This window comes from Sminthopsis crassicaudata, chromosome 1 (assembly GCF_048593235.1).
Source record: "Sminthopsis crassicaudata isolate SCR6 chromosome 1, ASM4859323v1, whole genome shotgun sequence".
NCBI lineage: Eukaryota > Metazoa > Chordata > Mammalia > Dasyuromorphia > Dasyuridae > Sminthopsis > Sminthopsis crassicaudata.
In genome coordinates this window covers 580,448,838-580,593,016 of record NC_133617.1, presented here as the reverse complement: position 1 = coordinate 580,593,016, position 144,179 = coordinate 580,448,838, and the positions used below count along the sequence as shown (strand labels likewise).

The 144,179-nt window shown below is 36.1% G+C and overlaps 1 protein-coding gene across 5 annotated transcripts; it reads left to right on the top strand.

Annotated features, from left to right (window-relative positions):
* Positions 1 to 72,815: 72,815 nt before the first annotated feature.
* On the top strand, positions 72,816 to 141,068 carry FAM169A (family with sequence similarity 169 member A). 5 transcript variants are annotated; one of them, XM_074282281.1, is made up of 13 exons: positions 72,816 to 73,316; positions 109,326 to 109,460; positions 112,996 to 113,095; positions 113,482 to 113,567; positions 122,021 to 122,192; positions 123,527 to 123,706; positions 127,289 to 127,417; positions 127,922 to 128,028; positions 129,228 to 129,282; positions 129,919 to 130,069; positions 134,497 to 134,662; positions 136,991 to 137,194; positions 138,454 to 141,068. In XM_074282281.1, exons 2-13 carry the CDS (start codon positions 109,329 to 109,331, stop codon positions 138,997 to 138,999), a joined length of 2,028 nt encoding a protein of 675 aa, XP_074138382.1. In that variant the 5' UTR covers positions 72,816 to 73,316; positions 109,326 to 109,328; the 3' UTR covers positions 139,000 to 141,068. The 5 variants fall into 5 exon arrangements, with proteins under 5 accessions (XP_074138382.1, XP_074138381.1, XP_074138384.1 ...); XM_074282280.1 differs by having other exon boundaries at positions 73,037 to 73,566; XM_074282283.1 differs by having other exon boundaries at positions 73,310 to 73,492.
* Positions 141,069 to 144,179: the final 3,111 nt, after the last annotated feature.

The following is a 144,179-nucleotide window of genomic DNA, read 5'->3' as shown; positions in this document are numbered from 1 at the left end:
ACAAGACAAATCAGATCAAAAAGGAAAAAAATGAGAAAGAAAACAAAATGTAAGCAAATAACAACAAAAAGAGTTAAAATACTGATAAGGGCCACAGATAGTGGAGAACATTGGGCAAGGCACAAAACTCTTTAGTCTATTAAGGAACCCTGCTGACATGTCTGATTTGGCTCCCCTTACTCCCTAAAGGCATCTCAGTCTTCCTGAGAAGTTGGGGGAGTGACAACCTGTGTGATACTTGAAGCAGAGTTAAGCTGACATGGCAAGGAAACATCTGCCTATAATAGTAAATTGTTTATGTAGTCACACATGCGCAGGATTTTATGGTTGGTGCATGCACAGTATCCTATGGTGATATAAGTGCATTACATAGGCATAGGGTATATAAGGTTGAGGGTTTCCTTGAATAAATTGACTCCTGCCTGAATATCCTCCTGAGTCCCGCCTCTTCACTCCTCAACCAAGAGCAGGGATCGGGATGATACCAAAATCCTCCCATGAGCAGATCCAGACAAAATGCTATGTTGTGGTCCAGACTCAGTTCCCCCAGTCCTCTCTCTGGGTGTAGATGGCTTTCTCCATCACAAGACCATTGAAACTGGTTTGGATCATCTCATTGTTGAAGAGAGCCATGTCCATCAGAATTGATCATTGTATAGTCTTATTGTTGTCGTGTACAATGATCTCCTAGTTCTGCTCATTTATCAGTTCATGTAAGTGTCTGCAAGCTTTTCTGAAATCATCCTGCTGGTCATTTCTTACAGAGCAATAATATTCCATAACATTCATATGTCACAATTTACCCAAACATTCTCCAACTGAGGGGCATCTACTCAGTTTCCAGTTTCTTGCCACTACAAAAAGGGCTGCCACAGACATTTTTGCACATGTGAGCTTCTTTCCCTCCTTTATGATCTTTTTGGGATACAGGTAGGGCATCCTTTTTTTTAGAATTTGATTAGAAACTAAACTACTGCTCATCCTCCATTTCTGGGGGAGGTAAAAAAGGTTCAACCTAACCTAATCAGCCTTCCTCCAGGGAAAGTAGCAAGAAAAAGCAGCATAGGCAGGTGCCCTAAAGGCAAGAAGACAGGGTTCAAATTTTGCTTCTTGATTCAAGCTATGAGACTGAGCATTTCCATCCTTATGTTCCCTCATTAATGAAACCACATAGCTACCTCACAGAATTGTGTTGCGTCAAATAAGATAATGGAAAGTTCTTCACAAAGCACCATGAGAATCTCAGTTATTGCTTTAAATGCATACTTTGAAATGCAGTGTGGTTTAATGAATAGAGGTAAGAGTAAAGACCAAAATTCAAATCCATCTCTGACCCATAATTGGCTGAGTGACCCTGGACACATTACTTAATCTTCCAGGCTCCCAGGTGACTCTCTGTGACTGAAAGTTGCAAAAGAGAAGCTGGTCTGATTTGTTGGAAGAAGCTCTCATTGGAAGTTCCCTAAATCAATAAAATCACAAACCCTTTCCTTCACTGCTCAGAATCAAGACATCAAGACATTGTCTTCAATTGTTGTCATTGTTTTTGTTGTTGTATTAGGTCATGGGAAGAGAACTTTCTGACTGGTTGGTTTCCCCCCCATGTAGCACGTAAGCTATTCCTGTTTGTTCTGCCTGATTCAAATGTGACACACTATTTTCTAATGAAAACTAGAGAAAGTATCATTTTCTGAGACACATTAGGCATCTAGTAATTGAATATTACTAATTTTCACTTAATACAGACCTGTCTCAGGACATATGCTGTCCTCTAGTGGCTGCTTCCATTGAAATGTCTTTATTCTTTTTTCCCCCTGAATTGATACAACACAATATTGTATGAGTTGATTTGCCAAAAGAAAATTTTTTGAAAAGAAAGCATTGCAAAATAGATACACTCTTCAATGGCTAGTCTCAGTTTAAGATGGAAAAAGCAGCTTGGAGATTTCTAGGTGTGACTTTAATCAGCTAACACAGAATTCCCATTCTTCTCTTCTCCCAAAAGAAGTTTTACAATCAAGTGTATAAATAAGATAGATAAAATATGCCAAGGAGTAGGGAACCTCTATCACTAAGACTTTCAAGAAACGGTGCTCCCTTTGATGAAATCTTTTTTGCTAGGGAGGGATAAAGAAGCTGCAAGGTTACAGCTCTTAGGAATTCTATAGTCCATCTTTATTTATACTATTTATTTATCTACTATTTGTATTTATACACCTCTTATATAGTTTGTGCACTTCTATTTATATAATGTATAATTATCAATAATATATGCTATAATATACAAATATTTAATTTATATGTGTATGTACTTATATATTTATGTGTGCAATAAGTAAAAGCATATATAAATAACTATAAACATAAGCATATATAAATAAACATAAGATACACACAATGTATAATAACTATAAACATTTATATGTACATAAGTATTTTTATGTATATGTATGTGTACATACACATATATATATAGAGAGAGAGAGAGACAAAGACACATAAATAATATTTACTTTATGGGAGGCATCGTTTTAAGCACTTTACAAATACGATTTCATGTGTTCCTCACAACCACCATGGGAAGAGGTATTATGATCCCATTTTACATATGAGCAAATAAAGGTTAAGTGACTTGAAAAGTCACACAGCCAGTAAGTATCTGAGGACAATTTTGAAGTCATATCTCCCTGATGACAGCCCAGTACTTTAATCCTGATTCTGTTCCCATCCAAAGAGTACCTCTCCATTCCAAGGAGCAGGATGGTTTTGTAGTGTCTGTAATTTAAGATATCCTTCCATGAAGAACCCTGAAAAGTCTGAGTATTCTCAGAGTGGTCCAGGGAAAAGAGTGTGATTAAAATCAATACAGGAGTCCAAATAGATTATCAGATATAGCCAAAACTAGGCTTATTTCAGGAAGGGCTGTTATTCACAGTAGAATTCTACCTCTTGGCAATAGGAGAAAATTTTAAAATTGAAATGTTGTTGTTTTTTTCTTACTCAAATGACATTTTCCATCCTTTCATATTCTTTGTTATAAAAGATAGTCCTCAAGGGAGAAAAAGGAGGGATATAATTAGATGTGGAGGTAATATAAAAATAAATCATGATCATTATATACACATATAAGTATTTAGCATGGCAGGTAGGTGGCACAGTGAACAGTATCCTGGGTTTGGAAGAACTGAATTTAGATCCAGCCTCAGATTGTTAATAACTGTGTGACTCTTGAAAAAAGTCACTTAATCTTGTTTGCCTCAGCTTCCTCAGCTGTAAAATGAGTTGAAGAATTAAATGGTAAACCACTCCAGTGTCTTTTTCCAGAAAACCCCAAACTGTGTCATGAAGAGTTAGATACATCTCTACTATAACAACTAATTTTGAAAGAAATAATCTTAGATCCCCAATTAACAAAAGGTCAAAGGATATGAATAGGCAATTTTCAAATGAAGAAATCAGAAAAGCTCCAAATCTCTTTTGATTAGAGAAATGCAAATTAAAACAACTCTAAGGTACCACCTCACACCTAGCAGATTGGCTAATATGACAAAAAAAAGAAAAATGATAGACTTTGAGAGGATGTGGAAAATTGGAACACTAATGCGTTGTTGGCAGAGTTGTGAACTGATCATTTGGAGCAATGTCCAAAGGGCAACCAAACTGTACAAACAAAGGCCCAAGGGGGAATAACAATGATGGCTACAGTATGGAAAAAATATATGGTCTTGGAATCAGAAGATCTAAGTTCAACTCTTGACTATGATATTCAAGATTGAGCAAGTCCCTGGTCCTCACTTAGCCCTCACTACTTTATCTGTCAAATAGGGATAACATGACTTACCTTGCCTATCTCATAGGGTTATTGTTGTAGAAAATACCTAAAGCAGTGGTTTTTAAAAATCACTTCTCTCAGAGAAAGATTATGGATGCAGAACAATGCATATGCTATTGGATTCAGTTGATATGATGATTGTGTAGAACTGCTTTATTTTTTTGCTTTTTTAATCTTTGTTATGAGGAATGGCTCAATAGGTGGGAAAACTGAAAAAAAAAAAAAACAAAAAAAAAACAAGTCAAGCCAACAAGTACCTACTTTAAGTACCTGCTGTGTTTTAGACTCTGTGCTAAGAATTAAAACATTGAAAAAATAATTTGCAACTGGTTTTATTTAAGATGGCAGAGTGTGATCATGTTCGATGATACACTGACCCTGAACCATCAGGATAATATTGGAGTCTAAAATGAACAGCGTTAGTGTCACCAGTAAAACTATAAAACATGTAGCTGTGTTACCCTGGGCAAGTCATTTAACCTCCATTACCTCAGCAAAAAAGGAAACAAAAAACCAAACAACCATATATATATAAACATGAAAGAAACTTTTGGACACAACACAATTATGTGATACAGTGGATAGATTACTGGCTGTATAGTCAGAAGGATTTGAGTTCAAATCTGGTTCATACATTTACTAGCTTTATGAATCAGTACAAGTCACTTAACCCCATTGCCTAAAAAAAAAAAAAAAATAATAACCCTTGGGCATAGACCACATATCTATTATGTATGTATGAATAATGTGATTTCAACTGGAAAACACTAATTATGTGGCTCCAAATTTATTTAATTCATTTCTGATCTTTATAGGAGTTTTTAATCTTGCTTCCATTTTCTTATCCTAAAGCCAAATTGCAATTAATTCTGATACTTACAGATTGTGACCACTATCAGGAAGGCAAGGCCATTCATTGGCTGTGAGCCAGTGCCAATAAATGAGAATATCAGGCTTTATCTCCTCCCAAGGCAGTCCATAGCTTATGCATAAAAACAAAGCAAGTTTAACCTTCTGTATTGTTTCTAAACAGATTATCCTTTCTATGGGAGAGAGAGGGGATGAGAGAGAGAGGGGAAGAAAAAGAGGAGAGAAGGGAGGAAAGAGGAGTAGAGAGAGCTAGGGAGAAGAAGAGAGGGGGGAGAGAGAGGGAAGAAAAGGGAGAGGGAGGGAGAAAGATACAGAGGACAGAGACGGAGAGAGACAAAAACATAGAGAAAAAGTTACAGATAAGAAAAAGAGAGAGACACACACAGAAAGAGATACAGACAGGAAGAAGAAGCAAGAGAGAAAAAAGTATAAGAAATGCAGAGAAACAAATAAAGCCTTCATGGGGCAAAGCAAAGCAGTTCTGAGAAGTCTGGTTACCTAGGTTTCTTACACAATATGTCTATGTTTGTGTTCCTGAGGAGAGTAGGTGCTGAAATCTGTTGGTACTCTTAGACACAGCATATGCCAAAAGTCTGGGATAGTGATGTTGCTATGTTATGACCATCAGTGATTGCTATCTCTTGAACAACACAACAGAGCTCTTTACTGTGCTTTCAGATTCATCTAAAACCAAAAGTCAGAAGTCAAGTCATCCCGATAAATAAGACTTCAAAACCCAAATAAAGTCTGTCTCTTTAAAACACACACACACACACAGAGTGTGAGTCAAAACCTATATTCCCTTTCTTCCTTAAAGTTATATGAATATGCATGCAGAGTACCCTAGCTATTATGGTCCAGAAAAATACCATAATATTCCATCTTTTACAAATCTCTCCCTTCATTGTTTAGCTTGACAGAGTGAGTGTTTCATTGGGTTAAATTTGCCTCATGGAAAAGCATGTCAGTGAATAGGAATATGTCCTCTTGGTCTGCCTTTTCTCATAAAGTCATATAAATGTAAATTTGATGATCTCCCTGAACTTCCTCTGTTTCAAATAAAAATGTGTGCGCATAAAGAATGGATGATTTCCACTCTTCATGTTATGGAAAACCAGAACCCTTGATCATTTTCTAGTGGCCCTGTTTCAAAGACTGCTTCAGTTGTAAAGAAAGTTGTGATTTGCTATTCAGACCCGGAATTGTGGGGAAGCCAAAATCTATTTTGATTAACATGCAGAATTTCATCAAAAAACCAAGCTCAAACTGCTTTCAACCTCCAGAATCACAGAATCTCAGAGTAAGAAGGGATCTTAGATAAGAAGCTCCATCCCACTCCTTTTCAGAGGGGGAATAAAGGAATATAGATTATACACTGCTCAGTTTTGCAATGTTTTTTCTTCCTCGTTTTCTTTAAAACATATCATTTGTTATATGAAATGATTCTCTGAGAGAAGGGGAAAAGGAATAATATAAGAAATTCTGGTCATGTCCACAAAGACCAATTACTATGGGCCAAGCATAATGCTAAACATGGGGAATATAAGAAAAGGCAAAAAACATGAAGTTTATTTTCAAATGGGGAGGACAATATGCAAAGAATTATGCCCAGATGCAATCTGATTTTGTAGGCCCCCGAATTCCAATCTACAGCAAAAGGCAATTGAGGCAAAATTTCAAGTAGGGATCAATTTATTGGGCAGATCCATGATCCCTAACCAATTGAATCCAAGATCTTCCTCTCAGTCAAAGATCCCTCTTCTTGGATTCCATCGCTTTTATAGACATTGACAGATCGCTGAAAATAAAATGAAATGGCACAATTCAGGAATAGTCAATTCCGGAATCAGGGGAAATCTCACTATAGGCTAAAGGAGATGCTCATCAAACACCAGTGTTTAATCAATGCTTCATCAACATGATTCTGGAACTTTTCACAAGCAAATAATGAATATTAGGCATAAAAAAAAAAAAACTGGGTTTTTTGAGCATTGTTCTTAAAGGAATAGGGCAAATTTCTAGGTCAACCACAAGTTAATATTGGTCTAACTAACAAAGTATAAATATATCTAAGACAATATAAATTTACCCTATAAATCAAATAGAAATAATATAAATATTTATATCTAATAGTTAATTCTAATATACATAATTCCTATTCTAGCACAGTGAACTGAGTAAATACAGATTGCATTGAGTAAAGGTATCAAAATTACTTTCACAGCTCTGAATATGTTCAGTTTAACTAATATAGAGTCCACTAAGTCCTCCATCATGTGAGTAGGATGGCCTCTTTTGATTGACTGCCTGTATCTTTAAAACAGGTGAGATTAAACTCATCATTCTCTTTCCTCTATACTGGTAAGAGGGAAAAGGGATTCTGCTTCCCCTGCTTCCCTTTCTTTTACCCCACTTTGGAGAAATGGCCTTGGTAGTGTTTATTTCTGTTCTGTGTCATTTGTCCTCAATTTCAGGTTCCAGGGATGATCCCCATAGGACCTGAAGTTTAAGCCATTTTATTAAGTCCTGAAAGCCAGGTTGCCTAGGATTCAAGTTTTGAGGGGTATGGACTAGGAACTGGGATTGTGCTCTGTGAGAACCAAGCTAAACTTGGAATTCAATCCCCTTCCCTTTCCTAAAGACTGAGTTGGTACAAGGGGAAAGGGGAATTTTACATTATATATGTTGGGAGATGTTTGGATATTTGTGATATTTGTTTATTTGTTATTGCCTTTGAAGCAAATGTTTATCCTCTTTGTAATAAAAAAAAAAGACCGGAAACCCTTCTTTCAGAAGGCTTTAGCTGAGATGAAGAAAGCCAGGGAAGGCAGAAGGTGAAAATGAATGAGGAGGGCGAGTTCAGGCATGGGGGAAAGCTTGCGAAAATGTCTGGAGTAGAGAGAACAGAGCGTTCACTTCCAAAGAACAGTAGGGAGGGATGTGTCACTGGATTGCAGAGCATGTAGGGAGGAATAAGGTGTAAGAAAAGACTGGAAAGTAAGGAAGAGGTCAGGTTATGAAGGATTTTAGAAATCAAATAGGATTTTATATTTAATTCCAGGGTTAATAGGGAACAACTGAAATTTGTTGAATGAAGGTGAGAGGAGGTGTTAATCACGGTCAGATCTGTGCTTTAAAAAGATACATTTTCTATTTTTAAAAGGAAAGGTTCTGACAAAGGTCTCATTTCCAAAATATATAGAGAACTGACCCTGATTTATAGGAAACCAAACCATTCTCCAATTGATAAATGGTCAAGGGATATGAACAGACAATTCTCAGATGAAGAAATTGAAACTATATCCACTCATATGAAAGAATGTTCCAAATCACTACTGATCAGAGAAATGCAAATTAAGACAACTCTGAGATATCATTACACACCTGTCAGATTGGCTAAGATGACAGGAACAAATAATGATGAATGTTGGAGGGGATGTGGGGAAACTGGGACACTGATACATTGTTGGTGGAACTGTGAACAGATCCAGCCATTCTGGAGAGCAATCTGGAATTATGCCCAAAAAGTTGTCAAGCTGTGCATACCCTTTGACCCAGCATTGCTGCTATTGGGATTATATCCCAAAGAAATACTGAGGAGGGGAAAGGGACCTGTATGTGCCAAAATGTTTGTGGCAGCTCTTTTTGTTGTAGCTAGAAACTGGAAGATGAATGGATGCCCATCAATTGGAGAATGGTTGGGTAAATTGTGGTATATGAAGGTTATGGAATATTATTGCTCTGTAAGAAATGACCAGCAGGAGGAATACAGAGAGGCCTGGAGAGACTTACATCAACTGATGCTGAGTGAAATGAACAGAACCAGAAGATCACTGTACACTTCAACAACAACACTGTATGAGGATGTATTCTGATGGAAGTGGATATCTTCAACATAGAGAAGATCCAAGTCACTTCCAGTTGATCAATGATGGACAGAGGTAGCTACACCCAGAGAAGAAGCACTGGGAGGGGAATGTAAATTGTTAGCACTACTGTCTATCTACCCAGGTTACTTATACCTTCGGAAGCTAATAATTAATGTGCAACAAGAAAATGGTATTTACACACATATATTGTATCTAGGTTATATTGTAACACATGTAAAATGTATGGGATTGCCTGTCATCGGGGGGAAGGAGTAGAGGGAGGGAGGAGATAATTTGGAAAAATGAATAAAAAAAAAAAAATACATTTTCCAGTTAAATGGAAGATGAACTGGATTGGGATGATACTTGTGACAATGAGACCAGCCAGAAACCTATTGCAATAGTCAAGACATGAACTAATGAAGACCTGAATTAAGTGGGTGATAGTGTCAAAGGAAATAAAAGGGAATATACTAGCAATGTTTGAGAAAGTGGAAAGACAAAATGTGGCAACTGGTTGGGGAGGGGGAAGTGAGAGTAAATTGGCACCTTGATTCTGAATCTGATTGACTGAAGGGATGCTCTTTTGTGTGTGTGTGTGTGTGTGTGTGTGTGTGTGTGTGTGTGTGTGTCTTAGCATTTCTTTTTTTTAATTAATTTTTATAATTATAGCATTTTCTTTAACAGTACATATGCATAGGTAATTTTTAATTTTTTTTTTTACGACATTATCCCTTGTACTCCCTTCTGTTCCGAATTTTCCCCCTTCTTCCCTCCACCCCCTCCCCTAGATGGCAGGCATTCCCATACATATTAAATATCTTACAGTATATCCCAGAACCGAATTTTGCTATTGTTGTTGTTGCAAAGGAAGGATTATATTCAGACTGAAGGGATGCACTTGACAGTAATAGAGAAGTTAGAAAGAAGGGAGGATTTGGGAGAGAAGATAAACGAGTTTTAATCATAATGAGTTTTAAGATGTTTTTGATGCAACAAACAAGATAATTTTTTTTAAGTGACCTGAGAGAGCAGCTAACCTAACCTGTATTTGAACAAGAATCTCATTCCTAAGAAGTGGTCATTTTGTTCAAAAACCTTCTTAATGTAAGGGAGAACTCGTTACCTCTTGAGGCAACCCTTTCCACTTTTTGATAACTCTACTTTTTAGGAAGTTTTTCTTTACATAAAAATCCAAATTTGTTTTTCTTTTTCTTCTAGGTAAGCATTATTATCTTCTCCCTGAATCTTTGTCTTTCTGATTTACTCCAAACTGTATTTCCCAGTTTCTGCCACAATAGAATAAAGAACAGTAATCATGAATGAATAAAAAACACACATATCAAGCATCTACTGTCTGCCATGCACCAGAGCCAAAGGACCTGAGTTTGTGCCCCCATTCTGATATTTAATTGTGTGATCATTGTAGTATCCAGGACAGCTTTCTGGAGAATCTCTCTGTAATCTGGAGTCTGAGCTCAAGCTCACACTCACTCAATTTGCTTATTTCAAGTCCTCTCAGCCATTTAAATGTCTTAGTACAATAACATCACGACAGCACACTGAGCATGTGCCAACTGTAGAGCCATTACATCACCATATCACACTAAGTACTAAGTATATGTGAACTAGAGAACCATTATCTCATCAGTCCCACTGAGTAAATACCCTGTTGTAAGTATCCTTGTTTCAAGTATACCTTTCCAGAGTTCCCCAATATCTGTGGTCCTCTACAATCGTGTTATTCATTTCATCTTTCTGTGATTGGGTCTCTTCATTAGTAAAATAGTGATAGTCATTTGTGTAATCTCAACTCTATATAATGCTTTGAGGGGAGTATTTTGCAAATTTTTGAAAAATATCAACTACTGAAGCAGCTAAGTAGCACAGTAGATAAGAGCAGTGGTCAGGAGGATTTGAATTCAAATCCAGTCTCAAACACTATGTGTCCCCAGGAAAGTCACTTAACTGTCATTGTCTTCAAAAAAAAAAAAGGAAAATATCAACTACAGACATTATCTGATTTGTCTGTAACATCTGTTTACTCAGCTTGAAAATAAGATTAGATTTGAGAGACATCAAGATAACATCCATCTAAATTTATGATCCTGTTCAAAACCAGCTTTAATTAAGTTTCAATTTGTCTCAGATTCCTCAACTGAAAAATGGGGATAATAATAGCACCTAATTCCTTGTTTGTTGTGAGGTTCAAATAAGATAGTATTTGTAAAGAGTTTAGCATGATAGACATTTAATAAGTTTTCTTGTTCAGTCATGCTTGACTATTTGTGACCCCATTGAGGTTTTCTTAGCAAAGATAGTGGAATGGTTTGGCATTTCCTTCTCCAGCTCGTTTTCCAGGTGAGGACATTGAGGTGAATAGTGTTAAGTGACTTGGCCAGAGGCATAGTGGAAGTGTCTGAATCCAGATTTGAACTTGGGAAAATGAGTCTTCCTGATTCCAGGCCAGGTATTCTCTCTAATAACCCACCAATTGTCTACTGCTGTCTGCTAACAGACTCTCATGCAAACTTTTGCTTCCCTTATAGGGGAAAACTCACACAAATCAAATGGCAGATCTCTTGACCTCCTTTTTATATAATGTCATCTTCCTTAGAATCAGTTATGCAACTCCAAATCCCTGGTAGTTAATATGATAAAAAATAAAGACTGGTGATCCTTGAGGTCCATCCCTAGAGATTTATTGAAAGAACTTAATGTAATTATTTAACAATTGAAAAATATAATTCAAGGAACAGTTTTCCATTCTAAAATTCTCATTAATTTTTTTTCTTAATTTGCTGCTTATTGTTCCTTGCAGAAAGATGTACTCTTTTACATTGAGGAAAACATACCAGCATTAATCAGCTAAGAGCTCAAGAATCAAGTCAGCTTGGCATTTTTATTATGTCTTCAAAGTGGAACAAATTTTTATTTATTATCTCAAATCTTTTGATTCGGAAATGATGCTGGATCTAATACTAATTACACTTTGAGACAGAGGGTCCAGGGTCAGTCAACATTTATTGATCTCCCATCATATGTGGAGTACTATAGTAAGTTCAGGGGGGAGATAGCCAAGAAGTCAAAAAATTCAGTTTGCCATCAGGGTAGCTAAATCTAATGTGAGAAATAGGACTAAAAAAAAAAAAGATGGATGTGAATATATAAAATTTGACTTTCTCCCTAGTCTAGGGTATTTTGTGTGTTGTTACCCATGCAAGAGAGATGAGTCCAGATTAGTAAAGAGAATACTGAGCATGCATTGACCTAAATAAGGAGTGGAGCTCATAGCAGAGTATATTTAGTATAAATATATATACACACAAACCTTTGTGTGTATGTGTGCAGTTCAGTCATGACCTACTCTTCATGACCCCATTTGATGTTTTCTTGGCAAAAATCCTGAAGTGGTTTGCAATTTCCTTCTCCAGCTCAATTTACAGCTAAGAAAAATGGGGCAAATAAGGTTAAGTGACTTGCCCAAAGTCACACAACAATTGTCTGAAGCTAGATTTATACTCAGGAAGATGAGTCTTCCTGACTTCAAGCTTAACACTCTATCCACTGAACTGAGCTGTGTGTATATGTGTGCATACAAATACAGATGCACACATATATTTATATATGTATATAAATAAATACATATGACATAACCAATATAGAAACCTGCTTTACTTGACTATACATGGTTGTACCAGAATTTTTGTTTTTCTTTCATTTTAGAGATTAGGGATGGAGAGAGAAAAAAATGGATTTTTGAGAATTAATTTTTTTTTTTAAAGAATTCTAGGATAGAGCCTTGAATTCAGGAGGACCCGAATTCAAATCTGGTCTCAGACACTTAACACATCCTAGCTGTGTGACTCTGGGCAAGTTACTTAACCCCAGCCTCAGGAAAAAAATAAAATAAAAATAAAAAAGAATTCTGTATTTGAAATAAAGAAATGGGATTTAAATCTCGGTTCCAATACATACCAATTTTGTGACCAAGAAAAGATCTCCTTAAGTCTTAGGTACATTTTATAAAGATAGAAAGTTGAATAAAAAGTACCAATTGGCATTGGCAGAGGGAGTCTCTTTATCTGCTATTTCCTATTCTAAAATCATAAATCTGGTCTCATCCCATAAAAGGAGGAGTTAGGATAGGCTCAGTATCTCTCAGGGTTTGTGGCACCTTGTTCCCTTCCTCCACATTTTACCCATCATGGTTTATGAAAAAATGCTGAAGCCAGGACTTTATTGGGGTCCTGGCAAGAGTTTGGGGTGAGTCAATGCTCAAGCTATACCTCTCTTAATTTAGCTTCCTGGAGACTGCTATTTAGATTGACTGGCTTCCTGTTTGTCCAGAGGCATAAAAGATCCCATCTACATTCGGAACCCTCTTACTTGGACTACAGAATCACCAAATCGTGAGCTTCTGAGTAGATGGAGATCTACAGAAACTAATTGCTCCCTTGCTGTTAGGTGCCTTATTTTTCCCCAGCATCAAACCTAAACTAACAGGGTATAGGCTTCAGGTCTACCCCTAATAAGGAGGTTAAAACTAGCTAGTCTTTAAGGTCTTCACAGCTCTAGTATCCCATATATTTATATCATTATATAGAGAATGTAAAATATACTTATGTAATTTTATTTTTTATATAAATGTTCAGATAAAAATATACATGTACTGTGTATCTGTGTATGTGTATCTGTGTCTGTATGTGACTTGTCAGAAAATCACCCAGTGTCCAGCATCCTGGAATTTCAGAAAACTGATAACATGATCCCTCCCAGAAAAATCTTAAGTAATGTGACTTATCCAATCATATGCAATGATCTACTTATAGATAAAAGGAAACACATTTAATGATTCAGGTTTGCTATATGCCTTTGTCCTTTTTTTATTATAAGCAACTTCATCCTAATAGAAAGATTTTTTTTTTAAACCTAATTCTTTAAAACAAGTTCCTGCTTCACACAAGTGCACCCCCTTCTGAATTCTGTGGGAAAATACATCTTTCAAAAATAAAATGTGACATTTTTTAAAAATCATTGTGTTAATTCTCGGGGCTAATGTTGAAACAGGATTATTTCTAGAGAGGCAAAAACTAGTAAAATAAAACCACCGGAAAGTCTTTAATGTCCAAGAGGGCAGTAGTTTCTAATATAAATGGTAACTTAAAGTAACATATACACAACAGAGACTACTGGAGGATTCTTTTAAAATATTTTCATTCTTGCAGAAACTGAAAAAGCAAATTATTTAAGATATCCATTGTAGTCCACATAATATTAAACTGAATTCTTGGACAAAAAGGCAGATATGTGGAATAGAAAGAATACTACATTTATAATCAGAGGTCCCTAGTTCAAATACTGATTCTGATGTTTACTATCTGTGTACCTTTGGACAAGTCACTTTATCTCTCTGAGTCTCAGCTTCTTCATCTGTAATTAAAAAAAGGGGGAAGCTGGATTAGGATTAGATAACCTCCATTGTAGGCAGTGTTATCCATATGATTGTAGGTTCTCATTTCAGAAGAATATGAAGAAATATGGCTAAGGGTGAAGGCAATGTGGCTTTTGTTGCCTTTATAGAGAAAGGGAAGACATGTTGGAAAGAAAAGAGTACACAAATAAATATGATAAACATATTTAAAACAAATTCAGTGGAAAAATTTAGATTTGTAAATTCAAAAAGTTGAATTGTTTATGTAACTTGTTAACCTGCAGGCTGCTGTCCATGGTACTCTGGGATTTTATAGATTTATAAATTCAGAAAGTTGAATTGTTGGTGTATTTTATTAATTGGGCAGGTTGCAGTCCATGGTAGGCTCCTTTCTCGGGATTCTGTTCCCAACACCCTAGAAATCAACCTATGACCTGACCAATTTTATAGGACATTCGTTATAGTATCATAGATGTAAATTGAAAGGAAGTTTAGTAGCCATCAAGTCCAACTCCCTCATTGTATAGATGAAACTAAAGCAGAGAATTTGCCCAAGTTCACAAAAATAATGCGATAGATGTGGGATTTGAATCAGATCTTCCTAATTCTGAGTCCAATGTTACAATTTACATTACACTGCTGATATACTTGACCTGCATTATGGAAGTTTATGATAAATCATGTCATAATGAGATTATGGGAGATAGGAGATGGTGTAGTAGAGTGAATAGAGCTGGCTTCCAAGTCACGAAGAAATAGATTTAAGTCGTCCTTCTGGATTTACTAATCTTGTGGTCCTGGAATAATCACTTACTCTCTCAATGTCCCCAAGCAATCTCTGAGACTAAAAGTTGTAGAAGTATTCATCTTTGGTAGATACCGTTTCTTCCCTAGACAACTCCCTACACCTATGAAATACAGGCCTTTCATTGTCTTATACCTTAAGATTATTATGACAGTAAGAATCAGAGAGGCGAGAGATTGGAAAGAGGGAACCCAGTTAGGAGAAACAGTACTATTTTTTAATAGTCCAGTCAAGAGTTAATGAAAGCCAGAAGTAGGGTGATAGAGCCCTGGGAACACCTTTAATTTCTACCTTGGTTGGCAATTTCCTGCAATTCAACCCTTAGAATTTTCAACATGGATTCTCAACTGTTGCCTTCAAAGGGCTTAGTAGCAATAATAGCTATTAGTATTCATGCTCTATTCTTCCTCATTTTGAATTTAGGAACATATGATGTACTTCTCAACATGGCCATAGAAGCCATTTGAGTACTTTTCATTATTTATTCAACAATGATTAAACACCCTACAATGTGCAATGTGTTAGTTGGAGGTAGAGGGGAGGGAGGCAAACAGCTATAAATAAGACACAGTGCTTCCACTAAAGAACATACTCCCTTGTGGAATTTGCTACTCTTTGTGATCATAGATTCTATATTTCTAATACAATTTGTTTAAAATTTGAAGGCGAGCTCTTCTATTTGATGTACCTTGATTTAAAAAAAATAATAACTTCATATGGCTTTTTTTTTTTTTTTTGCATCATCACATTTTCCTCCCATTTCTGCTGCTAGAATTATAGTATGCTTGTATGCATACTCAGGTACACACACACACACACACACACACACACACACACACACACACACACTTCCCTTAACGAAATCACGTCTCTATTTAATACCTATTATTTAATGATGAACTTAGTACCCTAATGTATATAGTACCTTAATGTGTATTTGCCACTGGCAGATTGGGCTCCCAAAAAGCGTAACTGATAGCACTGGTAATTCTGTGAGTGGCTATCCTCACAGTAGTTCATGAATCCCTATTTGATGCAACCCCCAATATTAATCAGATGAAATCAATTGGCTTTTGTAAAAGTACAAGTATTAAAGTGTAGCGAACTGTTGTCTCCAGAAGTTCTCACCTAATAATCCTAACATTAAAGGATCAGAAATTACAAAAATTTTCCCCAAATTGGGACATGTACCCTTTGCACACAGAGTCCCTGAGGAAAAATGGGCTCAATCTTAATGTACAAACATCAAGCATGTGCATAGAGAACATGTCTAGCCATCCCAACACTTGACCTTACAAGTCCTTTTGTCTTGTTTTGGAGTCTTTATAGTCATAAGTTTCCTCTATGGGACACTTCCCCGCTGGGTTCTTGGGATCAGTATCATTTAGACTCCATAGATAACATTTCTCTTATAAGATGTTATGATCCCTAAAGCTTCTGCCATCTTTGGGATGTTTTCTTTCCACTTCTTTCTAATGCTTCTAACATGGGTTTTTCCTGCAACTGACTCTAATTGCTGGTGGGCTAAGTGATGGCTCCACCGGATTTCCCATTGCCAACAATTCCTGTGGTAGACTTGAAGACCTCTAGAATTGATTGGTCACCTGAGCATCCCCATCTCAGGACAGTCAGTCCTCTATTATGAAATAATACATACATCAGAAACCTTCATTGGCCAGCCCCCTCACATGTATATCCTTCACTTTCCTTAACCTTGACTTAGGCAATGAGTTGTGGGTTCTCTACATTTTCCAGTCTTTCCCAATTTTTAACAAATGCCTTCAATAAATGTAATGCTATCTATTCTCTGTCTCTCTGTCTTTCTCTCTATCTGCCTCTCTCTCTCTCCAATCCTACCATTGAAAAGAAACCCTATTAATAGCTCCCTGTGGAAATAATGATATACTCTATAACAATAAAATCCTTTTAAGAAGCTTAAGGGATCAGAATCTTTAAGAATCTTTAAAAAACTATATCTAGTAGAATATTAATATAAATATTAAGCAAAGAGTAGCACTGCATAGTGTGCATCCAGATAAAATTCACTAAGATAAGTATATACATATTTGTATTTATAATTTTTGCTCAATTTCTCCAAACTAACAATAAGGAAAATTTTAATCAGCTTCAGGAACATTTGAGTTAAAAAAAATTTGAGAACAATCAATTTTTCCTTTTCTTCTCCAATTCTCTTGTTTCAAGATAATTCTAAAACTAGATATAATTAGTGTGGTGATGATGATGATGATGACATGATAATGAGCGCATAAGTTTCCATAACACTTTAAGGTTTGCAAAATATTTTGTTTGCACTCTCTCACCCCATCCTCATAACAACCCTGAAGTAGGTGCCATTATTATTCCCATTTATCCCCATGCCAGACAAGGAACTCTTCATTCAACTTAAAGGAATTATGGTTTATGAAGAAAAATTTAGGTCTAAATAAGAATAATAAAAATAATAATAACTGACATTTATCTAAAGCTTTAATATTTAGAAAGTACTTAATGTACGTTATCTCTTTTGAGTTTCATAAGAATTCTGTGAATTAGGTTCTTTAGATATTATTTTACATAGATATTCATTTTACATATGAGAGAATTGAGTCTCAGAGATCAATTGACTTGCCTGTGGTCATATAATTGAGAAGTGTCAGTGGCAAGCTCAGCACCCAAGTTTTCCTGATTCCAAGGTTAAACAGAGAACTGTGTAAAGTGATGAAAAAAGGAAAGAAGTAGGATTCTGGTCAGTCAAATAAGCATTTATTAAGCATCTATGATGTGTCAGGTAGCATAAGGAGCTCTCAGTCAAATGTAAGCTACAACATGGCTACCTCCAAGCTTGTATAATCACATTCATAGAAGTGGGAAATAATCTCTTTGGTTAGAAATAATGTTTCTATTACCTTTAGTAATAGGAATAATAATAACTGCCACAGATTTCCCTGTTCTCATTAGAACTAGCCCCCTAATATGAAAAAAATATATATTGAATATAACTTTGTACAAATTTGCACATGGATTATATTATCTTTTGGATCTCAGAACACTATGGGATAATACTCCAAATATTATTATTTCCATTTTGCAGATGAGGAAAATAACCTTCTATGACATTAGATACTCAGAGGCAGAATTTGAATCTAGATCTTCCTCAATAAGTCAGGGTGCACTTATTAGTCAATTACTGGGACCACAGAAAGAATGAATATATAATAGAAACATCACACTTACATTCAAGAACCTGTTTTAAATTTTAATAAAATTTCCATTTTCCACCACAATGTTGTTTTGCTTCTGAAATTGGAAGCAATAGATGTAAATAAAAACAGTGCTTATAACTTCCACCAGATGGCCTTAGAACACAAATAATATAGAAACCTAAGGGATGCAGATAGCATGATCCTGGCTAATGGTCCTCATTGCAAAACTGTTTAGCTCATTAATTCACTTTAAAAAACCTTTAGGGGGTAGCTAGGTGGCGCAGTAGATAGAGCACCAGCCTTGAATTCAGGAGGACCAGAGTTCAAATTTGGTCTCAGACACTTAACACTTCCTGGCTGTGTGACCCTGGGCAAGTCACTTAACCCCAGCCTCAGGAAAAAAAAAATTTTTAAAGTTTCCCTTCCCTCATATCTAGCCCTCTAATTTGAAACAAAAATAATAATATTAATAATAAGGACAAATCTTTAAGAACAAGAAATATTGTTTTGCAATAATTATCAAACTAGAACTTAAACAGACTTTCAATTCTTCATTGTTTGAGTAGGAGATCATCTTATCTTCAGTTAAGCTGAGAAGAAAGAAGTCTCCTATAACTTATGTTTTGTTTGCCATATTTATTAATTCTTAAATTTTAAAACACAAAGCACTATTGCCATTAATTAATGAGATTATGTTACAAGAATGACTTTAAGTCTGAATTTTCCCAGGTTCTTACTAAGTTATTAGTAAGTATTAGTATTTCTGTTAATTTAGTAATGGCTTATTTGTGCAAGGCACAACTTGAAGTCTTTTGAGGGGCTGAGGGAGGGAAATCTAGAGATGAGGCAGACATAGTTCTAGCCAAATTAGCTTTTGCCACATAATTAACATATAGAGAATATCTACCTTTTACATTTATGATCTTATTTTAACTTTGTAAAAGCTCTGCAGGGATTGTAACTCAGCTGACTTTAGTGCTTTAAAGATGTATGACATTTATCCCATTGGATCCTTATTTTCCCAATGCAGACTGCAACCTTTTTAGATTTGGTATGCCATCTTTGAGAATTGTTATGGCTTAGCCATAACATCATCAGTAACTCTCTCTGAACTTAGTTAGAACATTTCTCAGATATAGGTGATGGTGTATATTCAAACTTTTTCCAGCTTGTCGTTTCCTGCTAGGACTTATGCTCTCCTGGAATTATTCTCTAAGAATCCAGGGTCATATAAATGAAATGGGCATAAACCTCAAATTATATCATAAAAAGTAGTCATTAAAAAATCTAATTGGTACTAAGAAAAAAGGAATAAAGAAAGAGAGAGGGAGGGAGAAAGGAAGGAAGGAAGGAAGGAAGGAAGGAAGGAAGGAAGGAAGGAAGGAAGGAAGGAAGGAAGGAAGGAAGGAAGGAAGGAAGGACATATTAGATAAGCAAGAAACAAAAGCAAACTTAATAGTTCAATGTTTGATGAAGCAAAGGATTTAAATGGTTGAGAAGAATAGAGGAAGAAGAGAAAAGAACTTCTTTTTGGACAAAAAAGGCTAAAAAGCGGTTTGGCAGAAATCATGTTTAAATCACCACCTTACACCATATACTACAATAAACTCAAAATAGATATGTGACCAAGCGTGTAAGGTCATAATCAATTTTTTTTAAATGGAAGAGAATAAGAAGAGATAATTATCAGTATCATTTCAATTACATAATATTAAAAGCTTTTCACCCAGAAAAGTATTAAACATGAAATAAGCAGAAAAACCATTTGCATCAAATATTACAGAAACCTAAAATATGTAGGAAATTGGCACATTTCCAAGATATGGTTCCCTCAATAGATGTGGTTAAAATGATTTAGAGGGGCTTTTTTAAGAACTGCAAATAATAAATGGTCTTATAAAATCAAGCTCCAAATATTACTAGTAAGAGAAATGTAAAATAAAAGAATTCTAAGTCGCAGCCAGTAAATCTCAAAAAAGAGAAGGAATACATGAATGATTACTGCTGGAAGAGCTATAAAAAAAAAAAAAAAAGGACCAGTACTCCTATTGGTGGAGTTGTGAATTCAACCATTTTGGATATCAATTTGAAATTGTGCAAGGAGACTAATGAAACTATTGCTTATCTCTATCAATTATCTCCAGTTTATTCTGAATATCTTATTTATACATGTTGTTATTCAGTCATATTTGACTCTTTGTGATCCTGTGTACAATATACCTGCCCATACTGCCCATGAGAGTTCCAGGCCAGAGAACTGAAGGATGACTAGAGGCTAGAGGCACAATCTCCCCACACCACAAGACTAGAAAGAATTACACTAACAAGTGTAACTAGCAATTTTTTTTTTTTAATGAATAGAAAAAAAGAGAAAGAACACAACCATAGAGAGCTATATGGAGCTATGTTCACTTCTTTTTTCTGTTTTTTTTTGTTTGTTTGTTTGTTTCTCCCACAGTTTTTCCCTGTTATTCTGATATTTCTCTCCCAACATGATTCATAAAGCAAATAAAATAAAAAAGAAAGTTATATGGGAATATAGAAGATTGGAGTTCATATTCAGAGGAGGATGCGAAAGCAAAAACAAAACAAAACAAAACAAAACCAAAAAAAGCTTCTCCTATCCCTAAGAGTAATGTCAACTAGTCACCTGCCCAAAAAAATTCTTGGAAGAATCCAGTACTGTCAATGGGGTTTTCTTGGCAAAGATACAAGAATGGTTCACTATTCCTTCTCCAGTTATTTGTACATAGTTATTTGTGTATGTCTCTCTCTTTAATCCTCACTCAAATCCAATTCACTTGCATGTCATGGTATCACCTCCCTGATGTCATGGAGAATGAAGGACAAACCAAAGACTGTAAGCTCTTTGAAACTTAATACTGCCTTTTGCCATAGTGCTCTGTGTCAGCTCCTTTTCCATCCCTGGGCCCTAGGCATTCTCCTTTCCAGCTGCTGCCACAGCCCACTCCTGGCCAGTCCCATCCCAGTGTTGGCAAACTTTTCTGTCTATCTTTCTAACACGCACGGGGGCTGAAAAAAGGACTCAGTAATTTGGGTTTTGGGGTTTTTTTTGTTGTTGGTTTTTTTTGGCTTTCTAGTTCACTTCAGCATATTTTCTGGGATGTTGGGGAGGAGTTGTACTAGAAAGCAAAAACAAAAATGCTTCCTCTCACACCATCTTGATTCCACTGCCCCTCCCCTCCTCACCAGTTACCTCAATGGAGATGTCAGCTGGAAAATCTGGCAACCTAATCTTTACTGGATCATTAATATGAACCAGGTAGTCTGAATGACTGAGGACAGAAATGGCACTGAGCCTTGACATTCCCTCAAGTCCCCAATCTGATGAGAATATTCCCATTCAAAGCCCAGGATAGAGCCTGATTCTTTGTGGAGGGGGGGAGAATAAGTGTTTATTAAGCACTTACTGTGTGCCTGACACTGTACTAAGGGCTTTACAAATATTATCTTGTTTGATCTTTACAACAACCCTTCTCTCCTTCCTTCCTTCCTTCCTTCCTTCCTTCCTTCCTTCCTTCCTTCCTTCCTTCCTTCCTTCCTTTCTTCCTTCCTTCCTTCCTTCCTCCCTCCCTCCCTCCCTCCCTCCCTCCCTCCCTCCCTCCCTCCCTCCCTTCCTTCCTTCCTTCCTTCCTTCCTTCCTTCCTTCCTTCCTTCCTTCCTTCCTTCCTTCCTTCCTTCCTTCCTTCCTTCCTCCCTTCTTCCCTCCCTTCCTTCCTTCCTTCCTTCCTTCCTTCCTTCCTTCCTTCCTTCCTTCCTTCCTTCCTTCCTTCCTTCCTTCCTTCCTTCCTTCCTTCCTTTCTCCCTCCCTCCCTCCCTCCCTCCCTTCCTTCCTTCCTTCCTTCCTTCCTTGCTTTTCATGGTCAGTAAGCAGACACAACTAATTCAAAACAAAGACATTAGGATAACATAGTAAAACTGGTAGTTACATACCATTCTTCTTTCTGCCCATCAATTATGATTGGAATGGTTTCAAAGAAACCTGGGAAGGCCCACATGAGCTTATGCAGAATGAACTAAATAGAATCAGGAGAACCATTTATATAGCATTGTAATGATGAACAACTTTGAAAGATTTAAGAACTCTTATCAATATAATGGCCAACTCTTTTTCTAGAGTACTGATGATGAAACATGTTACCTATCTCTTAAGAGAAGTGATGGGCTCAGTCTACAGACTACGACATTTTTTTGTTGTTCTGTTATTTTCAGTCATATCCAACTTTTTGTGACCCATTTATAGTTTTCTTGGCAGAGATACTGGAGTAGTTTGCCATTTCCTTCTCTAGCCCATTTGACAAATGATGAAATGGAATAAAGCAGGGTGAGATTACCTGCCCAGGGTCATGTAGCTAATGTCTGAGGCCAAATTTGAACTTAGGAAGATGGGCATCCACTAAATCACATAGCCATCTACAGATGTCTATATTTTTAGATGTGGCCAATGTGGAAACTTGTAGAAATATTTCTACATTTCTTTTTTTATTTTTCTTTCTTTCTTTTTTTGCTAAGGCAATTGGGGTTAAGTGACTTGCCCAGGGTCACACAGCTAGGAAGTAATAAGTGTCTGAGACCAGATTTGAACTCAGGTCCTCCTGACTTTAGGGCTGATGCTCTATCCGCTGTGTCATTTAGCTGCCCCCCACCACCACATTTCTTTTTCTAAGGTAAGAGAGGTTGGAGGGAAAATTGATTTTTGCTAACAAAATTAAAATTTTTAAATGAACCACAAAATTTTTTTTAATATTAAAGCTTTTTATTTTTTCAAAACATATGCATGGACAATTTTTCAACATTAGCCCTTGTAAAACCTTGTATTTCAATTTTCTCCCTCTGCCCCAACCTCCTCATCTAGATGACAAGTAGCCCAATATATGTTAAACATAGTAGAAATATATATTAAATCCACTATATGCATACACATTTATACAATTATTGTACCACACCAAAAGAGAGAGACAGAGAGAGAGAGAGAGAAAGAGAGAAAGAGAGAAGCAAAATAAAATGAAGGCCAATAACAACAAAAAGAGCGAGAATGCTATGTTTTGAACCACATTCAGTTCCCACAGTCCTCTCTCAGGGTACAGATGGCTCTCTTCATCATTGAACAATTGGAACTGGTTTGAATCATCTCATTGTTAAATGAGCCATGTCATTCAGAATCATTTAGAATTGATCATCATATAATCTTGTTGCCGTTATATAATGATCTCCTAGTCCTGCTCATTTCACTCAGCATCAGTTCATGTTAAGTGTCTCCAGGCCTTTCTGAAATCATCCTATTGGTCATTTCTTACAGAACAATAATATTCCATAACATTCATATACCACAATTTATTCAACCATTCTCCAATTGATGGGCATCCACTCAGTTTCCAGTTTCTGGCCACTACAAAAAGGGCTGCCACAAACATTTTGGCACATACAGGTCCCTTTCCCTTCTTTAGTATTTCTTTGGGATATAAGCCCAGTAGAAACACTGCACAGTTTGATCACTTTTTGAGCATAGTTCCAGATTGCTCTCCAGAATGGCTGGATCTGTTCACAATTCTACCAACGATGTATCAGTGTCCAAGTTTTCTCACATCCCCTCAAATATCCATCATTATCTTTTCCTATCATCTTAGCCAATCAATCTGAGAAGTAGACACAAAATTTTAAATGATACACAACACAAAACTTTCTCCCTCATAAACCCAGGGCCCTTTCTCACAAATATATACAGCATCTGTGCAAAGAATAAGCACAAACATAGTGAAATGAGGTACATACATAATTAATTATCAAAATTTATTTTAAAAACAAGGTCACAGACCCCAGATGGAGAATCTTTGTCCTATGAAATAATCTTGAGGCCTTTTACCACCCTTTTCCCTTTTCTCTATATAATTTCCAAATTATCAGTGTATTTCCTAAAATGCAACACTCAGAACTGAAGCCAATATTTCGAATTTTGTTGTTTGACCAAGGCAAAGTATAGTTCTTTTCCTCCATACTTCTAACCCTCAATCTTTGGTCTTTGCCTACTGTAAACAAAGATTTCATTCCTTGGAAGAGGAGGGAAAGCTGCCTTATTAGATTATTGACTTGATCTCAATCTGACATCCACTAAAACCCTCAGATCTTTTTCAGATAATTTTCATTCTAATTACCCTCACCTACAGTATGTTTATGAAGCTGACTTGTTAAACCAAAATGTAAGACTACATTTATACTACTTAGGTGTCATATTATTATATATTTAGGCTTCAGATTTCTTTGTCACAGGACAAGTCACTTAGCCCACTTTGCCTCAATTTCCCCATCTGTAAAATGAGTTGGAGAAGGAAATGGGGAAACCCAGTATCTTTTCTAAGAAAATCCCCAAAATAGTCACAAAGAATTCGACACTCTTGAAAAACAATTAAACAACTAACAATTGTACCATCATCTAGCCTTACAACTCTCTCTTTTTCACTATGATAGCATCAAATACTTCACTGGGAAGCATTTCCATGTACATAACCTCTGTGAAGATATAACCTGGCAACTACTCCTACAGATGCTACATTCATAGTTAAAAATCCAAAAAGGGAAATTTCTTGCTAAAAAAAAAAAATCCTTGGGGCAGCACCAGCCTTAAAGTTAGAAGGACCCAAGTTCAAATCTGCCTCAGACACTTAACACTTCCTAGCTGTGTGACCCTGGGCAAGTCACTTAACCCCAATTGCCTCAGCCCAAAAAAAAAAAAAAAAAAATCTTGGTCATCAAAAATTGACATGATTTTATTGTGAAAGTGACATTAAGTAAGAAATATTGCCATTTGCTTTGCTTCACTACGCTAAGGATCATAGAACTTTCCCACCTGACTTGCAGCTGACATCTTCCACATGTGTTGGAATTAGGAAGTGAGTTTCCCAATAACAAGAAATGTTCTGCTTTTTGATTTGTATCCCCAGGACTTAGTATAATGTTTTGCATCTAGTAAGTCCTTAATAAATATTTCATTCATTCATTTAATCATAAAAATCTAAGTAAATCATAATTATTACATGTCTACTAGATTACTAATCATATCAAAAGAAATTTGGTTAATTTATTCTTAATCAGGAGCTCAATAGATGGAGCATAGGACCTTAGTTCAAATCTGGCCTCAAACACTCACTGTGTGAGCCTGGGCAAGTCATTTAACCTCTGTTTGCCTCAGTCCATTGGACAAGTATCTTTGCCAAGAAAACCCCACGATTAGTTTATAGGGAAACTCAGGTTCTTAAGATAACTTGGATTTCTAACTGGATTAGCTTAAGAGGGTGGGACCAAGAAACTAAATTGATCTTCATTATCAGAGCCTTGTTTCTTGCTTGCCTAAGGGGTTAGTTTTTATCAATTCCTCTGCTAACCACATCTAACATTGAAGACTTCCGATTGATCCATAGAGTCTGAGGAGTCTCACAACTAAGTAACAATAATCAATGAACCCCAAAATCTGCTCCCAGGCACCATGAACCACTTCTACTAGTGATAGTGAGTTTTTTCTCCCATCACAGTAGAAAGGATTCTATACTGGTCACTAAACTGTTTCTGCTCTTTGAACCAAAAATCCTATTAATGGTCATATACTTCCAATGAGTTCAATGACAGAAAGGTCTTATAGAAAACAAATTGTTCTGAAAGAAATTGATGAGAATGAGGTAAGAGGGAACCCCTCTTGGTTCGGTGCAGGATACATAGTTAAATGCAGTCTAGTAATGGCACAGAGTCCCCTGTAAAGGAATTTACAGGCCTGAAAATCTAGATTGATAAAAAGGTTTATTATGGGTTTGGAAGTAAAGTTAAAGTCTAGTTAGTAAAAGGTGAAGGTAGAGACAAAGGGGCACCGGAAATAGGACAGTGGACAGAGATTCTTGGCAGCCAGGCATAAGGCTGCCATGTTAGGAACCTCTGCAAAGAGAGGACTCCAGCTTGGCTCTTTTATAATGAGAGATTTAGCCAAAGGGGCCTGTGGGTGGTGTCCCAAGTTGGCTCAGATCTGGATGGGGGTTGTGAGAGCCCAGATCTCCTATTGGAATTCAAAAGGGGCTTTTGACAGATTTGTGAATCAAAGGTCCTAGCTTCTTGAATTGATAATGCATCAGCTAGGAGGGGCTGGGAATCAGAAAGGAATAAAATAATCTAAAAGGACTAGTTTCTTAAAGGGAGCACAACCCACATCAAAATGATTATTTTTTTTTGTGATATTAATAACTAATTAATTAATGAGGACCAAAATTTTCCCCCTTTTTTTACTTCCTCATGCAGAAATCAACTGGTATGGGAAATCTTGGGCAAAGAGAAATAAAAAAACAAAGCTGGAAATAAAATAGGTATTCAACAATTAGGAAGTGGTTGAACAATTTGGAATATCTCCATCTCACACACACACACACACACACACACACACAGGATATACATATATAACTACATATTATCTACAAGTATCTATACATATACATGTTATAACATCAGTGCACTCTTCTTCCAATTTTAGCTATTGTTCAAACTTCATGTTTAATCAATCAATACGGCTTTTTGATTTTCTTTTGTATTATTCCTCATATGTTATCTGCATTATTAGAGTAGTCTGACTGAAAGCAGTACAATATATTGCAAAGAGCATTGCATTTGGAGTCAGTGGAATTGGACAGTTCTAGTCCTTACTAGGAGAGCTTTGACCTGTGACTTCATCTCTGCTTGTTTCAATCCCTTCATCTGAGATAAGCCTGGGGCAGAGGCTAGAATGTCAAACTTGAAGTCAAATTCTGTTTTACAAAGTCATGCAACAATGGGCAGTCTACTCAATCTTTATCGATGTTATTTTCCCTATCTGTAAAGTGGAAATAATAATAATGCCAATCATACAGGGTGATTGTGAAAATCAAATGAGTTCTATTTTATTCTTCCTGACCCCATCTGAGGTTTTTTTTTTGGCAAAGATACCAGAGTATTTTGCCAGGGGTTTTTTTGGTTTTTTTTTCATATCATTTTACAGATGAGGAAACTGAGGCAAACAGTGTTAAGTGACTTATCCAAGAATCCCATGACTAGTAAGTATCTGGGACCAGTTCTTCCTGACTCCAGTCCTGGCACTATACCTGCACCATTTAGCTGCCCTTTGCACATGTAAAGCAAACTGTAAACCTTAAAGTGGAACATGAATAGTAGCTATTATAAGAAACAGCATCATGAGGAATTCAGAGAAATGTAGGAAGACTTGTATGAAGTTAGACTGTTAAGAAAACAAAACTAAGAGAATATTTACATACACATAACCACCTGGTGGGGCTAGCAAGCAAGGAGAATGAAGCTGTCCATCACCTCAGAGCTGAGGACTTATCTGCATATCAGAGGGACTCATCCAAATCCCTTCTGTGTAGGAGGGTTTCCTTAGCAACTCAGACCATGGTCTTCCTTTCATGCTCAGAAGAAACTGTGCCTTCCAGGGGAAAGTGAAAATAGCTCCCTATTTATTTCTCTTATTCCCTCTGCCGCTGGTTTTACTGACTCAAGTTAACAAGGGGCATCTTCCTGGAAATGTTTTCTACTCTCTAGCAAGGTACTCATTAAAACGCCCTAATAAACTCTCCATTCAATTAAATGTATGACTCTGAGTCACAGCCCACCCAACCTGAGCCAGTTGGCACTGGCCTTCTACAAATCGAGTTTATAAAACTGAAAAAAATCACAAAAATGAAAAAAAAATCTAATGAAAAATATGTTACAAATTATAAAATTAATTTAGATTTCCATCCTTTCCAAGTTATGCATAATAATCAGAGTAAGATTCACTGTATGAAAGGAAAAATTTTAAATGTAATGAATAAGTAAATAAAATAAAGTAATAAATAGATCTTTAAATATTGGGCTTACACTGGAAACTAGAAAATGATAAGCAGCTTTATCTAAGAGGAGTAAAGGATTGATAGCAGCTCCCAGATACCAGCTCTTTTAGGGGGAACAGAGAAAGTAAGGACAATACCCAAGGGAATGGTTCTCTCTCCCTGACAGCTGCTCTTTCTTCTGATAGCCAGCTGCCAAGATCAGTTCCAGCTCCTCAGTCCTCATTCTGGGCACTTCCTGCTGCCCACCATGGCCCATCCATCAGGCAGGTCCTTGTGCCTTAACATTAGGCTCCTCCTGTGGCTGCTCTCAGGTACCTGCTGGATTACAATGAGTTCCTGCCTTTTCTTTACAATGGACCCTTTAGGTCAAGATTGTGTGTATGTATTCATGTGTGTGTATATATACATAATATATATAGACAGATATGAAATTATTCAATTCCATTCCTTAAGGGTTTTTTTTTTGTTTGTTTTTTTAGGCAATTGGGGTTAAACAACTCAAGTTCACCCAGCTACTAAGTGTCTGAGGTCACATTTGAACTCAGGTCCTCCAGAGCTAGTTATCTACCCAATAATCAATCTATCTCTCCCCCTCCCCTAAGTTTCTCAGACCAAAACCTAGAGCTACAAACATACATAAAAAATAACCATACATCCACATAGAACAGTAAAATGATAAACTTTAATGAAATAATCTCAGCTCTGGAGAAATGACTTTAGTAAATTGGGATTATAGATATAGACTGTGCTTTTTGTTTGTTTGTTTGTTATAAGGGACTATGCAGTGAGGAGCAGGTTTAAAAGGAAAGTATGAACTATGATATAAAACAAAAGGCAGAAATAGAATTTTTTAAATAAAAATCATTAGTATATTGCAAATATACTTTTTTTTGTTGCTGTTTTGTCTGGAAATTTCACCATTCCTGCTTCATGCAGGATAAAAAGAAAAAAAAATGAAATGAACACTACTGTGAAGGAGTATACATACATTCTCCTTGGGGAGAACATGTGTCCTGATAAGTAAAATAAACTTGTATAGTCTCTCTGTGGAGAAACAGATTAGTAACTCATTTCTATGGTGTTAAAAAGGTTCAAGAAATAGTTTTTTGGCTAATTTAATCATCTTGCTAATAATTCCAGATCCCGTTTTGCTAGAACTTTGCATTTTCCAATAAGAACGCTCTAAGGTAGATAACATAAATGTTATGCTCTTTTTTTTTTTTTTTTTTTTTTTTACAGATGTAGAAACTGAGGCTCCATGAATGGTGTGACACTGACTGTACCATAGCTAACAAGTAGCATCCCTGGGACTGATTCTCAGGATTTCTGACACAGAGCCCAGAGTTCAGTCCTTGATAACATATGGCCAGTTCGGTCCTGGTACTAAAAGTTTGTGTTGAACTGCCTCCACTCAGCTTTGGATTCATGTGAATTACTGGGTTTGAGTGCGTGGGATTGAATGAATCACTTATCTCAAGTGCCCATTCCAGCTGCGTTGGAAACTTCTAAGGTAATCTAAATTTAGTTCACAACAGACTAGAAAAGAGACATGAATTTTAAAAATAAAACACTTAATCAGAAGCAAAAGGTACAGGAAAATACTCTCAGTACATACAGTCCAAAGATTATAATCATAAAAATTGCCAGCATTTATGTGGGATATGGAAGAAACAGGGTACAAATTGGCATAAAACCTGTTGTAAACAGGAATTCATTATGTAAGAACAAACACCGGCTTTTTCTCCTTCCTTGAGAAAGAAAGCACAGGGATGGGAGACCAACTTTTTAAAAACAAGAACTGTATAAATTTTAAGGATATTTGTTAAGTATGAAGCCCCTACTCTGATTATCAGATAAATCCAGGGACTAGATATCTGCCCCAGTGGCCCTCCCACTCCACACCAGCCACTAGTCCAGAAACAGAAGGTTGTGTCCTGCTCCCACCTTCTTCCCAATCCCTCCCCAACTTGCAGCAGTAATTCATTCAATCTTGGAGTCCTGGGGCAAAGCTGACCTGGCTGAGAGTCTTGTCCCGTATACCCACCTTCACTTCAGGCTTCCACTAACTCTTGTTTTGACCACCAGGCAAGAACAACAATTGGCAGCTCCATTCATGGGTCAATAATCAAACCAATGTCTCCTGAAAGTGGGTGACAATCTATATTCCCAAGGCTTCCTGAATTCTGTCATAGATAGCCAAGGTTTTTAACCATCACTCCTGACTCCTTCATACCCCATCCTCTACAGCCCCATCTCTCCTCTTCCATTATTCCTTCTGGAACCCCTATTCTGTTGTTAATAAACTATCTTTTATATTAGATCTGTGCTATTCTCCCTGAGAATCAATTTATGTATATTTTATATTTATTATCAATAAGTTAATTACTAGGTATTGTTATTAACTAGAACAAATCCCCAAATCTAAAATAGTTTTAGAAAGAAATGTATTTGGTCACTTGGCAGATAGCTTAAAGAAGATGTGGTTCCTCTGCCAAGTTCCTTTGAGACTTCCATTTAGATCCTACCATGGGTAGATAACTAGCTCTGGAGGACCTGAGATCAAATGTGACCTCAGACACTTAGTAGCTGGATGAACTTGAATTGTTTAACCCCAATTGCCTTAAAAAAAAAAAAAAAAAAAAAAAAGTTAAGGAATGGAATTGAATAATTTCATATCTGTCTATATATGTACATGTATGCATGCATGAATATATGTATATATACACACACATAAATACACACACACAATCTTGACCTAAAGCGTCCATTGTGAAGAAAAGGCAGGAACTCATTGTAATCCAGCAGGTACCTGAGAGCAGCCACAGGAGGAGCCTCATGCTAAGGCACAAGGACCAGCCTGATGGATGGGCCATGGTGGGCAGCAGGAGGTGCCCAGAATGAGGACTGAGGAGCTGGAACTGATCTAGGCAGCTGGCTATCAGGAGAAAGAGCAGCTGTCAAGGAGAGAGAGCCATTCCCTTGGGTATTGTCCTTACTTTCTCTGTTCCCCCTAAAAGAGCTGGTATCCTACATGGTAGGATCTAAACATTCCTTAAAGCTATCCAGCTTCCCCCAGTCCCTCTGGGTCTGCCTAATCTCTGTAGCAGGCTTTTAGTTAGAGCTGGTATCTGGGCTACTATCAATCCTTTACTCCTCTTAGATAAAGCTGCTTATCACTTTTCTAGTTTCCAGTGTAAGCCCAATATTTAAAGATCTATTTATTACTTTATTTTATTTACTTATTCATTACATTTAAAATTTTTCCTTTCATACAGTGAATCTTACTCTGATTATTATGCATAACTTGGAAAGGATGGAAATCTAAATTAATTTTATAATTTTTAACATTTTTTAAATTAGATTTTTTTCATTTTTGTGATTTTTTTCAGTTTCAGTGGCCAAAGAAAAGTAGGGGGTGAGAAGACCAAGACTGAGACCTAGATCCAAGGCTTTGTTAATCAGCCAATAAACATTTTAAAGCTCCTCCTATGTGCCAGGAACTGTGCTACAAATATGATTTCAAATATGTAAATGCAACAATATGACCATGATGAGGTGCAAATGATGAGGTGAGTGGTGGTTGTGATGAGGCGTGAGAATTGGGGTGGGAAATCCCCTCTAGTTGGCAAAAGAATTCGTAAACCCGAAATCTGTGTGGCAAAAGGGGTTTATTGGCACTGAGAAGCCAGCTTGTTAGGAAGACAGATTTCTTAGTGGGCAAGGTCCTATTAGGAAGATAGTAAAGGTTAACACTGAGAAGAGAATAACTTCACCAGTGGGCATGGTCTATTAAGACATCTGGGTATGTAGCCCTAGATATATTGGGGCTTTCTTTGATCTTTGGCCCGGAGGGGGAAGAAGGAGGGGGGGAGTCAACTCCTGAGAGACTGATTTTCAATTCAATTTAAAATTGAATGTTTGAGCCATGAGAGTTGTTTGTGGCAATTCAATGGAGGGTGATTGACCAAGATCTCCAATTGAATGAAACCACTTAACTGGGAGTTTGCAAGCTTTTCCCAGGGTCTGGGAGCTCCTGAAAGGGATACAGTTTACATCTGGAGGCCCCCTAAAAGATCTCACTTTATAGCAACTGTATAAATGTGAAAGTATGGGGATACAAATATGAAAACAAACAATAGCTCTTGAACTCAAAAAGCTTAGATACACATAAAAGGAAGCTGAAACAGGGAAGGCAGTTTGGGGGTGGGGCACTCTAGAAGGGTATAGTGGAAAAATGTCTGGAATTATAAGAGAATAAAACATTGTTGTTCCCCTAAATGTAAGTTCTGGGAGGAGCCATCCAATCAGATGTAGAGGATACAAAGGCAGAAGATATTTCCCTGTATGAAATCCAGGGCTAGAGTGAAGCTATATATCAAGAGATTTCTTGGGCATGGTGGAAGAAGTCTAAAGTGCAACTGGGAGAGGAATGAGGAAAAATATTAAAATGCTTGCATTCCTGCAGCACAGATATATTTTTTGAAAATCACAATCACTAGGCATGGGCATTACAAGCCATCATGAAACCATCTGAAACCATTACAAACATTCTACAAAGACACCTTATGTTTCCTCTTGCAGTAGTGAAGGCTGGTTTCCAACTTAAACTTATCTTCTACTTATTTGATTACTCTATTTGGCAAATTTTCAAATTTTTGGCAACAATGGTCAGTAGAGTTTCTGTGAGAACATAAGCAGTGTGCCAAGGGCAAAAAAGAAGACAAATACCTAAAGACAATTCTTTCTTGGAAAGGCAATTTTATATAAACATTGTTAAACTCAATGCTGTGTATGCAATTGAACTTTAAGTACATTTATCATTTAATTTAGGACTTGTCATTAGCCAATGCAAAAGTAGATTTTTCACATAGAAATTAAATATTCATCTTTGTTGATTGGTTAGGTGACTTTAAAAAATAAATTTCCATCCCTAGCAAGCACCCTTCTAAACTATCTTACCATTTTCCACCTCCTAGTTGTATATTTTCACTTTATTTTTATTTTACATCTACTATTATAATAAATTTGATGTGGAGCCAAATTTATGTTAAGCCAAATATTGCAAGCCTTTGTTCAAATAAAAAATTCCAACGTCAAAATAATCTGATTATTATATTATTCTAGCCACCTTCCAAATTGTAACTTTTTTCATTAAAGTGACATGAAGTCTTGCAGAAAAAAATACACATTTAAAGTTTTGTTGAATTACTTATTTTCAAATCTCATAGATATCCCTTACAAAAATATTCATATATAATTTTATGTTTAGAGCTTACATAATTATAAGTAGAATACAATTTTTACTTTATAATATATAAATTTAAATTTGGGGCTTTGGGAGGGAGAAAAAATTTACCTTTATCATTATTGCAATGAAAAAAATGAGTATTAAATTATTCTAGAGAATTCACAACACATTTTTGTTGTTCAAAGGGGTTCATGTAACAAAAGTTTTGGGAATCACGGTAGTGCATCATATAAGTCATCCCCCTTTTCATTTGACCAGTGTATAAAGAGGTTTACAGCCATTACTCAATTGCCATTTTCTCAAGTTGAGAATTAGCTTAAACTTCTGTGTTGTTAAAGAACCATGTTTATGTGCTAAACTGTCATATCTATGTCAGTATGCAGCACAGAGAAAGCAATCAGAGAGAGAACCCCTGGAAAGAAAAGAGATTACTCTAGTTTGTTTGGGTTTTTTGCCAGAAGTCTGCCAGCAGGAGACTCAGAATTCAAACTGAGAAAAGGGGAAGGTTTATTCTAATAATATCTGAGGACAGAGAGGGGAAAAATCATTCACTGGGGTTTTCTGGAATAATGAATTAATTTGCACTTGGTTACCATGCAATGAGGTGAACTAGTAGCCATTATCTATTACACACACACACACACACCACACACACACACACACAGCTTAAAGGAGAGAATCCCAAGGAAATTTCAGCTGTCAAAAGGAAGAGAAGAATTTATAAAGTGACACAGCCCAAATCTGGTTGATTGGCAGGACCTTTTCTTGATGGAGCCTGTTAGCCCATTGTGACCTTATCCTTCTCATATGTTCAGGAGCCATTTTTAAAATTTACTATTCTAGAATTTCATCAATGACTAAAGGTAAGCTCATTTGTCTTTAATTCATAGAATCTATTCTTTCAAACAAAATAATAACAGTACCATCTCCTATGTTTTAGATGCAAAATTTTCATTAATATCACATTATCATTTGAATTATTTTTCCATTAGTCACTATTTATTCATTTAACATTATCTACAAATTCTTAGAGAAATGTCCAAAACCGGCATGTCTTTCTCTTGTCCATGTTTCCACCCCAAGATGATAAGAAGTAATATTTTTAAAACTCTTGAACAAGGAAAAGATTACATAATATTATAAAATGCAAGTTAAAAATACAGGTTGACTATATTAAATTACTTTCTGTCTTGAGGAGGCAGAAGATAAGAGAGGGAATAAGGAAAAAAAAAATGAAACTCAAGATCTTACAAAAATGAATGGCGTAAACTATATTTAAATTTAATTGAAAAAATAAAATACTATTGAATAAAAAAATATAGGTTGGAGTTAATGTTCCAGAATAATAGTCAATATTCAAATTTTCTCTCTGTTACTCTTCTTAAGAATTCTTTGAGTAATCATTTTTTTTCCTTTTTGATCTGATTTTTCTTGTGCAGCAAGATAATTATATAAATACATATATCTATATTGGATTTACATATATTTTTTACCATGTTTAACATATATTAGATTACTTGCCAGTTAGGAGAGAGGGTGGGGAGAAGGAAGGGGAAATTGGAACACAAGGTTTTGCAAGAGTCAATGGTGGAAATTTATCCATGCATATGATTTGGAAATAAAAAGCTTCAATTTAAAAAAAAAATAATTTTTGAATAAACAAAGCAACCTCTTCCCTCAGATCAAAGTCCTTTCTGAATAAAGAAGGTGCTAGTCCTAGGCAGTTCTTGATATACCCCAGTCTCTTGAAGGGGAAAAAAGGGAGTGTGTAACAAAAATGTTAACTATCCTAGAGGTGGTATTTGTTATAAAGTTCGGTTTCATGACTCATATGTAAACATGCTGATATGATTGCATGTGTACAATTTGCTTATTGATGGTAGTAGTATTAAATATTTTTAAATAGCTTTTTATTTTCAAAATACATGCAAAGATAGTTTTCAACATTCACCCTTGCAAAACCTTGCATTTCAAATTTTTCCCTCACCCTTCCCTCCCTCCCTCTTCTAGACAGCAAGCAATCCAAAATATGTTAAACATATGCAATTCTTATATACATAGTTCCACAATTATCATGCTGCACGAGAAAAAGAGATCAAAACAGGAAAAAAATTGAGGGGAAAAAAAAACCAAAAAGCAAGCAAATAACAACAAAAAAAGGTGGAAAAGCTATCTTGTGATCCACACTCAGTCCCCATAATCCTCTCTCTGAATGTAGTTAGCTCTCTCCAACACAAGTCTATTGGAATTGACCTGAATCACCTCATTGTTGAAAAGATTCAAGTTCTTCAGAGTTAATCATCACATAATGTTGTTGCTGTGTCCAGTGGTCTCTTGATTCTGCTCACTTCACTTAACATCAGTTTGTGTAAGTCTCTCCAGGCCTTTCTGAAATTATCCTGCTGATTGTTTCTTATAAAGCACTAACATTCCATAACATTCATACCTATTCATAGCTTATTCTGCCATTCCCTGACTAATTGGCAACTGCTCAGTTTCCAGGTCCTTGGGTAATCCTTCATTCTTGAACCATTTCATCATGGAAAGTGATGCCATGACTTGCAAATGAATTAGATTTAAGTGAGGGAGGACTGGGCAAAGTCACCAGACTCATTTTGGGTCTAGTGGCAAAATATAGATCAGGACTACTGGAGCTGGTCCCAGATATGTTGTGCATGATGGCACATTTATAACATATGTTGAATTGCTTACTGTCTAAAAGAAGAGAGAAAGAGCATTTGGAACTCAAAGTTTTTTTTTTTTTTTTTTTTTTTTTTTTTTTTTTAATGAATGTTAAAAATTAATTGTTTTACATATAATTGGGAATAAAAAATAAAATAATTTTTTTTTACAAATTTGGTTTTACCCTCAATCTGTTTCCTTATGAAAACTTGTCAAAGGACACAAAGAGCTTTTAGACCAGAGACCTTAAATTTTTTAAAAAATTGTTTCTTAAAATTCCATTAAAAACATCTAAAATGTTACTTAAAATTTCTAAAGAAAATGAAATGGAAGTTTTAAAAATGCTACTATATTTTTAAAAATCAGGTCAATATTTCCTCTTTTCCAATTTTGTGTTACTTCCGTTCACCACAATTTTTCATATATCAAAGTGATTCAACTATTATACCTAACTGATGGTATAGTTCTTCTGGGCTAATGGACCTAAAGCCAAAAGCTCTGTTAGAACCTTTTTAACTTTCTTGGTAATCAGTTCCTTATTAGTTATCTTTTAACCTTTCCTAATCAAGGGTCAGACTCATTGGCAGAGAAAACAAGCAAAATGAAACTACCAGGTTTTCCTTCTCTCTAATCAACATGGTTCTATCTAGCCTAAATATAAGTCCCATACCTTCTTTGATCCTCCTTTTTTCTTCCCCAGTTTAGTTCTTATTTAGTCCTTATTTAAGTTCAGTTTTTATTTTGTCCTTAGCAGACTCAACTCATTCTGACTTTATTATCCCTAACATAATCTTTACTTTGCCACTTTCCTATGTTAGTCTTCTGTTATCAGCTCTTGCTTCCATTTTTATACACATCCTTTAAAAAAGTTATTTAAATATTTTTATGCCTTTTGTATTTACATCATTTCGGGACCTCCCAACCTTACCCAGAGTAGATCTTTTCATATTATAAAGAAAATAGTGAAGCAAAAACATCATTTACACTAGCTACATTTGAGAATGTACAACTTGCTAAGTAGGTCATGATTAATGTCAAGTTCATATAGAACAAAATTTGATTTAGAGAATATAAATGATAAACTGATGCTGCGTCACATTTAATTCAAGCTACAATTTAATTAATGCAGTGAATGTGAACTGGTCAACAGTTTTAACTCTAACTACTTCACTTTCCTATTATAACATGTGGAGGTGATGGGCTGTTACCCTACTATTAACAATTGCATGTGGTTTGGGGTTTTTTTTTTTTTTTTTGAGTCCTTAACAAAATAGACAAAAAGAAGAATATTTGGAAACACTGCCAGTGCAAAAAAAGAAAAGATCAAAAATTTGATGTAGCAGAACATTATGAATGTGGACATAATAATTTTAAAATAGGATGAGATGTCAGAATGCCAGAATTGATAATTGCGATTGTTATTTAGTCAACTCTGATTCATCATGACCCTCTTTTGGGGGCAAAGATACTGGACTGGTTCGCCATTTCCTTATCCAACTTATTTTCCAGTTAAGAAATTTGAGGGAAACAGGGAAACTTACCCAGAGTCACACAACTAGTGTCAGAGACCAAATTTGTCCATTGTGTCATCTACCTGTCCAGAATTTACAGCATGGGATATTATATAACACAGGTGACATAAAAGAAAAAAGTCAGTTATACCAGCTTTTTGTAATTTGTAAACAAATAATAGAATTGTTATAACAATAGAAATAGAGTGTCTTTTAGCTCAATGGATTGAAAATTATGATCAAAAACATATTTTTCTTGGGAGAGCACCTATTCAGATGCAATCTTCAAGTTTATTTTAAAGAAAATAGAAAGGAAGGGGAAAATGAAGAATTTTTCTGCATGTATTTGTGGTGTGGAGGAAACGGATAAAACCTATGTAGTGTAATTTGAGAGGAGAAACATTTGTTCCACAGAAAAAGTAATCTTAGAAGTCAAAGAAACAGTTTCAGATTGTGTAAATAGAGATCTGAAGGCTGACCAGATAGGGTAAGTTTTACTGATTTCTCTCCTAGCAGAAACTCTTTCTATAATAAATCTATATTAAATCAAGATATTCTGATAAGAGTCTCCTCTGAAAAATGCATTATCACATAGGAACAAACCCGATTTTTACAACTCCAGAGACCCCAAAGTGAATGCTTTTTTTTTCCCCACTGACAAGTTTGTGCCCTATCTATGCTTCTAGTTAGATTAGTCAGGTTAAGTAGCCTAACCTGAGAGATTGATTAAACTTTCCCCTTTGCCACATAATGTCTCTCCAATACTATATATATTTGAATCTTCTTTAATTACAATCCACCTGATAACTGCTGATCAATTTATTAAACTTTTTATCTTCTAGCCTTGTCTCTTGATTTATTGACCTCCAGTGAAACAGATCAGATAAGAGGAGTTACTTTCTAGGAGTTATTTTAAGAACCGTGGCTTGGATCACTTTAAAAAATCTAGTTCAGTTGCATAACAGTAAAATTACTAGAGAAGTGGCCAACACAGATAAAAACTCTAAATATTCTAAAATCCTTTTGTTTTGAATAAAATAATCAAAGAAGGTACATATACTGCTCAAAATAAGTTTAAGGTGGATAAAACAGTCTTATTTTAGAAAAAGGATGTCGTTCAAGACTTAAATTTTTAAGAAAGAAAAAAACTCAACCTGGATTTAAAATTTATAAGGACAAACCTAACATTTTTATTGGGAGACAATGTTTGTTTCTTTTAATAATAGCTTTTTATTTTCAAAATACAAGCAAAGATAGTTTTCACCTGACAGGTAATATTGACAAAGATTTTAATTTAAATCCAGTGTTTCATGGGTCCACTCTAAAGGACTATAACCATTAATTTCTTTTAATTCATTGTTGGTAAAATAAGAAAACATGGGGGACTAAAGCATTTTTCAGACTAAATTTCAAATTATTTTAGCCTAGCTATAGAAAAATGTTGCAAAGTACAATGAGCTAGGTGGCACAGTGGATAAAGCATGAAACTTGGAGTCAGGAGAACTTGAGTTCAAATCCAGCCTCAGATGCTTATAAGCTGTGTGACCCTAGGCACACAGTACTAGGCACCCCAGTACTTCTCCCCCCCCACAAAAGAAAATATTATCAAGTCAACAATCTCTCCTTTAAAACTTTACTAATTTTAGATAATGCTCCAGGTCGTCCACTTAATTACACTTGGTGTGTCACTTGTCAATTTGAGCATTCATATTTGCTGAGAAGTGGATAAAGCTTTTTTTGGTCCTATCTATGTTTCTAGTCTTCTTACACCTTATTTCCCACTGTGTATTCTTAGGTCCAGGGATGCTGGCCCCTTACAGTATACAAACAAGACAATCCATCTCTGTGTTCCTTTGTCTGGCCATCCCCCAAGCCTGGAACACTAAGGCTTTCTCTTTATAGTTTCCTATTGACTTTTCTGGCTTCCTTTATAAAATCCCAACTAAAATCTCAGCTTTTTGTTTTCATTATTTCCCCTCTGAGATTCTAGACCTATTTTTTTTCCAAAATGAATTTGTTATTGTCTTATCTAACTCAATAAAGTCTTTAATAGATAATTATTATGCTAATAGTAACAAATCTGTAAATTAATTTAGCACTTGGCTAATAGAGAACTTGTTCTATCACCATTTTTATTATATCAGCATGGTCCAATCCAGAGTGGTGAATATTTCTCCAAACATTTAAATCTTCCTTTATTTCTATGAAGACAGCTTTGTAGTTGTATCTATATAAGTCTTAAATTTATTTTGGTAAATTAACTCCTGAATATTGTGTGCATTTTGTAATTATTTTGAATGCTATTAATGAGGAAGAAATGACCAAAATAGAAATGCCATTCAAAATAATTGCAAAACCTGTATATATTTTTGTAATAATTTTGGTTGGTTAGTTATCCATACATGCTCATTATTCTTTTCAAACAAGTCCCATTTTTCCTCTTCATGAATGAGTTGAGTTCCTCTTTATGAATTTATTAAGCACTTAATGTGGACCAGCCCCTGTGATAAGTACTGAATTTACAAATGAAAGATGAAATAGTATTTGCTTCCAATAGGAGCTGACCTCCCTATTGGGAAAGGGAAGAATCTCAGAGAGTAGTAGGAAAGGCCTAGACATCTTAAAGGAATCACTGAGGGGAGGATGTCAAGACCTAAGAATTCTTAGGGGCAGCTCAAGAATCTGAAGCCATAGCAACAGGTCAGAAGATAAGCAATAAAACTCTAGTAGACAGTGGCAAGACAGAACAGTCTTGTTCTCCATTTTTCATCCAGGAATGAAGTTGGTGATTCACAACTCATTCAAATTGCATCATTCCTTAGGATAGAGGGCCTAAAGGGGTCTGACCCAACACCATTAGGAAGTAGGGATTGAATGTATCTTAAGGTTTGAATAGAATGAGTATTATGGGTTTCTTGTAGGGATAGAAGTGGGATCATTTCCCAGTCAAGAGAAGGGAAGGGTCCATTGGCAGAAAATTTGAGGAAGAAAGAGCCTTATGGCACTTGCTCTGTTTTCCCTCCAGCACTCTGACAGAGATGAGAAGTTTAGACTGGTGTAGGAAGTAAGGATTACTTCTGTTGAGAATTATTACCTCCCATTGTTGGAAATACGTTTTTCTTTGGAAAAGGGATAGTTGGCAGAAGAAGGAGTAATTTTTAGTCATCAGAATTGTATCAAAAGTACAAATGAAGGAAATACCTTTGACAAGAACCACTTCTTTGCTGGAGACCAGAGCAGAAGAGAAGAGGATATCATAGAGTTTTGAAGTATAAGGTAGGGGAGAAGATGTATCTTTCAAGGAATAAGCTCTATATTTTCAGGAAAGTGGAAAATGAGGTCCTTTCCTGTGACAGATGTGTAAGAAATTTGAAAATAGAAGTTCTAGAATAGTCCTTCTGGAGAGAATTATCAGAATCCCTTAAGGATAATGAAAAGCATTACCAAGTAGTTGTAATAAGGGCCTAGTTGAACTATGACATCCCCTAGGCCAGTGTTTCCCAAACTTTTGACATATCTGTACTCCTTCTATAATTTTCATAATGCTGAGTACCCCTCATCAAAAAAAAAAAAAAAAAAAAAAAAAAGGATGTATTTTAATCAAAATATATTTCTTTTTTTTTTCTTTTTTTTTTTTGGCACATACACAAAATAATAATAAATGAAAAATAAAATTATTAATAATAAAATATAAACCCATTCCAGAAGGTTTGTCGCATGTGGAAGAAGAGCAATTGTTGGAATTGGCTTCAGACAGATTCTTGAAAAATAAATATAAGGAGTGTACTTTAACATCATTCTAGTTACAAATGCAACATGTGTATACTGTTTTAACAGAAAAAGTTCTGAAATACATCTTGCCTTTTCCAACTTCATATTTATTCCCTCAAATCCATGAGCTGTCTAGTATAGATTCACATACCATATTCCTCAAAATTGCTTTTGGCTCAGTCTCATATGAACTAACTTTTGAACTGTTCCACTATCGCCTAAGATCCTCTAAGGGCACCAATAGACTTTGCTTGGTCAATGGTGTTGCTCTTTTTGATCCAATCAAGGAAATTTCATTTATACTTCACACATAGAATCACATCTTTAACGTTAGTTTAATCCTTTGTTATTGACTCAACTTTTTGTGGTCACTTATTGGGCTGGAGATTGGTTGAAGGTCAAGTCTTCTATCATAATTTTTCTGTAATGAACATAGTTCTTTTTTTTTATTAATTTTTATAATTATAACATTTTCTTGGCAGTACATATGCATAGGTAATTTTTTTTTTAACAACATTATCCCTTGTACTCCCTTCTGTTCTGAGTTTTTTCCCTCCTTTCTTCCACTCCCTTTCCTGGATGGCGGGCATTCCCATACATATTAAATATCTTATAGTATATCTTAAGTACAATATATATGTGCAGAACCGAATTTTGTTGTTGTTGTTGTTGCAAAGGAAGGATTGTATTCACAAGGTAAAAATAATCTGGGAAGAGAAAAAAAAAAAACAAAAACAAAAACAAAACAAAAAAAAAAAATGCTCACAGTTTACACTCATTTCCCAGTGTTCCTTTTCTGGATGTAGCTGATTCTGTCCATCATTGATCAATTGGAATTGGATTGGCTCTTCTCTATGTTGAAGATATCCACTTCCATCAGAGTACATCCTCATACAGTATCATTGTTGAAGTATATAATGATCTTCTGGTTCTGCTCGTTTCACTCAGCATCACTTGATGTAAGTCTCTCCAAGCCTCTCTGTATTCCTCCTGTTGGTCATTTCTTACATAACAATAATATTCCATAACCTTCATATACCATAATTTACCCAACCATTCTCCAATTGATGGACATCCATTCATCTTCCATCTTCTAGCCACTATGAAAAGGGCTGCCACAAACATTTTGGCACATACAGGTCCCTTTCCACTCTTTAGTATTTCCTTGGGATATAAGCCCAGTAGTAGTATGGCTGGGTCAAAGGATATGCACATTTTGATAACTTTTTGGGCATAATTCCATATTGCTCTCTAGAATGGTTGGATTCTTTCCCAACTCCACCAACAATGCATCAGTGTCCCAGTTTTCCCACAGCCCCTCCAACATTCATCATTATTTGTTCCTGTCATCTTAGCCAATCTGACAGGTGTGTAATGATACCTCAGAGTTGTCTTAATTTGCATTTCTCTGATCAATAGTGATTTGGAACACTCTTTCATATGAGTGGAAATAGTTTTAATTTCATCATCTGAAAATTATCTGTTCATATCCTTTGACCATTTATCAATTGGAGAATGGCTTGATTTCTTATAAAGTCAATTCTCTGTATATTTTGGAGATGAGGCCTTTATCAGAACCTTTAACTGTAAAAATGTTTTCCCAATTTGTTACTTCCCTTCTGATCTTGTTTGCATTAGTTTTGTTTGTGCAGAAACGTTTTAATTTGGTGTAATCAAAATTTTCTATTTTGTGATCAATAATGGTCTCTAGTTCTCCCTTGGACACAAACTCCTTCCTCCTCCACAAGTCTGAGAGGTAAGCCATCCCATGTTCCTCCAATTTATTTATGATTTCATTCTTTATGCCTAAATCTTGGACCCATTTTGATCTAATCTTAGTATGTGGTGTTAAATGTGGGTCCATGCCTAGTTTCTGCCATACTAATTTCCAGTTTTCCCAGCAGTTTTTGTCAAATAATGAATTCTTATCCCAAATGTTGGGATCTTTGGGTTTGTCAAACACTAGATTGCTATTTTTATTCACTATCTTGCCCTGTGAACCTAAGCTATGCCACTGATCAACTAGTCTATTTCTTAGCCAATACCAAATGGTTTTGGTGACTGTTACTTTATAATACAGTTCTAGATCAGGTACAGCTAGACCACCTTCACTTAATTTTTTTTTCATTACTTCCCTTGAAATTCTCGACCTTTTGTTGTTCCATATGAATTCTGTTGTTATTTTTTCTAGGTTATTAAAATAGTTTCTTGGAAGTCTGATTGGTATAGCATTAAATAAATAGATTAGTTTAGGGAGTATTGTCATCTTAATTATATTCGCTCGGCCTATCCAAGAGCACTGAATGTCTTTCCAATTATTTAAATCTGACTTTATTTTTGTGGCAAGTGTTTTGTAATTTTGCTCATATAATTTCTGACTCTCCTTTGGAAGATATATTCCCAAATATTTTATACTATCGACCGTTATTTTGAATGGAATTTCTCTTTGTATCTCTTGCTGTTGGATTGTGTTGGGTAATGTATAGAAATGCTGAGGATTTATGTGGATTTATTTTGTATCCTGCAACTTTGCTAAAATTCTGAATTATTTCTAATAGCTTTTTAGCAGAGTCTTTGGGGTTCTCTAAATATACCATCATGTCATCTGCGAAAAGTGATAATTTGATTTCCTCATTTCCTACTCTAATTCCTTGAATCTCTTTCTCGGCTCTTATTGCCGAGGCTATAGTTTCTAGTACTATATTGAATAGTAATGGTGATAGTGGGCAACCTTGTTTCACTCCTGATCTTACAGGGAAAGGTTCTAGTTTATCGCCATTACATATGATGTTTACTGAAGGTTTTAAATATATGCTCCTTATTATTTTAAGGAATAGTCCATTTATTCCTATACTCTCAAGCGTTTTTAGTAGGAATGGATGTTGGATTTTATCAAATGCTTTTTCTGCATCTATTGAGATGATCATATGGTTTTTATTAATTTGATTTTTAATATGGTCAATTATACTAATAGTTTTCCTAATATTAAACCAGCCCTGCATTCCTAGTATAAATCCCACTTGGTCATAGTGTATTATCCTAAGGATTATTTTCTGAAGTCTATTTGCTAATATTTTATTTAAGATTTTAGCATCAATATTCATTAAGGAAATTGGTCTATAGTTTTCTTTCTCAGTTTTCGATCTACCTGGTTCATTGCATAATTTTCTTCAGCAACATTCAATTAGTTTGGTCTGGGTCTGACTCAGATTGATCTCCTGGACTTGTTCAGAATTAATATTGGAATGGAAAGAGGTACTTCTATGTCATTGAATAGGTAGCAAAAGGCTATTTACTTAGCTATATCACAGCAAGTATATTCATAAGTATATGCATTAGGGACAATATTGGTTGATTCAGATAAGCAAAGTAGAGTCATTCTTGGTGGTCCTCTAGCCAATCATCAGAGTGGTTCTGAAGCTTCTGGTGACTTTTTGTACTTGGAGGACCAGGAAGGGATGTCAATGGCTTGAATCTTTGGTCCTTTAAGTTAATTAATTCCCCAGGTCAATTTCAACCCTTTTTAAAGAAATATTAGCTTAACTTGCATAAGGACAACTATGATTTAGGAGACTGCTCCCACAACACTTTGCCTTTTGGTCGTAAGGTCCTTAAGATCTTTTAGAACCTTTCACTTGTTATATGACTTCAGGTCAACTCTCATCTGGGTTGACCTGACATAGATATCACTGTAGGAGAAAGAAAAAAATAAAGACAGACAGGACAAACAAAACAAAACATTTCAACTATCTCCTGAATAAGTGATCAAATATAGGAGAATAAAAACCAGAAATCTTAGACTTCACTCTCTCTCCCAGCTCTAGAATTATTAAGTCCAAGATTTAAACAATTTGATACATATTTTTGTTTGTACATATTTTTACATATTTGTTTACATGTTGTCTCCCTCACTAGATTCTGAGTTTCTTGAGGATAGGAACTGTCTTTTGCCTCTTTTTTGTTTAGTACAGTGTCTAGCACATTGTAGGCACTTATTGTTTATTGTTTGGTTGATGGACATGAGCCTGAGCAACACCTGGAACATCAGATGAATGATGTCTCTTTCTGCCTAATCATTAATCCCAATTATGGCTTGGAAGGGACCAGATAGGTTAACTGCTTAGGGGAGAGAGTTTGCTTGTATTTCTTCATATGGAGAAGGAATCAGATGGGTGCCAATGAGTCGTATTCCCCTTGTACATCAGAGAGAGACAGAAAAAGAGAAAAATCTGGAAACAAAGGAGAAGACCTAAGAACAAAATCTGCAAGAATCATTGGATTCCCTAACACAAGATAAGACTGTTAAAGGACTTGAAAACCAGCAGGGATCATTGGATTCCTTGAGATGAAAAATTGTTGATGAGACTATTGCAGGACTTCAAAGCTTGCAAGAATTATTGGTTTCCTGGCACATGAACTAATGGACAATGGATTCCTTTTGGACTATTTCTAGGATTTATGGACATGTATAAATTCCTCATGTTGATTCATGTTATTTGTTACAGCACTTCTAGCCTGTGTTATATTGCTGTGCTTATGTAATTTATGTAACTATGTGTAATACCTCCCATATTGATGTATTTATTTATACCTGTTTCAAGTGAGCCCCCTCAGAAACCCACTAATCTGATTTGATTTCCCATTTCCTTTGATGTTTTCATCTTTCTGAGAAGTCAGAGAGAGTGTGACCACCCCTTTTTATGATGTTTTCACTTCTTTTTTGAGCAGTCAGGGAAAGGGTGATCACCTTCTTTTGGGGGGGTTCTCACCTCCTTGAGAAACCAGGGAGGTCATGACTACCCTATGTTCTAAATCAAAAGAAAGGGGGAGATGTTAGGATTCTTACAAGTTGCTAAGTCACTGGAATGAATAGAGACAATAATTATCTAATTCAGTATGACTGATCTGACCCTACAAGGAGATTTTATGAGCCAGAACTTGAAACAAGGAACTGAGTGGAATTGAGGAGACAATGATTAAATCTAATTTAGCATTGATTTAATCCTACAACAAATTGCTTATAACACGAGCTGGTACACCTGACACAAGCTAGGGCTACAATACATCCCTTGGGGGAGAACTTTCCATTGGTAGCACAGATCTGGTCCTCCATTGTTTATTGAAGATATGGTAAAAGCAAATATTTTCTTATCCTCTGGGGCCAGAGAGATGGAGAAGACATGTGTCTATGACAGTAACTGGCCAGCCATCAGGTACTTATTAGCTTAGGAAATGGCATGACAGGCTGTAGGGCCCTCATAAGTTCAATAGTAGCATTAATGGCCCTAAGGTCCACTAGCATTGTGAATTTCCCAGATTTTTTCTTTATGATAAATTCAGGGCTATTTCATGGGCTGATGTATGTTTGGCCTTCTACTGTTGTTGCACAATTTCATGTAAGGCTTGGGCTTTATAAACTGAGAAAGGCCATTGGGGTACCCAAACCAGGGTTTAGATTTCCATGTTAATGGCATGATATGAAAGGGGGTGCACAAACACCCAATGACCCCAATCAAAACTCCTGTGGAAGTGGTATATAAACTGAGGCCCCACAAGCCTTCAATATGTTCCTGACTCATAGATTGTACCTGAGACCTGTGACTACCAAGGGTTGGAATATCCCCATTTTGTCTGCAAACTACCAGGGCAGGTCTTCTGCTGCAACCCCTTTAGATATAGCAGCTGTGAGAGCATCCATTTGAAAGACACTGGAGGGGCAGCTAGGTGGCGCAGTGGATAGAGCACCAGCCCTGAATTCAGGAGGACCTGAGTTCAAATCTGATCTCAGACACTTAACACTTCCTAGCTGTGTGACCCTGGGCAAGTCACTTAACCCCAGCCTCAAAAAACAAAACAAAACAAAACAAAACAAAAAAAAAAAAAAAAAAAGAAAGACACTGGAGATGACATTCTCACATCTCTATATCATCTTTTCCAGGCCAAGCTCCCTATCTAAAATAGTAATGGCCTTCTGGCAGTTAGTATTATCATTCTCCTGTGCCAATTTCTGTATAAGGAACTGGAGGCTTCTCTTCTGCCCACTGACCTCTCAACAGCTTCCTCTAGGCAGGACACAAAATTAGGAAAAGGTTCATCTGGTCCCTATTTAATTTTTATCATTGAGGGCCTCTGCTTTCCCGAAGCCTGAATTTTGTTAAAGGCTTATTGGACACATTGGGACACAGCTGCATATACTGCTGCATCATTTTTCATTTGATCCTCATTTATTTCATACCTTCCAGCTTTCTGTATCATTTGTCCTAACCTTGTCTGGAAATCTCCAAAGCCTCCACAAGGGGGTGCAGATGGAGCAGATGGGAGACATATCTCCTCAGAGAAGGTGGTGATAGAGGAGAAGGCCATGCCAAAGAGATGGAGGCGACCTTCCCTCTGTTTGCTTTCTCCTCCCTGGTCTTATCGTCCTTTTTCTCAAGGTCATATGTCCCTCTGTTTACTTCCTCATTTTTCATCTTATCCCTGCCTCCTTCTGTTCTGTCATATCCACTTCCTGCTTTTTCCTCACTACCCTTTCCTTTTTTGTCACATCCATACCCTTCATCTTCTTGTTTACTTCCTGATTTGTAATGGTCCAGTCTGCTGTCCCAACTTTGTCCCAGGCTAGACTACTCTCCAAACCCAATGCTGCCCTCTTTTATCCTCGCAGAGATTGTAGTGAGAACTCAACGAGGCCTGGGAAAATTACTTCAACCAATGAACTTGCTCTTTTTAAAGGTTGTATAAATTCCTTTTCAGAACTCCTTTTAAAGGTGTAAACTCCTTTAAATATGTAAACTCCTCCTCAGAAGTTTAAAGGTGTAAACTCCCCTTGAAGCCAGAACTAAAGGTGTGAATTCTGAGCTAGAGAATTGCCCATACAACCTGAGTTCTCACCTTGTAATCCTAACATCTCCCCCTTTCTTTTGATTTAGAACATAGGGTGGTCATGACCTTGAAACATAAATTCATCAATATGGGAGGTATTACACATAATTACATAAATTACATAAATACATAGTAACATAACACATGCTGGAAGTATGTAACAAATAACATGATCAAATAATCATAAATTGAGAATTTATACATAAGTCCATTGTCTATTAGTCTCATCTTGTGTTAGGAAATCCAATGATTCCTGCTGGTTTTAAAGTTCTTTAACAGTCTTCTTATTAGCCATGCTCTTTCAGTGTCAGATGTTTCTTAGATTTTCTCCTTTGTTTTGAGGTCTTTCTGTTTTTCTGTCTCTCTCCAATGGACAAAGCGAATACGACTCGTTGGTACCCATCTGATTCCTTCTCCATCTGTAGAAATACAAGCAAACCCTCTCTCCCAGGCAGTTAACCTATCTAATTTCCTCCTATTTACCACTTTCTAAATCTCTTCTCATCATTTAGCAATTACATTGGTACTATTTGCACTGGACACAGCCCTGTTGGTTTAAAAGGCCTGTATTTTCCCCAAGTGTAATCCATTTCTCCAATCTGATTGCTTTTTGGATGACTTATCAGGTAATCCCTTTCTGCCATGTGATTGCTTTTCTGCTGGTTAATCAAATCAGAGTCCTGACTTTCTAAAGGCTCTTTAGGTGTAACCTCAGCTGCCATCATGCCCTACCTATTTTTTGATTGATATCTTGGACCTGGGCTTCGCCTCTCATTTCCCTGGAACAATCTATATTCGGAGGCCCAGTGGAACCCCTTATGACATTTTGGACATGGAGTTTTAGGTCTTCTCTCATCATGTCTTCTCACTCTATCTCCATATCTACACTGGGCTCTTAGATGTCCAATTTTTCCACATTGGAAACATCAACGAATTTCTCTAGAAGTCCTTTGCCAAGAGGGACCCTGTCTTTCCAAGTTCATCTGGGTGTAAAAAGTATTTGTTCCCACTGTAGCACAGCATCTTTGTCCAATCCCCATATAATTCTTTTGCAAATGTCATTGGCATTTTCCTTAGCCAGATGTCTGGTCATTATTTCTGTAGCTGCATTTTCTCCAATAGTTCTTTTGACAGCAGTTTGCAGACGTCCCACAGAATCCACAAAAGATTCATTGGGACCTTGCTCTATCTTAGTGAAAGCCTCCCCCTGATCTTTCTGTTTGGGGAGGGAACCCCAAGCTTTTATTGCAGCCTTAGAATTTTGCTCATACACTGTCATGGGATAGTTAATCTGTTCTGAATTCTCTCCATACTGACCTTCACCAGCTAATTGCTCAAAAGTGAATTGTGTGTTAACTCCCATTTCCAAACTGCATCTGACTTGGATCTTACATAATTCATGAAACTCCGCAAGCCACAACAGATTTTGTCCAGGTTCTAAACATGTCCTTGTTATGGATTTCCAGTCATTTGGGGTTAGGACTTCATAAGACAAACCATCTAGTAACATTTTAACATAAGCTGATGTAGCCTCATAAAGGGTACAACCTTTTTTCAAATCTTTAATTTTATTCAAATCTAAAGGTGTATATTTTCTCCTTTTTTGACCTACAGAGTCAATCCTTTCAATCACAGGATATACATGTATAAAATCACTTATATCCTGTCCTTCTCTCTTAGCCTTAATCAATGCTTTTTCTAATCTTGTCATAGGCTGCTTCACAGGCGATTCTGTTTGTGTTTCTGCCTCTTCCCCTCCTCCTTCTTCCTCTACCTCTGAAGATGGAGTTGATGTGGGGCTGTCAATAATCTGCTCTCTAGGCATGGTTGAAGCTTCTTCAAGAAAATCAGAGTCATCACATCCTAATTCCTCATTTAAATCCCCTTGCCCATGGGCAAGATCTTGATCTTTCTTTTTTTCCTCACACTTCCTCCTCTGTTCATTTTTAAAGCTTTTCCTTCTCCTACAACTTGCACGATAGTTTAAGGCTAATTGAACTAACTTCTACCAGCTACATTTTATGGGAGTGGCTGGTCCCAGTGAGTGCTGGTTTACAACCCTCATTTGTTTTATGACTCTCCATTTGTACTTCATTATCTGCTTTTAATGGATTGTGGCTTGCACCTATTCAAGTGCTTCTGATCACTTGATAAATGAGGTGATGCTGTTCTGGGATGGCTCCCAGCATTTTCTTATCATAGGACACCATCAGATTATCTACTACCTCCCACTTTTTAAAATAAATTTCCAATCCTGCTTGCTGTACTATTCTATAAACTTCTTTCCTTAGCATTTCCTGATATGGGACCCTCACTATAGTTTGTCTCATACCAAACATTCCACTCACTAGAGCAGAGTTCTGTCTCCCTTCTCACACTGTACAACTGCTACACAGTGAGGTCCTAGATGCATGGTACCTGTTTGGTCACCACTTGTAGCGCCTTTTAAGGCTACTCTATCTGCCCACCCCTCAGTGGCTACAACTAGGCCAGCTTATCTGCTTTTGGGTTCCAACATGGATCACACAGAGACAGACTGACCAGAAGGTGCAACCATGCTGTCTTTATTCATTCATCCTCTCAGTCGGGGTAGCAGGAAGCAGGAGCACAGGAAAACAACTTCTGCTCAAGGCTGTCTATGCTGCCTCTCTTCTGTATCAGGGCAAAAACTAGGACAATTTTTTTTTTCCCTTTTAACAGGATAATTTCCAGTTGAAAATTATGAGAAAGAACATGAGCTAAGCTTTGAATGATTTTCCCTAAGACTCCAGAGTGAATAGGCAGAAAGAGGAAGTTAGGTCTTTAGAGGTCAAGTTTCCTGATACATGAACCTAGATCTGAGGGCTCTATGAGCGATTTGGGGATGGGGAAGGGAAGTGAGTGCTTCAAGCCCTAGACTAGAAGCAAGATCTAATTTTTGCTTTTTTTTTTTTTTTTTTTTTTTTTTTTTTTTTTTTTTGCTGAGGCAATTGGGGTTAAGTGACTTGCCCAGGGTCACACAGCTAGGAAATGTTAAGTGTCTGAGACCAGATTTGCATTCAGGTCCTCCAGGGCTGGTACTCTATTCTCTGTGCCACCTTGGTTTTTACATTTTTAAATACAATAAAACTTTATTTTAAAATGTAAAAATATTCTTAATTTGCAGTCATACAAAAACTTGCAGTCCCTGGATTTAATCTACAAGTTGTAGTTGTTTTAAAGGTTTATTATAAGAAATAAAAATGAGATCCTATAAGTAAATAACTAATAGTTACCTAGTATTTTAAAGTTATCAAAGTTAATTAATTTTATTCTGTTTCTTTTTAATTTACTAATTTTTGGAGACAATCAGGATTGTGACTTGTCTAAGGTAACACATCTAATAAACATGTGGGGCCAGATTGGACTAGATTCTTCTGATTCCAGAGCCACTTCTCTATCAAATTGTAATGCCAGGGAAACTGAGGAGAATAGAGACTAATTTAAATTTAAAGTGGAGAGTTTAATAATAAAGTTAGCTGACCAAAGGGAATATTGTCCACATTGGTCCAGAGTGACTGGAGAATGATGTTTATATAGCAAAGCAAGCAGGTGAAGCAGGTGATACAGAAGCAAAAAAGAATACAATTAGGTCATCAAGCAGCAAAAATATATTTCTCACAAGTTAAAGCAATAACCAGATGCACACAATGATGGGAAGGGGTTTGGGATATATACAATAGTGGGAGTAAAAGGATATATACAATGATTAGAATGGGTTTGGGATGTATTCAATAATGGGAATGGGCTTCAGGAATTTTTCTGTTTTAGAAAACACTTTACAGGTGTGATGAACCAAACCAGCAGCAGAACAAAAACGGGAAGGGGCATTCTTACACTTGTCATTTTGATCTATGGCTAAATTCAGGTTCTCATGACAAACTTACAGGGTCCTTTTTGGTTCAAAACTTTTTGGGAAAGGTTCAAATCCTAGAATCTTCTTTTATATACCTTAAATGTTGCATAACCATTATTCTAATGGATTCAGCTTGACACTAAACAAATGAGATAAGGTGTGAAAGTATGCAAGGACCAATTGTTATTATCAGGATAAAGAGTAAGAATAGGCCCAAAAGGGACATAATAAAGGTAGTCAGCCAGGGGGAGAAATTGAAAAGGGACTGGTACCAGTTCTGTTCTACTGTCTGTTCCTTTCCAGACTCCAAGTCTTTGCGGACCAGAGCCAAACTTTCTCTGATCACCCCAGAATTGTTGGCATAAAAACAACATTCTTCATTCAGGGCAGCACAAAGTCCACCCTGATGGATAAGTAACAGATCCAAGCCTCTATGGTTTTGTAGTACAATGTTGTCCAAAGAGTTGACTTGTCCTTCCAATTTAGATATGGAGGACTTTATGTACATGAAGTCCTGATTGATCTGGGCATTTAACTCAGCATACCCCATATTACCTTTGATGAAAGCTGCAGTACTCTGGACTGTGGTACCAGCCAGACCCAAACCCACAAAAAGGGAAAGGAACTGGATTGCTTGACATTGTCTATAAATTCCAGGGGAGGAAAAATGGGTGCTGAACCAGCCCCGACCCTCCTCACCTGGGAGAAGAGATAATCGTGGAAACACAGCCACAAGGATACAGAAAGGATTTGGGTTGCTGAGAAAAGTCTCAGTATATATACATTGCATCAGACCATCACGACATGCAAACCAGGAATTCTTGGGAGCTTGGTACCAGACCATGTCATCGGCAGTAGGTGTGTTAGGTATCACAATTAATGTACTAGTGTTACAGGATTGGAGGAGCGGGTCTAAGGGATCTGTAGATAATGTAATTAAACAAGTACCAGTTCCCTGGATGTCTCCAAGAGTAATTTTGAGTTGGTCCCATCCACATGTCAGCTGAGTCTGAGTCCCAGTAATCTGGTCTGCTAATGCTAACCCAATAAAATATGGAGGTTGGGAATCAAAACAGATCCAACAGTCACTGGCCAGCTGAGGATTGGTATAATTAAGAATGAGGTGGACACTGGAAAGAATGTTTAGAAAAGCAGCAGAGACATCAGGGCTGTCAGGCTTTTGCACCTCATGTGAGGCTAAATCTGCAATTTGGGAAGAGGAAATTGGGTTTTCAATAGATCGAACACTAGGTTCCATGGGTACTTCCTCAGATATTGGGTTTAAGATGGAAGCAGTTGGTGCTGATTCTGCCTTCCATGGTACCAAAGGGCCTATGGGCCGTGGCTGGCGGAGATTAGATCTGGTAATTTCAATGAGACATCCAGAAGTTTGAGAAGCTAATCCAAAAGGACGAGGTATACTCCAATAGGGGTCATGTGGGCACCTAGGAGCAAAGATAAGGGATCTCTTGGGATATGGGCCCCATTGGTGGGCAGTGGGTCCCCATACCTGAATGGGGCCAATGAGTTCAGGCTGATGTACAGGGCAATTTAACGTTCCCCATCCTACCTCACAGGCACACTGAACTGAACAGGAGTAATTTTTGTCAGTAGTGCATCCGTCCATATCAGGGGCACAAAGAGTAGGACCCTGCCAAAACATTCCTTCTTTTCTTACTTCCGTTGGGCAACCAACATGGCTCAGGGCTTTTAAGTTGAAGGCTTGGCCCTGCTCAGCCTTCTCCTTATTAGGCAAGTTGGGATCAGTATCTATGAATTGAGCAACCACCTGGCCCCCGGACCCAAGAGTCCAAAGATAGGCACAAAGTGAATGTATAGTCATAAGGAGAAGGATGCAGAAAACTTGGAGTAAATACATACTGCCTGCAATCTTTAAGGATATCCCCAAGGAGTGACACTGAATTCACACTTTTGGAGGATTGGCAGGAGGGACCCCTGTGAAAAAGTCACAGCCCCATACAAACAAAAAGGGAAATTACAAACAGAATGAGTAATAAAAGAATTAGAAGGACCAGCCCATCCACCAGCTTTCAACGACAATTTTCCATAAACACACAGAATCAAGAATTCAGGAGCAAACCAGTCTTAGGTTCAATGGGTCCACCAAGATCTCTGTCTTCTACTCTGTAGTGATTGCAGGTTTTACTCTGCTGTAATGGATCTAGGAGAGGATGGACTCAACTTTCACAGCAGTGGGTGTAGTGTAAGGTCCTATACTGAAGTTCGAGACCAGTTGTGGAGAATTTCTTTACGCCGCCCGGCTGGTAGGGATGCGCTGGATCAGTGACAGGAACTGGAAGAGCCTCCCAGAGAAGGTGCAACAGGTCCCTCAGTTTTATGCAGGTTCTGGAGGAACTTGATGAGGGAAGAGTTAGAAATTTCATTAGTTAGATCCTCTCTGACTAAAGGAAAGATGGGTGGTGGTCTACCAAACATGATCTCAAAAAGAGTTAGCCCTATTTTATTTGGAGTACATGTACTTCTTAAAAGGGCCAGTGGTAATAATGAAACCCAAGGATTTGGGGTTTCCATGACAAGTTTGATAAGAAACTCTTTAAGTGTCCTGTTCATTCTTTCTACCTGCCTTGAGTTTTGTGGTCTATATGCACAATAAAGTTTCCACTCAATACCCAATGCCGTCTAATACCTTGTGATATTTTTGCAACAAAGGCTGGGCCATTATCTGACCCTATGGCTACTGGAAATCCAAATCAGGGCATTAATTCATGAAATATCTTTTTAATTATTATAAGGGCAGTCTCATTCTGTGTGGGAAATGCTTCTATCCAACCTGAAAAGTTGTCTACAAAGACTAAAAGATATTCAGATCCAGATGCTAATGGCTTGACTTCAGTATAATCCACTTTCTATCTTTCCTCTGGGATGTTTCTTCTCAGCCTTCTTCCCACACGAGCTTCCTTTATTCCCTTTTATTGTCATGTGGCTTCTAACTAAATGACTGACATCTTTTATGTAGTACCTATCCAGCAAGTGGTGCATTTTCCTTTCACTCAAGTGAGTGGAATCATGCAGCTCCTTTATAAATGTTCTACTTAATGCCTGAGGGATAAGTATTTTATCTTCTATACCCACCAAGGGCCCTCCTTCCCACTCTTTTGTATGGCGAAGGAATCTTCCAATGGGGAATACACTGGTACAGGTTGGAGGGTGGAAACAGCTAGAGGCAGGAAAGGTGATAGAGAAATGATGGCTACCTTCTTGGCAACCAGGTCGGCAGCTTGATTCTCTACAGCCTCCATAGAATCCTCTGACTGGTATCTGGGACAATGAATAATGGCGACTACACAAGGCAATCAAAGAGAGTCTAATAAGGAAAGGATGCCTGATTTGTTTTTAATATCTTTTCCAGCAGAGGTTCTTTATACAAGAAGGCATGAATGTGGGCTGTCACAAAGGCATAACTCTGTCAGTGTAAATGTTTATTGACTTTTCCTTCGCAAGATAGAGGGCTGGAGTTAAGGCAACTAACTCAGGTTTCTGAGCAGAAGAACCAGATGGTAAGGAAGAAGCCCACAGGTAGACAGGGAAGGGAAGTCTACAACAGCTGCCCTAGAGACACCAGTATTCCCTAGGACAAAACTACTACCATCTGTGAAGAGAACCAGGTCAGGGTTTGGCAATGGGGTATCCAAGAGGTCAGGTCTAGCTGATTGGGTTTCATCAAGAAGTTGAAAGCAATTGTAGAGTGGGAGGAGGGGTCTGGAAGCAGAATAGCAGGATTTAAGGCTGAGATTTTGCTAAAAGTAGGATGGGGATGGTTAAAAAGCAGGACTTGATAGTGAATGATCTGTGCATTTGAAAGCCACCTGTCAGGCATGGATTTAAGAAGGGCCTCAACTGCATGGGGTGCTGCAATGGATAGGGACTGACCCAAAGAGAGCTTAACCAAGATGGCTGTGGCTGCCACAGCTCTCAAACATGGAGGCTATCCAGCAGTGACTGGGTCCAGGTGTTTAGAGAGAAGGCCACTGGGCGGCACCATGGGCCAAGCGTCTGCATGAGCACCCCTCTAGCTATTCCCCTTGCTTCAGAAACAAAAAGGTGGAATAGCTCTGTAACTTCAGGGAGGGCAAGGGCAGGGGCTTCAGCAAGAGCAGCTTTTAAATGGTCAAAGGAGGCTTGTTCAGAGAGGCCCCAGGTAAGGGGACCAGATCCATTTGTGTCAGAGTAGAGGGGTTTAGCTATCTCTGCAAAGGAAGGAATCTATAGGCGGCAGTAGCCGGCAGTTCCTAAAAACTCAAGGACCCAGTAATAGGGACATGAATAGACAGAATAGCTTGGACACGTTCTGCAGACAGGGAGCAATACCTGGACTTAAAAATATAACCTAGATAAGATACTTTGGGGACACATAGCCCAGCCTTTCTTGCTGAAACTCAGTGACCCAGGGATTGCAGAGACTGCAAGAGTTTTGGGATTCCTTCAGGGCTGCCAACTACTGCTCAAGCACACTGCTTCCCTGTTTCTTTTGCTGGCTTATCACGCTTATTAAAAACTTTCAAGGCTATCTCAACTAATTGGGATATATTAATTCCTTCAAATCCCTCCTGTTTTTGTAATTTCTTACAGATGTCTGGTGCTGATTGACTCACAAAGGTGATGTTCACTGATCTGAGATTTTCAGGGGCTTCAGAGTCTACAATACTATAAGTTCAGTAAACCTCATAAAGGTGTTCCAAAAAAAAAAACACCAGGGGATTCATTTGTTCCCTGCATAATCTCAGAAATTTTTGACATATTTGTGGGGTTTTGAGCGGCAGCTTTAAGACCCTGAAGGAGGAATTTGTAATAGATTAATATTGTTTGTCCATGATGTGTTAGGATCCCAGTAAGATCTATCAGATGGTAAACTCGCCTCAACTTGGTTTCAGTGTTTTTCCACTGAGCCCCCACCCAGTCCCAATACAGCTTTCCTAGCCTCTCTCTTGATTCTGTCCATCTCTTCAGCAGTGAATAGAGTAGTAAGAAGTTGCTGGCAGTCATCCCAGGTTGGTTGATGAGTATGAAAGACTGACTCCAGGAGGCCTGAGGCTTCTTAGAAAAAGGGGGATTTTGGCTTTTCCAGTTATATATATCATTAGTTGAAAACGGGGCATAGACAAAGACAGGAGCCCCTTCTTATTCCATCATTTCCTTAAGTGGTAAGATAGGCTGCAGTGGGGTAGGAAGTGACTGGGTAGCCCCTGTGACTTTATACAGAACTCCTCCATGGGTTCATGAAGTGGAAAAGGAAGAGGATGGCTGGGAGGAAGAAATATCAGGTGTAGGGAGAGGGGAGGAACCCAGAGAAGAAATGAACAGCTGTGGGGGAATAGGTGCCAAAGGAGAACATGTGATAGAAGAATCCAGCCCAGACTCCTTGGGGGGTGCTTCCGGAGAGGTTGCAGGAGGCCTAGCGAGAGATGGGTATAATTGTGATCCTGAATATGGAGGGGGAGGAGGGTGATCCAAAGGATCACTTTGTAAAATCTCTTTTCCTGATTCCTTGTGGCTTGTTTTTTCTCCCTATCCCTGGATTGGCAATCAAAATACAGATGCCCTAACTCATGGTGTGAGCTCGGAGCCAGGAAGGGTGGGAGACAACCTGGAGCCATACATCAATGTAAGGATATTGGTCTGGATGACCGGGGTTCCCAGTAAGAATCTGATGGACTGCCTAAACTGTCTCTGTATTATCTGTGCCCTCTGATGGCCAAAGGTTGGCCACTCATTCTGACAGAAAAACCTGAGCTTATTCTTTTTCCATGACACTCCATAGTCATGGAACCTAAAGATTTCTGAAAAGTGACTAAAGAAATGGTCAAGTGGAGTTTCAGCTCTCAACACTGAACTGCCCATTACAGAAAGTAATAAATCAGAAAATATCCTACTGGAGTGATGGTCAACATCCTGACCACACTGTCCCAGGCGTTTTTATAGCTGCATCTGGCAAATATTCTAGGGAAACCAGATAGCTAGCAACCAGACAGAAACAGATAAATTGACATTCCTCGGAGGCTTCAAACTAGAATCTCCACAGCTTGGTCAAATGGGGGTCTGTCGGTGGTGAGTCTGAAATATGGCTGGACCAAATCACCCCTGGGGCCCTGGAACTTCTCAAAGACCAGCACCTCTAGAAATAGACAGGAGAAGCCAATTCTAGGCTTGCCCCCTGATACCCAGAAGTCTCTAGGCAACAACACAGAATGCTGTCTATCTTGCTGGGCCCTCCAAAGTAATGCCAGGGAAACTGAGGCAAGTAAGAAACTAGTTTAAATTTAAAGTGGAGAGTTTAATAATAAGGCTAGCTGACTGAAGGGACTATTGTCCAAATCATTCGGTCCAGAGTGACTGGAGAACAGCATTTATATAGCAAAGCAAGCAGGTGATACAGAAGCAAAAAAGAATGCAGTTAGGTCATAAGTAGCAAAAATATATTTCTCACAGCTTAAAGCAATAACCGGATGCACACAATGATGGGAAGGGGTTTGGGATATGTGAGGGATGTAGAAGACCCTTACCCAAAATGACTATTCAGAGATCATTCAGTAAAAAGCAGAAAAGTTGTTTATTGAAAACCTCTGGAGGAAGAGCTGTCCCATCACGAGATAAGAAAGGGAAAGCTTGTGGTAGGAGGGCTAAAGAAGTAGTAAAGATACATAGCTTTTATACAAGAGATTACATCACAATGAAGAGAGCATTGAGAAGGGGAGGGGGAGGCATCTAATTGGTTGTTACTATTTGGAGAAGTTGGAATAGAAGGTTTCTGTTTCAAAGAATTACATCATAAGTTGGGGAGCATTGAGAAATGGGTGCCCTCTCCCCTTAATTGAATGTTAGAAATGGGTGCCAACAGACTTTCAAAATTTAGATTACTAAGCTAACAGCATTCAACTAACAGTCTAAATATTGATAACATTGAATAGTGATAAATGTCATCATTTCAGGTTAAGTAAATATATCTAAAGTTTAAGCAAATATTGGCTAACACACAACATACTTATGCAGGTCACAGAGACATAGAAATAATGAATAATAAAATACGGAAAAAGAATTTAAACATTACTGGAAGTTCTTCACCTTAGCTCTCTATTCCATACAGATACATACAATAGTGGAAATAAAAGAATACATACAATGATGGGAATGAGCTTGGGATGTATATGATGGTTGGAATGGGCTTCAGGAACTTTTCTATTTTAGAAAACACTTTGCAGGTGTGATGAACCAAACCAGCAGCAGAACAAAAACGGGAAGGGGCATTTTTATATTTGTCATCTATGATCTATGACTAAGTTCAGGTTCTCATGAGAAACTTACAGGGTCCTTTTTGGTGCAACAAAATGTGTCACCAAATTACTCCTGGTATTATATTTCAAGACAGCATAGTTGATAGAAATTAGACAGAGTCCAGAAGATTTGAATTCAAGTCTCACCTCTAGTAGATAATGGCTCTATGCTGTTTGTCCTTTGTTCTCAGTGAGGACCAATGGCATTACATACAGATGATGTCTGGACTTTCTTGGGTGATGACTTGCTCATGAATTGGACGTAAGTGAGTCAGAGGTGTTCTTCACTGTCTTCCAGAGATATCAGATTCTAGTAGCAATCCAAAAGTCAAGATGACCGGCAATGGCTCGGAATTCAGTAGGTGATGTGGGTCTTTTTAAAGTCTTTCCTTGGTCTCAGTTTGTCTGAGGCACCACCCATTCAATGATTAAGGGCTAAGGAAGAATTGAGACAAAAGATGACCTCGTTTGCTATCACAAAAATAATTGACTTTGGAAAGGCAGACCCTTAGAATTTATGGCCAGATTAGAGAACAATAGCTATTTATACTCAATCTGAGCCATCAAAACCCAAACCAAGAACAAGAGAGGTTTGGGTTGGGGCTTCTCATAGGCCATTATTTGAAAACCAGAGTGATTTGGGTTGTAATTAAGTAGCTCCATTTAAATCACAATGAACTTTTTCAAAGCCTGTTTTTTCAGGGCTATATTTCAAGATAAGATAAATGAAAACTGCTTAAAACTAAGAGTTAATCATCAAACATTTTGGAAATAAAAATGATAAAATAAATAAGTAGGAAATATTTTAAAACCTAGTCTCAAATCCTAAAATATTTTACAAAACATAAAGAATCAAAAATTAAGGGTATGACTCTTCATGTGGACAGAAAGAAGAAAAAGAAAAAGAAATTTCCACACTGGGGAGGTCCTGAAACTGATTAAATCACAGATCTAATCTATATCTCTCCCAATATTAATAACCTTTTTTTCCCCCTCAAGTCATTAATACTTGTTAATTTTCACTTTTCCTCATAATATTCCAAACTTACCCACCAGAATTCAAGCTTGATGTCAAATTAGCCCTTGGTATTCTTTCATTTTGTAAAACCAAAACATATTTACTCTGGAAAACCTTAGTTGGCCAACAAGCATTTATTAAGTACTTTCTGTGTACCAGACACTAAATTAAGTGAAAGATCAAAACTCCCTTCAAGGAGAGCAATGGGGGAAACAACATGTGAAAATTATACATACATGATGTAGAGTAAATGGGAGAGATCTTAGAGAGCAGGTACTAGCAGTTATGGTAGGAAGGAATAGGGAGGATTCTGGGAAAGGACTGATGAAGTCGGACAGCCCTGTAAAGTGGTGTAAACAAACTTAAATAGATTTACCTCTTACCCTCTGGAAGGAGGAGAAAAGATTATCTAAAGAATGTACCTTTTAGGATGCAATTCTGTTCTATTGTTCTGTTTCTGTATAAAATAGGACTTGAGAAAAATGTCTCTTTGCAATATCATTTTTCTCTTGAAGTTGATATTGCCCCCCAAGACATCATGGCATCTTTTCCTAACCAATAAAGCTTTTTCATGAGGACATGAAATTCTTTCACTACTTGAACCCACCCATAAAGCTTTGGAGAGAAGAATCACAGATCTCATCTCTGCCCCAGATCCGCACCTCATCAGGACTACTACAGTAGATAAGATTTAAGCTGTCTTTTTTTTTAAAACAGTATTTTATTTTTTTCCCCTGTTACATACCCCCAAAAAATTTAGCATTAATTTAAAAACATTTTATTTTTATATACATTGTTTTATGAATTATGTTGAGAAAGAAAAATCAGAGCAAAAGGGAAAAACCATGGATAGATTAAAAAAAATAAAACAGGGGGCAGCTAGGTGGCGCAGTGGATAGAGCACTACCCTTGAATTCAGGAGGACCCGAGTTCAAATGTGATCTCAGACACTTAACACTTCCTAGCTGTGTGACCCTGGGCAAGTCACTTACCCCCAGCCTCAGGGGAAAAAAAAAAAAAAGGAACATAGCATGTGTTGATTTATAGTCAATCTCTTTAGTTCTTTTTCTGGTTGCAGATGGCATTTTCTAATCAGTCTATTGGAATTGCTTTGGATGACTAAACTATTGAGAACCAAGACTTTAATAGTTGATCATCACATATTCTTGCTGTTATTGTATGCAATGTATTCCTGATTCTGTTTGTTTCACTCAGCATCAGTTCATGTAAATCAGTTCCAGGTCTTTCTATAGTCAGCTTGTTCATCATTTTTTATACAACAATAACATTCCATTATCTTCATGTATACAACTTGTTCAGTCATTCACCAATTGATAGACATCCAATCCTTTTCCAATTCTTTGCTACCATAAAAAGAGCTTTTAACATTCATTTTTACAACATTTTGAGTTGCATATTTTTCTCCTTCCCGTCCTTACCTTCCCCTCTATCAGATACAGTAGGCAATTTGAAATGGGTTATACATATTTCCATGTTAGTTATAGTTATGAAAGAAGAAACAGATCAAAAGGGGGAAAAAAAAACAACATGAGAAAGAATAAGGTGAGAAAAATATGTTTTGATCTGCATTCTGAGTCCATCAGTTCTTTATCTGGTTATGGCAATTTCCCTCTATGAGTCCTTTGTACTTAGATAATTGTGCTGCTGAGAAGAACTGAGTCAAACATAATTGGTCATCACACAATATCACTGATACTGTATACATTGTCTTCTTGGTTCTTTTCATTTTTAAGTTGATTCTTGAAGGAAGCAAAGAAGTCCAGGTTCAAGAAGGAAAGAATTCCAAGCATGGGGAAAGCCAGTGAGAAAACATGAAGTCAGAACTTCCACTGTCCACTTGCCAGTGGACAATAAGATGGAATAAAGAGTTCTAGCTGGCTCCAAGTATCTCCTCCTGAAATGCCTACTCCTTCCATCAACTCTGGGAAATCTCTGACTTGCATCAGATCAGTCCCAACTTTCAAAAGCCACTCAAGTCACTTTGAAATCCTGGCAATGCTAACCAGCTCTCAGATATACCTTAAGTATATTGTGACATGTCCTAGATGGGGATGATATATCTATTTTACAGACTGGCTATATCATTTATTTGAACATAAATAAATCATGTCTAAGCAAATTTACTGTGAGTGAAAGCCTTATCTTGAATGTGAATTGTGTCTCTCCTTAGATCTGAATGGTAAGTATAAAATATTAGAAAAAAACAAACTTAAGGTACCATCTCATATTCATCAAACTGGAAGATATGGCAAAAAGGGAAAATGACAAATGTTGGGTGTGAAGGAGGCTGTAGGAAAATATTATGTTGGCCCAACCATTCTGAAAAGCCATTTAGGCCATGATGAAAAAACTTACTAAACTGTGCATACCCTTTGACCCACTAATACAATTACTAGGACTAAGTGCAAAAATATTTTTTTAAAGGATATATATGTACACAAATATTTATAGTGATATAAGTTGTGTCCCCTTGACCTTTTGGGGGATGGACCTGGGTTAGAGAAACCCTAAAATCTCAACCCCTCCTGACCTTTGGAAGGGGTCCCACCTCCTGTTCATAGGGAAACTCCCAGATAGTGACCTCCACCTACAATTCAATTGGAGATGTTGACCTGAGGCATAATAATCACCCTATTTTGAAATGAAAATTAGTCCCTCAAATTCATCTGGAGATGGCTCCCCATCTTTGGGCCACAAAAACCCAATATAATCAAAGACTGAAACCTCAAACTTTTGCTAAAAATCCTAATAGGATTTGGCCCATTGAGGAAGTTATTTCTCAGTGTAAACCCATCTTTGCTAAAACCTAGCTTGGCTAATCCCTTTGGAACGAGCTCTCTGGGAAGTTAGTTCTCAGTGTAATAAACCCATGTTTGCCACAAACCTTGCCTATTGAAATTGGCCAGAGGATCTCTCAACCCTCATTTCTCACGCCTCAATAATAGTAGCTATTTTTTACAAGGGCTAAAAATGAGAAATTAAGATATTTTAATGGAAAATGGGAAGACTATCAACTGAGGGAGATCAAAGGGAGCAACTTAAAAGAACAATTTGACAATAATATAGAGAAAAACAATTCAGAAAGACTTTAGGATTCTCATTACTCCTATAATATAGCTAGGAAACTAGAAAACAGGATAAAATATATGACTTACTTCCTGCTAGAAAAGTAATAAATGAAGAAAGAGACATACATTTTTGTGTCTAGATAATATAGGAATTAGTTTAATTGGATTATCTTTATTTATGCTGAGAGTTTTCTTTTCTTTTTCTTTTTTTAGTTGTTGTTCAAAGAGGTGAGGGAATGGAAAGGCCAGAATATAAATGTATGTAAAAATAAATTTATTTGTTTTAAAGGAAAAAAAGCAAGTTAGATAGTAGTAAAATTGGAAAGATATTAACTAAGAAATACATGGAATAAGAAGGCATAGAGTTACAATTTACATAGGTAGAGAGAAAATCCATATCCATGAGACCAAAGGACCCAGGATTATGAAGACTTTTCATTTATATACAAGTAAATAGTAATCATCTCTGAATATGAATTGTAAAGTATGTGGGTGTGGGTATATGTGTTATAAACACACATATTGGCTTTTATTACCAAGTATAAAAATGATGCTAAAATCCTGTAATATGAATATATATACTAATTGCACATGACACATTTATTAAATAGTTTAGTCTTCAATGCTTCCTATACATTCTACCAAAAGGTTTTTCCATCCTTCTCTTTCTGTGGTTCTTCTGAGTTTTTTCCATTCATGTAACTCTGTAGTTATATATGCAAGTCAACATCATTATGCTCTTTACTATACCAACGGTTCTAAAACTTTTTGGTCTCAGGACCCCTTTCTTTACCCTCTTAAAAACTGTTGAGGATCTTCCCTCACAAAGAGCTTTTGTTTATATGAGATGTGTGTATGTGTATAGAGACTGATATTTCTTGAATTAAGAATTTAAATGATATAGTATTATGAAAATAGCTTTTACCTCAGAGACTTTCTGAAATAGGCTCACAGTTTCCCTAACACCACATTTTTAGAATTACTGCCTTAAAAAGACAAGGACCATACAAGCGAGACTATACCCAAAAGACTATGGACCATTCTCTGAGAAACACTGCTCTAAACCAAAGCTTTTTAAATGTGGGCCTTGACTCCATATGGGGTCACACAACTGAATATGGGGGGGAATCACGAAATTGTGAGTTTTTTTCAGTAAATATTTGATTTGTGTATCTACTTTATATACCTATATGTCTAGGGTCACATACAATTTTATATGTGAATAGGAGTCATCAGCAGAAAAAGTTTAATAGGCCCTGCTCTAAACAACTCCAACTTCATTTTTCTCAAGTAGCACTTCACAGATATTTTGTCCCTGAAATTTTTGATATTGAGGAGACTATTTTCTTGTTCATTGTATACTCTTTAGATAATATACACTTTAAAATTATCTAATCATTGAAAGGGCAGCTGGGTGCACAGTCTTAACTGCCTGACCCTGGACAAATTACTTAACCTGTTTGCCTCAGTTTCCATATATGGAAAATGAGAAGGAAATGACAAACTATTCTAGAATTTTTGCCAAGAAAATACCAAATGGTGTCATGAAAAGTCAGGCATGATTGAAGCTAAACAATGACAAAATCTTTGAAAGAGACAGAATAGTCATGAGTAGAAATAAAATGGAGAGAATCTGTTACATTCCTACTGTTTAGCACATTTTCTCATTTTGTCATGTATGTTAGAAAAGGCTCTGTAAGGAAGCTATAAATTCACTAAGAGTAGGAACCATATAGAAAACTTCTTTGAATCCCTCATAGGATATACAGGATAATACCTCAATAGAGTCTGTTCAATGAAAACAGTAGTACCTCTATTCACAAAGAAGATGAATTTCAAACTCACCTTTTGTTATCGGAAACTTCACTACTAGAGATAGAAATAGCATTGGTTGTAAAGGAAAACATTCCAGAATGTGTATTCCTTCTTTCTTCCAGTGGTTCCATAGCAGGGTCTCTTCTTCTCTCTCTGTACCCAGATCCCCTTTATTGAAAGGATCTTTGTTTCCAGAACTGGACAACCTCCTTATTATTCTTGTTAACTGATTTTTTGTGGTTACAAAAGCCTCTGTTTTGCCTCATCCTCTAACCTTTTTTCTTACCAAATTCATCTAAAAAAAAGTCATTGCTTTTTAATCTTATTTTTGATTCTTTTAACTTTATTTCTGAATATATACCTCTCCACATGTTCCACCCACCATCCTTTTCTATCAAAAAATTTTAAAGAAAGAGAAAAAAAAAACCCAAACACTTTAACAAAACTAATATATCAATCATGTTTGACAGAATAAGCAGTATTCTATATCATGGTCCCTAATCTCTGCATTTTCTCCACTTCTCCTCTTTGGCCATCCATGCCGATCTAATGGCTGTTTACATTGTTAGAAGGAGCATGATTATTGGTTTCCTGGTCTGCTTGCTTCACTCTGTATCAACTCATATAAGTTAAGAAAAAAAAAAAAAAAAAAAAAATATATATATATATATATATATATATATATATATATATAGATTCTGGCCAAAATGACTGCCCCAATAAGTGGATCATCTAACCCCAGTGGTATTTTAATGCCTGCTTTAACTGGCTTACAAAAGACAATTGTTGAATTTTTGGTTCCATCTCAGAAATCCATAAATGCTACAAAATGGCCTAATGTTTTTTGTTTGTTTGTTTGTTTGTTTGTTTTTTCATTGACTTAAGAACATGCTAATAATGGGGATTAAACCTAAAAAGTGTGTTTTATTTTTGGAAAGTTAAAGTAAACTTTTATTAAGCATGTATAAAGATCTGATTTCATTGGTATGGGGAACTTCCAGATGAATTCCTAATTCCTAAGGGCAGCTTTTCCATTGTTCAGATCTAACCTCAGATACTTCCTAGCTATATGATTCTGGGCAAAACCCCCCCAAAAAACATATATATATATATATATATATATATAAAATTATTCTCTCTAAAAGTGATTCTTAAAGTTACTATGGTCTGCAGACTAATCTCATGTCTTGAAAATTAATCCTAGCACCAATTGACTGTTCCCATTGCCTATAGTCTGGTTGAGCAAAGTTAAAATATGGGGGTCACTCAGACTATTTTGCTCAATAGTTGACTTTGCACACAATCTTCACAAACTACTGTAGACAATATATCAAGATGATTTCTAAATTATCAATTAATAATAAAATATTTATTAAATATCTAATAGATGTTGAGGATGCAAAGACAAAAAAAGAAAGAAAGAATTTCACATTTCACAGAGGTCTGTTTTATTCCTACTAGAATTTTTGTATGTATTTCAGCTTTCCCTTTATTCCAACCCATTGTTTATCAGTAAATCCAGCAGTGGAACTAAAAACCAGATTCTGAAATGAATGTACAAACTCTATAGATCTTCCTGCAAACCCAGCTACCCCTCATGCCCTTTTAAAGATGTTTACTCAAACTTCTCCTATTGCCTTTCCTCCATCTAAATATTGCTTTTAAGATTGTTCACTTATTTATCTTTTTCTTCTTGCTTGTGTGGAACTCACAATAAAAACAATTCATGATGCTCCTTTCTTTTACTTTTTTTTTTTTTTTGTGTATTATCAAGTATACAAATCTTATTTCAATCAATAAATGTCTATGAAGTACCTACTATGTACCAGGGGATATAAAAAAGGGCAGAAGTCAGTTCTTATCCTCAAGAAACTCATTCTACTAGCAGTTGTTGTTTGTCCTTTGTTCTCAAAGAGGACCATGATCCAGAAGACTGGAGATGATTAGTGAAGAAATGAGGTAGAAAATCAGTGATTGGATGTTTCCTTAACCAAAATGAGATTTGTTAAAGACCTTAATTAACAAGGCCAAGATTTTCTTCTGCATCTAGGGCCATCTCCAGTCATCTTGATCTATATCTGGCCACAGGACCTGATGATTCTAGAGGAGAAAGTAAGTCCAATGACCTTGCACAGCACAGCCTCATTTAAATCTAAAGTTCACTTGCACATCAGGACATCATCTCCTTTATATATTGGTCCTCTTTGAGAATAAAGAATAAACAACTCAGTGAGGAGGAATGGGAACTGCCCCAAGAGAGACACAATTATGGCCAACACAGCTTCTTTTTTTCCCCTTTATATTTCTTCTTTTCCTAGGGTATCATACCCTTACTTTCTGGTGTTTTGTCCAAAGGAATGTAAATTTTGATAGAATTAACTTTGCTAATTATTTTGGGGATTACGAACCTTAAGACATCACCTTAAACCAAAATCACTTTAGCTTAAATTGATTGACCTACAACAGGTCCCAGGCCAAGTCATATTTGGCCATTCTTTGAGTCCTGCTTGACTTAGAGTGAATGTAAATAACAATTGTTTCTATTGTGATTAGGAACTTTCCTATTCAGGTATAGATAGATAGATGTATATATATGTAGTAGATATTTGGCAAAGTAAAAAAGGCTATTCTCTAGTAGGGGAAGACAACATGCAAACAAATATATACAAAGCAAGCTATATATAGGTTACATAGGAGAAAATTAATAGAAGGAAGACATTGGAATTAAAAAGGATTAGGGAAAGCTTCTTGTACAAAGGAGGATTTTTGTTGTGGCTTAAAGGAAGCCAGGCAGATCAGTAGGCAAAATTCAGGAGGGAATGCATCCCAGGCATGGGGGAGAACCAGACAAACTGGAAGGAGTCCAGTGATGGAGGGTCTTGTTTGAACAAGAATCTGGGTGCCAGTATCAACAGATGGGAGAGTATCCATGGAGAATAAGGTAGGATGGGACAGGATGGGACTAGGAATAACTTTGAACATGAAAAAGAAGACTTTGTATTTGATCTTAGAAGCAATAGGGAGCCATTGGAGTTTATTAGGAGAGAGTGTGACATAACCCAATCTTCAATTCAACATTAGCAGATAAATGGAAGATGGATTGGATTGGATTGGATTGGGGAGAGGTTTGAGGCAGGCTGGTCCACCAACAGACTCTTGTGTGAAGTGTTGAGGGTCTATACCAGACTGCATAGCAGTGTCAGGAGAGAAGGGAGAATATTTGAGAGGTATTACAAAGGTGAAATTGATAAGCATTAGCAACTGTTTGGGATATGGCAGCTGAGAACAAAATGGGATCTCTGGGGATAACATCTATTTTGTTAACCTGAGGGACTGAGAGAATGATGTTGCCCTCTGCTGTTCATTCTTTGTTTTTGAAGAGAACCGATGACATCACAGGGTGATGTCTTGACTCTGGCATGAATTGGATTTAAATGAGGCAGTTACAAAAAATGGGCAGCTTCACTTTTGCTTCCAAGTCCAGTGGCAGGATAAAACTCAAGATGATTAGCAATGGTCTCAGAATGCAGTGGATGGCCTTGACATCTTTTATGTCTGACCAAGTCCTAAATTCTCCACCTAGTCTACTTCAGCTTCCTTTATGACCTTTGGAATAAACTGTTACCATGCTACCAAGGGAAATTAAGGGGTGTCTACCCCAAGCAGGTTGTTCTCTAATACAACAAGGAAGATAGGAAGGGGGCAGGTGAGTGGCACTGGGTCTGGTGTCAGGAAGACATGAATTCAAATTTGGCCCCAGACATTTACCATCTGTATGTTTCTAGGCAAGTCACTTAACCTTGTTTGCCTCTTTAATGAGCTGGAAAATATCTTTGCCAAGAAAAGCCCAAATGGAGTGATTGGAGAGTCAGATGAAATGACTGAACAACAAAAGGAGGGGGAGGGTCTGGGGGAATGAGAATGAGTTCTGTTTTGGACATAATGTTTCTTTTTTTTTTTTTAATTTTTATTTTATTTTATAATTATAACTTTTTTTTTGACAGTACATATGCATGGGTAATTTTTTACAACATTATCCCTTGCACTTACTTCTATTCAGATTTTTTCCCTTCCTCCCCCAACCCCCTCCCCCAGATGGCAGGCAGTCTTATACATGTTAAATATATCACAGTATATTCTAGATACAATATATGTGTGTAGAACCGAATTTCTTGTTGCACAGGAAGAATTGGATTCAGAAGGTAAAAATAACAGTTTACACTCATTTCCCAGTGTTCCTTTTCTGGATGTAGCTGATTCGGACATAATGAGTTTCAAGAAAAATATGGAACATCCAGTTTGAGATGAAATTAGAGCTCAGAAGAAAAGTTGGAACTGGGTAGATTTGAGAATCTATAGCACAGAAATAATCATTAAATATATGGTTGCTGATGATATTAAGTAAAGTAGGTAGAAGAAAAGAGGGCTTAGGAGAGAAGCTGAGGGAGACCTACATGATATCATTCCTCTCATTTCTTATTTATGATCTTTACAGATTACTCCAACTGATCTCATTTTTGGCTTCTTAACTGAATCAAATTCTTTGTTGCTTTAAATTGCAGCACTTCAATCATCCTGATACAGCTTCCCAATCCAAAATGAAGATTCTGGATCTCTAATCTGAAGTCCTTTTGCTAGCCCTATGGTCTCTTTCTCCAGTTATTTTCCTCAACAGCTTTTCACTAAAGATCACTAAAGAAACTCTTGGCATTTTTGCTTGTGAAAAATAACATTCATTGTTAACTGCCTTCCTTCCCTTTCCCCTGCTTCCTTATTCTGAGATAATTTCAGGGAAAAGAGCTCCAATATACCAGATAGCTAAATGTGTATAAGTTTTCTAGGATCAATAATTCAAACCAATAAGCACCTCCTTGGTGCCATGCTCTGTGCTAAGACCTGGGGATAAAAAGAAAAGCAAAAACCCAGTGTTCCTGGGATGATGTCATAAGTAACTTGGTGTAGTTGGCAGAGAGGGATTGGAGCATTGATGGAATTATTCCTTGGAGCAGCCAGGGAGGGGCATATAATCTCTTGGTCCCACTTTCTATGGAGGTTCCCCACCATAGGTGGCCTCACTTTGCTGTCTCCAGCTAAGAAATCCAATATGTCGAAGTCCAGAAGTTAAAGTTCCCCTTATACATCTGTCAATGGCTCACATCATCTTTGCTGAATTCATGGTGTCTTTCCCTTCTCCCTTCCCCCTTGCCAGTGTATTTCTCTTTTCAACCCCCACCATGCCTTATGAGGGAATTCCTTTTCTCCTGGCTAATTGTGAGCTCCTAGGGAATTTCTTTTCCATCATTAATTTTTAAAACCCTTTTTCTTACTATGTGCTCTCCCAACTCTTTTTCATATTTACCATCCTGATGTCTATTGTTTCTCTTCATTTTGTTTGTAATTTCCTCTTAATGAATCTCTTTTGCCATATAGAATGGCCATTGTAAATTCTTCCCATGACTGAACCCCACATTTGGTGTTTTCCTAAATCACATCATTTGGTGCCTACAACCACATGATCTGCTCTGAAGAAGCCCACAGTCTGAGAAACATGTAAACCACTATGTACAAACTAGATAAAAACAGGATAAATTGGAGATAATTATTAAGGGAGATCCCAAAAGGCTCTTTTCTTCCACTTCTGCTTTTTTAGTTCAACACAAGAACAATGAAAATAATCAAGCAATAAAACTAAATGTAATTGTTATAAAGCTTTTCTCTAGAGTGGCTCAAAGCATTTTGCAAAATATTTTGGTGGAAATTATAATTATTTTACAGCTAAAGTCATGGGTGCACAGAGGTAGGGTTATTCAGTTTGGACCTTAAATATTGAAGTCAGATATTCAGAACTAGTTGGTTCATTAAACTATCATTCCCTTTCTTTTAAAAATAATAAAATATTAGATTGTGATATCATAAAATTGTTACTGACTAACCTTTATTACTGGGGTTAGTGTCTTGAAAAAGAAAAGTTTAAATGGCAGATTTGTTTCTAAATTTAAAAGTTGCACAGAGAAATATGTTACAAAGTACAAAACTCAGAGTTGGATTAATATTAATCACGCAACAATTTTTTTTTTTGAATACTTACCATATTACTTGGCTCACTGAGAAATATTCAAAGAAAGTTAAGATTTTAACCTTTGAAATGTAGTCAGCTATAAATATAGCCAGGACACTCTTAGTTCTAAGTCAACCTGAATTTAAGGGAAGAGATAGGGAAATTGAGGTCTTTATTCAGGGCACACAAGCTGTAGGTGGGGATACCACATAGCAATGGCTGGGATACCAGTGGAGGGAGTTGTGAACAGGGTTTAGATAGAGTACTAAGTCAGGGGACTGACCAACATGCAGGTGGGAGAAGTTAGGCAGAGGGAATGGGGCTGCAAGTGGAAAGAGGCTGGACAGTCCATGCTTTCACAAGGTGAGAGTTTTACATAACTACTGAAAAGCTCCAGAATCCAACAGGGGAGAATATAGGACATTTACAAAATAGTTGTACAAAATACAAAAACATACAAAAACAAAATGAGTCTGGGAGTGATAAATGTTTGATCAGCCTGAGGCAATTCAGGGAACTGAATCAGTCAGGTCAGATTCAGTCTATTGAGTTTGACACCTGGGTAATTTTCTATAGGCATATTACATATGAATTTATAAAAAATAAAATTTTACTTTGACATTGTACACATGTTGATTTTTCAAGAAAACCTATTGCTTGAAGAATCATGGTTACTATCAGCATCATTATTGTTACCGGAAGAGCATTTCTTAAAAATTCCTTCTCTTCAAAATAACATTTAAAGGGCAATAGCCTTGGCAGGAAAAGACGTAGGGGCCTCTTCCGAGAAAAGATGAGCTCGAAAGTCACCGGAATTTGAAAGAATGGAGCAAGGGGTTGGAGAGATTGCCTTGAAATGAAAAGGATTTTCAGCTTTCTCGAACACAAATGTAGACCAAGATTTCTCTTCCTTTTTGCATCCAGGATCAAAGTTGGCTTTGCTCCTCCCATTCTGTTTAAAGTTGTAGGTGTCTTACTGCACGTTTAATTTGTCATTCTTAATTTCATTGGGGAAGATAGAAAGGACTCTCGCCATCAGGTTGGGAACAGCGCTGCAGGCAAGGCTGGTAAACCGAAGTAGAATTCATGAGTAGACGTTTCCTAGCTTGAGGAGTCGGTGATGACACAGCAGTTAGGACCTGGGGAGACCGGGGAGGGAGTTGTGGGGAGAAGCCTCAGGAGCGTGCCGGGATGGGCGTCCTAGAAATTTTGACCTTTTACATTATATCAAATTTTATGTCATATCTGATGCCGTGTTTATTTTTGCTCAGCAGTTGCAAGAAGGGATGTCATCTTAGATATGTTGACATTAAAACAAAGAATACGCAAATCAGGAATAACATCCAGTGCAAAGTATTTATGTCTATTTTTGCACCGTCGCCAGGCTTTTCACCTTTTGGGCTTCACCCCAGAGCTGGGGGTGGTGAGGGGCTGGCGAGTGAGTGCTGTACAGTTCCTGGGATGGACAGCCCCTCCGGGAGGCGGGGGTGGGGGGTTGTAATGATGGTGAAGTCTCTCCCATACCAGTTTTCCCTTCCTCCCGGTCCGAGGCTCCCACTGGCGGGATCATGCGTGGGGGTTGGGAGTGTCTGCGTCTGCCATCCCCTCGTGATTATGACCGTGACCCCGAGGGGGGAGTGGATTTAGGGGATTAAAGCAATGGGAGGCGGCTGTGGGGCTGGTGGCGGTAGTAGTGGCGGGGTGGGGGGAAGATACGGCTTTAAAGGCTGGGGGCGTTGCAGAGTGTGCGTCAGCGGCAGGCGGAGGGGGCGAGCGGTGGGCACTGGCTGTCTGACAGACAGACGGACGTTCTGAGTGATAGACCGACTGACTGGAATTGAGCCAGCTGGGGAGTTGGGGGCGGGCGCAGGGTGGGCGCAGCCCGGGAGTAGGACGACGGGCCGGCGCAGTTGGGGCTCCGGACGCAGTGAAGCCTTAGAGCCTCGGTGTCCCTGCCGCCGCCTCCCCCGCGGCGGCGGAGGAGGAAGGGGACTGTCGGGCTAGGAGCGATCACAGCTGGCCTGGGGCGAGCCGGCGGGCAGCTCCGGTCCGAGCTCCAGCCGCGGCTCCTGCCGCAGCGCAGCCGCCTCCAGCCCCATTCATTCTCCCAGGCTCCGCCTCCTCCCTAGCTCTTCTCCCGTGAGTCCGGAGGGCGCGCCCAGACGAGGTGAGTGAGACTCGGGGTGGCTTCCTTCCTGGGGCCCGCGCCTCCCCCCAGCCCCCACCTTCCCTTGGCCTGTCCCCAGCTTTGGCTCTCCGGTCTCCGGGAAAAGCTCTCCACGCCCCTGGAGCGGCGGACTGACGATCCGGGCCGAGCTCCGGGAGGCCGCCCCGGCGTGGGAGGTGAGGGGCAGCCGTGCGTCCGGCCCCAGGTGCGCCCAGCTTCGTCCAGCTCCGTGGAAGCTCCACCATTTTGTGTGAGGAATTTTCTCCTCCATTCCACTCTCTTTCCTCTTAGCTGGATCTCTGCAGCCAGTCACCCCTCTGGAGCATCCCTTCCCCTTTCCCCTTCCCGCCCCTACTTGCCACCCCCCAGCCTATTCCCGCTGAAGGGGTGAACATACTCTATCCTTGTCGTCTCCGTCCTTTGGGGATGTACGACTGGCCATGTGGATTCTTAGGCTGCTACCCCATCAGTCACCTTTAAATACTCTTCAGTTAGTCATCCAGAGCTTCTTTGGGATTTGCGAATTCGTTTTTTAAAATGTTGATAAATGTCTCTGGATATATTTGGCACGCTTTGCAACCTTATTCATTTTGTTTTATGCATTTTAAAACATTTTGGGAAGGGATCCATTACCTTCACTATACTTAGGAAGGATCGGGGATCTCTAGATTAATGGAAGGAAACTTAGGATCCAAAGCATTGATTCCCCCCTCCTCTCTCCCTCAGGTTGTGACTTCTTGACTCATTCTTATCTTTATTTTTAGTTTTTTTCCTTTTTTTGTTTTCTGTATGTCTCCGGAATTGAGCAGTGTTTGTCACGTAGTAAACGCTTCATAAGTGCTTGTTGACTGACTGGCCGCTTCTTTAGAGTCCTATAAATAATTTATCAGGATCATCCTGCCCCTCAAGAAAGCAGCGTTTGGAGCCTTGAGCTCACTAGATGACTTTATGGATGAACTTATAAGTTGGGGTCATAGTTATTTCTATTTCTGCCGGAGTGGGGGAGGGACGATTGAGTAGTCCTTCCTCAGCTCAGATAAAGCAGTCAGAATGTACAAAACGGATGTAAATTTTCTTTTCTTCTCTTCCATTCTCCCTTCTTCTCTTATTCCCTTTCCCCTCCCCTCCCCGCCCTTCCCTAGATTTTGATTTTCTTAAAAATAGAATGAAATGAATGTGTACCTGGATTGGGGATTTGGAGATTTTTTTTAACCTCCTGAAAAACCGGAGAGGGATTAGAATTAAAATTAACTGCTCCAAATTTAGGGACCGTTTAGGAAAAGTTTATATATGTTTTAGTATATTAAGAAACCAAGTGCCATTTGTTTGGTTTCTGAAAATTTTCAATTCATATTTAGATGTAGTATTGTTTATGTAGTCATCCTAAATTTATTGGACTACCACAGAGATATTTGTTTATTTGAGACATAATTTGGATTATATCTGGTAATGTAGAATTGGAATGATGTGCAGAATTTAAATCCTAGAATGTTGATTAGTAGCTGTTGCATACTGCCTACATTTTGTATAGGTCAAATTTATGGAAGATTCACCAAAATGAGTCTTCCAGCCACTGTTTCTGTTGTTCTACATTTCAAAGTTGACCTTTGTAGGTGATGATATCTCAGTTTTCTTCAGGAGCATTTACATGGGTAGAATTCTTTACTGATAAGGTAGAACTTACTAGGGAAGATGTCAATAGGAGGGGAAAAACCTATTGAGATATATTTTGGTTTGGTTTTACTCTTGGCGGAAGTGAGAAGAGCTGGGGAAAATTCCATTGTGATGACTTCCAGATACAATGATGAAAATTTGTAGCTTTGTTAAAAGCTGCCATCTTTATAAGCAACCCAAGAAATAATAAGCTATGAGTGATCACAGGAATAGTTCTAATAACTCATAGGCTGTAGGTTCCTAAGAGAATTTTATATTGACAAATGACATCCTTTCTTAAATAAAAATTGACTAATATAAATTTGAATTAAGAATGTAGAAATTATACTCAACATGTCTAAAAAGGAAAACTTTTTTTTTTTATCTTCTTCTTTAAAGCTGCCCTACTTCTAAAGTTTGCTAATATTTTTGTATGAGATCATAACCATAGAATCAGTCATCCTTGACTTCTTCCTATACTTCATTCTCCCTTCCCTCATTTTCAAATTGCCAAGTCTTACTGATTCATATTAGTTCCTAAATATCTCATATCCAAACCTATACTGAATCAGTCCTTTATCTCTTCTCTAGCAAAAATTGTTAGAATAGTATCCTCATTTGTCACCTGCTTCCAGTCTCTGTTTTTCTTATATGAAGATTTCAACTAATTTCCCCAGGTTACAGGTCTGATCTCCCCTGATCAAAAAACCTTTCATGACTCCCTATTTAGTTAAAATCTAGACTCTTTCTTAAGGAACTTATATTTCACTGGGAGAAAACATAACTTGTACATATATGCAATAAAGTAATTGGGTGGATGTGGCCCTAATATCTGGTGGGTCAGAAATGGCTTCCAGTAATAAGACATTTGAGCTAAACCTTGGAGGAGCTAGAGCATTCCATGTCAAGGACACCCTGTGCAGAGGCTGGGGTTTTGGCTAGATAAAAATTGGGCATGTGAGTGTGGGAGTAATGTAAATTCAGTCTAGAAAGATAAATTGGAGCCAGATTGGGGGAGGGGGAGAGAGAAGAAATGCCAGAGGCATAATTTAGTATTTTTTTCATTGCAGTAATAAGGACCTCCTTGAGCAAAGAAGTAACATGCCAGACCTGTGCTTTAAGAAATATCAATTGGGCAGCTGTGTGAAGAATTGATTATAGAGAGAAGTGGACTATTGAAACAGCTGTAATCCAGAGAAGAGAGGAAGAGAGGTTCTTAAGTAAGGTGGTGTCAAGGAGAGAAGAGGATGAATTCTAGGGATGTTATAGAGGCAGATTCAGCACTTGGCAACTGAATGCATATGGGGAGAAAAGAAGAAAAAATTAAGGATTCTTCCATTCCATCTCTGTAGAGGAGCTGGAAGGATATTGGTATTTTTGAAAGAAATTGGGAAGAGGGGCAGATTTTTTATTTTGTTTTGAAAATGTTGAGATGTCAATGGGACATCCAGTTGGAGATTTTTAGAAGTTAGTTGGTATAGGACTGGAATTATAGGGAGATGAGAAATGTAGATTTAAGAATCATTTGCATGGAGATAGCCTTCATTGAGGCAGCTTGGTGTGAAATATAAAGAAAGAATACTGCCTGTGTGACCTTAGACAGGGTTTGCCTAAAATAGGGATAGTAGCACTTACCTCCCAGGGTTGTTTTGAAGATAAAAGGAGACATTTGCAAAATGCTTAATAGCAAAGTGCCTAGCACATTGTAGACCATATATAACAAAGAGTATCCCAAGAAACCTAGTATTCAGTAGGAAAAAGCAGTCATACAGTTGCAGAGAGATCAAGACTGTGAGTACTGGGAAAAGAGTATCAGTTAAGAGTAGAACATTGACATTCAAAGCTAGAATACTAGGGATTGAGGGGAAATGGAACCCATGAATGTAAACAGGTTTGTTTTGTTTGTTTGTTTTTTTCCAGTGGGGTATCCTTATAGAATAGATCAGTGAGGGAATGTCAAGGTAAAGTGAAGATTGTTTTGTTTTTTTTATTTTTTAATTTGGGGGAAAGATCTGTTTGTGGATAGCTGAGAAAAAGTTAGTGGATTAAAAGAGATTGAAGATTAGAAGAGGGGATTAGAAGAGGGAGTGATTGAAGGGATAAGAGAAGACTGAGAAATGGAACTAGTGCATAAGTAGGTAAGTTGGCTTTGGTAAAGAGAAGGATCACCTCTTTATCAGAAGCTGAAACAAAGGAGCAGGAAATTGGGGAGTGATATTGATGAAATTTAAAATGTAGAATTGGGAAGAAAAGAGAACTCAGTAGCACCCTTAATTTTCTCCATACATATGAGGTGGTACACATATATTGTATCTAGAATATACTGTAATATATTTAACATGTATAAGACTGCCTGCCATCTGGGGGAGGGGGTTGGGGGAGGAAGGGAAAAAATCTGAATAGAAGTAAGTGCAAGGGATAATGTTGTAAAAAATTGCCCATGCATATGTACTGTCAAAAAAAAAAAAAGTTATAATTATAAAATAAAATAAAAATTAAAAAAAAACATATGAGGTGATATTTTGTGCTGGGAAGAAGAGAGATGATATGTATGTAGGTGGCTTGGGGAGAGTCAATTTTGAACATCTGTGGAGAATGCAATAGGAAGCCATTCAGGGAAGAGTAAAAAGAATTGCTGTATAGCAGTGAGGGCCCAGTTAAAATAAGATGATTAAAAAAAAATTTACCAGCACAGTTCTATGATTTCCTTCATTCAGAGGTGGTGGGCTAGTCGAATTGAATAGCAAGGTGAGTATAGTGTGTCCAGCTGTGGCTTATCAGATCAATACAAGCTGGGAAGGCTCTACCACATGTTGGGCACAAGTAGTCTTCGTGAACATTTGGAGTAGAGATGTCTCTAAATTTGTAATTTCATATTTCTTTTTCGCTACTTCAATTCTGCTTTGCTCCTAAAGAACAGAACTATGCTGGAGTGTCCTGTGCTAGTGTCCTTGTGTTTCCCATTTGTTTCAAAGTTCTTCAGAAAGAACTTGATCTTGTCTTTGTATTGCTTCTTCTGACCTGTATGAGCTTTCTCTAAAATAGATTTGGCATAGAACAATGTGGCCAGTCTATTGGAAGTACATTGTCTTCAGTAGAATTTGAATGCTCAGAAAGGACCTTACTGTCCAGTACCTTATTTTGCCAGGTAATCTTCAGAATCTAAAATGGTTCAAATGAAAGCCATTCAATTTCTTGGGGTGGCACTGATACACTGTCCAAGTTTCAGAGGTATACAACAATGAGGTTAATGTAGACCTTCAGTTGGGTAGTCTTCTCTCACACTTTTCTGTTTATGTATACTCTAATAATGATAAAGTTCTTAGAGTTGCAAGTATTATCTTTCCATACAGGAATATAAATGGTTTTAATGTTTATTGACTTCTTTATGATTTCTATTTTGTTTATTTTTTTATACCTTGCTTAAGTTCTTTCTTTGGAAGTCATATTTTCTATTTAGCTTTGATTTTTTTCATCAGGAATACTTGTCCTGTATTTCATTCATCTATCTTCTCTCCCCCACCCCTCCCCACCAAGGACTGTATTCAATTTTGCTGGTAGATTATTAGTCCTACCTCCTTTGCCCTCTAAAATATCATATTTCAAGTCCTATGATCCTTTAATGTGGCAGCTGCTAAATCTTAGGTGATTCTGACTGTGGCTCCGTAATATTTGAATTGTTTGTTTCTGGCTGCTTATGAAATTTTCTCCTTGATGTGGGAGCCCTGGAATTTGGTCATAATATTTCTAGGAATTTTTAAAGATGTGATCAGTGGAATCTTATTCCACTTTATTTCTACTTTATCCTTTGATTCTAGCATATCAGAGTAGTTTTCCTTGATAATTTCTTGAAAGATGATATGTAGGCTTTTTTTTTCTTGATCATGACTTTCAGATGGTAGAGTAATACTTAAAGTTATAATCTTTCCTTGAAATATGTGTGTGCATATTGTATTTCATAATTTTCCCCCAAAATGATTTTTAAAGATTAATAGCTTTATATTTCTCAAAACACATACAAAGATAATCCTCATCATCTACCCCTGCACAAAACCTTGTGTTCCAAATTTCTCTCCCTCCCATCTCCCCCCAATGCAATGCAATACAGATCAAACATGTGCAGTTCCCCCAAACACATTTCCACACTTGATATATTTTCTAGGTCAGTTATTTTTCCAACGAGATAGTTCACATTTTCTTTTATTGATTCTTTTTAAAGTTTCTTGGTGTCTCATGAAGTTAATTAGGTTCCCATTTGCCCAATTCTAATTTTTAAGGAATTATTTTCTTCAGTCAGCTTCTGTACCTCTTTTTTCCATTTGGCCAATTCTACTTTTTAAGGGATTCTTTAGTGGATTTTTGAGACCAGGATCCCAGCTCCCTTCTGAGTGCCTGCCCATAAACACTCTTCTTTGACTTAGAACTATTTAATTGTTTTGGCAAGCACTAATGCTCCTCTTCATCCCGAGACTGCTATTTAGAACTCTGTATCAACAATGCAATAGAATCTTGACCCCAGTGTCAGCAAAGCGTCCCTTGTAATCTTTCTGACTAGTAATACAACCCTTTTTAGAGTCTGTGCTGAGAATTGCTGAAGCTACTATTACTGCCATTGCCACTATTTTTTGATGCAGTCATCTCCAAGGCTTGCTGGAGTTGAGGAGGTAGTGTTACTGTAGCCTGTACTATGCTTCACCTCAGTGTGACAGACTTTTCCTGCCAACTTTCTAAGTTGTTTTGAGTTGGACAATTATTTCACCCTGACCTTTTATTGGTTCTGCAGCACCAGAATTCAATTTAAGAAGGTATTTTAAAGTTGTTTGGAGGGGAATTTGGGAGTGTTCAGATAAGTTTCTGCCTCTACTCTCCCATCTTGGCTCTTCCAGCCTTAAGGTTTCAAAGAGAGGAAAGGAAGACCAGAAGTGAGGGTGATGGACAGAGATAGAATAACCAGAGTTTTTGATGAGAATTGAGAATGGGTAAGACAAAGAATAGTTCAGAAGAATGTTGGGTTATGGTCAAAAGTTTTTAAGTATTCTGGATGTTGGAGTTGGAATGCTTGTGGTTGATATTGTCAAGGGTATGATCATCTGTCCATGTGTGTGGTTGAGATAGAATGAAGATGGAGGTCATTGAAATTGAGAAAGCCGATTAAACTGGGAAATAACAATATATGGGGAAATTGATATGTGTAATGATTCCCAAGGATAAAGGCAGGAGTTAATAGTGGGAGGAAAAACCAAGCCTGATACTGAACTCCTGACAAAGAAAAGAGAATGTTTTGGGAACTGCCATGCCACTGGAATTTGTATAGTGATATATGTATATCTGAATGATGTGGATCTTGGAAAAGGAAAGGTAGATGAATGAAGCAGGAGAGGAGGGGAGGGTCTGGCAGTAGAAATCAGGAGAAGTTAGGTGCCTTCTCCTTCTAGTTTATTGTGAGCTATGAGAGAGAAGATACATCCAGTAATAGAGGGTGGTAATTCATAGAGTGTTTTGGGGATAAGGCAGTGAAAAAAAATGTCTGTTTATTGTAGAATAATGGTTCATATCCATCATTCTCACAATAAAATATAGTGAGATGGTAGTGATTATAATAGCATTTATATATTACTTCCAAGTTTTACAAATTGCTTTACAAATATTATCACATTTTATTTATCTTTGCAGCAATGTAGGGAGATAAGTACTATATTACCCCCATTTTACAGATTAGGAAACTGAAGCAGAGAGTGATTAAGGGTCACACAGAAGCTAGTAGGTGTCTGAATCTGGATTTGGATTCAGGTCTTCCATACTCCAGAACTAGAGTTCCATCTACTCCACAGGGTGAGAATCTCATTATTTTTGCCTTTCTGTCCTTAACTGAAAAAGCTGAAAAATATTGCTGAAAAAGCAATATTTTTTATATATTTGGAAAGGAGATTTATTTTTCAAATAAATTTTTATTGATTTTTGTTGTTGTTTTTACACTATTTGCATTTCAGTTCTTTCCAGTGAGCCATCCCATGTAACAAATGAATATTCAAAGAAGAGAAAGAATAAGAAAAAAAAATCAACCTAAAAAAAGATATGTCTTTAAACAGTAACTCCAGTAGAGCAAGCATTTCTATTTAAACAGTAATAACTCTGATAACAAGGATTTATGTAATGCTTCAATGTTTGTACAGGATTGTATATATTTTATCTCATGATTCTTAAATAGTAAAAAGGGTAGTCTTAGAACAACCCTGGTCTCCCAGGTATTCCCTGGATAAAAGCTGGCCCTGTTTAGGACTTTCTGTATCTGTAAGCTTGTTGTTCTCACTAAATTCCATGCTTTGTCAAGCCGTACCATTTCATCGCATACCATGTGATACAATCGCTAACATAATTAAATCTGTTATTGCATTGTCTGTGGGATCTGGAAATGTTTTTTTTTTTTAACTCAGAGATTGAGCATCATTTGTAAATGGATGGGAAAATAATAGTAGCTCACATTTTTATAGCATTTTCTTTATACAACTCTGAGATAAGTAAATTTAGAACTAGAAGTGACTTGAAGGCCATCTGGTCAGTCAGTCAACACAGATTTATTAAGTATCTACTATATCTCAAGCACTGTATTTACAATACAAAGAAAGGCAAAGATATGAAATTGATGTTTTAGTACTTAGATATGATTTTATTTCTTGTGTAATATTCTAATTGCTACCTATATTAATGTAAGAAAACAATAGTATAGCCAATAGTAAACAACCACAAGCCCAGTGCTAGAATATTATCTGTCCAATTGATTCCCTATTACTCTGCTTTATCTAGTTCTAGATTGGCTTGGGTTAGTGTTGGTGATGGGACTCATGAAATGGTGAAGACTCTTAGATTTGGGGAGATAATTGAAAGCTGATTATTTGAGAAAAGTCCTGAATCCCATTTTTATGGAACCTTAGAAATTGAATTCTGTCAAATCTTAGACTTATACACTGTTGCCTTTCAAGTTTGAGAAGTAGTCTTTACACAATTATGACCTATTGGTACCAGCTCTGGATAAATGGTTGCACTTAAGAGTTAGAAAGTTTGAAATTCCAATCTTGACTCAGGACTCACTAGGTAGTTTTATGATTGTGGGCAAATCATTTAATTTCTCTCTGCCTTAATGTCCTCGTTTATAAAATGGGGCTAAGAATCACTACTTTCCTTATAGGATTGTTGTGAGGATGAAATAAAGTGTTTTGTAAACCTGAAAAGATCTGTATAAATGCTAATTCTAGTTGTTTTTTAGTTTCGGGAAGTTGAAATTAGAAGTGAATAGCCTTGGGGCAGCTAGGTGACTCAGTGGATAGTGCACCAGCCCTGAAGTCAGGAGGACCTGAGTTTAAATCTGGCCTGAGACATTTAACACTTCCTAACTGTGTGACCCTTCAACTTTTGGTCTCAGGAGTCCTTTTTACTCTTAAAAATTATTGAGGACTCCCCCCAAAAGTTTTTGTTAATATGAAGTACACCTATTGATATTTTATTTACTATATTACAAATGAAAAATCTTGATATTTTTGATGTGGACCCCTTAAACCCTCTCTGGACCACTATAATTGGTTAATTTACATATATATATATATATATATATATATATATATATATATATATATATATATATATATATATATAATTAACTTTTTCAAGAAATAAACTGATTAGCTTCTAGAATTGTTCCACTGGAACGAAATATCTGACATCTGATGAGGTTTATTTTTGGCTATTTTAATTATGAGTGTCCCTTCCTCCCCACTATCTTTTACTACAGTATTTGGAACTCAGTACTTTTTTCATTGAAACATTTTTTTTCACAACTTTCTGATTTTTTTTTTTTTAAATGAACTTGCCACACATCAATGACATAAACACTTCAATATACTAAGAAAAACATGGTGTAGTGGATGGCTTGATGGACTTAAGAATTAAAGAGAAGTGGTTTATTTTGGGCCAAGTAACTCAGTGTATCTTTACCTCTTCATTTATAACATTAGGGAATTAGACTCAATGACTTAGGGAACTTTTAAACTCTAAATCTTTGGTTCTAGTTTAAATCATTGAAATCAGGAACTTGTTCCATTTCCTGTTTGGAGTTCCTGTCATGTTCTCAAAATTGAGTTTTTATTAAATTGGTTTCTTTTGTTTCTTTTAATACATGCTAAGGCCACTAATTAGAAGGAAAGGAAGCATGGAAAGGCAGTGTGGTTTTGGGGCTAGTGTTTTCTGGATAGAGAAGAGAACCCAGCCTAGTGGGAAAGAGACATATCTATATGTTTGTTGCTGGGTTGGAGACTACCTGCTTTACTCATGAAGATAGAGAAAGTTAGGAAATCTGATTTGTTGCATGGAAATTTTGTTTACAACCAATTTGCCTAGAATGCAACCAGTCTTTACATTGAGAAAATACCTCTTTGCTTTCTAAATTTTCTTTTTCAGTTTTGTCATAGTTATTATTGCTAGATTGTTTTCATTAGTCCTCTTGGTCAAATTTCTAGCAATGGCCCTACCCAGTACCCCAAAGTAAATTAGAAAATAGAGAATTTTTATCATGGGAGAGGAAAAACATTTCATCCATCTTTTAAAATAATATTCCATGAAAAGTAACTAGTGTTTGAAACTTTTTACTATTTTACTATTTTTAGTATTTTATTATAGGGTTACTATTGTAGCTATAAATTTTTTAATCACGTAGGTGTAATTTACTATAAACTTATGAAAAATCACAGGTAAAGTAGGCATTTCCCTTATTAAAAAAAAATTCCTTTGAATAGTAGCTAGGTGGCACAGTAGATATAACATTGGAGATTTGAGTTCAAAACCAGTTCAAAACTCAGAGACTTCTTAGCTCTATGGCCCATGGCAAGTCACTTAACCCAATTTGCCTCACTTTCCTCATCTGTAAAATGAGCTGAGAAAGGAAGTGGCACACCACTCCAGTACATCTGCCAAGAAATCCCTAATTGGAGTCATGAAGTCAGATTAAAAGGATTCAACAACAGCAAATGTCTACTATGGAAGTACTATACATTTATTTAAAAAGATAATAAACTCAAAGAGTTTAACTGTGGGTGACACCACCTAAAAGGAGGCTGGAAAAGGGTGGGATGTGCACATAGTGCTAGGTTTTACAACTGGAAAGGACCTTTAGAACCCATCTAGTTAACTAACTCCTCATTATATAGATAAGGAAAATGAGAAGTTTGATTTTTATTTTTTTATTTTTTTTAATTTTTGGCCAGTGATTATACACACTAGAAATAGTACATTGGTTCTACACTCTGGGTTCAAATCCCACCTCTGACTTTGGACTAATCACTTAATTGCATAGACCTCACTGAAGGTTGTTGGACTAGGTGGCCCCCAAAGTGGAGTCCAGCTCTAGGTTTGTCCTTCTGAATTACAGAATCCAAGATGATATTATAATTGACTGTTAAATCCTGTGGTTCAGACTTCACAATCTGGTTCCAATCTGTCTTTCTCGATTAATTTCATATTATTCCCCTTAGAGCTTTCTACAGCCTGGCCAAATTGGCTAGCTTGGTATTTTTCATACATGACATTCCTGTTTCCTTCCATTAAAAAAAAAATGCCTTAAACTAAGCCACATTTCATTGAACTTTGCATTTTAAAAATATTTTAATACATTTGTATATTTAATATGTTTGATACATTTTTACATGCATTTATAATCTACCCATCCTCTCCTCTCCTAGAATGCCTCCAAAACAACTCATGAATAACCAAAACAAATTACCACATTGGCCTTGCCTGAAAATTATGTCTCTTCATTTTAGAGTCTTTCCATCTCTCTGATAGGAGCAACATTTTTGATTTTTGCTTTTTATTATCTCTTGACTTTGCATTTGTTTTGATCAGAGGTCTAGAGTCTTTAAAAGTTATTTTTCCTTTGCAGTGTTGTCATTATGGAAATTATTTCCCTAATTCTGATCAATTACACCACATGAATTAATTTTACCCCATATTTTACTATTTTATTTCATTGAATACTTCCCAATTTCATTTTTTTAAATTTAATATTTATTAAAGTTGAATTTTCCCTCCCTCTCAGTAAAGCAAATAATATCTATCAATTGTACATGCAAAACTTTTTCATAATAGCCATTACCAAAAAAAAAAAAAAAAGAAAAGAAAAGAAAAATTAGTGAAAAAAGTATTATTCAATCTGCATTTGAGATTCATCAATTCTCTCTTTGGACATAGATCACATTTTTCATCATGGGTCTTTTGTAATGATCTTGGATTATTTTGATCAGAGTAACTAAGTCTTTCACAGTTGATCATCATTACAATATTGCTATTCTTATTTACATGTTCTCCTGATTCTTCTCTCTTTACTTTGTATCAACTCATATGTTTTTCCAGGCTTTTTTTTTTAAATTTTTTTTCCCCTGAGGCTTGAGTTAAGTAGGGTCACACAGCTAGGAAGTCTGAGACCAGATTTGAACTCCAGTCCTCCTGAATTCAAGGCTAGTGCTCTATCCACTGTGCCACTTAGCTGCCACCCCCCCTTTTTTTTAAATAAAACTTCAATTATGTCTTCCCTTCCTCCTCCAGGAGAGTCATATTATATAATCTTAAACAAACAAACAAAAAAAACTCAGCAATATTGACTAATAAGCACCTCAACAGAGTCTGAAAATATGTGCAGTATTTCACTTCTTAAAGAGATGATGTCTTCAATTTCTTCTGAAACTGTTTCAAGTTATACTTGTTCTTTGTAATTTTGCAATAATCACTTGATTTTTTTTTTTTTTTTTTTTGTAGTGGTTGTTTCTATTTACACTGTTTTATTCATCTTGTTTATTGCTGTCTTGTCTCAATTCACTCTCCATCACTTCATATACAAATTTTCATCCTTTTTTTCATGTTCAGTTAACCCCATTTTGGGTTTTCTTGCAGAGACATCGAAGTGTTTTCCCTTCTCCTTCTTTGAGGAAACAGGCCAAGTGATTTACTCAAAGTCACATAGCTAATTAAGTGTTTGAGGTTGGATTTGTACTCGGGTCTTCCTGACTCCAAACTATCCACAGGGCCATCTAGCCACATCTTTAGTAATAGGTAACTGTTTATATCATGTTTTAGCATTTGCAGAGTGTTTTACACATGTTAACTCGTTTGATCTTACTCAGTTCTTTTGTGCACATTATAGAGAAAATATTGATCAGCCAGAGAACTTCCTGAGGAAGATAGCCACTGTTGAAGAAACTCAGAGTATTTGGCCTAGAGAAGATAACTTTTCAATATTGAAGGTCATCCATGTGGAAGAAGTTAGATTTGACCTGTTGACTCTGCAGGGCAGAATCAGCAACAGTGGGTAAAAGTTAAAAAGAGACAAAATTAGAAGTCAGGAAAAACTTGTCCGGAATTGTAATTGGCCATTTCTGTAGATAGTGGGTTTCCTTTCTTGATGATCTTTAAGCAAAGGTTGAATAAGTCCTCATCTGGTCTGGTATAGTTAGAATTCCTTTTAGGGTATAAATTGGACTGCTTAGCTTCAGAAGTCCCTTCCAATTCAAATCTATGATTCTGTGAAATGTCTAGAATAAATGGATCTTGGTTGTGGAGAACCTTTAAATGCCAAGGCAAAATTTTTTTACTTTATTCTTAGGACAGTGGGGAGCTGTTGAAGGTTCTTGAGAAGTATGAGTATAAGATCCTAGGTACCTAGGATTCTCAGGTGTGACCTGGCCAAGGTCACATAGGGATAGAATTGGAAGCAGGCTTTGATTTGATGCTCTTTTCACTACCAAGTTACTTCACTAATGACATAAACTTATGCTTAAGGAAGAACATTTTGATATCTTTTGTTTTACCCATAGTTAACTTTTAGTGAGCATTTGGTAATATTTTTGTATAAATAATACTTGGTAATATTTGGTGATATTCAATAGGTGTTAATAACATGTCCATAGAGAATAGAGAGGAGAGACTAGCTAAAAAATTCGAGGAAAGTTAGAGAAGAGTATTAATTGCCAGAAGTAATCAGAGAAGGCCATGTGGAGTAGGAGGAACTTGCTGAGTTTTGAGTGAAGACCAATCAACATTTATTTGGCACTTGCTATATATCAGGCACTGTGCTATAGGTATGTGTGTGTGTGGGGGGGTTATAAAGACAAAATGAAAGGTTTGGGAGCAAGTAGTGGCATGGTCTGGTCTGTACCTTAGAGTTATTTTGGCCACTGTGTGAAGAATAGATTAGTGAATGATATCATTGAAGATACTGATGGTATGGAGATTATTTGAAAATCTATTATAGGACTCCAGGTGATAAACTTCTACTTTGTGCTCATATGAGTGGAAAGAAGATGATTGTTGTAAAGTTCGAATTAGAATGAAACATACTTTAAAAAAATATTGATACCTTTTGTTTTTAATTATCATTTCTAGATTTCTAGGCATTCCCTTCCTCCCCAATGAGTATTCTTTTTTGAAGAAGTCATTAGAGAAAAATGGCTGTTTCTGGCACTGTATGTGTGCTTTGTGTCCTGCCTTTTTCATTTCCTGCTTCTTTCCCGAGAAAGGGAGATGCGGGCATGTTTTATTGTATTTATATTATATCAATTCACACCAATTTGTTCTTGTTCTTCAGACTCATTATTAATTTTTCATTTCATGAGAATTTCAATAATAATTTTTCATTTCATGAGAATTTGGCTTCTTTTTATTTACTGATCTTTGAATTTTTATAGTTGGAGTTATGCTGGATATTGTTTCTGGTTCTGCTTATTTCACTCTACATCTTTCATATTTCTCTAAATTCATTTGTCATTTCTTCCTGCATAGTAATATCCCATTGAATTTACATACTGTATCATATTCAGCCATTTTCTAATCGAAGAGCATACCACAGAAAGTGCTGCTATGAAAATTTTGGTGTATATTGCAACATTTTGTCTTTGATCCTCTTTGGGCTATAAACCCATCAGTTAATCATCAATCAAAGGTTATAATTTGCAGGGGTTTTTGAGCTTTTGGTGTATATCTTTTGGCCATTTATCTATTGGCGACTAATAAATTATATATTTATTAAATGTTTATAAATTTTGAATACCAAACTTGTCAGAGAAATTTGAGCAGCTATTTCCCCCTACATGACCACTTCTTATTCTAGAAGCATTAATGTTGTCTGTGTAGAAGCTTTTCAGCTTTTCTTTCTCTCTTCTGCTGTAGACATAATATGTTCTTTCAGTTACTTTACTAAATTAAGTAGCACAGTAAGTGAATAGTGTTGTGCCTGAAGTCAAAAAGACTTGCCTCCCTGAGTTCAAATGTAGTTTCAAGATACTTATTAGCTATATGACCCTGGAAAAAAAATCACCTTTTGCCTCAGTTTCCTCACCTATAAGATGAACTGGAGAAGGAAATGGCAAACCATTCCAGTATCTTTTGTTAAGAAAACCCCAAATAAGGTTATATTGAGTAAGACACTGAGAAATTATTTCCTCTTCCTCTCTTTTCCTTCAACTTGGGGAGTTTTTGAATTTCATTTTTTGTGCTTTTCAAAACCTTTTCTCCCTTTATTATCCATCTTCTCTTTCTTTTCTACTAGACCATCATTCTCTGATCACCCTGAAATGATCTTTGTCTTCTTCATGGAATCGAATCTTACAAAATAATTCATTTTGGGCTCTCCCCTCTAGATACTTTGTGGCACTGTCCTGTCAGGTTTACTCCTTGGATCACCCATTTCCATTGTACCATACAGTTAGAATGCAGTACATTATTATAGGTATCATAGAATTCCTGCTGTCATATAGCCCCTCCCCCACCAGTCCCTTATTACCCAATCCACCTAAGATCTATATTCCATTCTTGTTGATCTTTTTTTATACAGTTGCCTGGAAATCTCCTTTCAGTATCTGTTCTTCAACTCCAGCTGCCTGTGTTGCAAGGAGTTTCAACTTTCTGCTTTCCCCTTGCCCCTGAACAAGTAGACTTTTTAAACACTAAATCTCCCAGGCCTCATCTGGTGTAGGTTCTCATTTCTCTTCACCTGTAGGACAATGGAATCGTCTCCTACCTCCAAAGTAAGGTCTACTTAGTTCCTTTTCTTACCTTTCTCCCCTCCCTCCTCAACTCCACTTCTCTTTCTGAGACCACAGAGTTCACCTTCCCCTCATTGCTAGTTTTTGATTTTCTTGCTTCCCTACTTTTCCCATGTTGTCTTGTAGAATGTAGTCTGACAAAAGAAGCTTTCACCTATAGACAAGATGTTCTGTCTATAATGTCCCCATCTGTCTCTTCACTATCACTTCTACTGGATTTCTACCTTCACTTCTGTCACAGGTAGAAAAAAAGTCTCTGGTCTCTGTCACTCTATTGTAGTCATTGCCTGCTGAATTTATTATTCACTCCTGCATTTCTGTTGGTGGTGGTAGTTGAGAGGCAAAACGAACTCTTCAGTTCTGGCTTCCATTTTTAAAATGTTTTGAATTCATCCCTGATTATTGAACATCCATCTTTTGTTCTTTGTGGATAAGCTCAAATTTGAAGGACAGGTTGGCCTGATTGAGCTACTTTGTTCTTTGAAAAATATTATGGAATAAATCTTTTTCTAGTGGGTGCTATTTCTAGTGGTGTTATTTGAATGTCTTTTTCTTTGTATTAGAAGGTCTCTAAATTATTTGCAGAACTTATTGTTTCTGAATTGAATTGTTAAATTTAACCACTATGTGACTTGAATTTGTAATCTTGGTTTGTTATTTGTTTTTTTCCTGAAAAATTTCACTTTCTATATTTGAAAGTTCTAGGCAGTTTCCTTATTACTTCATTATAATAAGGTATTTTTTTGTCCTGTTCTTTTAGGAGAGCTAAAAGAGTCTTTGAGTTCAGTATGTTTTGTTTGCATAAGAGCATATTTTCTTTTATTGTTACTTTTTGCTTTTCTTCTAGGTTGTCCTTCAGTTTTGTGTATTTGTCTTTCCACTCTTTCCTATCATTCATTTTTTTGAGTCTTGTTACTGCAGATTCAATTTTTTCTATTAAATAATATTCTATTAAAAGTAGTGATTTTTGCTATCAAGGATAATATGTTTTAAGTCGCCCAGGAATAGCATGGTTCTCTATCCTCCTCAAATTCCAGAGTTCTCTGTCTCATCCAGTGTTGGATCCTTTTCCTTTATTCGGCATTATTTATTAATAGAAGCTTGAATTTGTTTACTAGATCTGGAGGCCATATTTCCTTCTATTACTGTTTTTCTATTGGTCTTTGAGTTTTCTTGTTCCTGAGATGTTTGGTAATTTTAGTCTCTCTTCCCCCCCTCCCCCCAACTCCCTTTATTTTCATCACTCACTTCCTGACTACCTTCCTTCTATGGTTTTCTTGGGAACTGGATTTCAAAACATCTTAGCCCCCTTCCATACCTGTCTCTTCTCTAATTGATTTTACTTGACCTCATCTGGTTTCTGCATTATGTCTTTCAGCCTTGATGAAGTGCTGCATAGTCCTCATATACATGGTATCCTGTTTGGTGACCTGTCCCCATTCCCTCTGTTCTTCTGTTCTCTGACCTCTAACCAACAGTTTAAGAGTCTTGCAGCTTTGGTGTTTCTGGGTTGTTGCCCCTGACAGGCTTTTGATCCCGAAAAGCTGTGGCCGAACTAAATTTTAAAGCTGGAGTAAACTTCCATGGCCCGAAGCCAGTGTCTCCATAGCACTGGAGAAAGGGAAGGGAAACTGGTTTGAAAGGGTAGGTTTTAACCTATGGCTGTGTCTTGTCCTTGGGTTTGCTAATGCAGCCTCACTGCTTCTCACTGAGGTAGGTGAGGGATGCTGAGTGAACTCTGGGTCAGTGAACATAGGGCCTTGGGTTTTTGGTTTGTTTTTATGGGTATCATAGATTAGAGAGTTAGCTGAAGTTAATTTATATTTGATGTATAATTTCTGTGTTTTGTTTTGTGTTTTGCTGAGGCAATTGGGGTTAAGTGACTTGCCCAGGGTCTCACAGCTTGGAAGCGTTAAGTGTCTGAGGTCACATTTGAACTCAGGTCCTCCTGACTTCAGAGCTGGTGCTCTGTCCTCTGCACCACTTAGCTGCTCCTAGGCTCTATTTTTGAGAGGTTGTAGAGATCCAGGGGAAATGTCTCATCTTGTATTTTGTTGCTTATGTAACCTGGTGGATCAGAATTTAGGTATTTTTCCTTTTGTACAAATGCAAATTTTTATCCAAAACTGTTGGGGCTCCCCATAATCCTTCCACTGTGTTTTTTGTTTTTCTTTGCTAATTTCTGAGTTGAGATAGAACCCCTATTGTTTTAGTAGACTTTTTATTATTTTGAGTTGGAGTATTGAAATGTATGGCCTTTTGCAACTTGTTAACTTATCTCCTACTTGAAAAAAATCTTTTATGCTACTTTAGTAGTTTAAATGTATATCTTACTGTTTTGTTTTTTGCTTTGGTTTATTTGCTGATTTCTATTGGACTATGTTTTGATATGTTGGTGGAAAAAATGGTCTTGTTTCCCACAAAAAGCAGGTTTTCATTTTAGGTGCAAGGAAAAAAAATTTTTTTTCTAGGCAAGGTTATGTTTTGCAGATTTGTAGATCCAATATTAAAAACAAATCAGTCTCCTCTTTGTCATTTGACATTCTAGATGTCATCCAATTGAGGCAGATATTTTTCCCTCCAGGATTTTATTCTTCTATGAGGAGCACTCAAGTTGATATTTGGAGCATTCTTGAATGGAGTTACAAGTTACCTTGTTATTTTCCTATTATATTCCTTATCACCTTTCCTCTGGGCTTTAGGAGAAACTCCTTGGCAAAAGAAGTTTAAAATGAAGCTGGGATTTATTGAGACAGCATAGGTGGATTCATATGATGATTAAGAATCACTATAAAAGCGGATGGGGAACTGGATAAGTAGTATCTAAGCTAGGAGTGGGAGGAGAAAAAAATAGATAATTGGTCCTGAAAAGGGCAGCTGTATGATCCTGGACAAGTCACTTAGCCCTGTTTGTCCCAGTTTCCTTATCTATAAAATGAGTTGGAGAATGGCAAACCACTTGTCAAGAAAACCCCAAATGGGGTTATGAAGGGTCAGGCATGATTAAAACAACTGATGATGGACCAGAAGATAGTAGGCAGATGGCTAAGGAATTACATTACAGCTATCTGCACTTATGTGAGTTAATATAGACTTTGTGCAAAATACTCTTTAGTGAAATTTCTCTTCTTTACCTTGTCTTGAGCTAAGCTTCCTGCAGTTATATAGTTAAGCATTAATTTTTTTTTGCATTTCAGTTAAGGATTTTATTTTCCTACTACAAAACCCCATGTGTTTTGTGTTTACAAACAATGCATTTACTGTTTAAACTATTTAATTTTAAAGATGGTCCTACAATTATCTAAGACTGCTAAATACGCACACAATTCCTCCTAACTAGTCAGAAAGAAGCCATCATAGAATCAGAAATATTGTGTATATATCTTAAAAGTCTGGGTATCCTTGGAGCTAGGAGAAAGAGATAATTTTAGATTAATTATATAACGTTGAAAAGCCCTAGGTAAAAAGGAATGATGGAGTTTGATGGGTTGTTGGGTTATTTTGATTTGGATTTTCTGAGCTGTTGTAAGCTGCTTCCAAGTGATTACATAAATAATATGCAGCAATCTAGGTCAGGCAGTAGTTGCTGACGTCTTCATTTTAAAGGGTGTTATTTTCATTTCTATTATATCCATGCAAAGCATAAATGCAGGGCTACCCAGTATAAAGTGCATTTTTCTAATTATTATGCATTATGGACATTGATTGCAACACCCATGCCAGTGTGACTACAGTAGTGTTTTTATTCTGTATGTCCTCCTAATTATTATCGTAGTTATGAAACTGATCAGGGATTCACATCTTTTTTTATTTTTATAATTATAACATTTTTTTGACAGTACATATGCATAGGTAATTTTTTACATTATCCCTTGTACCCCCTTCTGTTCTGATCACATATCTTTTAATGAAATCTTTAGATGAGATGATCTAAACCAAATTCTGTGTATTTGTTCACTCCAGTAGAATATAAACTCCTGTGGGCAGCACTTGCCTTTTTTTTTTTATTTTTATTTTTTTTAATTTTTTTATTTTTAGTGCCTTGTGCCCAGTAGCCACTTGTTAAAATACTAAGCTAGTTACTATCCACTAAAGTTGAAATTCCACATTTAATAGTTCTTGTGAAGCGTTATTTCTCCGAGCCTTATTATTATTTTTTTTTCATCATACATGGGAATAATATCTGTAGTGCTTAGGATTGCTGTGAGGAATAAATGAGGAACAAATGAGATCATGTATGCAAAAGGCTTTATAAGTTTTAAATCACAATTGTATATATGTAAAAATGTCAGTGATCAGGGCAGCTAGGTAGCCATCTATAAAATGGGGATAATTAGAGTACTACCTCTCAGAGGTGTTGTGAGGAGCAAATGAGGTAATATTTGCAAAATGCTTGGCACAGCGCCTGATACATATAAAGCTAATTCACTTTCTTTCCTCCTTTCCTCCCCCTTTTCCCTCCTCTCCCCCCCACCTCCCACTTAATACTTTAAAATGATTTAGGAGATCTAGGATAGTCAAAAGCTATTAACTCCCTCTGACTTGTAACAGAAGAGAAACTGGGTGATTGGAAACTTTTATTTTATGGTTTTTATTTTTTGTAGTTTGTCTCTGCAGTGCTATCCAGATATGAACTGTGATCCTGGGCCAGCATATTTGATACTAGAGGCCATGGAGAAGGGTATCTTTTTAACCCTACAGACTTCAACTTCTTAGCCTTCTCAAGAAACCCAAGGGCATTCATTGGTTGAATTGAATGGGTTTAATTCTTTTAAGTGACCTAGAGTTACAGAATAGCAATATTATGTTTCAATCCCAGGCATCAATTTTTAGGAAAAACAGATTAGACTTTGTCTAAAAGATAGGGACTGGAATGGTAAAAGGACTAGAGAGTATTCTGTGAGGATTGATTGATGATTGAGGTATTCAGCCTGAATAAAAGACTTAGTGTAAATAGACAAAATGACTATCTTTTGAAGGGCTGTCTAGTATCTTTGTATCTTTTCCTTGGGAGTAGAATCCTTTGAAGTCCAGCTACTTCTCTAATACTGGAATTTATTAGAGCCACTCAGAACCTTTAACAACTGGTTGTTAAATTTTCATTGTGAGAATTTATACTTCAAAAATCTTTTAAGTGTTAGAAATCAGGGCTCAGTTACTGTTTTGTTGATTGTCTAGGCTTAAGAAAATGATAGAGAAAAATGTTAATTGCACAGATTATATTTAAAAGGGTACCATAAGCATTTTTTTTCTTCTGAAGTAGTTGTTAAACATTAGCAAGCTTAATGCTGCTTATGCCAGTGCTTCCTATATTTAAGTGAAATGTGTTTGCAAAATGTCATTTGATACATATACATTTTTATAAATAAACTCTGATAGTGCCATTTGTTTATATTAATAGCTTAAATACCCTTAAGTGTTTGTTATGTGCCTTCTTGATATGTGTTACTTTACTGTCCTAATAATAATAGTAAACTCAAAACAACCTTATTATATAGTTAGTGGTATGAACAGTAGATTTGGTGATAGACTATTTAGCTTAAGGCCTGACCCCAAGTCTTTTTCAGTTGTTCAAGTGAACATTTGAACACTTGCTCACTTTTTGCTCCTGTATTCTTTTTATCTGGTCTCTTATAAAGGAAATATATATTGCTTATAAACTATTACAAAGATTTCAGTATTCTTTGTTTTAGTTAGAAAAGACCTCAAAGATGGTCATTTTAGCTCAGCTTGAGGCACAGTAAGATTGTTCTGTTAAAACCTCTTGGTCATAGTCTTCTAAAGAAGGAGAACCCACCCCTTCCCCTTCTAGCTAGCCCCTTCTACTTAGTTATTTATTTGTTTCTTTGCTTATTTTTCCCCTTTTGAACAGTTCCCACTTGTTAGGAATTTTTTTCTTTACATCAAACCTAAATTTGTTACCCTGTACCACACACCTATCATTCCTTGTTTTGCCTGTAGACCAAGCAGAACAAATTTTTTTTTTTTTTAAATCCCACAACTCTTCAGCTTCCTCAGAGCATCTGTGGTATCCTACTTCTCTTCCCTAGGGTGAAAATCCCTAGTTGTGGCATTGACCCACATCTAACACCATATGTCAAGATAAGGTTGAAATGGGTGCATGATTTAGACATAGTGATATTATAAGCAAATTAGAAGAACATAGCATAGTTTACCTCAGATCTGTGGAGAAGGAAGGAATTTAAGACCAAATAAGAATTAAAACTCATTATTGAACACCAAATAGATAATTTTGATCATATTAAGTTGAAAAGTTTTTGTGCCAACAAAACTAATGCAGACAAGATTAGAAGGGAAGCAATAAATTGGGAAAGCATTTTTACATTTAAGGGTTCTGATAAAGGCCTCATTTCTGAAATAGGGAATTGATTCAAATTTATCCAGTTGTCCAATTGACAGATGGTCAAAGGATATGAACAATTTTCACTATTACTAGTCATATGAAAAGGTGTTCTAAATCATTATTGATCAGAGAAATGCAAATTAAGACAATTCTTAATAGATAATGACAAATGTCGGAGGGGATGTGGGAAAACTGGGGCACTGATGCATTGTTGGTGGAGTTGTGAACGGACCCAGCCATTCTGGAGAGCAATCTGGAAGTGTGCTCAAAAGATTATCAAACTGTGCATACCCTTTGATCCAGCAGTCATTCTACTGAGCTTATATCCCAAAGAGATCTTAAAGGAGGGAAAGGGACTCATATGTGCAAAAATGTTTGTGGCAGGCCTTTTTGTGGTGGCAAGGAATTGGAAAATGAGTGGATACCCATCATTTGGAGAGTGGTTGAATAAGTTATGGTATATGAATGATATAAAATATTATTGTTCTATAAGAAATGATCAGCAGAATGATTTCAGAGAGGCCTGGAGAGACCTACATGAACTGATGCTAAGTGAAATGAGCAGAACCAGGAGATAATTGTACATGGCAACAAGATTATATGATGATCAATTCTGAAGGACATGGTTCTTTCCAACAATGATTTAGATCAGTTCTATTACTCCTGTGATGAAGAGAGCCATCTACACCCAGAGAGAGAACTGTGGGAATTGAGTGTGGTTCACAACATAACATTTTCACCCTTTCTGTTTGCTTACATTTTGTTTTCTTTTTCCTTTCTTGATCTGATTTTTCTTGTGCAGCAAGATAATTATATAAATATTGTATAAATACATTGGATTTAACATATTTTAACATTTAATGTGTATTGCATTACCTGCCATCTGGGGGAGGGGATGGGGGGAAGAAGGGGAAAATTTGAATACAAGATTTTGCAAGGGTCAATGTTGAAAAATTACCCATGCATATGTTTTATATTTAAAAAAAAAAAAGAAAGAAAGAAAAATAAAATTCTTAGTTCTTTCAACTAACTTTCCTGTGAGGAGTTTTCCAATCCTTTCAACATTTTTATCATCCTCTTTTAGATTTTAGAATATAATGGAATTTCTGATGATGCCTATGGTATTGCAGACCAGAATTAGTGTTTTGCCTGCCATGTCGAATTATCTTTGAGCTTGCAGTTCACTGAAACCTTGATCTTTTTCATAGGAATTGCCTTGCTTGTTGTTTAGCTCTGACTTTTTGTGCCCCATGGCACACCAATACAATCCATAGATTCTTCTTGGTAAAGATGCTAAAGAGGTTTGCTATTTTCTTCTCTAATAAGTTAAAGTAAACAGATTAAGTGACATGTCTAAGATAACAAAGCTAGGAGGTGTCTGAAACCATATTGGAATTCAGGTCTTCCTTACTCTTAACTTTGGTGTTCTTTCCATGAAGCTACCTAGTTACCTTCATTTTTTTTTTTAATTTTTTTTTTAAATAATAGCTTTTCATTTACCAGATATATGCATGGGCAATTTTACAGCACTGACAGTTGCCAAGCCTTTTGTTCCAATTTTTTCCCTCCTTCACCTGTGAAGGAAATAAAAAATAGAGGGATTGGAAATTCTATGTAGTGGTTCATAGTCATCTCCCAGAGATGGTGTAGCTGGTAAAGTTTCTTACTGCTCTATTGGAAATGATTTGGTTCATCTCATTGTTGAAGTTGGTCACGTCCATCAGAATTGATCATTACATAGTATTGTTGTTGAAGTATACAATGATCTCCTGGTCCTGTTCATTTCACTCAGCATCAGTTCATGCAAGTCTCTCCAGGCCTGTTACCTTTATCTTGTAAGATTTTGAAGATGAGGAAACTGAGGCAAAGTAAAGGGGCACAGGGTCACATTGAATTTGGCAATTTAAGAAATCATTGATAAATCTAAAGAAGATAGTTTCTGTTCAGTGATGAGATTTGAAGCAGAATGGAAAAGCAAATTTCCACTCAGCACTCTGATCTGTTTGGGAAAATAGGAACCCCAGTCATGACTTTAATTTAGATACCTATCCCTCAATCACTTCATGGCTTTATATACTAAGTCCTTAGTAACTTTGAAGAAGAAATGAAGTAGAGCAAACTATGCAAGGACATGGTTAAAAATCATTAGTGTCATCTATTGTTGTAATGACTATTTGTTATTCTTGAGTGAGAGACAATCATATCTAAATGTTATTATAATCTTGCAATTTTGTCTAAAAGGACTTCTTTCATAATTAATAAACCTACCCTTCTACCCATGAACAGGGAATTTCTTCTCATTTTGTTAATAAATCTTAAGTAGCTTCTTGGCAGATATTCCGCCCTTTTTTTTTTTTCTGAATACTTTGCCTGCCCCTCCTCATGAAAGGTGTTACTTATCTATCCTAAGTTGCCACAAAATGCTGCTGCTGGACTATATATTGTCTGAAAAATTATAAATAAAAAAACCACATCTGTATCTGAGACTTTCTCAGGATCACACTGCTAGTAAGTGTCTGAGGATGTATTTGAACCAAGGAAGATGAGTCATCCTAATTTCAGGTCCAGAGCTCTGAACTATGGCAACACGTAGCTATCTATCTTTAGTCCACAATCATTGGATCTCTGTGGACAGGTTCTCCTCTTCCAGGAGATCTTGTTCTTGTCAGTAGAGAGAATTCCCTGATACCTGCTATAGAAATTTAAAGACATGTATTTTAAGTTCTGTTTTGTAAATTAAAGAGAGAATGTGTATTTTCTTGTTCTTCTTGTTTGATGAAATATTAACTTCATCAGAGGAGAAAAATATTTTATAGATTCTTCATCTGTAAAGTGAGTTGGAGAAGGAAATGGTAAACCTCTCCAAAAAAAAACCAAAACAAACAAACAAACTGTCTTGAAGAGTTGAACTGAACTAAAATGAGGGTGGGTGGAAACTCTTGGAGCTTGACTTTGAAATCACATGGACAGGAATTGTGGCCCTTGGCACAGCCAGAGGTAAAAGAAAGGCTGAGGAAAAAAAAAAAAAAAAGAATAATCTGGAAAAGACAGTCTATCTCATAAGTTTTAGCCTGCTAAATTCATATGTAATTCTTACCTTTTGAATTGGTAGGGCTTTTAAAAACTATTCCTTGGCTTCTCGCCTCATCCTACCCCCATGAGGGTTAAAGACAACATTGTACTTACTGCTTTTTCAAACTCTAGGACAAATTTGATTGTTATTTGAGGGGTATTGTCTCTTTTTTTAAAGGATCAGTTTTAATTGATAGGGTCCTGCCCTTATTGATAGTAACAGAAAACCAAATCCTAGTTCCTGGTTGGAGTCAGGTGGAGTGGGATTTTCCCAAATGTTAGACATGATGCCTTTCATCATTGAATGAGTTCAGCAGGGTGACAATCAATGAATATAGTATTAGGAACCTCTTGCTACATCTGACTTCAGAAGGTTAAATCTTAAACCCTTTTCTTTTTCAATTTCATGATATCACTAAATGTAGAGTTCAGTAGAGAAATATTAATTAACTAAATGAAACTTGGAATAACTAAAATAGAACTCTAATGTGTAATTGACTGAGACGCTTGTCATTTAATACAATAAATTTGAAAAATAAATATACTTTTTCTTTTACTTTTTTTTTTATTATAGTTTTTTATTGACAGAACATATGCATGGATAATTATTCAACATTGATCCTTGCAAAAACTTCTGTTTCAACTTTTCCCCTCCTTCCCTCCACCCTCTCCCCTAGGTGACAGGTAGTACATGTTAAATATGTTAAATACAATATATGTATAAATACAATAAATAATACAATTTATGTATACATATTTATACAGTTGTCTTGCTACACAAGAAAAATTGGATTTAGAAAGAAGATAAAAATAACCTGGAAAGAAAAACAAATGTAAGCAAAAAATAACAGAAAGATATACTTTTTCTTTTTTTAAAAAAATCTTTTCTAACTAATATTAGAAATTAGGCATTGACCTACACTTAACACTGTATACCAAGATAAGGTCAAAATGGGTTCATGATCTAGACATAAAGAATGAGATTATAAATAAATTAGAAGAACATGGAATAGTTTATCTCTTAGACTTGTGGAGGAAGAAGGAATTTGTGACCAAAGAAGAACTAGAGATCATTATTGATCACAAAATAGATAATTTTGATTATATTAAGTTAAAAAGGTTTTGTACAAACAAAACTAATGCAGGCAAGATTAGAAGAGAAGCAATAAACTGGGAAAACATTTTTACATTCAAAGGTTCTGATAAAGGCCTCATTTCTAAGTTATATAGAGAATTGACTCAAATTTACAAGAAATTAAGCCATTCCCCAATTGATAAATAAATTGTCATAGGATATGAACAGACATTTTCAGATGAAGAAATTTAAATTATTTCTAGCCATATGAAAAGGTGCTCCAAATCATTATTGATCAGAGAAATGCAAATTAAGACAATTCTGAGAAATCATTACACATTTCTCAGATTGGGTAAGATGACAGGAAAAGATAATGACAAATATTGGAGAGGATGTGGGAAAATGGGGACACTGGTACATTGTTGGTGGAATTGTGAATACATCCAGCCATTCTAGGGAGCAGTTTGGAGCTATGCTCAAAAAGATATCAAACTGTACATACCCTTTGATGCAGCAGTGTTACTACTGGGCTTATATCCCAAAAAGATCTTAAAGAAGAGAAAGGGACCCACATGTGCAAAAATGTTTGTGGCAGCCCTTTTTGTGGTGGCTAGAAACTGGAAACTGAATGGATGCCCATCAATTGGAGAATGGCTGAATGAATTGTGGTATATGAATATTATGCAATATTATTGTTCTATAACAAACAACCAATAGGATGATTTCAGAAAGGCCTGGAGAGACTTACATGAAATGATGCTAAGTGAAGCGAGCAGAACCAGGAGATCATTGTACATGGCAAATGAGACTATACAATGATCAATTCTGATGAATGTGACTCTCTTCAATAATGAGATGATTGAAACAAGTTCCAATTGTTTAGTAATGAAGAGAGTCTGCTACACTTAGAGAACTATGGGAAATGAGTGTGAACCATAACATAGCATTTCTACTCTTCCTGTTATTGTTTGCTTGCATTTTTGTTTTCCTTCTCAGGTTTTTTTCATTCTTTCTAGATCCAATTTTTCTCGTGCTAGCAAGATAACTGTACAAATATATTATATATATACATATATACATATATTGGATTTAATATACTTTAACATATTTAACATGTATTGGACTACCTGTCACCTATGGGTGGGGGAAAGGAGGGGAAAAGTTGGAACAAAAGGTTTTGCTAGGGTCAACGTTGATAAAATACCCATGCATATATTTTGTAAATTAAAAAGCTATAATGATAATACAAATAAACTAAAATAAAAATTAAATCTTTTCTATATCTAATTTCAAATATGTTCCCACCTCTTTCTGAGTCATTTTTTAAAAGCAAAGAAGGGGTTTGGAACAAGCAGTTCTGCAAAACTAAGTCATCAAGAGGTTTTTTTCAACTGTAAGAATACCATCACTCCAGCAAGAGGAAGTGTATTTTTTTTTATTTGACCACTTCCTATCCATTTTCAATCATGTCCACCTTCCTTATGACCCCATTTGGTTTTGTTTTTGTTTTTGGTAAAGATATTGGAATGATTTGCCATTTCCTTCTCCAGCCCATTTTACAGATGAGAAACTGAGGTAAGTAATTTTCCCTGGGGTCACACAATGTCTGACTAGTAAGTGTCTGAAGTCAAATTTGAATTCAAGAGATGAGTCATCATCTCCTGATGATGATGATGTCAGGCCTGGAATTCTATCCACTGCACCAAGTAGCTTCACTCTTACTTTCATTCTCATCTACTCCCTTGGCAATCCTCCTTAGAGCCTATACTCATGCCTTGGGACACTGGACTTTGAAGTGATATTTTTATTTTAACTTGCTTAGAACCTGATCTCCACACCACTTTTCAACCCATCCCCATAGTATGCCTTCTCCACAATTCCCTTTTTTAGCTCTTCCTTCTCCTTTGTCTGTTGTCTTCTTCCATTAGAAAACAATCTTTTTTTAAGGCTAGGAATGTCTTATTTTCAAGCAAATCACAATAAAGGTTTATTTCAATTTGGCTGGACTTTTAATCATTTTAAGTTCTTTTCCTTTTCCCCATCCATTTATGTGGTTGCAGTCACTGCCTGTAGGTTTTAATTTCCATCTCCTTGTTTACCTTCTGTGGTGCATATACCCAAGAAAGGAATTAATTTAATTTTCTTATTGTGTTTTCTAGGAAAATGGATGAAAGTAAAAGACTGATTTATATGTAAAGTATATACTAAAGCTAGTAAGCATCTTAACGGTCTTATGTAAGAGGTCTTTCATTGCATTTTTACCAGATTCAGATTTGTTTTAATGAGTTTTCCACTTGCTTAAAAATTAATTTGGACATTCTTTTACACTTCACTGGCCATTCCACATAAATGCTTTTGATGAGTTAATTTGCCTAGGGCTACAGTGAGCTATTGTCATTCAATATGAATTTAGTTGGGCCAGTTGGTTTATCTCAAAACAGTACCAAAAAAACAATACATGACAAACATTTGACCTGACAGATTTGCAGTCATGCAATACAGAAGCTTAAATATATAAAAGAAAGCAGAATGAGCAATGAGTTTTATTATGGTAACATATATTTGCTCTACAAATCATCTCCCTTCCTCTCTTCCCTATTTTTCCCTTATGTGAAGGTGTTAAAAGTCTGCTTGCTTAGCCATCATCTTCAACTGATACCTCATTACCTTTTAGCTCTTTAGATTGAGGGCATAATAATAATTCAACCCCCTCTCCCCACTCCTCCTCCCATTTCTGCCAGACTAAATAGCAGCAATGGATTGAAGTGGCTGCTTTGTTTTTGTTGTTTTGGTTAATAAGAATCAAAGCTGATCTATATTTTAAAAAGGGATAACTATTTCACTAGTTCTTACATCTTAGCTTAGAATGTAGATTGCTCCAATTTATGACCTAAACTGGGTAGAGAGCTTCAATAAGCTCTTAAGATAATTACAAAATAAAAAAAATAAAATGTCTTAATGATCAGGAGTATTTAGGACTTAAGGAAACACAGACCTGTAGAATGGATCTCTTCATGTGAGAGGATGATGATGATACAAGGAGACTGAGAGGCAGTGGCATTGTCTGACTTCTCCTCTTCCCTTTGCCTTCAATTTATTTCATTCCCAGTCCACAAGGAACATCTTCAAAGGCTGCTTCGAAGTGCTTTGTAACTTTCAGATGGTATGATTCATAGCTATGGAGGCTCTCAGAGAATTGATCTGCCCCTTCACTTAGGCATGGTCCTTAGTCTCAAATTATAGGGGCTATTGTTTTATTTATTTTTTAATAAGGGGTTAAGTTTTAAGCAGGGACTACCATACAGAAAAGTGGTCTTTTTAAAAATGGATTTCCTTATTTTCACCGAGATAGCAATTCTCTAAAAGTCCATTTAAAAATATCTCTTTCCTTTACTTGAACAACATCGCCTGTTTTCTTTGGTGGTAATATATTCAGACTCTATTGCAGAGTGTTCCATGGCGCTGTCCACATTGTTCTGCTTGCCAAAAAGATTTATTTTATGGAGCACTCACACAAGGCAAGCACTGGTGATTAAAGGATATTCTGTGGTTTTTCTTAAGAACTTTTGGAATTGATTGTGTGTCATGGGAGGAGACATTGGCACAGGACCACCTCACATAGTGAGCCCTCATCAGAGGAGGTGATGTGCTTTATAAACAAATCAAAACTGAAGTAGCTCAAAAGAAAGGCAAGAAGCACAGATTTACAGAATCCACTCTAAAAATTCACTTGGACTATTTGTGCTTGACCTGTGGTAGAACATTCTGAGCTCAAATTGATCTGATCAGCCACAGATGGCCTCATTGTAACTTGACTCCAACATAGCCATGTCATTTTGGTACTCCAAGGACAATCACCAATTCAGCCTAGAATCCTGTTTTAGGATCCTAGAATTCTGTTCATTTAACTTTTATTCCCTATTTATAGGACTGAGGCTATGTTAAAAAAAACAAACAAACAAACAAAAAACAAAAAGCCCCTGCCTTCTAGGAGCTTACAATCTTGTTTTAAATAGGTTTAAGCCCTAATCATTCTTTAAATGACCTGAAAGAACCCCCTGCCCTGGTTTGTTTAGCTTTTTGTTTAGGTTTTTGCTGCCTTAGAATGAATTTAAATTTAATTAGCAACTTAAATCATTGACTGATTTTTTTTTTTGGGGGGGGGATAGTAATTGAGCTGTCTTTTATCTGTTTTTATTTAGCCCCTAGTCTTTGTCTCAGTCCTGAACTTAAGGAAACCTTAATTTGAAAGGACTGGATCATCCACTGCTTGATTTTTTTTTTTTCTGGAACTCATTGAGGCTGATTACTGTGCAACTTTGCCTCACTTAAACCCAATTCATGGAAGTCATGACATTATCCTCTTAATATTGTTGAGGTATGAGAATTGAGCAATGGGATTCCCTTGGCTGGTGGCAGGAAGCCCAATAAATACAAGCTCGAGGTTTGTGGCAAAGAATGGGTTTATTTATCCTAAGAAAACAGTACACTAAGAAGACAGCTTTCATTGTGGGCTTTTCCTGTTAGAAATATTGTAAAGATGGGTTCACACTGAGAAGAAAACATTTTCATTAGGGGTTAAATCCAGAAGGGCATTTAGCTAAGATGGGTAAATAAAATAGTTAATAAGACAGCTTTCTTAGTGGGCAAACTCCTGATTAGGAAGTTAGCAAAGGTGTGTTGGCAAACCCTTGGTTATATTAGGTTAGTCTTGTCCTGGAGCAGTTTGAGTCACTCAATAGTGGATGTTGACTCTGCCCCAGGCCAAGATTTCCAATTGAATAAGATTACTTATCTGGGAGTTGTCTGGGAAGGGTGTGCCTCCTGGAGGGTTTGAGAGTTGAGTATCCTTCTCCCCAATGGGGACACAGTTTACTTCAGGGCGCCTCACCTTACATCATTTTCTTTGGTCCTTTTTGAGAAGGAAGGAAGAGCTACTGCAAATAAGTCTAGTACTAGGTAATGAGGAAGGATAGAGGACTGATTTCTGTGGGATGTTAGTGGGGCTGGTATTCAAGTTCCTGCTCAAAAGAAAAATAGATTCTTAGATGAAAAGGAGACTATTCTAGGTAGGGCAGATAAGTGAAAGCATGAAGGCTGGGCAAAGATTGCTAGGTCTGGAAATCAGGTGGTTTGATTGGAACATGATGAGTGAAAGGTATTGATGGTAAAGAAGGCTGGTCAGGTAACTTGGAATCTAATTGTGGAGGACTTGAAATTTCACTCTGAGGAATTTCTATGGAATTTTTATGACTGCCACATGCAATAAGGAGCTACTGAAGATTTTTGAGCTAAGAAGTGATAGGGTCATATTTGTGCCTTAGGAAGGAGGATATATTGACTAGTGGAATGATTGGAAGGAAGCAGGTAGAACAGTCAGGAGGGTGTTATGTAGTCCAGTTATGAGAAGAATATAGTGCAATCTGGAGTGGTTGGGTTAGATAGAGTTAACATGAGAGCTGGCGTGAGGATAGAATCGAGAAGACTTGGTAACTAGATATAGGGGTAAAGGAAGAATAAAGAACAAAAGATGATTTGAGGTTGTAGTTCTGGATGATCCCAAATGTGGCAATAATAATTATATAGAATGGTTAAGTTTTACAAAATGCTTTGTTCATAAGAGCCCTGTGAGGCATATGCAGGTAAGCCCTATTTTACAAATGTAAGACCAAGGCAACAATTAAGTTACTTGCTGAGAAGTCACACAGCTAGTAGTATGTATCTAAATTCATATTTAAAACTAGGTTTGAGTTTTAGATATTCCTGAATCTTAAGTCTGGTCACTGTGTTAAGTAGCACTTTTTACTTTTAAAATGGTATCCTTGGAAGAAGTATTTTGGGTTTAGAGAATTTAGATAATTTAGAGTAGGGAAGGGTGATGAAGTTTTGCATGAGTTATACTGAGTTTGAATCTAACAGCTGGCAATGTGGAACTTGCATTCAGGAGTTAGCTCTAGAACCAGGTTTATGTATAGTTACAGAAATCCTGGGAGATGTTTATCACTGAGGTAGAGAAGAGAGTTCAAAGGTTCAAGAACCCCACCCATATTAAGAAGGCAGAAACTGGATAATGCTTCCACAAAAGAATACTAAAAAGGAAGAGTTAGTGTGCCTTAGAAGTCTAGGGGAGAGATGGTATCCAGAAAGAAAAGATGGTTAACAATATCAAAAACTGTAGTTTAGAATTAAAGGAAGATGGGGACTGTGATGGGATCATTGAATCTAGAATTTAGATTGTTGACAACTTGGCAAAAGAGCAGTCTGTGAAATACTGGGATTGGACTAGATTAAATTACCAAGGATTGGGGTGATTTGGGGGAGATGGTGGTTGTTGCTCTTTGTTCTTTTTCAAAGACATTAGAGAGGGTGTGCCTTGACATTCAAGTGACTTGGATTTATGTGAGGGAGGGCTGTGCAACGTCTCCTGCTTCACTTTCCCCTCGAGAGCCATCTGGTCCAGTGACCAGATATAGATCAGGATGACTGGAGATAGCCTTGGATGCAATGGTGATGAGAATTGGGTAAGGGGTAACCCCTTTTGGTTCAGTGCAAGAATACATAGTTAAATGCAGTCTAGTGACAGGGCCACAACCCCTGTAAAGGAATTTACAGACCCAAAAACCTAGATTGATAAAAATTTTTATTGTAGGGGTTTGGAAGTAAGGGTAAAGGTAGAAAGACGCCAGAGCCAGAGCTGGTCACTGGGCGGACAGGAACCCTTACATGGCCTGAAGGATACCGTGTTTGGGGCTCCTGCAAAGAATGGGCTCCAGGGTTCCCTTTTTATAATGGGGGCTCTTGGTGATCTTGAAGGTGGGTGGAGTCCCATTCTTCTGGTGGGTTTTGGCCAGGGTTAGAATTAAATAGTATTAGATGGGTTTTTAGATAAGGAAGAAGCTGTTTGTGGGGGTTGGGGAAAGCTGAGCAGATAGTGGAGGGCTGGGAAAGCCCAAGTTAGCTCAGATCCGGTGGGGGCTGGGAAAGCCCGGATATCATTGGAATTCAAAAGAGTGCTTTTGACCAGGATTTGTGAATCAAAGATCCTAGCTTCTTCAGCAGGGGGGGGGGGTTCGGAATCAGAAAGGAATCTTAAAGGGACCTCAACCCCCATCAATGGGACACCTTGAACCTTTTTAAGCTAAGGTCTTCAACTAGTCTCAGTTTGACTAAAACCACAACGGAAGCTGTGAATGTAGATGATTCTAGGAGTATCACTGAATGTGAAGAGAGAAGATAGACTTCAGGTTTGAAAGGATGACCAGGTTTAGTAAAGTTACCTTTAAAGGCATTAGGGAAGACACTCTAAAAAAGGAATTTGAGGATCCTGAAATTCCTGAAGGAGACAAGAGGGGACAGAATTGAGAAGAAGCTCAGAGATAGTTTTTTTGCTCTGTCACCTTAATTTTCTTAATAATTGCATTTCTTTTGAGTGGAGAAGAAAGTGACAGCGAATTTCTGCAGAGAACAGAAGTTTGGGGCAGAAGAAAAAGCATTGTGCAAGCAGGAGAACTCAATTATGACAAGATAATATGAATTTGTAGTGTGTAGAGAGCCTTGTTACATACATGACTTTAGCAGCAATACATCTATGATGGAAGTAGAGAACACCTAGATAAGGATGATAATAGTATTTTACTTTTCCAATTGTTGAGGCATGAGAGATACCCTAACAGCAATGGAATCCCCAGGCCAGTGTTGCAGGTTTTTGGGAAAGAATTTGCAGTCCAGATTTGGCAAAAAGTGGGTCTGTTACACAGAGAAATGCATTCCTCAAAGGGCTAGTTCCAAAGAGGAATTTAGCAAAGGTAGGTTTTTGGGAAAGATGGGTTTACACTGAGAAACAACTTCCCAGTAGGCCAAAACCTGCCAGGAAATTATCAAAGGTTTGGAGTATAGCCTTTGATTATATTAGGTTTCTATGGTTTGAAGCTAGGGAGTGGTTAGGGGCTAATTTTCAATTCTGTAAAGGGTGGTGACCAGACCAAAGTGATTATCAGATCCATGGAAGATGGGTGATTCCCAATAGCTTTCCCAAGGGAAATTCAGGTGTGGGGGGGATCTTTTCCAGGAATTTCCCCAGACCAGGTGGCCCACACTCCACAAAGATCAGGGGGACATTTTCAACATTTGCTTTTATAAGATTTTGATTTCCTTTTTTTTCTTTCTCCCTTCTCTCCTCCCCAAGACAGCAATCAATCTGATATTAGTTATACACGTACAGTCATAGTAAACACATTTCCACATAAATCATGTTGTGAAAGAAGTATCAGAACAAAAGGGCAAAATCTTCAGAGAGAAAAAAAAACAAAATAGACTTAAAATTTTTTTATTAGTATTTAAAACCCTTCAAACCTTTCTTCAATTTGCATTCATACTCCATAGTTCCTTCTGATTGTGGATAGTATTTTTTGAAATTGTTATAAATCATTGTATTACTTAGAAAAACTTAAGTATCAAAGTTGATCACACAGTGTTACTGTGTAAAATATTCTGCTTCTGCTCACTTCACTGAGCATCAGATTTTTCCCAGATTTTTCTGAAATGTGCCTGATCTTCACTTCTTATAGACAATAGTATTCCATTACATTCATATTCCAGTTTTTTCAGCCATTTCCCAATTTATGGACATCCATCTCCTCAATTTCTAATTCTTTGGCACCACAAAAAGAGCTTTTACAAATGTCTTTGTACTTGTCTCTTTGGGATACAGCCCTCACAGTGGTATTGGTGAATCAAGGGGTGTGCAGTTTCATAATCTTTTGGGTATAGTTCCAAATTGTTCCCCAGAATGGTTGGATCAGTCAAATGAAATACTATTGTTGCTTTAGTAATAATAATAGCTTCTGTGTCTGTAGGGGTGTGTGTGAGAGAGAATCACTTTAAGGTTTTTAAAACCCAAACATAATTTATTTATATATGTGTGTGCAGTTGGTTTCAGCCTTCTATTTCCTCACCCTAAAGGAAGCTAGGGGATTTAAAAATGTAAAAAAGTGCATTACCTACTTGGGGCCAAAGCTGGGGCCCTCAAATGAGAGGGGAGGAGGAAAAGTCTTGTGGGGAATTACAGACAGTAGATCAATTTAGTTGGAATGTAGAATTTCTGCCTGAGGGGGAGTATTGTGAAATCAATCCAGAAAAATTGGTTTGAGAAAGGTTTGAAGGATTTAAAATGCTAATAGAATAGCGGGTAATCTGGAATAGAGGAAATTGGGAAAGTTCTTTTTTCTCCTGGGGCAACTCTATACCTCATTTCTTTGGAGTACTTGGAACTGCTGCTTTTATCCTCTTAGAGAAGAGTTTCTTCACCCTTAATTATCAATTTCTGGAGATTCTTTACTTGTCTGTCCATCCTTCTTTGAGTCATATATATTACAGTAGAAATTAAATTTGTAAATTAACACCCAAGTTGATCTAGATCTTAGCACCCTGGCTCATAGTAAGTACTTAATAAATGCTTATTGATTGATTAAGCTATATGACTAGTTTAAAAGGGTTTCTCTAAATATCCAGAATTTTTATCATAGACATTCTTGTTTCTCATTGATTTTTAGAATTTGAACTTATTTTTGTTTATACCTTCTGTTTTTACATCACATTTCTGTCACTTCCCTAATCAATGAACCATCCCTTGCTTCATTTAAAAAAAAAAAAAGTTGCAACAAAAATTTAGCCTCCTTTTTCCTGCTTTTAATAAGAACCTACAATTTGTAGTTGATAGTATGGTGTTTTTACAAATTTTAATCCGTTTATTTTCTCTTTTTAAGGGGATGGCATTTCCTGTGGATATTCTGAATAACTGTAGTCATGAAGAATTAGAAAGTTCTGCAGAAGATTACTTGTTAGATCTCAGGTGTGGGGACCCAGAGAATCCTGAACAGTTTCCTCTTCTCAATAATCTGGTAAGGTGGTCTAGTCATGATTTTTATTTAATAATGAGAGAATTTAGAAGTGAAACTGATGAGAGCTAGTTTTTGGGGGGGTTCCTAGTCAGGGAACCAAATTATGAGATTAGGCTTCCAAGTGGTCAGGGAGTTAAATGATGAGGTTAGTGGCAGCTTCGGGATTCAGGGAAACAAATGAAGAGGTTTGGCTTCCCTAAATCCCCTTTATCATTGGCCCAAGTAGGGATTTTTGGGGAACCCCCTTCTGTTGGCGTAGAGGTCCTTCATAAAGGAATTTATGAACCTGAAAAGCTAAACTGATAAAGTTTATTATAGGCATTGGGAAATCAGCCTTTGCTATGATGAGTAGAAAGGCTGAATTCCTTATAGTAAGGTCCCAACAGGGGAGTAAAGTTTCTAGTAGAGAAATCCTGACTGAGAGATATAAAATCTCATTAGGGAAATAGGTGAGGGAGATAAAGAGAGGTTAATGATGAAAGAGAATATTCTAGCAGGCAGAGTTTTCTAATATGCTACGGATGATGTATTGGCTCCTCTTTGAGGAGCTCTCTTTTATAATAGAAGCCTTTGGCTACAAGCCGAGGGGACTAGTGGATGGAGTTTGAACTGGACTTAGAATAGACAATCTTGGAATTGAATGGGTGTTCTCTTCAATGCAATAGGATTGGTATCTCCAGCCCTAAACTCAAACCAGCCTAGATAACAGAACAAAGCTATTTGTCCTCTGGCAAGGTCTTTACAGAGGCAGGATTCAAGGAGAATTTGGGGTTCCCTTCGTCAAAACCATGTTGTGAATCTTTGATACTTTAACTAGAAATTGATGTAATGCTTTAGGTATTTGTGAATTATAAGACTGATTTTAAAAGGAAAACGAACTTGAATTTGATGTTGGGGGAAATTTTTTTTAAAGAGATCACTTAGCTCATTAGAACAACAGAGCAAAGTAGTATGTGACATCGTGTGATAAGGACTGCAGTGGACCTGGGCCTAACAATTAGAAAGACTCATCTTTCTGAGTTCAAGTCCAGTCTCAGATACTGTGGGATAAAAGGCAAGTCGCTCCTGTTTATTTGCAAAATGAGTAGAAAAGGAAATAGTAAACCACTCTAGTATCTTTGCCAAGAGAATGTCAAATGAGGTCATAAAAACCAGACACTATTGGAAAAAAAAAATGCTATGCATAACAAAAATATATGATAAAATAGGGGGTAAAGAACCAAAAATTGTTTATTCTACTGCCATATTTCTACTATCTATGTAAATGTGGGCAGATCCTTTAACATCTCTAACCTAAGCTCCAGATTGGGTTAAGTCCCTGCTGACCATGAGTGTACTGAGGAATAAAACATGCACATGTGACATACTTGATATATTCAGGAAAGTAATTCCTAGCCAAATGATATGTTTGGGATTTAGTACCAAGTGTTGAGATTGATATAGTTACCAAAAGTTTAGGGTTTGGTCAGGTGAAGAATTAATGCATAATGAATTTTGGCAAAAAATAGTTTTATTTAGAAGAGATGGTAGATACCAGGAATCGTAAATATGATGGAATGGTAAATACTCTATTCAGTTAGGAAAGTTTATAATTAGCAAGGAAAGGAGTTTTAACACTTAAAATTAGAAGAAAGGAAATACCCCCACAAAAATGGATTGTGCTCTTGACTGACAAGCAAAGAGTTTGCTAGCTCTAAGAGGGAGAAAGAAACCATGAGGCACAGTGGAGGGAATGAGAGGAAAGACACCATGTGGCATGGGGGAGAGATGAAGGAAGACAACACAAGACTATAGCCCAAAAGGGATTCAGTAAAGATGATGTGAGCCATGGACAGATTTATACAGGAAATTTAACTTCATGGGTTTGACATAATTTGGATTTCTGGCTGGACACAGAGGGTAGAAGTAGAAGATTAAACTGATCCTCATCATTGCCCTTCCCTGCTTACTTCAGGGAGTAATTTTATCCATACTTAAGACTCTGCCAGTCAGTCCCATCTAGTTAAATTAAATTTAATGTGCTTTATGAACATTTCCCCCCATTGCTTTCTTAAGACTGCAAAATAATAAATCAAGCCCTGACTTGTAGCTTGTTGATTTCTGAAAATCAAAGAGCTCTTGGGAGGCAATTCAAGCTAACTCCAGCACACACCTGCTTCTATGAAAATATGATGGACAGGGCTATCAAAAAGTAGAATTGGTTTCTAAGGAAATTACCCAGGAAGCTGGTATAGTGTAGGGCAGCATGGTAGGCAAATTTAAACTAGAATATGTTGATGGGGATTTTAGAGGATAATGAATGAGAGTAAAAATGATGCAAATTGTATCCCCTTTAATCTATGGGGGAAGAGTGATTCAGGGTCTCTAGCTCTCCCCTAGGAGGGGCACACCTTTCCCAGGCTACACCCTTCCCAAAATAAGTAATCTTGATTGGAAATCTCACCCTGGGCCATAGTCAACATCCTTTTGAGTGATCAAATTCCCTGTTAAATAATCTCATTCAATTTTGAATTGAATTGAAGCCCCAAGCCTCAGAGGGCTAATAAAGGATGATTCTGAACCCCCAATCTTTGCCAACTTCCTAATGAGGAGTTTGCCCTATGTCTTATGTTTAGGTTACTGTTTTCCTAACCCACCTTTGCCTAATTCCTAATCTGGAGCTTTTGGCCCTTCTGGAAATAGCCCAATGAAGAAGATATTTTCTTCTCAGTGTAAATCCACCTTCAAAAAACTATCCTGCCAGGATTATTTGCCCACTAAGAAAGCTAGCTTCCTAGCAAGCTGCTTTCTTAGGGCAAATAAATCCCCTTTTGCCACACAGATTTAGGGTTTGCGAATTCTTTTGCAAGGAACCCGAGACATAGACCAGAGGGGATCTGTTACTCTTAATTCTTGCACCTCATCATAAGGGTGTGCTTACAGGATGTGAATCCTCTGGTGACACTTTCTATCACTTAGAGAATTCCTCTTTGGATTAGGGAAATAGATACCAAGCTAATAAACATTATTGTTAGAAAAAGAATATTCCTTAGCCATATTATTGATTTTTAGAAAATCCTTTCTGTTCATAACTTGTTTCTTTTGGGGGTATAATTAGTGACAAACTGATTATTTATGAAATGCTTTGCTTCTAACATTTCTTTCATTTTATACTTTTTCAAAGATCTTGTATAATTAAAATGAGTGGGAGAAAAATTTTGTTAAAATTGAGTAGATAGCCTCTTTGTAATAATTACAAATATTACAAAGCACTTTACCAATATTAAGTGATTTGATCTTGCTTTGCTCTTATAATTCCCATTTTACAAATGAGAGAATTGAGGCAGAGAGCAATCAAGTGATTTGCCCATGGTTATTCAATTAGTGTCTGAGGCAAGATTTGAACTTGGCCCTCCAGGTTTTCTTCTTTATCCATTGTGCTACTTATCTGACCTATCAAAATCAAATGTTCATAGATATAGTAAACATAGTTAGCATTGTGTTTCTTTGTATGGGTTTGTTGCATTTTACTCTTACCTATTCTCATTTCTTTCAGATTCCAATCAGCCTGTCAACTGTTGGCTTCATTCCTCTTTATGGTGGTGACCAGACCCACAAAATTCTTGCTCTTTTTGCACCAGAGGACTCACTCACAGGTATATTTAAAACTAGTTATATATAAATTTGTAACAGTATATTTCTAACTATTAATTTAGGGAAATCCTTACTTACGTCATAATGCTTTTTTGGTTACTTCCTTCTCTGTTACTTCAGTGTGTGTGAAATTGTTTTCTTAAGTGAGCAGAGCTGGCCAAGATGACTTTATTTTACCAAGTATTAGAATAAGCCAACTTGAAGTTATAGACCAAACTTCCAAAAAAAATATTTACAGAATTGTAGTTGGTGATTTGATTTTGGATTTCTTTAATACTCTTATAGACAAAGTTAAAGAGCCCTAATACTAAATAACAGTAAATATATAATGCCTTGGATTTAATTACTAATATTTTTTATTTCCTTTTTTTATCTGATTCCTTTGAAGCTGTGGCTCTCTACCTTGCTGATCAGTGGTGGGCTATTGATGATATTGTGAAAACATCAATCCCTTCTAGAGAAGGGCTTCAGAAGGTAACAAGATTTTGAAAGACCTTTCCCCCTAATATAGTGTTTTAATGTAGACTAATTATCTTCAGTGGCATTTATTTGCTAAAACCTGCTCAATCAGATTAGAATCATGGGAAATCTTTGCTTAAAAAAAAGACAGCCTCTTGGAAACTTAAATCCATTGTGCCTCACTTTCCCTTCTGGGCCTGAGTACAGCATGTTCACTCCTTCTTTGTGACTGCCTGTCAACTATCTGAAAACTATCATGTGTTATCCATTCCCCACTTCTATTCCCCCTCTCCTTCCTATCTTCTCCTCCCCACCAAAAGCATGATACTGAGGTCCTTCACTATTTGGGATCTCCCCTTCTAGTTGCTCTGCTCTTATTAAATGTCCCTTCTATGTGACATTTCATCTCCTGCCTTCTTTCTATTGTTTTTTAAAAATTAATTTTATTTTCAATTAATAGGTATATATTTTCCTCCCCATACTACCCATTATGAAAAGCCTAGTCATGCAAAGTAGATTCCAACTATTTTGTTGTTGTATTAAGAGACAGCAAGGAGATACAATGAATAGAATGCTGGATCTAGAATCAGGAAGAGTCATCTTCCTGAATTTAAATGTGATTTTAGATACTTACTAGATGTATGACCCTGAGCAATTCACTTAATCCTATTTGCCTTAGTTTTCTCATCAGTGAAATGATCTGGAGAAGGAATTGTCAAACCGTTCCAGTATCTCTTCCAAAAAACCTTAAGTGGAATCACAAAGAGTAAGAAATTGTTGGAAATAAGTTTTATTTGTAATATTGCTGCTGAAAATAACAATAACAAAAACAAAGCAAATGAGTTGTCCATGGTCATATAGCTAGTAAGTGTCCAAAGTCAGATTTGAACTCAGGTCCTCCTAATTCTAGGACTATATCCATGACACTGCCTAGCTGCCCAAATGTACCTCTAATTCTCCATATTTAATATAACATCTCTCTGTCAGAAAGTGGTTAGCATGCATTGTCTTTAGTACTGTGGAATTGTGGTTGGGTTTTTCATTGATTAGAAGTCATTTTTGACTGGAAGTTATTTCTGAATGTTACTATTGTATAAATTTTTCTTCACTCTTGCAAATCTCAGCTTTCCTTGCAACCTATTTCATTGCTTATTATGGTACAATAATGTTCCATTACATTAATATACCATAAGATATTTAGCTGTTCCTCCAAGCAATCCTTAAGTCGCCTCCCCCGCCTTTTTTTTTTTTTTTTTTTTTCTTTTTTGCTATTGCAGAAAAACATTTTTTGTCCATGAGTTTATTTATTTTTTTGGTCTCTTTGGGATACAAACCTAGTTAGTGACTATATTACTGAATCAAAGGATATGTACAATTTAATGACTTTGGGGGCATAGTTTCAAATTGCTTTCTAGAAAGGCTAAATCAATTCATAGTTGTAAGCAACAGTGCATTAATATGCCCGTTTTCCCTTAGAACTTCCAACAATTTGTCATTTTCCTTTTTTGTTAATCTGATAGGTGTGAAGTGATACCTCAGGGCTTGCTGTAATTTGCATTTTTCTAATTATTAGCAATGTGGTACAATTTTTCATATAGTTTTGATAGCTTGAATTTTTCATTTAGAAAATTTCATACCTTTCCAGTAATGCTTTAGTTCGTTTATGCAGAAGAAAACATTCTACTTGCAATTTAGATAGGTCTGTCAAAGACATTATTTATTTAGAAAAAGAGGCCTGGCTAGCAGAGTTTTTCTTAATAAATCAAAAGGAAAGAAAAGTTCCTAAATCACATGTTACAGCAATTGAGGAGCAAAAGATGATACTTCACAGAAATTGTAAAGCAAAAGTACAGTTTTGGGGAATGATGAAACAAAGAGATCAGGGTTGCTATAAACCACAACTCTTTGATGACAATATCATGCTACAACTGATTCATTTAATCTTTGTACTGTGCAGTATTATAAGTATCCTTTCTTAAAACTTCTGAGGTCCAGGACTATTTTAGTTTTGTCCTGCCATTTAGTAGCACAATAGTGTACTTAAGCACATCTCTGCTTAATAAATTTTGAATTACATTTTACATCTTTCTTAAGCATGCCATTTGTGTTTTCTTGTTAATAAAAAATGTTAAATAGCAAAGTAGGTGGCACAGTGAATGGACCTGGAGTTGGGAGGACTGGAGTTCAAATGTGACCTCAGATAGTTATTACCTGTGCTGTTTGCTTTGGTTTCCTCATTTGTAAAATGAGCTGGAAAAGGAAATTGCAAATCACTCCAGTATCTTTGCCAAGAAAACTCCAAATAGGGTCTTGAAGAGTCAGAAAGGACTGGCACAGGCCTGTGGAAAACACACTGGAGTATTATTGCCAAATTTTGAAATCCCCAGATCAAAGAAAATTTTGCTTGGAAAATTAACAACAAAAACCAATTCAGTTATGTTGGAGCTATAATTAGAATTGTACAGGACTTATTAGCAACTACAGTAAAAGACTGCAGATCTGGAATTATATGTACTGACAACCAAAAGAACTACGCCTGTAGCAAAAAATATATATTCAGCAAAATAGAGTCAATATCAAAAATAAATTTCAAGAAACTCAACATGGATAAAGTGTCTTTTTTTAAATGAGAAATGTATACCATGTATTTAATATTGACATTAGCAATAGGGTAGCTACCTCAAAAGAAAGATTGGGGTCAAATTTTAGGTAAAAATAGTAATTATGTTATACAAAAAATAGTTTGTATAGCTGCAGAGGAAGTATAGACATGGGCATTAGAGGGGGAGAAGAGCTCATAGTTCTGAAGATCTATTCACATCAGTAATGAGTTAAATAGGCAACACTACATATAGCATAAGGAATATAGTACCCTCAAATCTCTATAAAGAATTAAGAGGGCACTGATAGGCAAATAAGGAAGCCAAGGGTTTGGGAAGAAAAGGGAGGGATCCATGGGTAGGAAGAGGTTAAGTAATAGTGATGTAATATAGCTTTGAGGGGAGACAGCAAGGTCCCCTAACCTTAGGGGGCTTCTGTTCTAACAATAAGTCATTGATCCTAAGTCCTAGGAATCTCTGCCCTTGAGGTCTTCCACCCCCAACCTTAAGAATACTATTGTTCTAACTATTGTCAACAGACATTACCCTCTGTTGGTTTGTGAGAATCAAATTCCTGAAACCACTTCTCTGTCCTTACCTCTGGACAACAAAATTAGCATATTTATTGCATGAAGAACTAGATAAATGTGTCTCATTGCTTCCAATCTTTTGCTAAAATCTCTTGGAATTTACATCACTTTGATAGTATTACAATTACAATACACTTTGCTCCTTGACTTGGAATGAATTCAAGCATTCAAATTCACTTAGAGATACTGGTCTGTGACCCTTAATCTTTTGGGGTCCCTCCTAACCTTAACAATAGCAAGGCAAGTTAAGGAACAGAATTAGAGCAAAGAGTCAGCAGAGATAAGGAAAGATATGGGGAAAGAGGAAGGGTAGGATGTCTACCTACTTATGCATACTTAACAATGTCCTTTCTCTAGCTTGCTTGGGGGAGTTGAGGGGATGAAAGGGGAAACAAAGCTTAAAGTTTAAAAGGTACACAGTAGAGAACAAAAGAACAATTTACAAGGAAGTAAAGATATACTCATGAATATAATTTTTAACATACTTTCTAGAACGGAATTTGTTGTTATATACTAGTGTTCTCTCTCTCTCTCTCTTTTTTAATCTATAAATTGAGACATTTGGGCTACTTGAGGTCTAGATCTTTGGGAAATTTCACCATACACTAGGGTTTGTTGGAATCAATTTGATGAGGTCTAGATAAGGGATACCTAAATAAAATTTGGATTAATTGAGGTCTAGTGGCAGGTTTGGGGTACAGGGAGTCAAATGGAGCTCCCTTGCAACCCCTTTGGATTTGGTGCAAGGATACAAAGTTAAATTACGTTTAGCGGCGGTGCAAGAGCCCCCTGTAAATGAATTTACAGGCCTGAAAACCTAGATTGATTTAAAAAAAAAAAATGTATTGTAGAGTTTGGAAGTAAGGTTAAAGTCTGGTTAGTAAAAGGTATTAGATAGAGGAAGAAATACACCAAAAGTGGCGGACAGAGTCTGTGGTGCAAAGCATGGTGCTTGCATGTTTTGACCCTCTGCAAAGAGATGATTCCAGCTTGGCTCTTTTATGTGCTTGAAGGGGCCTATGGGTGGAGTCCCAGGTTGATTCCTCGAGGGCCAGAACCCACCAGGTGGGGGTTGGGAAACCTGAGCAGATCATTAGAATGGGGGCTGGGGCAGCCCAAGTTAGCTCAGATTCAGATCTCTCCCCTTGGAATGCAAAAGGCTGGTTTTGACCAGATCTTGTAAATCAAAGTTCAGTCCCAAAGGGGATTGGAGATCAGAAAGGAATCTTAAAGGGGCCACCACCCATATCAAATTCACATTAACTTGCAAGAGCCAGTTGTATTTTACCATGAACATTTTCACTTTGGAAATTAATAAATGCTATAGGTGGGACCTGGTTAATTGTTTTGTTGATTGTATAGACAGCTTGTTCATCTTTTAGGAGCCTGAAGCTTCTTTCCATTCAGCAAAACTTTGCTCTCAAGTCCCATCTCCCAGCATTGTGCCTGGCTTAGCAAGCTAGAAAATAATGAATTTAGTTAAATAGAAAAAGACCCAAGTCTTTTTTATAGGATGGACTGAAAAGGAAGTAACCCTCGACCCATGATCAGTGATGCTGTCAACTTCCTGTGGGTCATATTTCTTCAAGCCTACACCTAGAATCTGACCTTTTTTTGCCCTATAGACCCCCAAGAATAGGGATCATGTGACTATCTGAAACTTAGGTCTAGGGTCTGACCTAATCCATCTCATAGACTTTTTTGAGAATTTTTGAGAAATCTTCACCTGGTCCCATTTAAGGGAAATGTTAATAATATCAATTAAACTTAAATGTCTGTCTTATTCTCCTCTCTCTTTTGGAGAGCTAGTTGTTATTTACGAGTACATTCCTGATTATGGAACTTTCATAGTGCCATTAGCCCATACTCAGTTATATCAATCAACCATCTTATTTCAATTTGCTCTCTAGCTTTTTTTTTTTTCCTATGTTACATATTACATCTTCTTATCATATCCCCTTATTGTCTACCTAGCATACATCACTTGTTTTCAAGGATAGTATGAGAGTCTTTGATTTGGCAAAATCTAGATACATTAGAGGGTAGCTAGGTAGTATAGAAGATAGAGTGCTAGGCTTGGAATCAGGAGAACCCAAGTTCAGAAGTTTTCAGATACTTCCTCGTCTCTTAACCCTGTTTGCCTCAGTTTCCTTATCTGTAAAATGAGTTGGAGAAGGAAGTGGCAATCTTTTCTGTGCAAGAAAATCCCAAATGAAATCACAAAGATTTTTGATGCAGCTGATTGACTAAACGACAACAGGTAGAGCACTTTCCTCATTTGTCAGTGTAGTGTTCCTGTTGAAAAATAAAAATGAGATTGTTATAGAAGAGTCTGTTCCCTTTATTCTTTATGATCTCTCACTCCGATCTCTAATGTGTTATAGAATGTTGCCTGGAATTGAAATGAAGCTACTTTGCACACTTTACTCACCAATTTTTTTCAAAATTAGGACAGTATTTCCTTCTCCTTGGTTCTGTGGAATCTTTTCTCCCATTATCCAAGACCTTTTAAAGGTCACAAGACAGTGTCTCATTCTGTCACACCTGTTAGCTTGTTTTTTTTTCCCCTGAGGCTGGGGTTAAGTGACTTGCCCAGGGTCACACAGCTAGGAAGTATTAAGTGCCTGAGACCAGATTTGAACTCAGGTCCTCCTGACTTCAGGGCTGGTGCTCTATCCACTGTCACCTAGCTGCCCCTGTCAGATCTTATAGTACTCTGGTAAGGTAGTATATCTGGGCCTCTTGGATTTCCAACTCAAGCCTGATATATTAAATAGTTCTGAACTTAAGAGTTGAAACTTTTAGGCACCTTTGTCAGGAAGAGTAGTCTCCAAATGAAAGTGGGATTCCCTCTAAATCAGGGGTCCTCAAACTACGGCCCAGATGTGGCCCGCTGAGGACGTTAAGCCGCCCATTGGGTTATGGCAAAATAAGACCCGAAATGACTTTCGACCTAAGCTCCCTGTAACAATGCACACTTCCGGTACCGGGCTGAGGCAGAGGAGAGTGTGAGGCGCTCCATCAGTCTGAGGGACAGTGAACTGGCCCCCTATTTAAAAAGTTTGAGGACCACTGTGAGTCAATGGTGAGGTTCTTCCAATATTTCCTTTTTTACATAACATTATGTTGACTTCATTGTGACCCAAACTTTAAGTCTTCTTAATGAGATCCACAGTTACTCAAAAGAAAAGCCTAAAAATCCACAGAATAAAAATCAAAAGGATAGTAAAACATATACCTTGTCTCCAAATTGAAGTTGATTGAACTGGTACATCAGCATCTATGCTTAGGATAGGTCTTACAAATAGTGAGCAAGGTATAGAATTGAATATGAAAGGAGATAAAGTGGGTTTGTACTTGAAAAGTGGCATAGATTGCATATCTGTTTTTAGACTTTTCTTTAGGTCTGTCCTATTTACCTGCCTCTCTTTGTTTTATTGCCATGAAAAGGGCCCATTCTTCCCATTCTCTTAGTTTAAATGCATAATCTCAGGAGGAAGTAAAAGTCTTATGAGGGTTTGGGTTCAATGGGAAGGGATTTGGGGAGGTCCAATACAGAAGGTAGGCAGGTTAGGGTGGCCCCAAATCAAAGCTGTTTGTAGTTTTAATAGTCACCCTTAGTTGGCAGGCTCTGGAAAATTTATAGTTATTAATAGTCTAAGAGAAACATGGCTCCAGGATCTACTACTAACTACAATCATGCTCCCAGAAATGGTAGGAGCATAGGCTGGAATTGCTTGTAGGATGGGGAAGTCTTGTAATCTTATTTGACAAATATTTATTAAGCACTTAGTATGTGCTGTGGATACATGTACAAAGTCATTCTGTAAAGTTAGGTGATAGAGAGACTATTTTATTCATTTACCTGTCAGGCAGCCTCTCTCCCTCTCTTCCTTCTTCCCTCCTTTCTTCCTTCCCTCCCTCATAGCATGGGATTTCTAAATCAAAATATGGACATTGTAGTTAATTTATATGTATATTTTCAAAATGTTTTCCAGAATGATTGGACTAATTCATACTTACACCAACAATGAATCAATGCGTCTGTCTCTGCACAACCATTCCCAAACTGATTATTTCCCTTTTGTCATTAATGACATCAAAATGACTCCAAACTATAAAGAACTTAAGTACATAGTTTTACATACAATTCTCTTATTTGTTCATTTTTAAAAATTACTTTTAAATTGATATTTAAGCAATAAGAAATAGAATCCAAGAGAAGCGACTTTCTAAGGCTACACAGCAGCAAACACAAATGTTATATATTTATTTGTGTGAGTTTTGTTTTTCCTGATAAAAAGTAAATTCTGAAGGGAGGAGAGTATTTTCTTTTCGTGTCCTGAGCACCTAGCAGAGGAACCAACATGTTGTAGTCAGTTGATAGATACTTTCAGCCAGTATTTCTTTTAAAAAATCTCTGAATAAAGTTGAACATAGCTATTTGGCATCTCTATAGAAAATGAAAGTAAGATATGGATCAAAGCATATTCAGTTTCTGTACCATCTAGCCATGGATTACATGTATGTTACATGGTATATGTTGACAAGTAGTACAAGATGTGCTCTACAGGTTGCCATCCATGCTGCCACCATCATCTAAACTGAATGTTAGAATCTCTTCTTTGCATTAGATGTTAAGAATGGCACTAATGGCCTCTTCAGGCCACTGTGATGTAAATGGGGAGGTCAAACTGTCTCATCTGTTCATAGTAGCATTTATGCCAACATGAGTTAATTTGAAATGAGTTCTTACTTTGGTAAGATGGCAGACATACATGCCTTCATGGATTGGCACATAAAATTTTTGTTTTGGAATGGTAGTATAAAGGGCATCAAGGACAACTAATGTAGGGACCTCTGGAGAGGAAGGTGGATGAAGACCTTGGCTGTTAAAGAAGAAGTGGAGCATACTTTAGGATAAACTTTTTTCTTGGATCTAAATATGATTGGTGCCTATCAGTCTATTAAAGTAGGTGGTATTTAGAATAGATGATGTATTTGTAGTTTAATGAAATGTATTTTTAAAAATGAGTTAATATCCTTTTAAAAATATAGAACAACTATTTTTAGATAGGTCTTCCCAAAATCATCGTTTGAAAATTAACCCTTCCTTATTACAAAGAAAGTTAGTGACATAATGACCACACCTGATGATGTATGTAAACATTTATTGTGAGCCCTTGTTTATGATATGAATTCCAAGAAGTAGGAGCCAGGAACAAGGTGAGTAGCCACATTCAGTCTGCTAGAATTGATGTTTGACTCTTTCTTTTAGGTGAGCACTCTTGGGGAGAGAGTGGTACTGTATGTTTTAAATCGAATTATTTATAGAAAACAGGAAATGGAAAGAAATGAGGTCCCATTCCTATGCCACAGTAGTACAGATTACGCTAAAATTTTGTGGAAGAAAGGTGAAGCTATTGGATTTTATTCAGTTAAACCTACAGGTGAGTATTTTCAAATATATTATTTATATTTACCAAAGCAGGTTGCTCTATTAATAAAAATATGTGATTTTTATTTAATTATTCACTTGAATTCTAAATGAAGCTATTTTATTTAGTACTTGCTAAGAGTATAGTTTTTTCCCCCCCAACTAATCCACAGAATGGAGGATAAGGAACTTTTTTTTTTTTTTTCATCAGCAAGTTTTAAAACTTTTCTTTTAAACTTAAATTTAAAATTTAAAATTAAATTTTAAATTTAGTTGTTTACTGTCTGAATTTCAATGAGAGACAGTAATATCAACAGCATTTAGATAGAATTCTATACTCTATTAAATGGAAACTTTTCCCTTCATTATATTTCCATTTTCCATTTCCATATATTATTTATTTAAACAAATCTTTTTAAGCTGCATATATCAAATATTTGCCTTATTTTGGAATAAATGCAAAAGGAGGCAAGTAAGAGAATATACAAGTTATTTGTGGAACACAGTCTTAATGGCTGGGAAGGTAAATTTTTTGCAATTGTTTTGGTTGTAATAGTTTTTTATGCTACAGAAGATATTTTTAAAAATTTATGATGTCTATCAAAATGTCTTGATTTTGGTGTTAAGTTTGGACTTTTATTGCTGAAGAGAAATTCCCCTGGAAATTGAAAGACTGGCTGTATTATAAATAGGTAACTTTGAACAAAGCAACTATGACCAATTTGGAATGAGTCCAAGGCTATACCTGGGTTCAAGTCTCTCATGTTTCTGTTTATTCAGAATAAGTCAGCCTACCTTTCTAGTTAATCATAAGAATTATCTCCTTATAATTTCTATAATCATTGGTCCCATTGAATAATACAACTCTAGTCTCCATTTTTCTTTTGTCTCTGTCCTTTTCTTGGCCCTACCACTTCAGAGATCCTCTTCCATGAATTTCTCATTGCCACTCTTTTTTTCTGTTTTTATCCCCTCGTGACAATACCTTGTTTCCTATTATAACTCTTGTTCTATGAGGTCTGGATACTGTCTCCTAAATCGATTTTTGTTATAACTGGATCTGTGAACTACTTTGTAGCCATCCTCCCTTCATGCAGCTACACAGTTCTACAATCCTCCCCTCATGTACCTACACAGTTCCTTAATTCTGGCAAGTTAGACTTTTTAGTAAAGAAAGTAATCACTATTTAGCAAACATGCCAAATAGCTTTTGAACAACAGTTGATTGCTTTGCTTAATTTTCTGATTCATTGGGGTTAAACTAAAACCCCTATGTTAAAATTTATATTAAATGTGTATTTTTGCTTTAAACTGTTTTTTTAAAGTGATAAATTTTCATGATTGCAGGAAGCATGTGCACCTCCTATCTTACTCAAAGTTACCAGCTTCCAGTGCTTGACACAATGTTTGTAAGAAAGAAATATCGTGGAAAAGAGTTGGGGCTACTGATGCTAGAAGACTTTGTTGATTCTTTTACAGAAGAAAAACTTGGTTTACGCTTTCCCCTATCTTCTTTTATGCATACAGGTAAATGTATTTTTTCTTTCTTTCTTTTCTTCTTCTTCTTTTTTTTTTTTTTTTTTTTTTACTGTGTTCTGGAAATTTTTATACAATGAGAGCATCTCTTAAAATCTTAATTTTATACCAATTTTAACATTTAGAATTAGAATTTAAATTTCTCATATATATATAATATGTAAATAAATAATGCCATGCTAGGTTTTTTTTTGAAAACTCAAAGCTTAATTTATTTCCCTAGCATGTTGTTATCATATTTTAAAACAGCCTTTTAGGTTCACTGGCCTTCTACAAGGATAATTTATAAAGTAAGGCCTATAAAAATAAGACTTTTTTTTTCATTGACTTCCACTATAATGTCAGAAATGCATTATCCTGAAACATTTTTCTATTGGAAACATTTTTACCCTAAGGCATTCATCTAGTTGCTTTTAGAAGAGACAGGGCACAGCAACTTAGGCTTGACAGGATCAAGAGTGGAATGCCTATCCCAAACTCTGTTACCCTTTGGGATGACATCTGGTGCTCTGATGAGCAACAGATGCTCTAAACTTCTTCCTACAGTAATCCTACTCCCAGTGACAAAATTAGGAGATAGTTCAGTGCTTCTGTTACTTTTCCTTATATTACAATTTCTTGCTTAGCCCCTAACCATCCTAATCTTGATTTCTTTCCAGCAGTGTAATAATTCATAAATTCAAAGAATCCTAATAAATAAAAAATCATAAATTGAATTAAGTTGGTTTGTAAGCTGCTGTCTTATTTTAAAAATATTTTATTCCCAATTGTATTTAAAAATAATTTTTAACACCCTTTTTTTTTTTTAATTGTAATTTCCAAATTATCATTCTCCTCCTTCCTTGAGATAGGAAATGATTTGATTTAGGTTATACTAGTACAGTTATTCTATATTCTAACACATTTCTATATTAGTCATGATGTGAAAGAACAAAACAGATTTAAAAAAAACCCAACATAAAAAATAAAGCGAAAGATAGTATATATCATTCTGAATTCAGACTCCATCAGTTCTTTCTCTGGTGATTAAATCAGTAATGATTTAATACTTTTTCATATGACTGTAGAGAGCTTTGCTTATTTCATCTGAAAAATGGCCTAGTCATATCCTTTAACTATTTATCAATTAGGGAATGACTTGTGTTCTCATAAATTTGACTTAGTTCTCTGTATGTTTGAGAAATGAGGCCTTTATCAGGTATGTGCTATAAAGACTTTCCCCCCAAATTGGAAATCAGTATGGCAGAAACTAGGCATTGGCCCACAACTAACACCCAATGCCAATAAGATAAGGTCGAAATGAGTTCATGATTTATACGTGAAAGAGTGATATTATAAGCAAATTCAAAGAACAAAGGATTGTTTACCACTCAGATCCAAGGGATTTGTGATCAAAGAACTGGGTTACATTATTGAATACAAAATGGATAATTTTGTATTAATATTAAGTTAAAAGGTTTTTGTATAAATAAAACAAATGCAAACAAGATTAGAGGGGAAGCAATAAACTAGGGGAAAATTTTTACATTCAAACGTTCTGATAAAAGCCTCATTTCTAAAATATAGAGAGAACTGACTCATAAGAATTCAAGCCTTTCTCAAGTTGATAAATGATCAAAGGATATGAACAGAACGTTTTCAGATAAAGAAATCAAAACCATTTTTAGTCATATGAAAAGGTGTTTTAAATCACTATTGATCAGAGAAATGCAAATTAAGATAACTCTGAGGTACCATTATATACCTCTCAGATTGACTAAGATGATAGAAAAACATATTAATGAATGTTGGAGGGAATGTGGGAAAACTGGGATACTAATGCATTGTTGTATTACCACACATCTAGTAGAGTTGTGAACCGATCCAACCATGTGGGAGAGCAATTTGGGACTATGCCCAAAGAGCTATCAAAACTGTGCATACCCTTTGATCCAGCACTATTTCTTCTGGGCTTGTATCCCAAAGAGTTCATAAAAGAAGGAAAGGGACTCATATGTGTAAAAATTTTGTGGCAGCTCTTTCTGTAGTGGCAAGAAACTAGAAACTGAGTAGATGACATTTGGAGAATGGAGAATAAATTATGGCATATGAATGCTATTCAATATTATTGTTCTGTAAAAAATAATCAATAGGATGATTTCAGAGAGGCCTGGAGAGACTACATGAACTGATGCTAAGTGAAATAACTAAAACAGGAGATCATTATACATGGCAACATCAAGATTACATGATGATTGATGGATCAATTGTTGGATGTGAGATGATTCAGGCCACTTCCAATGGTCTTGTAATGATCTGTAACCAGCGATAGGACTGTGGGAACTGAGTATGGATCACACCATAGTATGAAATAAATATATCTGTTGGTTTTTTTAAAAAAAACACCTTCCCCCAATTTACTGTTTTTTCTTCTAATGTTGGTTGCATTGGGATTTTTTTTTTTATTGGGATTTTTTTATGCAATTTTAATTTCATATCATCAAAACTTTTATCTCTCTAGATCTCATTTACTCAGAAATTCTTCCTTTATGTATAGATCTCACAGGTAAACTATTCTATGCTCTCCAAATTTGCCTTTGGTATCATGGCTGACATGGAGAACAATATGCTTGGTTAGAAGTTGGTAATGAGTCATGATCAAATGTAAAAGACTTAGTTCTTCTCCATGGTTCAGTGATCCAAGGCAATCTCAATAAACTTTGGATAGAAAATGCCATCTACATCCAGAAAAAGAGTTATGAAGATTGAATAAATCAACACATGCTATGTTCACTTCTTTTTAGTTTTTTTTCTCTCGGTTTTTTTTTTCGCTTTGTTCTTATTTTTCTCTCCCAACATGATTCATAAAGAAATGTGTATTTTAAAAGTTAACATACATGTATAACTAGAAAAAAACTAAAAACAATTAAAAAAAAAAGAGGGGGAAAAATTGGGACTGAGAGACTAGTAACAGCCCATTTCTTCCCTCTTCTGATTGAGAAGTCTTTATTACTTGAGTTCACCTGCAAGTTTAAATAGTGGACTAGCCTTTTATGGATAGAAAATAATACATCTGTGAAGGGTAACTTAGTATTGTAAAGATAATAGAACAGACTCCCTGTGTATACCTGAATTTACCCAGAATAGGAGATTTCTTGGGTAAGAATTGAATAGTGATAAATAAAGAGAACTGGATTTTTAAACTTAGTTCAGAAATTCAGCTGGTCTGTAATGAGTTAAGTTCAGAGACAAAGAACAATGACTTGAGGCAGTTACAAGACAAAGTCAATATTGTAAATAGGATTAATAAAAAATGATACATAACCAATTTAATTTCAGTGTACATTAAAAGTTGATCCAATAAATATTATCATTTGCCAATTCCAATTCTATTGTTCTTTCTACTATGGCATACTTCCATTTGCACTTGCCTGTCTTGTTGAAATCATTATTCATTCAAGGGTAATCATTCACATTTTTAATTTTAATTTTTTTTCTAATTTTCAGTAGCATAAAACTCTCCCAAGTTTTGTTTTTAAGTGTCTGGATTTTTTTTAAAAAGAAAAGAAAACCCATTACATACGTATTTTGTAGCTTGTAGACAGTATTTTGAGAAGTACCCAGGAGATCATGATCTTCTTTGGGAGATTGAAGGAACTGGACAGTGGCATCAGAGAATACCCATCACCAGTGCATTACAGAGAGAAGCATTCAGATGTGCAGGTAAGAATTTTTATAAGTTGATTATAATCCCATTCTAGTTTAGAAAGTGAATATCCACTGATAATAATACACATGTGCAACACAATACGTACAATAGAAAATACTATAAAGTTATTCTAAAGTTTGACTGTTCTTATTTAGGCTACTAATAATCATTTTTATTGATCCAAGGGCTTTGTTCATCTTTTCAATTACTTAGTAGGCTAATTAGGAATTGGTAGAGAAAGAACATATAATAAATATGCAGTGGTCATCTAGGATCCAAGGGCACAAGTCCCTATGAAATTCATGAATTCTCCTAGAATTCACAAAATACAGAATACCTACTTAAGAATCTTTTTTTTTTTTTTTTTTTTTAACTTCCTTAGAAGAAAAGGACTCCTGAGGGTAGTTTTTATAACCAAATGTTATATGTAATATTACAAATGGTTGTAATGGTGATCTTATAACCAAATATGTTAAGTGGGCTTGCTTTTCTTTTTTTAAAAATTCTTCTAAGCGCAGAGGCTTCTCCAAATGAAGTGAGAAAACTAACATATGAAGACTGTGACTCTACACCTACTCGAGAATGTGAAGTAGGATGTGGAGACAACCTGCCTAAGGAAATGCAGGTAATTGTGGGTGTACATATTTGTTTCTAAAAGTAAGATTTGTATGTCTGTGTAAAACAATGCTTTCCCCCCCCCCCCAAAAAAAAAAAAAAAAGCACTCAATTTAGTTTATTATAGTTGTGAATGTTGTATAATATATCCAGCAATTGCTTGCTGGATATATTATATCTCCTGTAAAAATGGGAAAGCATAACAAATTCAATAGATTTTCATCTATCACTGCTGAGCTGTTCAGAAATGATAGTGAGCTTACAACTTATTCTAAGGAAAAAAAAGTAGAATTGAAGAATATAAACATTCTTTGCTTTAAGAAAAGTGAGTAAACCAAATTAACATTCTCTACAATAAGAGGGACTAATTTTCATTTGCAGTAGGTACCCATGGTCATAGTTACATTCTTTTTATTAATAGTCTTGAAAACCAAACTTACTATAAAAGTTGTAGGGTGGGTTTTTCTTTTGATATGGGTTGGACTTGCTAAACTTTGAGAAAATTTTTTCCCATCTTCTGAGATTCTATGAATTTATCCCATCTTGTTATTTGAAATTTGTAAGTAATGATAAATTCTTTTATTTCTGTCCCCTGTAGAGTCTTTTTGTATCCGTCTGTGCTTCAAATTGCTCTAATCAAAATAGAAGGTTACAGTTATTATTCCTTAAATATTATGAGTCAATTAGGGATTCAATATCTACTATGGCTTTGTTATATGGTATTTGGCCATATGTTTATATAACTGACATTGAACATGCTGTTTTGGTTTATAAACATAAAAGCTCCTTTGGAAACATTCCTTAAAATTTTGCTAAATTTTTGATTAGGGTACACTTAGCTTTCCTAGTCATTTTGTGCTTAATTTGAAAAAAAAAAAAAAAAGACTTCCTTATAGTTTTTTGAAATACACTAACAATCCAATTTAAGATTATTAGAAGTGGGAATGTGGATATACATGTTGTAGGAAGAAAAAGATTTCAGAGCACAATGAATAGATAAAATGTATATTAAAAGTCAACACAATATCATAATCTTTGAAATCATGTATGTCTTAGAAAACCCAAGTTGATGTGCAATTGTACTGAATCTTAAAGGTACACATAATAGTTTTAATAGTTTAGACTTTGACTTTGGAGAAGTTCATGTTACTCAATAACAGAAAATCTAAGTAAAAAACTTTGAAATCTAATCTACCACTCTTGTTTTAGGTTGATCCTGTAAGAGGAAAAGGTATCTCAGACACCAATGCAAGTACATCTGAAGGTAAGAAATATTGCTGGTCAATCAGTTGCCAAATGTTTAAGACCCTCCTGTATACTTAGCATCTCTCCATCTCTTCTTAAAACCTAGATGTTCTTTCATTTGTGTTTGTATCGCTAAAGCAGTGAATGTGAATTTGGGTCATTGAATTAATTCCTGAGCATCTGTTTCCTCTTTGGTAAAATAAATACTTATCCTAGTAATCCCCTAACTTAGGGATCCCAAATAATGAAATGAAATTTAAAAGCATATTGGTGATCAACCAGTTGTGCTAATTTTTCTTTCTTTAAAAAATTAAAAAAAATTTCTTTCTTTAAAAAAATTACTATTTGTCACATGGGATGGCTCTCTGGGAGGAGGAGGAGGAAGGATATTTGGGATAACTAGGGTGATATAAAAAACATCAATCAAATCTGATTTTTTTTAAAAATTGGAAATGATGAAGCATTGTCCATATAAGGTAGATTATTATTATTGACAGAATTGTCTTTGTTACTTTTGAGTAACTAAATGAGCATAAATGAGTAAGGAACATGAAAAATGTCGATAAATAAACAAAATCTACTTCCTGTATGTCAGTGTATTCTGGAAGTGTGTCATCCTAGATATCTACTTTAGGATAGGCTTATTGTCTTTTAGGACTTGATAAAACACCTATTAACACTCAAACGAGAAGCAGTCATTTGAAGCGGCCAAAGATTGGAAAGAGATTTCATGATTCAGAAATTAGCCCTCTCCAAGATGTGGATGAAAACACTCCTCAGCCTTCATCTGTGACTCCAATAAGCAGGTAAAGGACCAACCATACACTTTGATTATATATTATAGGATGGACCAAAGTAGATAGATGATCTTTTCAAGAACTGAATCCAAGTCCTACCTTTGACAGATGTTAGTAACACTGGGGCTATCCCTTCATCTCACAAATGTCCAGTGATATCAGTTTGTAAAGCAGACCCATCCTTGGGAAGGGGAATTCTTACCAAAATTCCTTTCCATAAAGAATTTACAGTTTTGAAAATATTTTACAAAATGCTGCAGCTTAAGTCAATAAACATGTATGCCAAGCTTTATGTTTGTGCTAAATACTGAGGTATACAAAAAGAGGCAAAAAAATTTATACTCTTAGAAAACTCACAGTCTAATGAGGGAAATACTAGAATATCATTTAGTATATAGTATCTAAAATAAAAAGTAATATAAAACCTAATCTACTTCCCAAAAAGTCAATGGATACAAATGGTTCATATTATAAACTATTAGTTTTGATTAGCATTTCTCTTAGTGATACTACTTACTTAGTGATACTACTAGTATATAACCAAATATACTACTATCAAAACTAATTTGAAGTTGTACCCAGGAAATTGTCACAAATAACAAAAATGACAAGAATGGCTGATTGCCTATGAAACAATAAGTAAATTGAAATCACAGGTAAAGTTGTAAATTGGTCCAAACTTTCTGGAAAGTGATTCAGAATAAAGTGAAGAAAATCTTTTAAATGTCCATCCAGCAGTTTTACTTGTGTATATATGCCCAAGGAATTCAATAAATGAAAAGAAAGTTTCCTTATATATCAAAATACTTAGTGCAGCCCTTGTTGTAGTAGAGAACTGAAAACAAAGTAGGCATCTATCAATCGAAAAATAAATACTTAAAACAAGTTAGGAGACATAAATATCATTATATTTATCCATTGAATGTTACTATGCTTTAAGAAATGATGAACATATAGAATATTGGAGCAGGTTGATGATATGAACTGATTGAAGTGAAGTTAGCAAAACTAGAAAAACAACATATAGAATTAAAACAATATAAATGGAAAGAACAATAATAACCAAAGCATTGCAATTGAATGGTTCAAAATTATAATGGCCAAGGAACAGCTAAGTGGATGAAGTAGTCCTCAAGAGAATTTGAGTTCAAATTTGGCCTCAGGCACTTACTAGTTGTGTGACATTGGGCTTATACTTTGATTGCCTTCTCTCTCCCCCCAAAAAATCCCTTCACAATTATAATGGCCAAACTTAACCACAAAGAAGAGAGATGAGAACATACTTCTTCCCTTTACATTTATATCCCTCCTCATTCTCTATTCAGGGAGCCATCCATTGTAATGAAGATTTAAGAAGCAACAGAAAAAGAGGAGTTCAACAAAATTAACAATATTACCCAAATCTGATAGTCTACTCAGTTTTCCCACACCTACAGTCCATCTGTCCCACCCTTTTCTCCCAACCTCTGCAAAGAACAAAAAGTAACCTTTTCTCATTTCTTCTTTGGGAATAAACATGATTATTATAATCTCATAGAATTCATTTTGAGTTTGCTTTTGCTTTGTTCTTTCCATTTACACTGTTGTCATTATGAATTGGTTTCTTAGTTTTCAACTTTGCATCAGTTCATATAGTGTTTTTATGCTTCTGAATTATTTTTCATTTTTTTTTTACTGTATAGTAATATTCTATTATACTTATACATCACAATATGTTTTTGTGATCTATTACTCCTTAATCCATGAACCATTTTGTTCTCATTTCTTTAATCTTTACTAATAATGTATACTTTGATAGAAAAGAAAGTTGGCTACTTTTTTAAAATGTTGATTTCCATTTATCTTGCCTATGGACCTATTTTTCTACTTCAGTGAATCACTTTTGTAGGATTCCTTTTAATTCTCAAAATCCTCTACTTATGATATATTCAGATTTTCAAAAAATGTTTCTGTACTTTATTATGAAAGCAGTCAATAATTTTGCATATGTATATGTGAATATTAAGAAAATTTTAGCCTTTAAGAGTATCTGTAAACATATACAAACGTGTGCATAGATATGTATATGCATATATGTGTGTGTGTTCTTAAATGCTCAAATTTTCATAATATTCATACATATGTATGTATATGTGTGTACATGTGTGAAAATGGAAGTTACATAAGTTAACAATGCATTTCAGTGCTGTGTGCCGATCTGATTTTTTTTTTTGGCTGAGGCATTTGGGGTTAAGTGACTTGTCCAGGGTCACATAGCTAGGACTTGTTAAGTGTCTGAGACCAGATTTGAATTCAGGTCCTCCTGACTTCAGGGCTGGTGCTCTATCCACTGCACCTTCTAGTTGCCCCCTTGCCAATCTAATTCTAAGATCTGTGCTGTTGGATTAAGTGTGAATGGAGAAGGGTAAAACTCCAGAGGACTTTGTTCTTATCTCATCTAGAGTATTGTGTCAATTTGTGGACATCATAATTTTGGAACAGTTATTAATATAACAGAACAGGTCTAAAAGCAAAAAACTAGAGAACTGAGAACACTTATTCTCTCAGACAGGCAGTTTAATCACATTTATGGTCTTTTGTGAAAATCCTCAGATTTTGTCATTTAGAGTACTTTATATCCTACACCATTGCTACATAGAATGGGGAGATATGGTAACAGCCCGTGTTACTTAAAATGAGTGGGTGAGTCAGCGATGGTCAAAAACTATTAACAAATGACTAAGCATTCTCCTTTTTTATGCAAGTAAACCTCTCATCCAAATAGATCCTATTCCTTCCATCAAAATTATCACTCAATTGAGAAAAAACAGTGCCTGCCAGGCAGTGTATGTGTTCCATAATTTTTTTTTTTTTATTAAGTTGTTGAACTTACTGAGCACTAAGCAAAGAAAGGATGGATCTTTTTTTTTTTTTTTTTATAATTATAAATTTTTTATTGACAGTATATATGCATGAGTAATTTTTTTATAACATTATCCCTTGTATTCATTTTTCCAAATTTTCCCCTCCCTCTTTCTACTCCCTCCCCCCAATGACAGGCAATCCCATACATTTTACATGTGTTACAGTATAACCTAGATACAATATATGTATATAAGTCCAATTATCTTGTTGCACGTTAAGTATTGGATTCCGAAGGTATAAGTAACCTGGTAGACAGTAGTGCTAACAATTTACATTCACTTCCCAGTGTTCCTTTTCTGGATGTAGTTGATTCTGTCCATCATTGATCAATTGGAATTGGATTAGTTCTTCTCTATGTTGAAGATATCCACTTCCATCAGAATACATCCTCATACAACATTGTTGTTAAAGTGTGCAGTGATCTTCTGGTTCTACTCATTTCACTCAGCATCAGTTCATGCAAGTCTCTCCAAGCCTGAAAGGATGGATCTTGAATAAATTGTGTCTTGTGCACATATCCCCGTCCCTTCCTACACACACCTTCCACACATATTGAACCCTCCTTTTTAACATAGGAAATTATTTAAGCAAAATCCATCAGTATAGACCAAGTCTGTCAATATATCATTCTGCATCCGTAATATTCCTCCTTCCTCTCTTTCTGTCTGAACAAAAGGATTATATTTTGCCATCTTGTTTGAGAGGTCTAGATAAGGTCATTATATGGGATAGAAAGATGCCATCTATATATATAGAGAAAACTATGGAGACTGATTATGGATCGAAGCACAATATTTCCACCTTTTTTGTTTTTTTCTCATGGTTTTTCTTTCCTTTTGGTCTTGTATGACATGACAAATATGGGAAAAGGTTTAAAATCAGATTACTTGCTGTCTTGGGAAGGAGGAAGGGAAGAATTTGGAACATAAATCTTACAAAAATGAATATTGAAAAAAGAATATATATACTTTATTTTCATTTTTGTTATTTTAATCACAACACTTATTATTCTTTACTTCATTTAGTACCAGTTAATGTAGTTAGTACCAGCTAATAATAAATACACTATTATCTTCAACATGTCACATTTGTTTCTTTTAGTAATATACTATTTATTTCCCAGTTGGTGAGTATCCACTTTGTGACCTGTTGCTATGAGGAATCTGACATAAAGAAGACTTTCTAAGGAAAGATTTCTATTTGGTTGGTTGGGCCAGAGCTAGAACCAATGTATAGATATTACAGAGATCAAAATTTTGTTTGATTTAGATAAAGGAAAAATTATATAGGGAAGCTTTAAAAAATGTAATGAGTTGTTTTGCAGTAGGTAGTCCCCTATTGCTAGAGGTTAAGGAGGTTATTGTAGTTGAATAATGACTAATTTCCAAGTCATTTGGGAAGTTTTGTAGAAGGGGATCCATCCATTTCTGGGGATAATGGGGATGGGACTACTTGATTTCTTATGTCTAGGTCTTAAGATCTCTCTCTGAAAACCTCTAAAGGAACAAAACTAAAATAACTTTCTTTCCCAGACTGGAATCTACTGCATATACATCTGAGAGCTCAGAAGAGTTAATTGAGGATGAACCTGATGAGAGTGCAGTTGATTTTGAGCGGGAAAAAATTGAGGAAGAACAACACATCCTAGAAGCACAAGGGTTGAGTAAATCAGTCCTAGAGAAGAAAGATGACGAAGAGGTATGAAACTACAACATAAAAGTCAAAATTATTTTGTTCCTCTTGATAAAATACAGTGAAGAAATAAACATAAAATTTTACTGTTTGCAATTGTTTATCTGTGTACTGAAATTATATCCATATAATGTTATAATATAGACATATTATTCTGATTATGCATACATATAATAATTTTAAAACAATAAGGGGGCAGAAATAGAGATTCCTTTATTTGAAGCAAAAGAAAAAAACCAAAATCCCACAGTACCTTACTAATTTGAATGAAATCAAAAGATAACTGGGGGGAGGGGAGATAATTATACAACATCTAATAAGATTTGCCATAGGATTTATTTGAATAGTGAGATTGCCAAAAGCATTTAAAATTTTAATCAAAAATCAAATACATTTTAGTACATTTACATTTAGTACATCTACAGTATACAGGTATATGTGGGTGCACATATTCATAGCAAATGACAGTGGTTATTATTGTAAAAGGAAGTCATTTCTCTATAAGAAAATGTTGTCATGTTTTAGATTCATAACTAGATAGCTTACCTTGGGGTCAACATAAAGGAAAAATAATTTTGAGATGACTCACAAGTAAGTTTTTCCATTCTTATCGTTGCCTAAAGAGGCTAAGAACTTCAATAACATGTGACCATAAAACATTGTTTTGTGATTTGCTATTTACTGAAATATATTGGCATATAATAGGTGTTCTAGAAGAGCCTGTTTCTAAGCTTTTTAAAAATCATACATTTTTATGGAAGAAACTTTTCTGTAGAATGCAGATAGTAGCCATCAAACATTTTCAGCCTTCATTGGTATCTTTATTTTGGTGGAAGGACATAATTAAACAAAAGATTAATTGCTATAAAAAGCAAGAATCACTTACCAGTTCTTTGGCATGACCTCCCCTCAATATCTCACCTTTGCTTGTCATCTTCAATATCTTCTCATTGTTTCTTCCCTCTTACTTTCTGTTCCCCATTTGCCCTTACTAGTGGAAGCTGAGAGGAAGAAAGTGTCAGTCTTACTGCTAACTCTTCCACCTGGACACTCCATATGGGGGAAATGTTGCAGTTTGGTTTTTTTTTTTTTTTTTTTTTTTTCAACCTTCTTTTCCTCTTTATTACATGCTGAAGACTCCATGTTTTGGGAAAAGTTTATTTTCTTAATTAGATTGTCTTTCCCCCCATTATCTATTTTTCCTAGTACTCATTACTAATCTCTGATTTGTTTTCCACTTTTCCCTTTCACTTTTCCTCCTTGTATTTCTCCTTCCATTCCCACCACTCTATTGAAGTGATATTAGATTTCTATTTTGATTAAACTAATGGTCTCTAGTCAGCCTTTAATTTTCAAGTGTGGGCTACCTTAATTACCTTGCACAATATACTTTGTGGTTCTTTTTCCTCTCTACATTCTTCCAGCTTTTAAACTGTTACCTTTTTGCTATTCTTGGCTGTGGATATTTGCCAAGACTTGATTTGTAAAAATGTGTGTCATCTTCTGGCTTGATCTTGGCTCTTTGTGGATAGATTCCAAATCTTTGCCTCCAATCCTTACCTATATTCCAATCTTGACATAGAACTGGAAGGGATCCTTTGGTTTAGAACCTCTTCATTTTACAAATAAGTAAAGTGAGGCCTGAGAAGATTAAGTGAGTAGAAGCGCTGGGTCCTGAACTTTATTATGCCCCTTATTTTGAATCAGGCCCCCCTTCCATTTCACTCTTAGTTGCCTCATAGATATTTTATGTCCTAAATTAAACTTCTTATTTTGCCTTAGGTATCCTTGGTTTCTGCATTTCTTAACTAGGCTTGACACTTTGCTATATGTACTTTTTTATACTTCCTCTCCCGTTTTCATCATTTGCTAAATTCTATTATAGCTTTTATTTTCAAAAATGTTTATTTTTGTTCCTATTCTCATTCTGTTCTAGTATTTTATCACTTGGTAGTTGATTTACTGTAATATCCTAATTGGACTTCTAATCTGAAAGCAATGTACATGATGGACTACGTTTTCTAAAATTTTATCATGTTATTATCTTGCTCCTTGTCATCATCAAGATAAGGTTAAATTTGCCTTGAGTCATTTTCAGTCCCCATTTTGGACTGTATTTCTCTTTGATTTTCTGAAGACCTTAATCTCATTTTTAAAATGAGCTTAAAATTCTACCTAGTTATATCATAAGACCATCTTATGGATTAATTAATATTAAATGTAACAAGAACAGCTTATTTTAAACTGAATTATCAGGATGGTTCTTCCATATTTTTAGGAAGATAGTCTGTAATTATATATGCTTTCACTTAAAAAAAATTAATAATGCCACAGGAATCTGAATTAGAACCCCTGAATGGTGAGGTAATGGAAGACACCATAAAGGCCTCACTAAAACCTGAAGAGGACACTGATCATGATGCTTTGGATGGAAAGTCAAAATGGCCATCTGGTCATTCCAGTGAAGAATTTGGAACCCTCCTTGTTCCACCCACGGTTGAATCTACAAAGACTCCTGAGGATACTGCACCAGATAAGGTAGGGGAAACACATAACTTTGCTTTCCTGATGAGGAAGTGAGGTCATGACCATCATGTGTTTCTGATGCTGTTGCTCTTGCTTGATTCAGAATTTATATTAACTTTTAAAGCATCAGTTGGCCAAGAAAATAGATGGGTAGATGTTTCAACATTTTCAGAACGAACAGGAAATAATAGTGATCCCTTTTCAGTTATAATCCTTGTCCATTCTTTCTTCACAAGATCAAGATCTCTTATGTCTTTCCCTTTCTTCCAATGGAGCAGCCATCATCAGAGATCAGACCCTATTACCTCTTGCCTGGGCTACTATATAATAGCCCCTAATCGATCTCCCTACTTCTGGTCTGAATCTCCTCTCCAATCAGTCCTTCATACAGCTGCCAGAATAATCTTTCTAAGAATTGGAGCTGATGATGTCACTGTCCTAATCTGAAACCCTTAGTGGCTCTTAATTAGTTTGGCGCTTAAGACTGTCTACAATCTGGCTCCCACTTGCCCTTTTCTCTTCTTTCTTTTTGATGAATTCTATTAATTTACTTCAGTTCAATTGGCATTTAAAAGGTTAGATTTCTAGGAAATACAAAAGATAGAAGTTAAAAAGTCTTTAAGGAACCTACAAATTCTATTGGCATGTGAGCATCTTTTTTAAGTCACTATGTATAAGACAATGAATTGAACATTAAATCAGTTTCAGTCAACATTTTGCAAAGAGATAGAAATAGACATTTTTCATTCAGTACAACTTGCTGGCTTATATTTGGCATTTGTTACTGATCCTTGTGCATTGTAGTATGTACAATTCTATACATACTTCCGTTTATCGATCCCATAGTTGTTCTTCCTGCCATGTGGTTGTAATTCTTTAGTAAATCTTTACTTTATAGGAAATATAAAGGATAAATTTAAACTTGAGTCTACCTACAAATTCCTATGAATTCTTTAGATAAATGATTTGTTTTGGGGTTCATAACATTTCTTTATGAAACTTACATTTACAGATACCTTTTTATATCTTCATAGTCCTTCCCTTATATTTACATGTTATCCTCTGAGTCACAAGTTTTTTGAGAAAATTAGGATGGTGGTCAGTTTGAGGTTTCAGAGTTTAGGAAGGGTAAGATTTGGGGAGAATTGTTGTAACCTAGCTCTCTCTTTAAGAGTCACCAGGGTCTAAAAGTCAAAGTTCCACTTATTTATCCACTTAATTAATTTATCCGCTTATTTAATGACTAATTTTGGTTTTGTTTTGCTTTTTAGGTCACAGAGGTAATTGATTCCAAAATGGCAAAGGAAAAAAGCCCACATGATGAAAAAGAGAGCTCCGAAGAAAAATCTCTCCAAACTCCACGAAAGAAACCCCTTTTGGAAGGTTCTGATAGTGTTGCCACAACCCCAAAGGAAGAAACATCAGATAATGGTCTTTCAAACTCTGTGGTAGGTGAAGCATCAGAAGAATCTGTTTCTGAAAATGTGTCACCCAAAACAACTTCCTCATTGGAAGATCAGGGGGAAGAAATGGTCCCTGATTCCCAGGAAAACCCAACCACAACAACCCCTTCTCAGAGTTCCCCAGTGGTGGTTGAACTTGAAGATATTCAAAATACAGGACAAAAGAATCAGTCAGAAGACCAGTCTGAAGCATCTTCAGAGCCTCAGGATCATTTCACCCAGTCAACTGAGAAGGCTGCGGACAGCAGTTCTGAGGAGGTAGAAATTGAAGTACCAGTAATAGACAGGAGGAATTTAAGAAGAAAGGCCAAAGGGTACAAAGGACCCATTAAGAAAAAAGCCAAGTTAGCTTGAGTGGAGGAAGAAATATCAGTCATAAAAATCCTGTTTGTAAAAAATTGGTGTAGTTTTCTTATAATATGGCAGTTAACAAAAACCACATGAGATAGAAGATAAACATTTGTTGTTCCAAAATTTGAGGTTGGGATTATTTATGATGCATTCCCTCTTATAGGAATCAAGATTAACCATTCTTTTTAATTTTTTCTAGACATTTTCTGCACTATAATTTTTTTAAAACCCACCACATTCCTATTTTGGATCACCAAATCAGTGTAATTTCATCTTTAAAAAAAAAAAGATGATTTCATCTTTAGCAGGTGGAGATAAATGGCCATTACTTTTTAAAAAACTATATGATAAATACAAAGGCTGCTGTGAAAGTAGCAGAATTTCCACTGATTATCACAGAAATCATCTTTTGTACTTTTTATACTAAGACGTTTTCATACAAAATAAAAATATTTCAGTCTTACTCTTCAAAAGCAAAATTCATTTCAAGCAGTTTTTAAAAGATAGGGATGCATAAAATGGCAACAACTAATTAAAATATCACTAAAATAGAATTTAAAAGGCAATCATCTTTAAGTGGCTGATAGCATGACCATAAAATTATATTAGTCAAAGGTATATAAATCATGTTACTTTGGCTTCTAATTCTAATCACAGAAATTTATTCTTGCATCCATTTGCATATGTGTTGCTGTATAATCTCTCTCACACACACACACACACACACACACACACACACACACACACACACACACAATTCCAGAGTCAGTGTTCTGTGTTATGATCTGATACTCCCAGTGATGGGAGCAATAGTCCTTTGGTGTTGGGTAAACAAATTATACAAATTATATTAAATTTGTTATTTTGCTATAAATTATTTTATTGTGGTCCCTAACACTTGAATTGATGAAATGCTATAAGGGCCTTAAAGGAGTTTGTTTCCACCCTAATCATGTACTATGTTAAAATTATTAATTGTGTACTTCATTTCAAGACCTTAACTTTGATTTCATTAGAGTTATCTTTTGGTTGTGTCAGATGGAGACAATGTCCCATGTGTTAGGGATTAAATAGTGTCTTTGAGTCTAGTTGTCAAATCAGTTTTGTAGGATAGCCTTTCTTGTTCCACCATTAAATCACACAAATTCAAGAGAATGAAATCCTAGGTCTCTGCCCTGGCTATGGAATACTAGTTAAAGAAATTTTTTTTCCCCCATGGTTCTCAAATCATCTCTCTAATCCTTTGGTATGAATTTACTTCTAAAGGAAATTTTCTTTCTTCTGGCCCATAGCCAGAAAGGGTTTTGTCTTTGTCCCTCTATGATTTTTGGTCACCTGCCCCATGTCTTATAGTTATAGAATGGGACTGACCTTAGTATGAATGGGGCTGCAGTATGTCGTTGATGCCAGAATTATGCACTATGCTGGAAGCTTCAGCCTTCACTCTGGCCCTGCTTAAGGTTTCATTGTCCTGTAAAAGCTTGTAAGACAGATGATGTTGTGACTCATATAGTCATTAGTCACCTCTTATGGCCCAATTCATTCAAGGGAGTGCAGAATGTTTCTCACCTTTGAATTGGAATTTAGTTATTATAGCATTTTCTATTAGAAATGAAAATAATCTTAAATATCAAATCTCATTAATTACGCTGACAATATCAGTGATGTTTTAAATTATGCACATGTAGTTTAGACAGCAGTAGATACATTAGAACAGGAACCTTTTGTTAGGTGAATGTGAATGGTTTAGGTTATGTTTTAATTTTGTATCATTAGAAGATGTATTGAAGTTTAGTTGGAAAGCTTTCTTCAATCTATATTTAGATAATGTTGATTAAATTCAATGACTTTTTACCATTTGGGGATTCATATTTTGGAAAGAGAATCTAAAAATTGCAGAGATAGAGATATTCAAGGCAAGCAAACTATTGAACTGTTTATTACCTTTTTAGATTTTGAACACTCTCTGCCCTTTTCCATGTTCACTATTTTTTGAACAGAAATGAGCCAAATTTTTGGCTATTTATCTGTTTAATGGTTATTAATAAAATATCTTGAATGGTTAAGACTAATAATGGTGTATCAATGCAAAATAAATAATACCCATACCATAATTATGTGGCAATTAAAAAAGTTTGAGAGATGTAGTTTCTGGGTAAGCATTTTTATTAATAAAAGGATGGTCATTATTAAACTAAAGACTATTATGGTGGTAGAATTGCCTCCTTTGACTTAAAAAAGGGGTAAGGAACTCTTGATATCTCCAAATCATTGGTTATTAATAATCATTACTCATTTCCCCATTTGATTCAATTAAGTGTGTCAGCCTCCCCATTGAATCACTAATTGATAGAACAAACACTTCATCAAGAATTTCTGAATATGGGACTTATGAGGAAAGACAATGGAAGATGGACAGGTACTTTGCCAAAATGAAAGGGGGCACTTCTCTTTCTTAAGTAGACTTTAGAGATAAAGGCATAAAGAGAAAGAGTACAATAATAAAGTCAAAGTCCCTGTGGTTCTTTGGAAATATCTCAGGGTTTGGGTATGATTTCGGAGCAGTTCTTAACCTGGTTCAGTTCACTTGTACAGATGTCACAAAATTGATTTTAAATTGACTTTGCCATTAACCAGTTCAAATAATAAAAATTAGCTCAAATAATGTCTATTATTAGCAAATCAAATTTGAAAGCTTTTAGACTAGGGAATTTACAATTTTAGGGTGACCAATTGCTATCTTGAGATATATACAAGTAGAAAATTAGAACCTAATTTTTATACTTGGCATTATTCATTCACTATTCATAACACTTGGTCTTTAATTCAAGAGTAAATAATTTAAAAGTTTCCAGATTAACAGAAGACTTCAGGATGATATATATATATATATATATATTTATATACATTGAGTGATTAATTTCAAAATAGTACATATAAAATAAGTTGCTATAAATTACTCTCCTCAGTGGAAATTGTTTGCACCAAAATTGTTTCCTTTAAACAAAACTGAAGATAGTTCTCATTTAGCTTTAATAATTAATAGAATATGGCTTGGCCCCATAAACTGCTGAATCAATGCCCAATCATTCTTACACATTTTGAAACATTTAAGGAGATATGCACATGCATACACACACATATTTTACATTATACATACATATATTACTACATTATACACATATATTACTAGTAACAAACATGATGAAGTCAAATACTCATCTACTTTAATTGTTTAGCGTATAGAAAGGACTAAAATTCTAAGCTCAAAGATATACTTGTATCTTACTATAGTATCTCCTCAGTATTATCCTATAACATACAGATTTACTATTGTGTTCACTGATCATCTGACACAAATGTAGAAATTTGCCATAAAACAATAGGGACATAAGGGAAATTTTCTTCCCTAACTTCTTATAAGCTCCAGGCAAAAGTTATAAAAATAGTCAAATGCATTGATCCAGGCTTAAAGTCAGCTAGGTGGGCTATTTTCCATTCAAAATGAAATGTCATTTTGGGGTAAACTGAATCAAAATCATCCTACTTCATCACATGCCAAGAGTCATCCTTTTCCCACGAGAATTCCACCTGTCTGATTTCATAGATAGGTTGCTGGCATCATAAATTCCTTGACTTAGTAGAATTCCTTTATGGTCATATCTGGAGTCAGACTCAGAATATCAAGTCCAGTACCATAAGTTACAATAATTGTAACATAGATGGGTTCAGCTCTCAAAGATCACATATTCTAGATAACAGTATTGTTATCTTACATTGGTATCAGCAAGAGATTTATCATGAAAAATCTCAACTTATCTTGATAAAACTAATACTCATGGTAAGTGTGTTTTTTTCATCCATAAGTTCAATATTTTACAAATGATTTTGTTTTGAGATGCTTAATAACAAAAGATTTAATATAGAATATATTATAATAATCTTAAATGGCATGTAGGGAACAGATGATATGAAAAGTTGTCTACAGTAAAATGTTTATTAACCATGTTCAAATGGACATACTATTCAGAATCCCTTTAAAAATGGGAACAACTTTAAGGTGACTCTTAAGTAAATTTGTATGAATTTCTATACTTGTTCTAATCTCAGATTAAATAACAAACATTAGTGAAAATGAGATTTCCTATTAAAGTGAACAAGATAGCTCATAAATTAAAACTATTCACTAACATTACTGACTGTACTGAAATCCTGTTCTTTAAATATAAACAAAAGAGGTTCCTGATTTTAACCTTACAAGTTAATTTGTCTGTTTCACAAACTTCTTTACCTTTGTCTAATTATATCATTCTGAAAGAATGAGGTACTTCAGGAACTGAGTATTATACATATGACAAGTTCAGGCACTAATCTCTTTGGTCATTGAAATGATAACAAATGCATATCAAAACAGCAAGATCTTTCCAGTTAAAGCTTATTACAGTAATTCAGATACCTTTGTATTAATCTAATAATTAATAGATTCAGTATTGTAATAGCAAACTTCTATTGTCTAACCTGATACTAGAAATTTGCTATGAGAGTTGCAAGCAAGAACATGGTTATGATAGCATCAAAACTGGTCCTCAAGACCAACACTATCATAAGTAACCTGCCATATGGGAACAAGTAATTGCAATACATTTATTTGTAAAATAAAATTCAGTATGCTTTCTAAAAATTAAAGTTGTTTTTTTTTAAACTTAAATATTTCTTCCTAAAAATATTTGTTCCTTAAAAACAGCTTAAAATTTATCCTAATGTAAGAAGGATAGTAACTAGACTTTCAGAAAGTAAATAAGTTGGAAACTTCTAAACTAACATCTGTTATTCAATCTTAAAACAAAAATAAATATTTAAATTTAGAATTTATCAAAGTTAAGTTTGTATAAATTGTCTTTATGTAACACAAATAAATCCCCAAAGTTTTAAAAACAAAATAAATTTCTAATCATAAATTTCTATGTAGCACTCCCCCTTTTTCCCCCAGTCAAAAAATGTTTGCAATGGAGAAGATTCAGTTTTTATAAGCAAAAAAAAAAAATTCAGTCTTATCTCAATAACAAAGTTTTACCAGACCTTTTAAAAATTTTTCTTAATATCCTTTTCTTCCTTTATGTGTTCTTCTGAGGAATAAATTCAACCTATTCCCACATAGTCTATTCATTTAGATTCCTCTCATC

What these genes read in the sequence shown, in the direction of transcription:
- FAM169A (XM_074282279.1), top strand. Translation starts at nt 89,009, where the DNA reads ATGGAATCGTCTCCTACCTCCAAA. An exon ending in TTATTCAGTTAAACCTACAG is followed by an intron (nt 122,193 to 123,526) that starts GTGAGTATTTTC and finishes TCATGATTGCAG; the next exon opens with GAAGCATGTGCACCTCCTAT. An exon ending in AGAAGCATTCAGATGTGCAG is followed by an intron (nt 127,418 to 127,921) that starts GTAAGAATTTTT and finishes TTCTAAGCGCAG; the next exon opens with AGGCTTCTCCAAATGAAGTG.